This window comes from Lepidochelys olivacea, assembly GCF_965140295.1.
Source record: "Lepidochelys olivacea isolate rLepOli2 genome assembly, chromosome: 1".
Lineage (NCBI taxonomy): Eukaryota > Metazoa > Chordata > Testudines > Cheloniidae > Lepidochelys > Lepidochelys olivacea.
This window is the reverse complement of record NC_140411.1, coordinates 271,752,296-271,896,474: the sequence shown is the minus strand read 5'-3', so window position 1 is coordinate 271,896,474 and position 144,179 is coordinate 271,752,296. Positions and strand designations below refer to the sequence as shown.

At 42.2% G+C, this 144,179-nt stretch overlaps 1 protein-coding gene and 1 long non-coding RNA gene across 5 annotated transcripts; one reads left to right on the top strand and one right to left on the bottom strand.

Annotated features, from left to right (window-relative positions):
• Positions 1-55,535: 55,535 nt before the first annotated feature.
• Positions 55,536-86,785, bottom strand: LOC311515159. The gene is made up of 3 exons (XR_014710065.1): positions 86,684-86,785; positions 82,942-83,053; positions 55,536-55,618 (listed from the first exon to the last, which is right to left on the bottom strand). It is a non-coding gene; the product is annotated as an uncharacterized lncRNA (long non-coding RNA).
• A 221-nt stretch (positions 86,786-87,006) lies between these two features.
• On the top strand, positions 87,007-140,495 carry NUDT4 (nudix hydrolase 4). Of its 4 annotated transcripts, none has more exons than XM_084617565.1 (5): positions 87,008-87,457; positions 108,328-108,438; positions 126,872-126,916; positions 133,194-133,278; positions 136,613-140,495. In XM_084617565.1, the coding sequence occupies exons 1-5, from the start codon at positions 87,359-87,361 to the stop codon at positions 136,813-136,815; spliced, it is 543 nt and encodes a 180-aa protein (XP_084473691.1). In that variant the 5' UTR covers positions 87,008-87,358; the 3' UTR covers positions 136,816-140,495. The 4 variants fall into 4 exon arrangements, with proteins under 4 accessions (XP_084473693.1, XP_084473692.1, XP_084473691.1 ...); XM_084617564.1 differs by having other exon boundaries at positions 133,191-133,278; XM_084617567.1 differs by lacking the exon at positions 126,872-126,916 and having other exon boundaries at positions 87,007-87,457.
• Positions 140,496-144,179: the final 3,684 nt, after the last annotated feature.

The window sequence follows — 144,179 nt, the reverse complement described above, 5'->3', positions numbered from 1 at the left end:
AGTGGAGAACTAGTGTTAACAGGGCCAATTCGATCAGGGTGGATGTAGTCCACTCCCAATAATAGATGAGGAGGTGTCAATTCCAGGAGAGACAAAGCTGCTTTGCAATGAGCCAGTCACTCCCGGTCCCTATTCAAGCCCAAAATAATGGTGTTAAATTTGCAAATTAATTTTAGTTCTGCTATTTCTCTCTGAAGTCTGTTTCTGAAGTTTTTGTTCAAGTATAGCTACTTTTAAATCTGTTATAGAATGTCCAGGAAGATTGAAGTGTTCTCCTACTGGCTTTTGTATGTTACCATTCCTGATGTCCAATTTGTGTCCATTTATTCTTTTACATAGGAACTTTCCGGTTTGGCCAATGTACATGGCAGAGGGGCATTGTTGGCACATGATGGCATATATCACATTAGTAGACATGCAGGTGAATAAGCCTCTGATGGTGTGGCTGATGTGGTTGGGTCCTCTGACGGGGTCGCTAGAGAAGATATGGGGACCGAGTAGGCAATGAGGTTTGCCACAGGGATTGGATCCTGCGTTGGTGTTTCTGTGGTGTGGTGTGTAGTTGCTGGTGAGTATTTGCTTCAGGTTGGGGAGGGTGTCTGTAAGAGAGGATGGCCTGCCTCCCAAGGTCTGTGAGAGTGAGGGATCATTTTCCAGGATAGGTTGCAGATCATTGATAATGTGCTGGAGAGGTTTTAGCTGGGGGCTGTACATGATGGCCAGTGGCGTTCTGTTATTTTCCTTGTTGGGCCTGTCCTGTAGTAGGTGATTTCTGGGTACCTGTCTCACTCTGTCAATCTGTTTCCTCACTTTCCCAGGTGGGTATTGTAGGTGTTTGTCTCGGTCTGAGGAATTGGAGCAAATTCGGTTGTATCTTAGGGCTTGGCTATAGAAAATGGATTGTGTGATGTGTTCTGGATGGAAGCTGGAGGAATGTAGGTAAGTATAGCGGTCAGTAGGTTTCCAGTACAGGGTGGTGTTTATGTGACCATCACTTATTTGCACTGTAGTGTCCAGCAAGTGGATCTCTTGTGTGGACTGGTCCAGGCTGAGGTTGATGGTGGGGTGGAAATTTTTGAAATCCAGGTGAAATTCTTCAAGGGCCTCCTTCCCATGGGTCCACATGATGAAGATGTCGTCAGTGTAGCGCAAGTAAAGGAGGGGCGCTAGGGGATGAAAGCTGAGGAAGCGTTGCTCTAATTCAGCCATAAAAATGTTGGCAAACTGTGGGGCCATGCGGGTACCCATAGCAGTGCCATTGACTTGAAGGTATAAGTCATCCCCAAATCTGAAATGGCTGTGGGTGAGGACAAAGTCACAAAGCTCAGCCACCTGGTGTGCCGTGGCCTCTTCAGGGATACTGTTCCTGACAGCTTGTAGTCCATCCCCATGTGGAATATTGGTGTAAAGAGCTTCTACATCCACGGTGGCCAGGATGGTGTTTTCAGGAAGATCACCAATGCATTGTAGTTTACTCAGGAAGTCGGTGGTGTCTTGAAGATAGCTAGGAGTGCTGGTAGCGTAGGGTCTGAGGAGAGAGTCCAAATAGCCAAATAATCCTGCTGTAAGAGCCGATGCCTGAGATGATGGGGCATCCAGGGTTTCCTGTTCAAGGAGGAACAGTTCAGCAATATGAGATGCAGCATGGGTTAGTGCTGGAGCTAGTTAAGGGACTGCTGTGTTCTAATTCCCAGTCTGCCACTGACTCCTGCTTTTTAGCCCTGGTTAAATCATATAGGCTTTTTCCTTTAGTTTCTAGAAAGTGGGATAGAACATGTCTACTCCACAGGGCTATTTTGACGATTAGATAATGTCTGCCTAGTGGAGTATAAAAATTATTTATTAGAAAGAAAGGAAAAAATAAGAATTGTTATGGACTGTCAAGAGCCAGGGTGATAGAAGAGAAGGAGGAGCATAAGTTAGAGAACAGAAGGAGAGTAAAGGCAAAGCCAATATGATGTAGAAGAACAAGGGGGTAAACAACAGAAAATGAGGTGAATATGAAGGAAGGAATTAAAAAATAAAATCTGTAGACAGACTTGAGAAAAGAGATGGCAATGATTAGATAGGTCAGATATGGAATGAGGAAAGGGAATAGGGAAATGGTAGAAGGCAATGAGTAAGATTACAGCTTTTAGGCAGAGGGCTATTTTGAGTACTTACACTATAGCTGGCATCTCTTGTTTCTAAAGTTAAATAATTGGTGGTAATAAAAGACCAAAAATAACCTAAAATTCACTAGGATGTGCACAAAGCCCTTCCATGACCAGGTACCTAACAATGCCCAAATGCCAGTTTAATTTAGAGACTTCTCCATTGGTTTTTTTATTTTACGATCTTGGCAGCTACTCCTAGACACTCGCACAAGCAGCTGGGCTCCACCTTCCCTGTAGGTCCAATGTTTCCCTCTTCACTTCAAAAAATATGAGCTAGTTACAAAATATCTTCTTGCAGACCCTTCTCAGAATGCTACAGCTGGTCCTGGTTATCCTACTAGGCAGAACTCAGTTACCTTTGGTGGCCATAAAAAGGTGTTTTGCAGGCCTACCTCTAACTTCCAAAGTCAGCTCCTGGCACTATTTTGTCTGCCTGCCAAGGCAAATGTTTTGCATAAAACAAAGACCTTCGGGATCCCTTTGCTAAGGAGTAGAGCTGGGCAAAATTTTTGTTGACAAATAGTTTATTCGCCAAAAAATTCAGTTTTGGGTCAACCTCAATGCCACAAATTCAGGTCCAATTTGGCAGATAATTTCAGCCAAAAATAAATTTAAAAAAAAAAAGTCAAAATATTTTGACATTTTCTATACAAAATGTTTTGACTTTGTTTACAAACAATTATTTTAGAATTTAGCTAGATATTAAAAATTAAAAAGAGTAATACATCTGAAAACTCATTTTTAATTCTTTTGTTTTTTAGGTTGACCAGAAACAAAATTTTTGGCCATTTGTGGTATAGCCACTGAACTGAAAAGTCAATCATTCTCTCAGCTCTACTAAGGAGTACTGCAGTTGCCCATGTTGATTATTGCAAGTCTTTGGTGGCTGTAGCTAGCTAGTTGGTACTAACTGCTTGTATAACAGCTGTTGGGCTATGAAGCAGTAAACACAAGGCAGTGTCTGTATGGATATGAAACATACAGAGTTGAACATAGGGTTTTTTTGCTAGGTGACACATCTTTGTTTTCTTTTACAGCCTTGCTTTAGACTGACATGCAAGGCTGTACTACAGTATTATAAAAGATTCTTGTTCCTTTCAGAGGCTAGTGGAGGAAGGGAACGTCTCTACTTCTTTCCTTCTGCCGGTGAACAGAGGGCACAGATAGTGGTGTGGTCTCCCTCCTTGTTCTCTCCAATTCTGACATGGAGAACCATCTCTTCCTCAGAGTAGGAGATGGATAGTCTTCTCCCAGATGACACACCTCTTTTGTCAAGTGCTTCTGCTTCTCCACATATTGGTGGGAAGACTGAGGCTCAGAAATTTCTCAGCTAGGCCCCAAGAGCTTTTGCTGCTTCCATTTAAAATTCCACTTTCAGGAGTATCTTCCCTTCACCAGTCTTGATCTAGGAAACAAGCACTCCCCATCAAGCTAGAGAATGGGAAGTAGAGGAGAAATGCTGTCTGCTAAAAACAAAAGAGGGGAGTTGTGTTCCCCTTTCCCCTTGCCTCTCCTGGTATTTTTAGAAATAGATTATGTCCTTGGTTTTTATAATTTCCTTTAATTTTGTTAACATGGATATGATCACTGACCTCTGGAAGAGAGAAGGCCTGACTAACAGTGAGCCCTAGGAAATATGGGGTCAGGGCTCCCTTTGTGCTAATACACATTCAGTATATAAGTGTCTGCAATCTAGTGTGATGTTTATAATGCCAATAAAAGTTACTGGATTCAGTCCAGAAGCCAACATGAACTTTAAATATTAGCATCTATCATTTATATGAAAATCTTTATATATAAAGATATATAAATATATCTTTATTTTCCTATAGAAATGGAAGGCCATATAAATACTAAAGGCTTGATTCTGCACTGCCTTACCTTGTTGATCCTTTACATCAACACATGAGGGTGTAAGATGCCATATTTCTTATTTGGGAGCCATACATACTCATTTTCCTCTGGTATACAGAACCCCACACAGTGCAATGCAGTGGGGAATTAAGCCCTCAGACTGTTCATGTGGAGTATCAACTTGACAGCACTGGAAACCAAAGTAGTTCATTTCTTGACCACAGGAAGACCCCATAATGCCCTACCAGTGTGTCTCAACCTGCCATGGAGGGATCAACATCTAGGCATGAGACTGAATTTTAAGTTTCTATAACCAGTCATTCTTTGGCTCCTGTTGAGATTGCTAATTAATGTGTTGGTCATGGTGTTATTTTTGCTGTAGATACCTGTCAACTGGAGACTTGACTGGAACCACCAACTAATTTCAAGTACTTAAGCCATTAAATGGTAACAGCTTCAGATTAACGGGCAATTAATTCATGCCCTAAAGATAAAGGTCTCCACGCCCTCCAAGCTAACCTGTCCCCTCGCCCCCAGCTCTCTCTCTTTTATACTATTTTATATTATTTATACTAACTATAGTCCCAATACTTAGGTTTTAAATTTTTTTTTACAAAACTACTGTGTTACCATGTACGTCATTATCCAAACTGAACGTAAATAGACGTTATGGTTTTTTCACCCTTTCATTCAGTGAACGATGTCTGAGTTCCCATCAGTGCAGCACAGAGACATTTTACATGAAGTAAAAATTGTTGTTTTTGAAATCTAAAAACAACCCTTCATGAAAACTTCTGTAAACATGGCAGTGTAATAAAACCAACAAATATCTAAAATGTTGGGCCTAGAGGTAGTATGCCTGTCGGGCCTGATTCTGAGAAACACAGAGATGCCACATTTCCCATTAAGGCAATATTTATGTGGTGGAGGCACCACAGAAGAAGACCTTTTATGTGCACTTTGGGTGAATGGGTGTCACTCTACTTTTCGTAATGCCCAGCTAAATGTAACTCACTGGCGACTGTGTGTTACATATCTGTGCTGATCCACAGAAGACATGAGTTGCTACTTCCCCCTAGCTATTGAGTCTTGGCTCCTGAGCTAAAGCTATAGCAGTTCTTGCTTTTATTTCTGGAGGTCTCCAGTTCAAACCCCGCTGTATGTCAGCCAAGAGGACGGGTGTCATATAAGCAATAGTAAGTGTATTAATTAGTGCTCTCACATGGTCTGCTGTACCTTATTGCCCAACTATTTTATAACTAAGGGGCATGTACAGCCCTAGATCCAACTCCCATGAATATCAAGGGGACTTTTGTGCATAGGTCTGATGTAGTCTAGAGCCCCAAGAACTGTAGTAGTCTGACCTCCACAATTTTTTTTGGAAAGCAGAATGCTGCACTTAGCAAATGTTTGTACATTTGACTAATACGTACTGAAGCTGTACTTACACATGTAACTCCAGCAGAGTGCATTCATGAGGAAAACCATACAAGCTTACAGGTTAATCATTCTCTGAACGTCAAAAGCCAGGGCAGATTAGGATGTACAGCGTGTTGGCTGGGCTACAAACCAAGCTGTTTTAGTATTAATAATAAACTTCTGAGGCAAAGAGATTTTTAATAGCTTTGTAGCACTTCTGCCGAGTCTGTGTAGGTATGGAGATTCTCACTCTACTGATTGTAGGGGGGTGTCGCGGGGTTGATACATCCATCACCCTTTGGGGCGCAGGGGTGGGGGTCGTTATGGCCCCACACTTGCATCTGTAGGGTTGTCCCCGGTCTCGGGGCTGCATGGCCCTGTGGCCTTAGTCAGATGACCCTTGAGGTCAGGGCAGTGCGGCCTGATGGCTGGAGTCAGTAATGGCCCCTCCTGCTGGGGCAGTGCAGCCTAGCGGCCAGAGTCAATAGTACTAGGGAGCTGGACCACCACCCTGTGGTGGGTGGTGGCCAGGATAGGGGGACCTGGGCCCTACCTCTTCACTGGGTCTCAACCCAGGGCCCTGTAGGTGGTGGGATTGCCCGCCACCTGCTCGGCGGGGATCCTACCAAGCCTGTCTTCCAGGGTCACTTCCTACCTGATGCTCAGCAGTCCACTGTCTCCGGGTCTCCACAGTCTTTCCCCTCTGCGTGGCGTCTTGAGCCTGAGCGTAGGGGTCCATCTGTCGTTGGCTGGCCTTCGCATCCTGGAGTGCAGGCAGTCCTTCCCCAGGAGTCAGCAGCACACCTCCTTCCTCACCGATGGTCAGCCCAGACTGAGCCACTCTGCTGCCTTTTATATTCTGGCTCCAGTTGGAGCATACCCAACAGAGCTGAGGGGGCAAGAGAGAAGGGTTAATCCAGGGATCAGCAACCTTTGGCATGCAGCCCATCAGGGAAAGCCGCTGGCAGGCCGGGACGGTTTGTTTATGCAGCATCCGCAGGTTCGGCCGCTCGCAGCTCCCACTGGCCACGGCTTGCCAGTCCAGGCCAATGGGGGCTGCGGGAAGCAGCAGTCAGCACATCCCTCAGCTCATGCCGCTTCCCGCAGTTCCCATTGGCTTGGGTCAGCGAGCGGCTTCCTCTGGCGGGCCGCGGGCCAAAGGTTGCTGATCCCTACGTTAATCCCTGTTGTACTGGTGCAGGGTTGTTACACTCCATCACAGGGGGAAATAAAAATATTAAGAAAGAGAAGGGCTTTTATTGCATTGCTAAAAACAAAGAATGGTGTGGAGAATTTTTCTTTTATTTAGTTATATGTGTTTCAGTAAAGCAGATATTCTGCCTCAGTAAAAGTGAGCTGGTCAGTATATTATGCATCCCCCTCTGTGCTCAATCTACACAGGATAAGAGTTTGTTACCTTATTAGTAGTACTGTAGTGCCCAGAAGTCCTAGTCATAGATCAGGACCCTTTTGTGCTAGGTATTGCACAAACAGAACAAAAAGATGGTCCCTGCCCCCAAAAGCTTACGGGTTAAGTGTAAGACAAGAGACAACAGATTAATACAGATGGGGCCGTAGGAGGAATTAATATTGGTCAGCATGATAGCAGTGGTCTTAGCACCAGTAGCCTAATCAATGTCAAGTTTACATAGGTATCATGGCAGATGAGTGGTTTGAGGAGGGATTTGAAGATGGGTGAGTTGTGGATGTTACAGAACTGTAACATGTTCTTCTTATCTCTGTTCCAGTTACCCCCACCCACCATGTTTTATGTTGTGTAGTTGTTGCACATGACAAGATGTAATGAGTTTGGAGATACGGTATGACATATGTACCCTTCCTCTGCCCTCTCTTCTCCCCTTCCTTAAGAAGTGTCCTTCATGGCTCCTCAAATCAGATTAGAGAGTGTTTAGGGATGGGGGAGAGAAACAGACACTACCACATCACTAAATTTTGCAAAGGGGAAATTGCTTCTCCTACTTAAGGCTGCAACCTGCTCCCATTATAAACCCTATAAAGTTTGTTTTAGCCTGGAAAATTGCCAGGTTTTCTTTGCAGGCAAAGGAAGAGAAGGTTTCTGGAAAAATTCTATCTACAGAAGTCAATAGGGGTCTGCCTGACCAGACAGTTTGCAAGATTGGGGCCTAATTTTAAATAGTCATTTTTCCTGTTTCCCTTTCATAAATCAAAATGTTGTCAAATGCCAAAAGTAAACAGTTTTTTTCTGATCTCAGTCAGTCATCCTAGCTGTTACTTATAACAACAGCAGGTAAAAATTTGACTGAAGTGTGAATTTTAAGCTGACAGTGGCTGTCTAAATTTTGGCAGATGCTGTAGGATTGCTTGCAGTGTTAGCGGGTGAGAGAGGACTGATGATTGGTAAGGTAATTTCTGCTCTCTGCAGCTCTCACGACAGAAGGCACTATTGCCCAGTGAAGTCAGGATGACAGTTTTAATAGTGTGAAGTCAAATTAGCTTTCAACTGCTGTCGGCTGCCTCTAGGCTCCTGTCACATGTGAGGTTTCAGAGTAACAGCCGTGTTAGTCTGTATTCGCAAAAAGAAAAGAAAAAAGAAAAGCCACAAGTACTCCTTTTCTTTTTGTCACATGTGAGAGGCCTTGTATGGTAGATAACCTTAGGCTAGTCTCTTTGTGAAGTAGTAACTTGGCACAGTAGTAACCCTGGCAGTACTGTAACGCCAATAACAAAAGCCTGTTGAGAGTTAACCAAAGGGTAACCAAAAAGAAAAGGAGTACTTGTGGCACCTTAGAGACTAACCAATTTATTTGAGCATAAAGTGTAACCAGTTCATCCTGTCTGATCAAAGACACTGGTGGGAGCAATATGAAGTACTCAGACATCATAAACCCAGGATGAAATTCAAGTCTCATTGAAATGAGTGGGAATTTTGCCATTTACATTAGTGAGCTTAAAATTTACCCCAAATGATTAATAAAATTATTTTTCAGTTATCTCAAAAACAGACCAAAAGAGATTATAAACAGGATTGGCATGGGAACCAGGGTTTCAGCAGTACCCTTTCTGAGTTTCATGGTGCTATGGTAGATTCTCACTCTACCGATTGTAGGGGGGAAATAAAAATATTAAGAAAGAGAGGGGCTTTTATTGCATTGCTAAAAACAAAGAATGGTGTGGAGAATTTCTCTTTTGTTTAGTTATATGCGTTTCAATAAAGCAGATATTCTGCCTCAGTACAAGTGAGATGGCCAGTTATGCATTCCCCTCTGTGCCTAGTCTACACTTGCTTTCTATTTTCTTGGTTTTGTAATGAATTGAATTACAATTCGTAATTGCTGTGCGAGGACTTTTTGGTTATTTGTTGCCATGAAATTTGTTTAGGTCTGCCATGTTTGTACTAACATGACTAACTTTGAGCAAAACCTGACAAGAATTTTTGGAACAGATTCACAAGCATCAACATCACCAGGTATTAGATATTTTGCCAAAATTTAGCAGTTTCAAGTTATGGAATTAACTGGGGAAAGTTGGACAGCAATGAAACTTATAGATCAGAATTCTCTTGCTGGAATTGTAAACAGGTGAACCTCAGATATAAATATCAAAACCAGTAACTAATTAAACTGTAATTAAAATATACCCACAATCCTGTAACTGAATCTATTAAAATGGACATTGATAAATGAAAACAGCTGATCCTGTCAAGTTGTCAGTAACACAAAGAAAAATCTCTTACCAAGGTTGTTACACATCATTAATTCTCTTCCACTATATTTTTGTACAAGTGCAAAGTATTGTTTTTAAACCGATAATGAGCATGTAAATGTAGCGTTACCTACATATATTGTCATTGTGAAGCCAAATTCTGCAAGTGTGATGGGTTTGTAATACCTCAGATCCTTTGTAAAATTTGAGGAGGAGCACCTGCTTTCAGGGAATAAAAAGTGTTTAGTTTTCTATCCCCAAAGGCACTGACAGAATCTGCCCCATAAAGGGTGAAGAAATTCTTGTACATTCTTGAATACCAATGGTGTATCCGGCACTTTGCATTTATTTAATAGGTCAGATTCCCACTGTTTTTATGTTGGTCCGGTGACACAAAGGGAATAGAGAATTGCCCTGAACTAAGAGGAATCCCAAGGTGGTGAAAAGCCAGCATAAAGGGCATTTCTGGGAGTAGCCGGAGTATAATGTGATCCAACAGTCCCTGGTCAGTGAAGCAACCCTTAGGGAACTGGTCTGGCTGGAAGAACTTAGAGCAACCTTTCAATAGGGTCACGGATCAGGGAAATGCCCTGCCACTCCAGGTGCTATTCCTAATGCAGAGGTGTTTTGACACTCTGGTTAGAGTATAGCAATAGCCTGGGAAGCGTATTTAAAAACATTTCTAATTGAGTGTTTGGTAATGTCTTGATGTAAAATGTAGGGCATTTAATCAGTTTTCTGCCAAAGGACACCCAAATTAGTTATTGTTTAGGGTTACTTGCTGTAATTGTTTTTATTATTATAGTCACTAGGAGCACAAGTTAAGTTAAAGGTTTAAATGCTTCACGATCTTGGCCCCTTGAAATACAATGGAAAAGAGCTTTCTGAAAATTGTCACAGTCCAACCTATGCTTAAACTATAAGGTAAGCAGATCTAAATCAGACAGGTAGGACTTTGTGCATCATCACCATGTCTAAGAGAACAAACAACCCAATACTCATAATTCCCAGTTGTCTTTTTGTATAGCATTATAGAAATGACTCAGTTAACTGATGGAACAAAACCTCTTTTCTACCGTACACTGTCATGAGCAAAGTACATCTCTCTAGTCTGTTCAGTTTGTGGATGTTTAGTGTGGAATTCAGAAGCATTTGGTATTGGCCCAGCTCTGCTCCCATGGTTCTAACCATCATGCTACTTTCAAGACTGAAAAAAGAAAAGGAGTTCTTGTGGCACCTTAGAGACTAACCAATTTATTTGAGCATAAGCTTTCGTGAGCTACAGCTCACTTCATCGATGCATACTGTGGAAAATACAGAAGATGTTTGGTTTTATACACACAAATCATGAAAAAATGGGTGTTTATCACTACAAAAGGTTTTCTCTCCCCCCACCCCACTCTCCTGCTGGTAATAGCTTATCTAAAGTGATCACTCTCCTTACAATGTGTATGATAATCAAGGTGCGCCATTTCCAGCACAAATCCAGGTTTCTCTCCCCCGCAAACAAACCCACTCTCCTGTTGGTAATAGCTTATCTAAAGTGATCACTCTCCTTACAATGTGTATGATAATCAAGGTGGGCCATTTCCAGCACAAATCCAGGGTTTAACAAGAACGTCTGAGGAAGAGGGGCGGAGGGTTAGGAAAACAAGGGGAAATAGGTTACCTTGCATAATGACTTAGCCACTCCCAGTCTCTATTCAAGCCTAAGTTAATTGTATCCAATTTGCAAATGAATTCCAATTCAGCAGTCTCTCGCTGGAGTCTGGATTTGAAGTTTTTCTGTTGTAATATTGCAACTCTCATGTCTGTAATCGCGTGACCAGAGAGATTGAAGTGTTCTCTGACTGGTTTATGAATGTTATAATTCTTGACATCTGATTTGTGTCCATTTATTCTTTTATGTAGAGACTGTCCAGTTTGACCAATGTACATAGCAGAGGGGCATTGCTGGCACATGATGGCATATATCACATTGGTAGATGTGCAGGTGAACAAGCCTCTGATAGTGTGGCTGATGTTATTAGGCCCTGTGATGGTGTCCCCTGAATAGATATGTGGGCACAGTTGGCAACGGGCTTTGTTGCAAAGATAGGTTCCTGGGTTAGTGGTTCTGTTGTGTGGTATGTGGTTGCTGGTGAGTATTCACTTCAGGTTGGGGGGCTGTCTGTAGGCAAGGACTGGCCTGTCTCCCAAGATTTGTGAGAGTGTTGGGTCATCCTTCAGGATAGGTCGTAGATTCTTGATGATGCGTTGGAGAGGTTTTAGTTGGGGGCTGAAGGTGATGGCTAGTGGCATTCTGTTATTTTCTTTGTTAGGCCTTGTCCTGTAGTAGGTGACTTCTGGGAACTCTTCTGGCTCTATCAATCTGTTTCTTCACTTCTGCAGGTGGGTATTGTAGTTGTAAGAATGCTTGATAGAGATCTTGTAGGTTTTTGTCTCTGTCTGAGGGGTTGGAGCAAATGCGGTTGTATCGCAGAGCTTGGCTGTAGACGATGGATCGTGTGGTGTGGTCAGGGTGAAAGCTGGAGGCATGTAGGTAGGAATAGCGGTCAGTAGGTTTCCAGTATAGGGTGGTGTTTATGTGACCATCGTTTATTAGCACTGTAGTGTCCAGGAAGTGGATCTCTTGTGTGGACTGGACCAGGCTGAGGTTGATGGTGGGATGGAAACTGCATAAGCTATTACCAGCAGGAGAATGGGGTGGGGAGAGAGAAAACCTTTTGTAGTGATAAACACCCATTTTTTCATGATTTGTGTGTATAAAAACAAACATCTTCTGTATTTTCCACAGTATGCATCCGATGAAGTGAGCTGTAGCTCACAAAAGCTTATGCTCAAATAAATTGGTTAGTCTCTAAGGTGCCACAAGTACTCCTTTTCTTTTTGTGAATACAGACTAACACGGCTGTTATTTGTGCTGGAAATGGCCCACCTTGATTATCATACACATTGTAAGGAGAGTGATCACTTTAGATAAGCTATTACCAGCCGGAGAGTCGGGTGGGAGGAGGTATTGTTTCATGGTCTCTGTGTATATAATGTCTTCTGCAGTTTCCACAGTATGCATCCGATGAAGTGAGCTGTAGCTCACGAAACCTTATGCTCAAATAAATTGGTTAGTCTCTAAGGTGCCACAAGTACTCCTTTTCTTTTTGCGAATACAGACTAACACGGCTGTTACTCTGAAACCTTTCAAGACTGAGTAATTTTGAGAGATTATTGGAGATGGGATAACTAATACGTTTGCTAAATATCTATGTCAATTATATTTGCCTAGCTGAATCAAAGTCTGCCAGATATCTGGCAATACATATTACCAAAAAAATAGGGTTAGATGTAGAAGTTATTGAGACATTTTGAAGTCTCACAAGGGCAAACCAGCCACTCAGTGACAGTATTTAAATTATCAAGTGTGTGCCTGAACCATTTTGCAGCCATTGAGATTGCTTCCTGGGGGCAAGGAGAGGTTTACAACAGATTCTCTCATTATTACAAGGCAACAAGCATTATGTAAACTGTCAGGAGAACTTCTGAATAGGTTTTTATTCTTGTTGATTCCCCACAGAAATGGGAAGAAGCTCAAAGAGAGAACCAAGCTGTTATCCTTAGTAGCTGTCCTCACCTTAGACAAAGATGTCACATGCCAAAACAGTCAGAAATGTACATACATCTCAACAGAAGACAGTAAATAAAGCAGTATCTAAGACTATTTTTGTTTCTAATCACTGGTGTTACTGGTATTGCTCAGCTGATACAGTTGGCTGCTGGGCTTAGTTTTGAATGTATTTAATATTATTCCAAGGGATCTAATTTTCAGCTCAGACTTTAGAAGGGCAGCATAAAAAAATGAAAGAACAGTTTAGTTTGAGGGATCTAAGTACCTCATTACATTATTTGTATTACAGTAATTCTTATAGATCCTAACCAAGATGAAATGGCTTTAGACTTCCAAATAATCATTTGCACTTACAAATGAATATCGGTCAAAGACATCTGCTTTTATTTGACTCTAAAACGTATGGGTACAAAAAAGGTGAACTTTTAACCTTCTGGCTCTCCATGTTTGGAAAGACTATTGTTTTTGTTTGAGCTAGAGAGCTAGGAGTTATGCCTGCCAAATATGACTCACCTTCTCCGTTTTCACCCTTCAAAGAGGTAGCACCATCTCCATTGCTTCTGCCCTTATGTCAGCTTTGCTTCCCAAATTCACTCTCCTCTGCCGCCGTCCCTAACAAAAAAACTAAAGCCAGCAGTAGTAATGACAAGATTAGTATTAGTGGCTGATATTTGTCTCCCTTGTAAGGTGCTTTGAGGCCCACGGATGAAAAGCACTGTATAAAACCTATTTATTTTTCTACCCGTCCTGCCATGCAGTCTTCTCTTCCTAAGACCAAATTTAGTTCCTCTCACATCACTGCGCAGCAGACTGCATAGGTAACTTGGAAGAAGAAGACACTAGGTCTTCAGCCGTGTCCAACAGTTGAAGAGGCTGGCTTTAACCAACAGCTAGCCGCAGCTCTTAAATACTGAAAGACAGGTTCACATTACACCTGTTGATTCCATTATAAGTTCCTCTGAATCTCAGTATTTCCAAATAGAACCTCCAAATACAAGTATCATCTGAATACAGAGACTAGTCAGTCACCATCTTGTTCCTTTGTCTGGTTTCTCAACTCAGCTGCATTTGGAAAGTTTTCAGAGTAACAGCCGTGTTAGTCTGTATTCGCAAAAAGTACTTGTGGCACCTTAGAGACTAACCAATTTATTTGAGCATAAGCTTTCGTGAGCTACAGCTCACTTCATCGGATGCAAGGAAAGTGACAACCTTTTCTCATTTTCCTGAGTGAGTTCATTCTAAAGAGTAGTGATTGTCTGGTTTCACCTACAGGGTTCCTATTGCGGTATTTAGTGCAATGGATGAGGTACACCACATGTTGTAGTAGGCATATGTAGGACCACGGAACTTGACAGGTGTGTTGTGGAGAGTGTTGATCATTGCAGTAGCAGAGGTATGTCTGCAGGTTTTGCATCTGTTGTTCTGGCAGGGTCTGGTACTGCTTTGAGTTGGTGAAGGTATATAAGCTCAAAAGCTCTCACCAACAGATGTTGGTCCAATAAAAGATATTACCTCACCCACCTTGTCCTTCTAACCTCTGATTAACTCTGTCACCCAACTCTGTCTCTGAAATACTAATCACCTATATTTGGAGAAGTGATCAGGTCAGACATAAAAATAATCTTTAAGAAAGAATTTTGGAGAGAAAAAACAAATGTTTTAAAAAGGAAATTATAGAAGGGGAAAGATACATTGATAATGAAGTGAAAAGGGAAAGGATTGTTTTTAATAGGAAGTTTGCAGCATATAATATTTTGATTTAATAGTGGTTTTGCTGTTTTTAGCACACACACAAATCTGAATTTTCCTACATTTGGAAAAAGAAACAGTTACACCCCTTCCCCAGACCTGACCTCTCCTTTAGATATCCACTTGATTTATTTCTCTGATTCTCTTATTTAGAGGATTGACAGATGTTTTTATGCATATATTTTAATGCTTCTATGCTTAGCCATTCTGTTGCTACAGACATTCTGTTGCTACAGAAATCCAGAGAGATAACAGGAGCAAGCAAAGATATATCAGATTTGTCTTCTATCAGATAAAAAAGTGGGAGTTTAAACAAATATATTGCTATCCCAACACTCCAAGTACTAGGGAGGCTTTGGTCTGCTTATATTAGTTCTGAAGAGTAAAATAAACACTGGAATGAGTCTGAAAACACCATATTTAATACCTAAACATACAGTTTTAATGCTTGTGTCTAGAGGCCAAATGTAAATCTCCCATGCAAGGGAGTTTACATTTAGGAGCTCAGACTGTGTGCTAAGCCCACATGACAAAGTCCTTGAAAACCTGTTAGGCAATCTGTTTGTGGAGATTTTCCTGAATTACCACAGTAAATGTATAGGGTATTGGGAAAATAGCCACATTTGGACATGAAGGTTCCAAACCTGCTCCTATGGAAATCCAAGGCCAAACTCTCATAGACTTCAACTGGGAGCAGGCCCAGGCCCAAATCCCATAAAATAAAATGCAGTCAGACTGAGCTATGGATGTGGTGGATATTTCCAGTCCCTTCACTGAAGTTATCTGAGTCACTCTGTACCGAGTGACCAAATACCACAAGTTCACAATATGTATTGTATACTTTTAAACTTACTTTTACATTTAAAGTCCCCAAATGACCTTCATAAATGAGATACAGTGTGAAAGGATGAGTGATCCCGCAGTAATCAATATTGCCAGACCTAAGCATTCAGAAGTCATGAGCTTGCCACTGCCCTGAAAATCCTGAGATTGGTTGAAGAGCCATGAGATTTTTAAAATAGAGTCAGGGTTCTGCTGCCTTCTGATTCTTTAGAGTTCACATTTTTAAGCTTCTCTCTGCAACCATAAGTGGCTAGACACTTTCCATTTACATTTTAAAAAAAATATTTTTAAAAATTAAGTTAATCGTTTCACGTAATTCCAGGAGCTGGGGCTTTAAGGAACACTAAGTATGTGAGAACTGTGATATTGTATTTACAGCTGGGAACATGGAGTCATCGTCCGGAAGATACCTATGAGGGTCTATAAGAAAGTAAGAAAGGACCTGATTTGCATTACAGTAGGGCCTATAGCTCCCACCTGAGATTGAGCCCCATTGTTTAGACACTGTACATACCCTTAGGCCTTGTCCTCACTGCTCATAAGTGTGTTTTTACCTCAGTATTAGCTATCCTACTGTAAAAACAGTAAAGACAAGGCACTTTAGTTTTATTGTGAGGTAAACTAAGCGAGGACAATCATGGGCAGGGGTTTAGTGTTGACCTTGCAGTCAAACCAAAGTGCCTCCTGGTAGCTATGTGTTACACTGAGGTAAGACAGTGAAGACAAGGCTTTAGTAAGGGATAGTCCCTGGCCCCAAAATCGTACAGTCTAAATAGATAAGACAAAGAGCAGAACTAGAGACAGACTTGTCCACAGTCACAGTGCAGGCTAGTAGCAGAGCCAGGACTACACAGCGGGTTGCCTTGTAAAATGCTCTATCCACTAGGCCCCACTGCCTTTGTTACTAACTCAGAGCTTTAAAAATAAAGAGGATGAGGGGGTAGTGATCATTAGTAAACAAAAAATTAATTATCTGTAATAGTAAATTATACCCTGTAAATCAGTTACTGGATTGGGACACAGAAGAGCTTGCTCCTATTCCCAGCTCTCCCGCTGACCAGCAGTGTGAAACTGGACAAGGCACGTCACCTCTGTGCCTCAATTTCCCCATCTGTAAAATGGGATTCATGAGACTCATTTCCTTCGTAAAATGCCAAGATCTGTGGCGGAAGAGTGCTATGTATGCTATTATCAATGGACAAACAGAGCTGACTTGCAATTAGCGTCCCCACTGGGTAAGAATACAGATGACATGTTCTCCACACACACCCCATCACAACATTATGCTGTCCTGCAGATCTCCACCTCGGTGAGGTTGCCTGACCTTTTACATCTTCACTCCCTCATCTTTATTTATGTAACTGCATCGTAACCGCAAGCTACACAATAAATCTGTGGGAGGAATAGAAGTAGAACCAGGAGTCTGACTCCCAGATGCCTGCTTTGACCCAAGTAGCTTGTTAAAAAAACATATAATTCTAACTCCAAGAATCTTGAGGTGAAATGCTAAAAACAAATTATCAGAATCTCTCTTAAAAAAACCATACTCCCTCAGGAAGAGAAATCCAGTGCTACAGAAAATAACTGGGGCAAAGGGTTCAAGTCTCAGGAACAGACAGACAACCAAGTAAGGTTTTTTCCAAAAAAATCCACAAAGAATTGTACTTGACAATGTTAGGTCTACTGCACTAATGAGCATTCTAAATTTTCAAACCAGGAACAAGTTTAGAAGTGGGATGAATTTTACACTTCATTCTAAACCGTTCTGAAGCAGTAGTTTGGCCTGGTCTACACTGCAAACTCTAACTGCTGGCACAGCCTTTCATGAATCTACACTCAATTTTGTACCCTGCTGACAAAACCCTCAGCTTTTGCCAGGGAAGTTAAACCAGTTCCCCAAACAACGTTAAGACTCCTACTGGTATATTTCCACCAGCAACATACCACTGTGGATTACAGAAGTACCTGTACTAGTGTCCTCCAGCAACAAGCCTCCAAAACAACTGTCCCTGCAGCAGTGACCACTCTAGTCAAATTTCTGAGCTCCACTGTCCAGAGGGTCACAGTGACCGGAAGGCCGTCCCCCATTTGAAATCCACAGTATGTTTTTGAAATGCCTCTTTGCCGTCTGTCCCACCTTTGAAAGCACATCTGTACAGGCATGTCTCCACCTCACTCTGGTGCTGCTGCATGGTCTAGAGAAGATGTCCTAGACTTTCTCAACCTGTAAGAGAGGAATATGTGAATACATAACTGGAATTCCCACAGGAATAAAGATATATACTAGGAAATTGCAAAGGCTATGAAGGCCCGGGGCAGAGCAGGTATGAGGGCCAGTACCAAGCAAAAGGGAAAGAGCTGCATCAGGCTCACCAGAAGACAAAGGAGCACAACCTCCAGGCTGGTGTTGCCTCCCAAAACACACCCTATTATGAACAGCTTGATGCCATGCTGAGCTGGTACCCCACCACCTGCCCATCAATGACAGTGGATACCCCTTAAATGGCAACTGAGGAAGAGGTCACTGAGGATGGAGACATGGATGGTGCAGGAAGCAAGAGCCAAGTGCTCTTTGAGACCCATCTGGACTCACAGGATATAGACTCGGGTTTCAGAGAAGGCCATTCGTCTTAGGTCAGAGTCTTGCAATCTGCTGGCCCCATTTCACATAAGTTTTCCGGCAAGTAGTATTTAATCTTTGCCTGGACATCTCAAAGTAGAGCTGCCTTGTTTCTCCTGCCACTGTAGGACACCTTCCCAAGCCACTCTAATAAGCTCTTGGAGAAGGAGGGAAGATCAGCTTTCAAGAGCCTGGCAGCGTGTGGCCCCAGCTGACAGCCAGCCCTCTCAAGCATCTCTTTTCCCTGGCCCTCTGAGATCCTCATTGATCTATCCTCAAGGACCACAACTACCTATAATAAGTTTAGCAGTCTTTACTACACTATCCAGAAGTTACCTATCCTCCCCCCTACGCCTGACCTCTCACAGCTACAGGGGTTAGAAAGCAGCCCCAATATATGCACCAGGCCATATGCTGCTAACAGCTCCTGGAGCAATGGTGATTGTGAGACTTATTATTTTCATACACCTTTGCCTGCTATAATTCCTTACGTTTTCCCAGCTATCTGGTATCTCCTCTACAACTAGCAAGGGCTCTGTCTATCAGAGACTTTGCTGGGGTATCCTTGAGTATCCCTTCTACACCTGTTGAGTGATTTTGCATAATGAGGACAAAGAAGATGGGGAGACATGTTTTCCAGACTGATCCAGGCAGCCTAGGCCAGGGTCCATGAGACTCTGGCGTAGCAGGAGTGCATGCTCAAGGAGATACGGAAAGAAAATAAGAGGTGCACAAAGACTTTAAATCCTACTGAGATGCTGGAGCACGTTATTGATCAGCAACTCAGCCACCACGACACAATGTGGAGAACAAATCCTCTGGCTAGGACCATATGCCCTGACCCCTTCAAGCAGCAGCATTCCTGGCATTCAACCCCAGTGAATAACAAGGAGAACTGCTATGAATATGCCTAGTGCATACTGTGATGCAGCTGCATGAGACCAGCACCTTGCACTTTAAACATCAGTGACAACAAATACAAGTTCTGAGTTTTCACAAAATAGATTCTCTGTCTTACAACAGACATGAAAGTCCTCTAAAACAATAGCCCCTATTTCCCCACCCCAAACAATTGATAAACCAATTAGTGAACATGCACTAACACAAAGTAAAGCACTGCTTAAAGACTACTGCCTTCTGGCTTAAAGCTTCCCTCAACAGCACAGCACCGCTAGTGGCAATCGGAACTGGCCGTGCCTCAGGCTGCTCAAAATCAGCAGACAGTCTGGCCACATCATCCTTCCACCCTGCCGGTAATGTTTCCCCCTTGGCCTCACAGATGTTATGCAATAAACAACATGCAAAAAACATCAGGACTATTTTCCCCACTGAGATCCAGCCTTGTCATGAGACATTTTCTACCGGCTCTTTGATCCTCCAAAGGCACACTCTGCAGTGGCTCAGGAGATAGTTAACTCTGTCCTTGCTTCTGTCCAGGTGCCTGGTCTACAGCTTCATGAGCCAGGGAAGCAAAGGGTAGGATAAGTCCCCAAGAATCACAGCTGGTATTGCAAGCCCATTAATGTCAATAAGACTGTGGGGAAAATCTCCCTGCTTGCAGCTTTTCAATAAGTCCTGTATTCCTAAAGATAGGTTTCAGAGTAACAGCCGTGTTAGTCTGTATTCGCAAAAAGAAAAGGAGTACTTGTGGCACCTTAGAGACTAACCAATTTATTTGAGCACGAGCTTTCGTGAGCTACAGCTCACTTCATCATGGAGCAGGTCCTCAAAGAATCAATTCTGAAGCACTTGCATGAGAGGAAACTGATCAGGAACAGCCAGCATGGATTCACCAAGGGAAGGTCATGCCTAACTAATCTAATCGCCTTTTATGATGAGATTACTGGTTCTGTGGATGAAGGGAAAGCAGTGGATGTATTGTTTCTTGACTTTAGCAAAGCTTTTGACACAGTCCCCCACAGTATTCTTGTCAGCAAGTTAAGGAAGTATGGGCTGGATGAATGCACTATAAGGTGGGTAGAAAGCTGGCTAGATTGTCGGGCTCAACGGGTAGTGATCAATGGCTCCATGTCTAGTTGGCAGACGGTATCAAGTGGAGTGCCCCAAGGGTCGGTCCTGGGGCCGGTTTTGTTCAATATCTTCATAAATGACCTGGAGGATGGTGTGGATTGCACTCTCAGCAAATTTGCGGATGATACTAAACTGGGAGGAGTGGTAGATATGGTGGCAGGTAGTGATAGGATACAGAGGGACCTAGACAAATTGGAGGATTGGGCCAAAAGAAATCTGATGAGGTTCAACAAGGATAAGTGCAGGGTCCTGCACTTAGGATGGAAGAACCCAATGCACAGCTACAGACTAGGGACCGAATGGCTAGGCAGCAGTTCTGCGGAAAAGGACCTAGGGGTGACAGTGGACGAGAAGCTGGATATGAGTCAGCAGTGTGCCCTTGTTGCCAAGAAGGCCAATGGCATTTTGGGATGTATAAGTAGGGGCATAGCCAGCAGATCGAGGGACGTGATCGTTCCCCTCTATTCGACATTGGTGAGGCCTCATCTGGAGTACTGTGTCCAGTTTCGGGCCCCACACTACAAGAAGGATGTGGATAAATTGGAGAGAGTCCAGCGAAGGGCAACAAAAATGATTAGGGGTCTGGAACACATGACTTATGAGGAGAGGCTGAGGGAGCTGGGATTGTTTAGCCTGCAGAAGAGAAGAATGAGGGGGGATTTGATAGCTGCTTTCAACTACCTGAAAGAGGGTTCCAAAGAGGATGGCTCTAGACTGTTCTCAATGGTAGCAGATGACAGAACGAGGAGTAATGGTCTCAAGTTGCAGTGGGGGAGGTTTAGATTGGATATTAGGAAAAACTTTTTCACTAAGAGGGTGGTGAAACACTGGAATGCGTTACCTAGGGAGGTGGTAGAATCTCCTTCCTTAGAGGTTTTTAAGGTCAGGCTTGACAAAGCCCTGGCTGGGATGATTTAACTGGGAATTGGTCCTGCTTCGAACAGGGGGTTGGACTAGATGACCTTCTGGGGTCCCTTCCAACCCTGATATTCTATGATTCTATGATCATCAAGGGCTTCTCCTGATCAGTCAGCATTAGCATTGCTAAATCATCCATGATGACCCACCAATGGCTCTCATCTGAGTGTTTCTCCACTGAAGGGCTGGGTGAGTTTGGCGCACAACTCCAGGAACACAACCCTCTGCATGTGAAAGTTCTGAAGCCACTGTTGATTGTCCCAGGTTTGCACCATGAGCTGGCCCCACCACTCCGGACTCAAAATGGCCACTCTACTCTGTGCAGTTGGTCAGTGAATACCTGCAGGTACTACAGCTGGTCACTTCTCTCTCTTGCACGTATCCTCTGTGTTCCTGCTATGATTCTGAAAATACAAAAGAATCCCTTTCCCTTGTCCTTAAAATGGACAAGGCAGCTCCACTGATTGGTACAAAAGCCATGTTTCTGATAGTAAGAAGGAAAAAGGTGTAAAAAAGAGTAGACTGTGGGATGGGCCAGAGGGATATGAGAATTTGATCCAAACTCCCATAATTCCCAACCAGTAATTGTGACAGTACCACAAAGCCCTGCAGAAGTTTTTCATAAGGTAATGCACCAGGTGATGACATGGGTAACACTGGGATGCCTATCCACAGTGCCAATAAAACCTGATACTGTGAGGATATACTGTCTCAGCAAAGGCAACCAAATGTGAACATTCTCTGCCAAAAGAGCCGTGTTGGTTGCAGGACGCAGCAGAACTTATGCTGATAAAACTTTCTAGTTTGGACAAGGCCTTAGACAGAGCAGCGGAAAGAGGCTGGAAGTCAAACCAAGATTTTTGTTAATTGATGCATTAACATTTTAGCCAATAAGGTGACATTGATTTCCTACATATGTGTTGCTAGAGAGCAGAACCAGCCAGCCTGTCAATTAGTTTATACAGCCATTCACATTCAATTGCTTAACACAAAGGCTGTAAATATCTATGAGTCACTGTTAAAATCCATGAATGCTTTGTGGACTTAACTGTGGAATTTGAGAGAAGACCTTGTTGGGATTATTTTTGCTGATGCATCCACTATGGGCTCACTGCAACCGCACAAACAAACATCCAGCATAGACCAGACTCACATGGCTTTATTGGTATTCAACAGTGCAAGTCACTAATGTAGATGTGTTGCATTGGGACAAAAAGTGACTTCACCAGCACAAATCACTCTTTATGCTAGTGCAGTGCAAATGCAGTAGGGATTTGCACTGGTGCAGCTGCCAAAATATCTACATCAGTGCTGAAACCTAGTGTAGATAAGTCCTATAGGTTGTAATTGTAGTGTTGCCTCAATCATACAAACACAAGGCTATTTCTAAAATGTTATCTGGCATTCTTTTTTCATCACTTAGGAGTGGATTTAAATCATGTGTTGCCCTGTACAGTTCTGTTACCAGTATTCAAGAAAGATTAATTCAAACAGGAATAGATGCAGAGGAGGGCTACTAGGTTGATCAGGGGGATGGAAAGCCTATCTTACAATAGGAGACGAAAAACTTTGCTTGTTTATCCTCGCAAAATTAAGGCTGAGAGGGTATATGATTACTCTCTATCAATACGGAGTAGACACCAGGGAGGTAGAATAGCTAATTAAGCTAAAGGAAAATGTTGGCACAAGAAGAAATGGGTATAATTGGCCATGAATAAAATTAGGCTGGAAATTAGAAGGTTTCTAACCATCAGCAGAGTGAGGTTAAACAAGGTGCATAAAGCATGAAGTGCCCGAGAGTTAGCGGCATCAATGTTCAGTAAATGCCCCATGCCACACTCTAGAATTTATCTACACTAGATAAATTAGTGCACATATTACAGAAACTACTATCAAGGCCTGGTATGCACTCAAAGATTTAATATGTTTAATTCACAGGCTGTGACTGTTGCTTATTCCACTAATCATAACTGTCTCATTGTTACTCTATGCTCTTATCGTCTGTTGTATCTATTTGTTGTCTTTTGTCTTATAGACTGTAAGCTTTTAAGGGCAGGAACATTTTGGTTATATTTCTGTATACCAACGAGGCTCCAATTCTTGATTAGTGCCTTGAGGTACCACCATAATACAAATAGAACAGAGAGAAAATTCCCTAAAATCCTGTGTTGACATGGCCCAAAAATACATCAGTGGTAAATGTAGACAGAGTTCAGGTCTTTGTAACACATCCTTAGTTGGTCATTATTTAAGCAAAACTCTGATCAATTACACTGGTATCAATGTAACAAGATAGTGTCATCTGAGTCAACTCTTAGAGCAGGGGTGGGCAAACTACAGCCCGGGAGCCACATCTGACCCTCCAGATGTTTTAATCCGGCCCTCGAGCTCCCTCCGGGGAACGGGGTTCCAGGGTTTGCCCTGCTCCAGCCAGGGAGCAGGGTTGGGGGCTTGCCTTGCTCCGTGCGGCTCCCAGAAGCAGCAACATGTCCCCCTTCTGGCTCCTATGCATAGGGGCAGCCAGGGGGCGCTGCACGCTGCCCCCGCCCCAAGTGCCGCCCGCAGCTCCCATTGGCCAGGAACCACAGCCAATGGGAGCTGCCAGGGTGGTGCCTGCGGATGGGGCAGCACACAGAGGCACCTGGCTGTGCCTCCGTGTAGGAGCCGGAGAGGGGACATGCCGCAGCTTCTGGGAGCTGCTTGAGGTAAGTGCACCTCAGAGCCTGCACCTCTGACCCCCTCCTGTGCCCCACGCGCCTGCCCCACCCCTGATGCCCCTTCCGTCTGCCAAATCCCTCAGTCCCAGCCTGGAGCACCCTCCTGCACCCCCAACCCCTCATCCTCAGCACCACCCCAGAGCCCTCACACACACCCCGCACCGCAACCCCAGCCTGGAGCCCACTTCTGCACCCTGAACTCCTCATTTCTGGCCGCACCCCAGAGCCCTCACCCCCCAGCCAGAGCCCTCACCATCTCCCGCACCCCAACCTCCATTTTCATGAGCATTCATGGCCCGCCATACAATTTTCATACCCAGATGTGGCCCTCGGGCCAAAAAGTTCACCCACCCCTGTCCTAGAGAATACATGACATTAGTGGGTCAGTAACTACCATTAAAGGAACATTATTCTGTTGAGTTTTATACCTTTATCACTTACATATGCTTTTCTGGAGTGTCAAAGATTGGGTATCTTGGCCATAATTTTAAGAAGAAATATTTCTGGAGCAAGAATAAGTGTCTGAAGTTTTGGAAGATTCGGGTGTATTTTGTCATTTTGATTAAAAATTTCATACTTGTGTCATCATCAAGCAGCTCTTTAGAGGTCTAGCCAACAGTCTTTGGAAAAGTTTGCTTGTTGCCTAGAGCTCATACCAGAGTGTTTGTAAACTGAAAAGCTCAGCAGTATAAGAAACAGATACTGAAACTGGACTGTTTTCTGTATCCCCCCTGCCATCTAGCCTGAGCAATTTTCTGACAGTTATGAGGGTGACCAAAGAGGAAATCTTTGCAAATAGTTTTGGTTTCCACCTCATGAATTTGAGAACCTGCTGAATGTTGATTATTTAAATGTTAAATATTGATTGTTAGATCCTCAGTGGGTATAAATTGGCTTAGCTGCACTGAATGAAATGGAGCTATGATAATTTATACCAGCTGATGATCTTGCCCAGGTTTTTTTAAATTACAAATAAATCTATTGGAAAGAAAGTCCCAGTCAGGTTCACAGACCCTAAAGGTTTATGGCTTTCCAAAGCCAATCAGAGCCCAATATTCCTTAGGTAGTAGATTTCTGAATGAATGTTAATATAATTTGTGTCTAATTGGTCAAACACTTTGCACACAAACAAGTAGCACATCAATAGTTCATGAAAATTTTGAGATGTTTTAATCTTGAGCTTTCATTAAATATCATTGATTACACTTTGCTTTATTATTTTGAACACTTATGCTCTCCATCTTATGGGAAGCTTTGTGAAAAAGACCAGCTCCTATTACACCTGGGTCTGCTAAGTGAAGAAACCTGTTTTTGTTTGGAATCTCATAATCTGGGAGAGGCCTCCCATTTCTAACACAACACAGAAAAAGATGTGCAATAACCTTTCTGGCTGTAAGGGGAAAGGTGTGTGTTCCCTCCTTCCCCTTTGGCTAGGCATTACAGTCACCTACTTCTTCTCTTTCCTGGCATCCATAACGGAGAGTTTTTCAGAATCACTGGGAAAAAGTCAGATGTGTTCCATTTAATAGATAAACAGTTTACATGCTCTACAGTACTGGCTATTACTATAACAAGGCACAAAAAAAAAAGCTTAAAGCTAACTCACTCTGTTGTTCCTGCTCCCTGAAAATGGCACAATGCCTAATTTCCAGAGGCACCAAATGCCTTCAGTTCCATTGACTTCACATGGGGTTGTCAGAGCTCAGGGGGAATTGAATAAAGTGCTGCTATTTCTATCTTACTAAAAGAGACTAGTAAGGGAGAGGAGAGGAAGCTGTAATGTTACTGATTCTACAAGTTGGCCTGAAGAACCTGATTCTGCCACAGAATCTAGCCTAAGTAAATGATGATACAAGTGATATATAAAAATAACTCAGCAAGGACATGGAGACTCTGTTGTTGCTCAGACCCTAGTCCTGTTTAAGGTCAGGTGTACATGACAAGTGTATAACTATGTCAGTCAAAACCCCCAGTGTTGATGGAATTATGCTGACAGAAGAAAGCTTCTGTTGGCATAGCTAATGTCGACTGGAGGAGGTGTTACTTACAGACAGAAAAACTCCATCAACATCAGTTGAATCAGTTCTAGAGGGCTCTTTGATCAGCCTCAATCAGCCTTGTGATCACCCTCCCCCTGTGTGATTAACGAGGGGGTGGGGCTGACTAGGAGAGAAGGCCTTCAAAGCCAGAGGCTAAGCGACCAAGGGGAGCTAGTGAACGGGAGTTTGAGGGAAGGAGACATAATGTAATCACTATGGTTAGGAAGGCCCACATCACCAGTGCCAACCCTGCTCCTGTCTCCTCCACCCGCACCTATATCCAGACAGACAACCTAACCATGGATGCCTCTACCCAGATCTTGGTGTGGATTTGCAGACACTGTGGCCTGCATTTCCCACTCACAGAAAGCCAAGCTGTTGGGATCATCCAGTGTGAAATGTGCCTGCTGGTGGAATCTCTCAGGAGCAGGAGGGAGAGCTACAGGAGAAGGTGGCTAGGCTGAGGAGCATCCATGCAAATGGGGGATTCTTCTAGAGTATTCACATGGAGACATCTAAGGCTGAGGAAGCTATCCAGCTACAGAAGACTGCTGTCACACCACCGGGGGAGGAGGACATGACTCTGTCTCAGGGAGGACACTGGCAGCTGGTTACTTCTGGCAGCAGGCAGTGCTCTACCTCTACTCCCAACCCACCCACTATGGTGATGGAAAACCGATATGCTGCCCTGGCAACGAGTGATGAGGAATCACCCCCAGAGGAGGAGAAGAAGCCATGCACCCCCAAGGCTGGGAGGATCACAGCCACCATTCCCAGGAGGAAATGTAGGGTAATGGATGGTGACTCTCTTCTGAGAGGGATGGAGGCACCCATCTGTCACCCTCACATGGCATCCCAGGAGGTACGCTGCCTGCCAGGGGCCTGTATCCGAGATGTTGTGGAGGGATTGTTGAGGATCATCTGGCCCTCTGACTACTACCCTAGGCTACTCATCCATGTGGGCACTAATGATACTGTGAGGTATGACCCTTAGCAGATCAGAATTGACTACAGGGCTCTGGGAGTAAGTGTGAAGAAGTTGGGAGTGCAGGCAGTGTTCTCTTTGATCCTCCCGGTCAAGGGTAGGGGCCCAGGCAGAGACAGATACATCCTGAAGGTGAATGCCTGGCTACGAAGATGGTGTCGCCAGGAGGGCTTCAGCTTCCTTGATCATGGGATAGTGTTCCAGGAAGAAGGACTGCTAAGCGGAGGGGGGTCCATCTATCGAGGAAGAGCATGTTTGGATACAGACTCGCTAGTCTAGTGAGGAGGGCTTTAAACTAAGTTCAAAGGGGTCAGGTGACCAATGCCAACAAGTAAGTCAAGAACATGGAGACTTGGGCAAAGGTTTGAAATTTGGGGGGAGCATGGGCTGTTATAGCAGGGATAAAGGAGAGACAAGACAGAACTGGGGGGGGGAATCCAATCAGTATCTTAGATATCTGTATACTAAATGCAAGAAGTATGGGAAATAAGCAGAAAGAACTCAAAATGCTAGTAAATAAACACAACTATGACATAGTTGGCATCACAGAGACCTGGTGGGATAATACGCATGACTGGAATACTGGTATAGAAGGGTACAGATTGCTCAGGAAGGACCGGCAGGAAAAAAAGGGAGGAGCTGTTGCCTTATATATTAAAAATGTATACACTTGGACTGAGATTGAGATGGAGATAAGAGACAGACTTGTTGAAAGTCTCTGGGTAAGGATAAAAGGGGTAAAAAACAAGGGTGATGTCATGGTAGGGGTCTACTACAGACCACCTAACCAGGAAGAAGAGGTGGATGAGGCTTTTTTAAAAAGAAGAGGTGGATGAGGTGGATAACAAAATCATCCAAAGCACAAGACTTCAGCTACCCAGACATCTGTTGGGAAAATAACACAGCAGGGCACAGATTATGCAATAAATTCTTGGAATGTATTGGAGACCATTTTTTATTTCAGAAGGTGGAGACAGCTACTAGGGGAGAGGCTATTCTAGATGTGATTTTGACAATAGGGAGGAACTGGTTGAGAATTTGAAAGTGGAAGGCAGCTTGGGAGAAAGTGATCATGAAATGATAGAGTTCATGATTCTAAGGAATGGCAGGAAGGAGAACAGTGAAATAAAGACAATGGATTTCAAGAAGGCAGACTTTAGCAAACTCAGGGAGTTGGCAGGTAAGATCCCATGGAAGCAAGTCTAAGGGGAAAAACAATAGAAGACAGTTAGCAGTTTTTCAAAGAGACATTATTAAGGGCACAAGAGCAAACTATCCCACTGCGTAGGAAAGATAAGAAGTATGGCAAGAGACCACTCTGGCTTAACCAGAACATCTTCAATGATCTAAAAATCAAAAGAGAGTCCTACACAAAGTGGAAACTAGGTCAAATTACAAAGGGTGAATATAAACAAGTAACACAAGTATGTAGGGACAAAATTAGAAAGGCCAAGGCAAAAAAAAAAAGATCAAACTCGACAGAGACATAAAGGGTAACAAGAAAACATTCTACAGATACATTAGAAGCAAGAGGAAGACCCAGAAGAGGGTAGGCTCGTTACTCAGTGGGGATGGGTGGGGAGAATAATAACAGAAAATGTGGAAATGGCAGAGGTGCTTAATGACTTCTTTGTTTCGGTTTTCACCAAGAAGGTTGGTGGTGATTGGACATCTAACATAGTGAATGCCAGTGAAAATGAGGTAGGATCAGAAGAAGCTAAAATAGGGAAAGAAAAAGTTAAAAATTATTTGGACAAATTAGATGTCTTCAGTTCACTAGGACCTGTTGAAATGTATCCTAGAATACTCAAGGAGCTGACTGAGCAGATATCTAAGCCATTAGCAATTATCTTTGAGAAATTGTGGAAGATGGAAGAGATTCCAGAAGACTTGAAAAGGGCAAATATAGTGCCCATGTACAAAAAGGGAAATAAGGACAACCCAGGGAATTACAGATGAGTCATCTTAACTTCTCTACCTGGAAAGATAATGGACCAAATAATTAAGCAATTGCTTTGCAAACATCTAGAAGATAATGAGGTGATAAATAACAGAATAGGACCCTGGACTTCAGGAAAGCAGACTTCAACTCCCTCAGGGAACTGATGGGTAGGATCCCCTGGGGGAATAACATGAGGGGGAAAGAAGTCCAGGAGAGCTGGCTGTATTTCAAAGAATCCCTATTGAGGTTACAGGGACAAACCATCCCAAAGTGTCGAAAGAATAGTAAATATGGCAGGCGACCAGCTTGGCTTAACCGTGAAATCCTAGCGGATCTTAAGCATAAAAAAGAAGCTTAAAAGAAGTGGAAGATTGGACAAATGACCAGGGAAGAGTATAAAAATATTGCTCGGGCATGTAGGAATGAAATCAGGAGGGCCAAATCGCACCAGGAGCTGCAGCTAGCAAGAGATGTTAAGAGTAACAAGAATGGTTTCTTCAGGTATGTTGGCAACAAGAAGAAAGCCAAGGAAAGTGTGGGCCCCTTACTGAATGGGGGAGGCAACCTAGTGACAGAGGATGTGGAAAAAGCTAATGTACTCAATGCTTTTTTTGCCTCTGTCTTCACGAACAAGGTCAGCTCCCAGACTGCTGCGCTGGGCAACACAGCATGGGGAGTAGGTGGCCAGCCCTCTGTGGAGAAAGAAGTGGTCAGGGACTATTTAGAAAAGCTGGATGTGCACAAGTCCATGGGGCTGGATTCGTTGCATCCGAGAGTGCTAAAGGAGTTGGCAGCTGTGATTGCAGAGCGATCGGGGGAAGTCCCGGACGACTGGAAAAAGGCTAATGTAGTGCCCATCTTTAAAAAAGGGAAGAAGGAGGATCCTGGGAACTACAGGCCAGTCAGCCTCACCTCAGTCCCTGGAAAAATCATGGAGCAGGTCCTCAAGGAATCAATCCTGAAGCACTTACACAAGAGGAAAGTGATCAGGAACAGTCAGCATGGATTCACCAAGGGAACGTCATGCCTGACTAATCTAATCACCTTCTATGATGAGATTACTGGTTCTGTGGATGAAGGGAAAGCAGTGGATGTATTGTTTCTTGACTTTAGCAAAGCTTTTGACACGGTCTCCCACAGTATTCTTGTCAGCAAGTTAAAGAAGTATGGGCTGGATGAATGCACTATAAGGTGGGTAGAAAGTTGGTTAGATTGTCGGGCTCAACGGGTAGTGATCAATGGCTCCATGTCTAGTTGGCAGACGGTATCAAGTGGAGTGCCCCAAGGGTTGGTCCTGGGGCTCTGGGGCCGGTTTTGTTCAAGATCTTCATAAATGATCTGGAGGATGGTGTGGATTGCACTCTCAGCAAATTTGCGGATGATACTAAACTAGGAGGAGTGGTAGATATGGTGGCAGGTAGTGATAGGATACAGAGGGACCTAGACAAATTGGAGGATTGGGCCAAAAGAAATCTGATGAGGTTCAACAAGGATAAGTGCAGGGTCCTGCACTTAGGACGGAAGAATCCAATGCACCGCTACAGACTAGGGACCGAATGGCTAGGCAGCAGTTCTGTGGAAAAGGACCTAGGGGTGACAGTGGACGAGAAGCTGGATATGAGTCAACAGTGTGCCCTTGTTGCCAAGAAGGCCAATGGCATTTTGGGATGTATAAGTAGGGGCATAGCCAGCAGATCGAGGGACGTGATCGTTCCCCTCTATTCGACATTGGTGAGGCCTCATCTGGAGTACTGTGTCCAGTTTTGGGCCCCACACTACAAGAAGGATGTGGAAAAATTGGAGAGAGTCCAGCGAAGGGCAACAAAAATGATTAGGGGTCTGGAACACATGACTTCTGAGGAGATGCTGAGGGAACTGGGATTGTTTAGTCTGCAGAAGAGAAGAATGAGGGGGGATTTGATAGCTGCTTTCAACTACCTGAAAGGGGGTTCCAAAGAGGATGGCTCTAGACTGTTCTCAGTGGTAGCAGATGACAGAACAAGGAGTAATGGTCTCAAGTTGCAGTGGGGGAGGTTTAGGTTGGATATTAGGAAAAACTTTTTCACTAAGAGGGTGGTGAAACACTGGAATGCGTTACCTAGGGAGGTGGTAGAATCTCCTTCCTTAGAAGTTTTTAAGGTCAGGCTTGACAAAGCCCTGACTGGGATGATTTAGTTGGGGATTGGTCCTGCTTTGAGCAGGGGGTTGGACTAGATGACCTCCTGAGGTCCCTTCCAACCCTAATATGCTATGATTCTATGAGTCAGCATGGATTTGTCAAAAACAAATCTTGCCAATCCAACCTGATAGCTTTCTTTGACAGGGTAACAAGCCTTGTGGATAGGGGGGAAGCAGTAGACATGGTATATCTTGACTTTAGTAAAGCTTTTGATACTGTCTCTCATGACCTTCTCATAAACAAACTAGGGAAATGCAACCTAGATGGAGCTACTATAATGTGGGTGCAAAACTGGTTAGAAAACAATTCCCATAGAGTAATTATCAGTGGTTCACAGTCATGCTGGAAGGGCATAACACATGGGGTCCCGCAGGGATCAATTCTGGGTCCGGTTCTGTTCAATGTCTTCATCAATGAGTTAGATAATGGCATAGAGAGTACACTTATAAAATTTGAGGACGATACCAAGCTGGGAGGGGTTGCAAGTGCTTTGGAGGACAGGATTAAAATTCAAAATGATCTGGACAAACTGGAGAAATGGTCTGAAGTAATTTGGATGAAATTCAGTAAGGACAAATTCAAAGTTCTTCATTTGGGAAGGAACAATCAGTTGCACACATACAAAATGGGAAAGGACTGCTTAGGAAGGAGTACTGCGGAAAGCGATCATAGTGGACCACAAGCTAAATATCAGTCAACAGTGTAACACTGTTGCAAAAAAAGCAAACATCCTTCTGGGATGTATTAGCAGGAGTGTTTTAAGCAAGAGACGAGAAGTAATTCTTCCGCTCTACTCCGCTCTGATTAGGCCTCAACTAGAGTATTGTGTCCAGTATTGCGCCACATTTCAGGAAGGATGTGGACAAATTGAAGAGAGTCCAGAGAAGAGTGACAAATGATTAAAGGTCTAAAAAACATGACCTATGAGGGAAGATTGAAAAAATTGTGTTTGTTTAGTCTGGAGAAGAGAAGACTGAGAGGGGACATAATAACAGTTTTCAAGTATGTAAAAGGTTGTTACAAGCAGGAGGAAGAAAAATTGTTTTTCTTAACCTCTGAGGAAAGGACAAGAAGCAATGGCCTTAAATTGCAGCAAGGGAGGTTTAGGTTGGACATTAGGAAAAACTTCCTAACTGTCAGGGTGGTTAAGCACTTGAATAAATTGCCTAGGGAGGTTGTGGAATCTCCATCATTGGAGATTTTTAAGAGCAGGTTATACAAACACCTGTCAGGAATGGTCTAGATAATTAGTCCTGCCATGGGTGCAGGGGACTTGCCTAGATGACCTCTCCAGGTCCCTTCCAGTTCTATGATTCTATGCCTAGGGGCCCCAGCCAATTGGGGGGGGGCTGAAAAATGGGTGCCCCCCATGTCCTGACCCACTCAGCCCACCCAGTTCTCCTGCCGGGAAGTGGGGTCGGGGCATGGAGGCTTGTCCTGCTCCACCTGCCCACTTGCTCTGGCCCAGGTCCCTACAAACTCCTAATCTGCCTCTGGCATTGCCAGTACAGGTATACCAAAGTAGCTGTACTTGCAAAGTATTTGTAGTAAAGACAAGGCTTAATGCTTTTCTAATACATAGGGCCTGATACTCTTCTCATTTATACCAGATCTATTAAAATCCATGGAAGAACTTCTGATTCACATTAATATATGAGAGAAAATAATCGGGCCTGTGGGTTTTTTAACTCAGTCTGTAGTGTATTTTCAAGGAATTGTGAAAGTGTTATAACACTCTGGAATATTTACTTCTTAGTCATGCATTTATTTATAATAGCCCCATCGTTCAGTATTTCAAAATGCTGCTCTAATCAATTTTTGAACATCTTTTCAGGTTTCTGGATAGGGGATAGCTAATCTTGACAGGGCTGTGTCCTTGGCAGATTTCCTATTTGCTGATCTGGGTCACGCATGGAGTTTCCTTTCAAATGGTTTGAATGGTGAATTCAGATATTTGTGCTTCTCTATCCTCAGCTATGGTGCGCTGTCCACATTAGAGTTAATAGAAGAAATCATTAAAGAGGAATTAAGTTAAACCTGAAAAATTGAATCTTCCATTGGTGCATGTCATAAGTAAGGGGAAAAAAAAGTCAAATTTTCTGTGACTTCAATATTATTGATAGCAATGGATAGTACCCCAGAATGGAGCAAATCCATAGCTGTGTTTTTCACAAAAGGAAGTAGTTTCCGCATGCCACCTTGTTAATCTTTAACTTGATAGGAAGTGCGAGGGGGTAGGATAATAATATTTCTGGAGGCTCATTTGTGGCTACTGTGCCTTTAAGGGCCTGCCTCCTTAAGTGGGAATACTATTTAGAACCCCCTTTTCTGCCTGTGCCGGCTGAGATGGAATTGACAGGACTGCCTACAGTTTGTGGGATGGTTCTTCAACAGGTCACTTGCCTGGGACTGGGACTGTAATAGTTGGTATAGCAAACTTCTGTAGATGTTTCCTTGATGAGTAGTACCTTCATGAACGGTTAAGTTTTACTAGCATTTATGCCTTAGGTAGACAGCCTACATTGTGTGAGCCGTGGCAATAGAAGTCAAGCTTATGTTTTATATAACTGCTTCATGAGACATATTGAGGACCAATTCATGACTAATGCAAATTTCAGATGCAGTACTATGAGAGCAGAATTTAAGCCTCTGCAGGATCTTCAGGTTTCCTTTCCTGTTTTAACCTCTTCAGAAATATGCCTGTCAATAGATTTTGCAGTACTGTCTCCCAAAAGTCTGCTAGCCTGCTTGGGCCTTACATAAGAATGGCCATACTGGGTCAGACCAATGCTCCATCTAGCCCAGTATCCTGTCTTCTGACACAGGCCGGTGCCAGATGCTTCAGGGGGAATGAACACAACAGGGAAATTTTCTAGTGATCCATCCCCTGTCATCCAATGCCAGCTTCTGGCAGTCAGAGATTTAGGGGTACCCAGAGCATAGGGTTCCATCCCTGACCATCTTGGCTAATAGCCATTGATGGACCTATCCTCCAGGTACTTAAAATTGAGACACTAAGGTTTTCTTATTATCCATGGTTGTACTTAACATATTTGACACAGTCCAAATGTTTGAACAGTTTGAGTTGGATTTGTAAATGTATTCTTTCCTCTAATTAATAGGAATTTTAGATCGGATTCCCTTGCAACACTGAGTGCTCCAGCTGCAGGGTCTGACTAGTATTGCAGGGGATTTAGCATGTCTGATAATTAGCATATTTGTTTTCTAGTTTTCAGAGTAGATCTGTCTCCAACTTTAGTAGGTACATGACAGTGCATTTAAAAAAGCTCAAATCAAGTGTCAATTAAAAAAAAACACTTTTTTAATATTTAAGGGTTGATGTTCTGAAGCCTTGCCCAGGCAACATACAGGCTTTCCTTTTTCAAAAGGGCATACAGCTGTGCTTCTTTCATTGGCTTTAGGAAGAAGGGCAGAGTTCTCACCTTGCAGCATGGCATTTGAAACCGGCTGCACTGTGTTAAATTTAAGTATGACTGACAAAACTATCCAGCATAATTTTACTTGCTAAACAACACTTTCTGAATCCAACAATGAATCCTTCTCACAACTGATTACATGCAGAGCTGAAACTTTTACTCTGTAAATTACATAGGATTATAAATAGGGTGACCAGACAGCAAGTGTAAAAAATCAGGACGGGGGTGGGGGTAATAGGTGCCTGTATAAGAAAAAAACAAACCAAAATTGGTATTGTCCCTATAAAATCGGGACATCTGGTCACCCTAATTATAAATATTTGTATTTGTTAGAGATCTTAGAAAAAGAGGCACATGCTAATTGCTTGACTGAAGGTATTTATCCAATAGGGGTTTTTTTTTGGGGTGGGGGTTTTGTTTTGTTTTTTTTAATGATGTACAACCATTTGTTGGAATTCCTGGAGAAGGATGCTTATTCAGACATTTATCTTCTGTAGAGGAAGTACATTTTCAAAGCAGGTTTCAGAGTAACAGCCGTGTTAGTCTGTATTCGCAAAAAGAAAAGGAGGACTTGTGGCACCTTAGAGACTAACCAATTTATTAGAGCATAAGCTTTCGTGAGCTACAGCTCACTTCCTCAGATGCATATCGTGGAAACTGCAGCAGGCTTTATATATACACAGAGAATATGAAACAATACCTATTCCCACCCCACTGTCCTGCTGGTAATAGCTTATCTAAAGTGATTTCCAGCACAAAACCTGGATTTGTGCTGGAAATCACTTTAGATAAGCTATTACCAGCAGGACAGTGGGGTGGGAGTAGGTATTGTTTCATATTCTCTGTGTATATATAAAGCCTGCTGCAGTTTCCACGATATGCATCTGAGGAAGTGAGCTGTAGCTCACGAAAGCTTATGCTCTAATAAATTGGTTAGTCTCTAAGGTGCCACAAGTCCTCCTTTTCTATTTTCAAAGCAGTAGGACAATCAAAGCCATATATATTTCTAGCATTTGTCACCTACAACATTTATACCATGCTCATCACTATGGGATGCAAGAGGTTTATGTATTTGCTCTGTGTTTCCATGTATTTTCCCAGTCAAACAAGATCTCTTATGTTACTTTTAAGCTGGTATTATAACTTGAAACTAATCAGTTGCACACCCTTGCCCTTGCAGGTCAAATTACATTATGATTCTTTAGCCAAGTCTGCCAAATTAGGGCCATATGCTACTTTTGATACATAAAGCTTTTCACAACATATGGTGGATTATGACTCTTATACATAATGCTTAAAATGGTCTGAAAGAGGGGGGGGCAGGGTCTATCATTTTCTACAGAAATGAAAGCAACAGCAATTCTGCCCTCCCAACCTCAGCTCTGCTTCTCCTGCGGTTTTTTGAGTTCTTTACTCCCCTGTCCTCCTCCCCCGACCAGGTGCTGCAGAAATTAAAGCTGTTTCAGGTTGTCTGCAAAGTCAGAGATTAGTTCATTCATTAGTTACACTTCTCTCTCCCACTCTTTTTGACCTCAAGACCACCATAATCAGTCTCTGATATGAAGTATGTTATGTTTTTTCTTCAGATAAGTTGAAGATTCAGTAGTGTCCTTTCCAAAAGTTAGCCTTTTATTCACAAGCCAGATCTAGCCCTTTAGTACAGTGTGAAGGGCAGCACTGCTAGCAAACGAAAGATAGTTGGGGAAAGGGTGTTGATCTTTTCTTTTTCATCACATATTCAAATGCTTGGTGCAACCCAATATCAGGGACTGGGTCCAAATTTCACTATGTGCTGGAAGTCACCATGTTATAACTTTACTAAGCAATTCTATAACTGGATTCTACTGTGTAATTTTCATCACCAGACTCTTTTGAGGTAATAAATGCGGATATGACAGATACTATGTACAATAAAGTAGATTGTTTTGATAACTTTTTCCTGGTGGCAGAGTGAGTGTATGACTCAGTCCTTGCTCGACCAATATAAGGAGCCCTATTTTCACCTTCAGCTCATTTCAGAACCAGGGGAGTAGTCAGGAATACACCCCACTTACAGGCCTGGTGGCTGCCTTCACCGTAGGAGAATTTTAGCAATGTAACCAATATTATGCGCACCCCGGTGTATGTGTGTAGGGATTAGTCTTTCCATTCTTATTGCAAAAGGGAGACAACATGCCAGGGTAAAACAGTGATTAGACAAGACAGAAAAGGACTGAACATGAATGGACACAATGCAAGTACAGAAACCCCTCCCACATCCCCTCGCCTTTCACTCTTTCTGCTTCCTTTTCCTCCCCCCGTGCTATATGGCTAAATGTTAGGAACAATGATTTATTGAAAGCAAATAGCTAGATAGCTTATTCAAACAAATCAGTAACAAAGACTACTGCACAGATTAGCAATAGCCAGGGTTCTCTGTCTTGATATATATTTATCTCTTACCTCCACGCTAATTCTGATGCCATATTCCGCTATGATTATATATTCCTGCCTCCCAGTTAAGGCATACACCGGCAGGGTGTTTAACCTTAGTCCAATTCACTTACCCCTCTCCCTTATTACAAAATCAAATTCAAACTTATGCTTTACACAGCTCTCCATTACTTCACATTCATGTCACTAAAATGTCAATGGACAAATAGCTTTTTCAATAATGATTTGTACTGTAATAGTTTAGGATATCACTGACATGTGTGCCAAACTGGTATTTATCAGTTAAAGGGCAGGAGGAAACATCGCTAGCCAAGTCTCATTTGGAAGTGTAGTTGTGGTCAGGGCCCCAAAATATTTGGAATCACTTATGCAACTTGATAGCACACAGGTTTCAGAGTAACAGCCGTGTTAGTCTGTATTCGCAAAAAGAAAAGGAGTACTTGTGGCACCTTAGAGACTAACCAATTTATTTGAGCATAAGCTTTCGTGAGCTACAGCTCACTTCATCGGATGTATCCGATGAAGTGAGCTGTATCCGATGAAGTGAGCTGTAGCTCACAAAAGCTTATGCTCAAATAAATTGGTTAGTCTCTAAGGTGCCACAAGTACTCCTTTTCTTTTTGATAGCACACAGTAACTCCAAACACCAGCTGAGCTGACCTTTGTTGTACCATGCAGAAAAATCTGCTGGGACAAAAACTTAAAAAATACTCACCTGCTAATAGTTGGAATCCGCTACCCACTGCATTAAGAGGAATATACTAGATACTCTTTCACTGAATTAGGTTATACACACACCTCTGATTTTAGAAAATCATGCATTTCCTGGGCACTGGATTATTTAGCACTACTGAAGCAGGTATTGAAAGATTAATATAGGATTAGTGGGGAAAGCCAGTGATCAGAGTGGAGCTGACTTCCACTTTAGGGTAGCTTGCATTGCCAGACAAGTGTAAAGTGGCCCTAGTGTAAATGAGAATCAAGTCCAATAACTTCATCACTGACTTCATCCACTTTAATTCTAGTAGTAGTCAATGACCAAATTAGTCTGTCCATGTGTTCTATTATTAAATCAAAGAGGAGGGTAAAGGGGGCAGCCTTGCCTCATATTAGATGATAACAAGAAAAGCAAAGTGACCTTTCCAGTAACTAGAGAGGATGTTATGAGACCATTCGGTGTTTTTATCCACTTCCCAAAATCTTGGCACTATCACTTGTGTGCACAATAATTGAATGTACACTTACAACATTCATGAACATGCAAATGTTTGTGCACACAAATACAGCCCTATGTTAAAAATGGGACCTCCTCTGTTTAACTGTTTCATTATAAAAGCTACGTAGATGGAAGATCAGTTGGTTTTGGCATCAGGTTTACTCCTACCAAGTTAAATTATGGAAACTAAGAGAACAAGGAGACAGATCCTCAACTGTGCTGTGCTGACATTTAGCACAATTGGAGACTTGGGATGGAAGGTGGCTCTAAGCCAACTTTCCTAATCCTGAGGGAAGAAGAGTCCCTAGTGCAAACTAACAACTGATTTGAGGCATGCCAGCTGCAGCCAGCTCATAGCAACCAATCTCAGCCAAAAATCAGCCAGACCACTACATTCTGGCCCAGCACCCTTGCACACTTGGCACCTTGCTACATGCTCCTGACGCTAGAGATGTCCAGCGCTAGGGAATCCTCAGCAGCCCTATAAAGCTGTTCTGAGCAGTGCAAAGGGACCTTAGCAGGGCTGAGGCTTTGGCCCAAGGTGGACAGAATTCCAGATTAGGTGTTTGTTTTTTAAATGGATAGTAAATCTGTATTTTCAGATATTGAGATCTGAGTTTCTTCAAACCTGCTCCTTGTCAACCTGTAGTTTTATATACACAGGAACATATAACATTAGGGTGAAATTTTCAAAAAGCACCCAAATGACTTAGGAGCTTAAGTCTCTGAAAGTCAGTAGGACTTAGGTGCCTAAGTCATTTTTGAAAATGGGACTTAGGTGCTTTGAAAGTTTTACTCTATGTCTCTAAATTAGGGAGAAAACTAAAATAAAAACCTCAAAAGTACAACAGAGGGCCATGTGATTAGATAGAAATGTCCCTGAGCAAAATTAGTGTAACTTTTAAAACAGGTTATAATCAGTTTGGAAAAATGGTGAAAGGCAGAAGACCAAAGGAGGGGGAAGTTAATGCAGGAATTACTTATAAATTATGATGTAAATTAAATACCATCCCCTGGCATCTTGAGGCTTGGGATATGTTTTCTTCATGAGACACAAGTTAGCCATCCCCAGCACAGACTTGGTACAGCCATGTCACAAGAACATGTTTCTCTCCCTCTTCTCAGAGATTCTGAAGGAAAGTCAGGCAAGAGAGAGGTGTTGTAAAGACTAAGAGGTTGTCTATATGATGATTTAGTGCGCAGCAAGCTGCAGTGTGAATCTATGGCGCTCTGAGCCTGTCACACACTAAGGCCTTCTCTACGCTGGGAAGTTTGTGCACGGTAAAGCAGCTTTCTGCGCTGTAACTCCCGAGGTGTACCCACTCCTGAGCCGCTTAGTGTGCAGTAACTGCACAGCTGTAGCACTGTAAAAAAAACACCCCAATGAGAGGCGTACAGCTTTCTGCACCGGGGCTACAGCACCACGGTGTCAGTGTAGACACCCTGGTCAATTACAGCGCTACGATTGGCCTCCGTAGATGTCCCACAACGCCTGTTCTCGCCTCTCTGGTCATCGGTTTGAACTCTATTGCCCTGACCTCAGGTGACCAACCATCATCTTCCCCCCGGCCGTTAAATTCCTTGGGAATTTTGAAAGTTCCCTTCCTGTTTGCTCAGTGATGCATGCAATGATCTCAGCGCATCTTTCCAGGTGACCAGGCCTGTTCCATGTACCAGATGATTCCCCACTTGGAGCAACGCCAAGCTGCTGGACCTCATTAGCATTTGGGGAGAGGATGCTGTCCAGTCCCAGCTGTACTCCAGCCATAGGAATTATGGTACCTATGGACAGATTTCACGATGCATGACAGAAAGGGGCCATGACGGGGACACACTGCAGTGCAGGGTCAATGTGAAGCAGCTGCGGAACGCCTACCACAAGGCGTGGGAGGCAAACTGCCTCTCCAGTGCTATGCCCTCGAGCTGCTGGTTCTACAAAGAGCTGCCATGGAGAAACTGGGCAATCTACTGTCGCAGGTTCTTTGGCAGAACTACTTTGTTTCTTGCCCCATTAAGGATAACTTTCCTGCACCACTCTGCCATCACTTGGGGGGACTGGGCGGGGGACCATTGCTGGACACAGGTTTGGAGAAGACCCTCCCTTGATTCCCTGCTCACCTTCAGCAATGAGATATCTTCCAGCCTGTGGAAAATGTGGGGACAGGAATGATTATAAGCCCCGCCCCCCAGTGCTTTCTCTCCCCAAGAGCCACATGCCCAGTGTACAGTACAATCCAGTAACACTGATTTCCCTTGCCCCTGCAATTACTCACCATTCTGGGGGTCTTGGGGCTCATGTGTGCTTGCATGGGGTCAGCCAGTTAGTGACAGGTATGTGAATAGCGGCTATGTTTTAAATCATTGAATCACGGGTCTGTGTGTTGCAAACAATACTGTGTCTGTAAAATGTTGCATTTTGGCTTCACAGATATGATCTGCAGAGCCCTGTCTCCCTCTTTGTTATCACCAGCGGAATGGCTGCACAGAATTAGAAAGCGGCCATGAAGAATTAAAGAAGATTTTCTACGTGATGTCATGATGCACTCCATGGCCCAAAACCAAGAACTGAAGGAGTGGCGGGACAGCGAGAAGGGGGGCCGAAAGGAGAACGCGGCGCGCCAGAATGAAGCCATGGAGCGGCTCTTAAACGTTACGGAGCGCCAAGCGGACACGCTCCAGACACTACTAGCACTGCAAACCGAGCAGCTCCGTGCCCGCCCTCCCCTGCAGCCGCTGTCACAAAACTCTTTCCCATGCACCCCCCAGACACCAACAACACACTGTCAACCTCCTGGCTCCAGTCTGTACCCATGCCATTCCATTCCTCCCCCGTCACAATCCAGCACTGTGGACTCCCAATAATCACTGCACTCAACACCCATCCCTCTGCAGTTTAGCCCTGCTGAAGTACAGTACTGTATTCCGAAGGAGAAGGTTGGATATGATACCTGGACATACACAAACCTTTAACCGTCCCGGGACCCCACCTCCTCCTGGAACCCTCCCTTCCCCCATCCCCCTCAGTGCTGATGTGTTTTTTTATTTGTCTCTCTCCTCCGGTTGTTGTTTTTTAATAAAAGAATTGTTTTGGCTTGAAAGCAATCTTTATTCCATTAATTGAAAGCAAACAGAGCTCTGCAAAGCAACAGGCAATTTTCTTACACCTTCATAGTGCATCGTCTGCACCAATCACAATCACCTGCTAGCATTATAAGCACTGCACTCCTGAGCATAGCAGCAAATATTAGTGGCTTTCAGCTTCAAATTGCTGCCTCAAAGCATCCCTGACCCTTATGGCCCCATGCTGCACACCTCTAATAGCCCTGGTCTCTGGATGTTCAAATTCAGCCTCCAGGCGCTGAGCCTCAGCAGTCCAGCCCTGAGTGAAGCTTTCACTGTTCCCTTCACAAATATTATGGAGCATACAGCATGCAGCAAAAAGCATGGGAATATTGTTATCGGCCAGGTCCAGCCTCCCATACAGGCAGCATCAGCGGGCCTTTAAATGGCCAAAAGCACACTCAACAGTCATTCGGCACTTGCTCAGCCTGTTGTTGAACCACTCCTTGCTGCTGTCAAGGTGTCCCGTGGATGGCTTCATAAGCCACAGCATTAAGGGGTAGGCAGGGTCTCCCAGGATCACAATGGGCATTTTGACTTCCTCCAAGGTGATCTTCTGGTCCAGGAAGAAAGTTTCCTAAACAAGCCAGCGTTTCAAAAGATGCATGCGTCGTGCACCTTTCTGGACCAGCCTGTGTTAATGTCTGTGAAATGCCCACGGTGATCCACAAGTGCCTGGAGAACCATTGAGAAATACCACTTCCGATTAATGTACTCGGCTAGGTGGTCTGGTGCCAGAATTGGGATATGCGTGCCATCTATCACCCCTCCGCAGTGAGGGAAGCCCATTTGTACAAAGCCATCCACAATGTCACGCATGTTGCCCAGAGTCACGGTCTTTCCGAGCAGGATGTGATTAATGGCCCTGCACACTTTTGTCAACACGAGTCCAACTGTCAACTTTCACACTCTGAACTGGTTAGCAACCAATCAGTAGCAGTCTGGAGTAGCCAGCTTTCACAGTGCAATCGCCATGTGCTTCTCGAATGGCAGGGCAGCTCTCATTCTCATGTCCTTGTGTAGCAGGGCTGAGGCGAGCTCATCACCCAGTCCCATGGATGTGGCTTTCCTCATCCGAAAGTTCTCCAGACACTGCTCATCATCCCAGATGTGCACCATGATGTGATCCCACAATTCAGTGCTTGTTTCCTGAGCCCAAAAGCAGCGTTTCACTGTGGTCAGCACCTCCTTGAATGCCACAAGCAATCTCGTGTCGTAGCTACTACGTGTGGCAAGATCAATGCTAAACTGCTCTTGCCTTTGTAGTTTAAGGAACAACTCCACTGCCACTCGTGACGTTTTAGTGAGAGCAAGCAGCATACTGGTCAACAATACGGGACCCATTCCTGCAGACCAAAGAGGGAGAGCAGAGCGTGCAGCACACAAACGATTGAAAGAAGGCGCCGAATGCGGGTGGTAGCACAGGGATTGCTGGGATGCGAAGTAATGCATCATGGGACATTGGAACAGGACCCAGAATGCCCCGCGACCCCGCCTTCCCACAGCTCTTAGCGGCAGAAGAGGAAGAGATGCTCTGTGGGATAGCTGCCCAGAGTGCACCGCTCTGAATACCGCTGCAAGTGCCACAAGTGCGAACCCGCTACTGCGCAGGCCGCTTTGTAACTGACGGCACTAGAACCCAGCCAGTGTAGACATACCCTAACTAGCTGTGTGGACCCTGCTGGTGTGCATGAAAAGTCCGCTAGTGTATTTTGATCGAATGCTCTTTAAACAGTAAGTCAAAGCACACTTTTAGTGCACAGTAGCAGGGTCCACATGGCCTCTTAGCATGCGACACACTAAAGTGTTGTAGATTTACATCCCAGCTTGATTACCATATAGACATGCCTTAAGTGAGAGATCTCACCCTCATATTAAATGATTAGAGATCTACTTGATGGCAAATCTCTGCTCTTTACTTCTATTTATAGCTACAGTGTGTTTTTCCAATAATAACTTGTTTCTTTCTGAATATCTGCGATGAACGGTATTGCATATAACTCATTTATGAATAAGGGCCTGAATTTCAGAGGTGCTGAGCACCTGCAGCTCACATTTCCTTCAATTCACTTTGCAGGGAAGGGATCAAGCTCTGAGTTTCTAGATAATTACAATTAATTATTTTATTTTGCAGAATTAGTGAAAAAGTCTAAAATGTAAATAAGCTGGAAAAAACCCTATTTGTCTCTCATAGGTAGGATCTCCATATACACTACTTATGTATTTTGTTACTAAAGTAATTTTAGAGGTTAATAGTTTGGAAGAAAAAGAATCTCACCCCAGTGCATGTTAGTATGTAGATGTACTGTAGCTAGAATTATAGGGTAAACATCAGTGCACTAAGACCTCCTCTCCTGATCTTTTGCATTATGCATATCTAAACCTGAGTATTTGGGTAGATATATTGCTAAGCCTTCTGCTGTTTTCTTTAGCAGAATGCATTTGCTTCTACCCATTTATATTTAGTTATTGACTTTCAGATTTTTAAAGTCATTCCATAGAAAGGAATGTCTATCCTTTGCTTTAGGCACTCTCACACATTTTAAAAATAGATCAGGCCCGTAACTTCTCCCTTTGCCCAACATAATAACCTAGCAGCTGGAGATATCTTTACAATCTCTTACCAGAATCCTCCCAACCCCTTACTGCTAGGGAAAACAAGTGGGCCTTTGCAGTATGCCCTGAGGGTTAATAAACTAGGGCTATTTTGGAGACTCAGAGGTGTGAGCTCCAAAGCAGAGAAGAATGCCCTGCCAACTGACCCGTCTCACAGAAGTGGGACTCCAGCTTAAGCACCCCCAACGATCAACTATTGCAGGATAGCAGAGAGAGATGTTTTTTCAGAAAAGTAGGTCCAAAGTCATTTAAAGCTTTACAGGTCAGACACCAACACCTTACGTTACACTCAGTACTTAAGTAGCCAGTGCAGCTCCAAACACATTAGTGTTGTGTGTTCCTGGAAAGATCCATGGCAGTGTCGCCAACTATTTTTATTCATGTCATAATATTTGTTATTTTTTAGAGCCTCAATTCCCTGGAGTCACATGATTATATGAGAAGTTCAACTTTCCTTTAAAAAAATATTCTAGCCTTCACGGTTGTGGAGGAAAGATTGAAAACATAACCTCTAATGGCTCACGTGGCAGGAAGCAAATGAAAAGCCCAACTTTTTTCAAAATGTCATGATTTTCTGGGGCCTGGCTCATGATGTTTGAAAGCATGCAGCTGGCAATCATGCCACTAACAAACAAGCTGCTGTATTCTACACCACCTTCAATTTCTGCATTGAGTGCAGACGTAGCCCAAGTAGTGTGCTGCTGTACTTCAGTCTCGAGGTGACTAAGGCGAGGATGACAGTTCCAAGGTCTGCAACCAGAAGAAACAAATAGCCTTCGAAAAAACTGGATCTGGCTGGAACTGCTATCTGCTCTAACAGCAGCTAGGGGTTGAGCCAGATTCCTGGCTGGAAAGGGTAACGTCCCTCAGCCCGCGCCGCTTCCCGCAGTCCCCATTGGCCTGGAGCAGCGAACCGCGGCCCCTGGGAGCCGCGATTGGCCGAATCTCCGGATGCAGCAGGTAAACAAACAGGCCTGGCTCGCCAGAGGCTTTCCCTGCACAAGAAGCAGAACAAGTTTGGGAACCACTGATGTAGTGGATATAAATGTTGCTTGCACATATTTTAAGCTTTAATTTCAGAAGATGTGAAATCTATATGCCCCAGGGGAAGGGCACAGACATATTAGAGGAGAAATTTCAAAAGAGTGCTAGGAATTGTCCTGTTCTTGCATTATCTTATAGGAATATTGGACCGTCAACTGAAGTATTGTTCTCACTGAATTTGGTCCTTCTCCCAGTTACACTGTTACAATGGAATTACATCAGTTTAATGGATCCCAATTTGGCCAACCTCTTTTTTGTCTGTAACTTACTGTTGAGCCACTCAGTGCTCTATTCCTCTTAAAATTCCCACTGAAGTAACCAGAAGCTTTGCCTGGTTGGAGAGTATGGCATGAAGAGTCTGATACCCCTTCCATCCACCCCATCACTACAACCCAAAAACTGCTGGCCAAAAAAAAACAAGTGTGAAGAAAACGTTGGCAAAGGTTTCAAACAAGATCTGCAGAATTCTACAGCTTCAAGAGGTAAATTGCCCTCTCTGCTTCACCAGTTCAACCACACTGAGGTCAATGAGGTTGGCCAGTGCAACTGAGAAGGGAATTTGGACCAACTAATCTTCATTCTAACCATCACAAGTTTTAACATACTAGGCATTGCAACAGTATGTACTCAAAGGGTAGAGTGCATCGAGTTCAAGGGTTGTCCCTGCCAGATACAGAGCAGTTAAACGAAGCTGTTTACTTCCTCTACATCCTCTACATTTGCTACAGAAGAGGCAAGATTCGAGACAGATGTTGCCCACAGTATGGTTTGCACTATAGCCCTCCCACTGTGCTAATCCAACTTTAGCTGCACTGAAAGTCCTAGTAGGTGTTTTTCTGGCACCAGCACCAGTTTTTGACATGTCAGTGAAGTCGCCACAGAAATGACTCAGCCGCAGCGTTCCAGTGTCAGCCGTCCATCTATGCTGGGGTTCCAATGTTGAAACACTGGGTGCAGCTGAAAAGGCATTAGCAATGGTGGGCTTTTCACACACACACAACTTCTAGTGTTGAAAAGGTTTACAGCTAGATAGCTTCAACAGTTGTTGCTCAAAAGTGGCTATTTTCAGAAAAATGGCAAGCATTTTTTCCTGTTTGTAAAAGGGGTCTGTCCAATGGGAATTGGAATTTTGTTTTAGCACACATGCTAAATGAAACTAGTTAACCCATACACAATAGCAGATTTAAAGGTAGCCATCCTGCAGCAAAAAAACTTCAGGACCAGACTTCAAAGAGAAACTGCTGAGCTTCAGGTTTCAGAGTAACAGCCGTGTTAGTCTGTATTCGCAAAAAGAAAAGGAGGACTTGTGGCACCTTAGAGACTAACCAATTTATTTGAGCATGAGCTTTCGTGAGCTACAGCTTCAGTTCATTTGCAAATTTGACACCATCAGCTCAGGATAAAACAAAGACTGTGAATGGCTAGCCAGCTACAAAAGCAGTTTCTCCTCCCTTGGTGTTCACACCTCAACTGCTAGAAGAGGGCCTCATCCTCCCTGATTGAACTAACCTCGTTATCCCTACCCTGAGTCTTGCTTGCATATTTATACCTGCCTCTGGAAATTTCCACTACATGCATCCGACAAAGAGGGTATTCACCCATGAAAGCTTATGCTCCAATACGTCTGTTAGTCTATAAGGTGCCACAGGACTCTTTACCGCTAGTTAAGCTATAGCACAGTTTGGGACACAAGCTATTATAACCCATACTGTTATAACCCATTCTGACAGGGCCCATACATAATGCAAAAACCTAGCAGGGACACAACTATATGGTTACTTGTCTGTCCCACAATATGATTCTTCTGTGGTTTGCCTGGAGAAAATTTTCTGCAGAGCTTTCATATCAGAATTTCCAAGCACTTTACCAACAATCAAGTGAGTGCCATAGTGTCACTGCGGTAGGCAGGTATTACTCTCCCATTTTACAGACGGGGAAGCCAAAAGCAGGGTCCTGTATGGTCTGGCTATGGAGCCTGGCCAGAACTTAAAACCACTTCCTATAGCCAGTGGACAAAGGAGATATTGACACCATCCTAGTAAAAATACTAATGTAAGATGAGATTTAAACTTAGTATAAACACAGTTCTAGCTTGGTCGATTTCTTATGATTTGACTAACCAATATGGGCTGGATCAAGCCACATTAGAATTATGTTTAGTTAAGCTAGATCCTGGGACGCGGGGGGAGGAGGGGTGGTTATTTTTAAAAATCATTCTTCAGTTCAGTCCACACTTGCAAGGTATAACAAACAAGAAATGAATTCCACAGGTTCAGCAAGTTTAGTGTAAATGAAGCTGAGTTGATTTGCCCAAGGTCACACTGGGCCCCATCTACACTATATGATTCATGACATTGTTATGACACAGTTTGGTCCCAAGACGACTGTGCTATCATGTGGTTGGAGGAATGTGATAAAATGCCTTGGAGCCAGCCTCTGGTGAGTTAGGCCTGGTCTACACTACAAAGTTAGGTCGATGCAAGGCAGCTTATGTCGACTTAGTCGTGCACGTGTCTACACTTAAATGTGTCTCCCACTGTTGCAAGTGTCTTGTTACGCTGACATAGTAGCACCACCTCCCCGAGCAGTGTAGCGTCATTGTTGAGTGCACCCGTCCGGCTGACCATGCCGGCTACACGCTGCAGACACGCTCCTGCCTGGAGCACACAGGAGGTGGACCTCCTGGGCCTGTGGGGAGAAGAGGATGTGCAGGCACAGCTACACACCAGCTGCAGAAAGGTCACTATCTATGAGCGGCTTGCTCAGAGAGTGCAGGAGAAGGGGTACGACAGGGACCAGCAGCAGTGCCGTGTGAAATCTAAGGAGCTGCAGCAGGCATATCTGAAGGCCAGGGAGGACAAAAATGGACCCAGTGCCAAGACGCAGACCTGCTGCTTTTATAAAGAGCTGCACGCCATCCTCGGCGGAGACCCCATCACCATCCCGCATACCACCATGAACACCAAGGCGCCTGAGTTATAGGTCCCTGCTGTGACCAGACAGCAGGAGTATGGGAGACAGGAAACTGGGTGATCCAGCTGTGCAGTGAGCCAGGCCTGGTTTTTCACTCTACCACAGTCCAGCCAGCCCTGCCAGTCAGGCACTGGTGAGCCTGATGCAAGGGAAGGAACCTGAGATAAGTGTGTAGATAAATTTTCAATTACAGGGATGGCACCCACAAAGTAGCCCGACACAGCTTTTGACTTTTCATTAATTTACCCGTGCTAGAAGAGATAGTGGTATAACCAAGAGAGGTAGAATTGCTATCTGCTTTTCATTCCCCTCTAGAACTGGGGGTTGGGGTGTACGTGAAGTTGATGTACAGGGATATCCCTTGAATCCTGCTGAGAGATCTCAAAGAAACGTTCATGGAGAGACTCTGCAATTTTCTGCCAAAGTTTCTAGGGAGGGCTGCTTTATTTCTTTCCCACGCCACTCAGCGATTACTTCAGCAGGCACCATTGCAGCACACAGGCTAGCAGCATATGGGTCCAGGTGGCATCAGAATGCCAGCAGCAGCTGTGCTGTCTCTGCATCTGTTAACCCTGAAGAGTGAGATACCAGGTAAAATCACCCCGCCTGTGGAAAACGGTGCCAGTATTCAGTGCCATTGCTCTGCACAACTAGAATCATACAACCAAGCAATTCCCTCCTTATTTCCCCAACTCCCGGAGGGCCACACTCACCATGGTTGGTGCTGTGACTGGTGCTGTGCAAAAGCAAACCCAAACAGAAGTGAGAATGTATTGCTTACAACTTTAGGGGAGCAAGAGAAATGAGTTCATCATCTTAAGTTTTGCTTTCTGACAAATGGTACCTCTGACAATGATACCTGTGACAATGACAAACACACCTCTGTGTGTTTAATCTTCAGCTGCTACCATTGCAGCCTTCAGGGTGTCTCCTCCACACCCACGAAATGCCTGAGCCAGATAAGGAGGATAAAGGAATAGGATTCGGAGTGATATGTTCAGTGAGATCCTGCAAACCAGTGCTGCATCAAGTCGTGAGCACAGGGCCTGGAGGTTGAACATTGTGGACAGCCTGGAGAAGAAAAGAGTGGAGAGGAGAAAGGCCCAGGAGTCGCAGCAGGAAAAGGAGAGGGAGATGCACCAGGACATAATCGGGCTTCTCAGGCAGCAAACACAGATGCTCCAGACTCTGATGGTCCTGCAGATTCAACAACCCAGGGCTCACCTCTCTCTGCAGTCCACTGAGAACTCAATACTGGGACCTTCCTATACCTCCTCTTCTCATTCTACACAGTGTCACTGGTCGCTGCACGACCACTATCACCAGGGCTAGCGTTAGACTCACTGGGGCTCAGGGCACAAACTCAGGAGTGGGCCCCTACCCTGTTGAAGCCCAAGCCTGAGCCCCACCACCTGGGCTGAAGCCAAAGCCCAAGGCCCATCACTCATAACTTAGCTTCACGGGGCCCACTATAGCATGAGCCCCCGGGCAATTGCCCTGCTTGATACCCACAAACACCAGGCCTGCCTACCACTCTCCCCAGGGGGAGATTAAAGACCATCATAGTATCGCATACACTGACCTGCAAAAGCCAGGGTTGGTGTAGGTGTAGTTGAAATGGACATGACTGTTCTTTCCCCTTCATAAGTTCTGCTCTCTTAATTATTAAGTTTTTAATTTAATTGTTTTAAAATTGCAAGGTTTTTTTTTCTTTGTTTTTTTGTTTTAACGCTGATTTTGTTACAGAATAAAATTCTATGGTTTGGAACATAATTCATCTTTCTTAGTTCACAGTATATGCTGCAGAGTGCTCAGCAGTTCTGAGAGCAACCAATTAGCCATTACTGCAGTGTCACACAACTCATAGAATCATTCACCAACAAAATTAATAGGAATATTGACAATGTTATATTCCTACATGTACAGCAATCACCACACAATTCCTATCAGAACACAAAAGGCGACTACAGCAACACCCTCTACTCCAGCTCATTGTCAAAACGGTCTTTCAAAGCCTCCCTGAGCCATATAGCTCCACGCTACACTATTCTAATAGCCTTTGTGTCTGGCTGTTCAAATTCAGCAGACAGCTACTCCACCTCTGCCCTCCACCCCGGCAGCAATTTTTCCCACTTTGCATCATGGATATTATGCAGGACAGAGCAGGCAGCTATAACGATTAGGATATTTTTCCCACTGGGGTCCAATCTTGTGAGTAAACAATGCCAGCGACCCTTCGAAAGACCAACACACATTCAGCTGTCATTCTGCACCTATTGAGCCAGTAGTTGAATCATTCCTTGCCTCTGATGAGGTGACGGGGGAAGGCTTCATGAGTGCAGGGAGCAAGGGGTAGGCTGGGTCCCCCAGGATCACATTGGCATTGCCAGTGGTAATCCGCCAGTTGGGAAAGAAAGTCCCTGGTTGTAACTTTCTGAACAGTCCTGTGTTCTTCAAAGATGCAGACATGATGTATCTTCCCTGACCAGCCTACACTGAGTCAGTGAAGCATCCCCGTAGTGCACCAATGCTTGCATTACCATAGAAAAGTAGTCCTTTCTGATGATGTATTCAGTGGTAAGGTGGTCTGGTGCCAAAATAGGGATATAAGTGCCACCTATTGCTCCACCATAGTTCAGGAACCCCATTGCTGCAAACCCATCCACTCTGTCCTGCACATTACCAAGAGTCACAGTCCTGCATAGCAGGAGGTGATTAATGGCCCTGCACTCTTGCGTCACAGTGGCCCCCACAGTGCATTTCCCAACTCCAAATTGATTCCTGACTGACCAGTAGCAATCTAGCATTGCAAGTTTCCACAGTGCAATCACCACTCACTTCTCCATTGTCAGTGCAGCTCTCATTTTGGCGTCCCTATGCTGGAGGGCTGGGGTGAGCTGAGGACACTGACCCAGGAATGTGGCCTTGGCATCTGAAAGTTCTTCAGCCACTGTTCGTCATCCCAAACCTGCATTATGATAAGATCCCACCAGTCGGTATTTGTTTCTCAGGCCCAGAAGCAGCACTCCACCATCTGCAGCTATTCTATGAATGCCACCAACAACCTTGAATTGGTTCTTGCTGTGTCCCACCGCAATCTGCCCTCCAACGAATCATCATATTCCCCACTCATTCGGTTCTTCCTGTGGCTCTGCAGTACTTCAGGATCATGCGCCCTGTGTTGCAACACTTATGACAATAGTGCAGAGCTGTGCAGCCTCCACACTTCTGTCAGAGATGGTGGATAGAGACAAGGGCAGAAGCATCTGTGGGATTTTGAAAAAAAGGTGTGAAAATCATGGACTACAGATAACATTATGAGATGGAGACAGTTGCAAACTGGGAATTTGACCCCAGGCTCCCAGTCATCCCTGCGCAACTCATTTCAGCCCCACCATGCATTACCAAAACTTCCAAAAGACAGTGCACTGGATGGAGGTGAGTCGTAGAGTCGAATACCTACCCATGGATCACCGCTCTCTGCATCGATACAAGAGTATCTGGTGAGTACATGCACTGCCAACACAAGGAGCCAAGTGTGCACGTGCACAAGCGACATACTAACTGTGGCGGCTGTATGCCAATGTAACTTGTGCCAATGTCAGTTTGTAGTGTAGACATTGGGTTCACCACATCTCCTGTGGAATTCCTACTTGTGAGCTTGCTATGGAGTCTGGCCAGAACTGAAAACCACTTCCTATAGCCAGTGGACAAAGGAGATATTGATACCTCCATTCTTCATGGGCACGTCCTCACTCTCAAGCAGCTGCCCCAAAGCCTGAGAGAGCATGCAAATAGCAAACATCCATGCCTCAGGCTGAATCAAATCCTACTGCACGGAGGTCACTATATCTCTGATTAAGATGTGAAAATATGGCAAATGTGTATCCCAAAAGAAACCTGGCACAGAAGTAATATATTATATTTCCTTAAACAAGAACCAGGATAATTTAATGAGAAATACAATAGCTAAATTGGTCAGTGTGAACTATTACACTGGTTTAAAACTGAAATATCTTGCATTGACTTCAGTAGAGATACATTCCTATAAATCCAGAACAATAGATTTCATAGTCAAGCACACAATATGTAATGGTTTGGGTATTATTTATATGTAACATTTTGTTAATGAGTATCTGTAAAGCACTTTGAACGCATAAAATGCCAAGTATTAATGAACATCTCACAAAATCTAATAAAACTACAGACAAGCTAATGTGTACACTGTCGCATAATGAGGGCATGCTGCACAAGTTGGTAACAGTTATAACATACCTTCTGTATTTAATTTGTAGCCAAAAAGATATTTAAGAGATGAATCTTAGTGGCAAATTATACTGAGGCCTACAACACCTCACAGCTCTGCAATTGGGCAAAAACACAATATTAAGAAAACTTCATGAATCTGGGTTTGGGTGGACCTTTGCCCCTATATTTACTGGGGAAGCATTTATGATTCAAGCAAGAGTACAGCTTTTTAATTACCTTATGTGCTGGGTGATCTATCATGAGCCCATGTTTACCTATGTTTTCCCTCATAAGTCAATGACATTTCGATTGGCATATCCTGGTGGATTCGTTTTTAATAGTAAGTTTGGCATTAGTTGGTTACTGCTACAGTACTATGTCTTTTTCTTAAAATGTGGCTTTGCACTAACATTATAATATGTAATCTTGACGTAATATGATGGTATGTATGTAATATGTAATATGATGGTCTTATTTATTTTTGTTTGCCCCCTTTTTTCAAACTCCCTCCTGAAATAGCTCAAAGGCTTCTACTGCGTATGAACTATGTTTGTTAGCTATTTTATAACCAAAATATTTGAAAGTAAACTTGGGTATAGTTACCATGTCTGTCAACCAGTTTGTTTGCATCAGTTATTAATAACACAATGAAATAGAAGTTGGAGTAGTGTACAGCTGTATTTAAGGTGACCTTCCTTTGGAATGATCTTGTATAGCAGTTCAGCCTCCTACATGGTCTGAAATGAGGGGAAACAGTATATTGAGGAAAAGAGAGAGCACAAGGCAGCTATTTCCAAACAGAGGATTTGTTACAGCTTTTACTGAACTCCTCTCCCCCACCTCCCCACTCAAACTTCTGTGAGCGCAAAAGAATTGAAGGAAAATACTTCATTTTCATCTGCCTTCTGTCAGAAAATGTGTGTGTTCATTATTGGGCTTGCAACAGGACACCTTTGGGTGTACTGTACATTGTAAAGTTATGATTTGGGCCCTACCAAATTCACGGTCCATTTTGGTCAATTTTACAGTGTGACGTTCCCTGGTGATCTGCTAGGTCACTCCAACCCTTGACTCTGGGAGCCAGCTCTGCTGTGAGAACCCCCACTCCAGGCTTTTCATGCACAGCGTCTGGCATGTAAGCTGCTCCTTGTATTGTGCAACAGAATGATACTAGCCAATATCTTCAGTCCCAGACACAACTCTAAGAACCTCCATCTTGCAGTGTCCAGTTATGCCTGCTGGATGCTGAAAGCTTATATGAGTTCATCAATTTAACAAAGAAATTGATATGTGCCAGGTGTGTTATCCCAAGGGGAGTCTCTGACACACTTCAAACCAAATGCACTGCTTCAGGTAGAATAAACAAACAAATTTATTAACTATAAAGATTGATTTTAAGTGATTATAAGTCAAAACATAACAAGACAGATTTGGTTAAATGAAATAAAAGCAAAATGCATTCTAAGCTGCTCTTAACACTTTCAATGTCCTTACAAACTTAGATGCTTCTCACCACAGGCTGGCTGGTTGCTCTTCAGCCAGGCTCTCGCCTTTGATCAGCGCTTCAGGTGCTTGGTGTGGTGTCTGTAGATGTAGGTGAAAGAGAGACAGAGAGCATGGCAAATGTCTCTCCCTTTTATCATGTCCTTTCTTCCCTCTTGGCTTTGCCCCCCTCCCCTTCAGAGTCAGGTGAACATTACCTCATCGCAGTTCCAAACTGACCAAAGGAAGGGGGGTGACGCCTTCGAGAGTCTAACAGATTCTTTTGTTGATGCCGAGGCCAGCGTCCTTTGTTCCTGTGAGGCTGGGCTGGGTTTGTCCCATACCTACCCTGATGAGGTGTGAACTGCCTCTCTGTTCTTGGAGAGTTTTTGCCTGGGCTTGCTTTTAAGTCATGGGATACATTTTCAGTCTCATAACTATACATATGAAATTATAAGCTATAACATTACTGTAACAATTACTGTAACATTACTAAAACAACCATGCTTGGTGCATCATGAGCCTTCCAAAGACATCCGACATGAGAAACTTTGCATTGGATACCACACAATCATTTTGCAAAGAGGAACATGGGGGTGCTGGGTGTTCTCCAGAGGTAAAGAGCATCACACACAGTCACAGAATTTTAAAAATAATAAATTTAATGATTTCAGCTATTTAAATCTGAAATTTCACAGTGTTGTAATTGTAGGGGTCCTGACCCAAAAAGGAGTTGTGGGGTGGTCGCAAGGTTATTGAAGGTAGGGTTGCAGTACTGTTGCCCTTACTTCTGCGCTGCTGCTGGCAGCAGTGCAGAAATAAGGACTGGGCCCTCAGTCAGCAGCTGCCACTCTCTGGCTGCCCAGCTCTGAAGGCAGCAGCGCAGAAGTAAAGGTGGCCTGGTACAGTATCGCCATCCTTACTTCTGTGCTGCTGCTGGCGGGGCGCTGCCTTCAGAGCTGGGCACCTGGCCAACAGCCACCACTCTCCGGCCGCCCAGCTCTGAAGGCAGCATGGAAGTAATGGTGGCAATACTGCAACCCCCCTAAAATAACCATGCGACCACCCCTGCCCTCCACAACTCCCTTTTGGGTCAGGACCCCCAATTTGAGAAATGCTGGTCTCCCCGTGAAATCTGTGAAAGACCAGATTTCACGGTCTGTGACTTTTTTTCATGGCCATGAATTTGGTAGGGCCCTAGATATGATATTCACCAAAAAAAGCAAGACAGTGCTAAAGGACATGAACCTCAATGAAAACTGTAAATGCTAGCAGCACAAGTAGAATCTTGCCCTGTCGCATTTTCTTTGGAATGTGTTCCTGCCAGGTTTCAGCCTAAGAAAACATGGATTTGAAGCAGAAATTCTTGTTGCTGAGGAGGTAAAGATAAGTGCATAAGATGCTAAACAACAAGCTATATACTGATGATGAAATATACCAGCCTTGGAAATGCAACTAGATTTATTTAATCAGTTTAGTAATTTAGTATTGTATTATATTTCTACATTAAGAAATTATATATTTCTATTCTATTTCTCAATTAAGGATTATATTACATCATCCTTGCTTGTGCTATTACTTTATTCCATTAGTAACCCTCCCATTGATTGCCTTAGCATACCACAAGAATATTTTTTTAAAATGCTCCGCGATGCGTACCAGCAGCTTGCAAATTTCAGGTTCTGGTTTTAACTTTTAAAGCTGTAAAAGGGTTAGGATCTGCCTACCCATTAGACCATCTCTCTCTATACCATACTGTCATAGTAGCGATCAGAAGAGGTGGTTGAACTGGAGCCCTTTTGATATAAATCAAGGGGAAACTGACTGCTCCCCAGTCTGAAAAAGCCCAAATCTGATGATCTTCAGGGCACACTGCAAAGCCTAGCTTTTTCCTCGCTCGGCTGACTATGGGGTTTGTTTCCTGGCTCACTGGCAGTTCATCATTTTAAATTGTACAGTTGCACTTAGAATGTATTTTAACTATACCATTGGGTGAAGAGCATGTAAATAAGTGACCTTTTAGCTTTTATAGAAATCTAGATAAATAATCTAACCATAAAAGCTTTTTATGTTCCTAGGAATGCAGAATAACTAACCCAGGAACCTATCCTTGCAACAAAGCCCGTTGCCAACTGTGCCCACATATTTATTCAGGGGACACCATCACAGGGCCTACTAACATCAGCCACACTATCAGAGGCTCGTTCACCTGCACATCCACCAATGTGATATATGCCATCATGTGCCAGCAATGCCCCTCTGCCATGTACATTGGTCAAACTGGACAGTCTCTACGTAAAAGAATAAATGGACACAAATCAGATGTCAAGAATTATAACATTCATAAACTAGTCGGAGAACACTTCAATCTCTCTGGTCACGCAATTACAGATATGAAAGTTGCAATATTACAACAGAAAAACTTCAAAACCAGACTCCAGAGAGAGACTGTTGAATTGGAATTCATTTGCAAATTGGATACAATTAACTTAGGCTTGAATAGAGACTAGGAGCGGCTAAGTCATTATGCAAGGTAACCTATTTCCCCTTGTTCCCCCCCACCCCCAGACGTTCTTGTTAAACCCTGGATTTGTGCTGGAAATGGCGCACCTTGATTATCATACACATTGTAAGGAGAGTGATCACTTTAGATAAGCTATTACCAACAGGAGAGTGGGTTTGTGGGGGGAGGGCGGACAAAACCTAGATTTGTGCTGGAAATGGCCCAACTTGATTATCATACACATTGTAAGGAGAAAGAAAAGGAGTACTTGTGGCACCTTAGCGACTAACCAATTTATTTGAGCATAAGCTTTCGTGAGCTACAGCTCACTTCATCGGATGCTGTAGCTCACGAAAGCTCATGCTCAAATAAATTGGTTAGTCTCTAAGGTGCCACAAGTCCTCCTTTTCTTTTTGTGGATACAGACTAACACAGCTGTTACTCTGAAACCTGTTGTTGTAAGGAGAGTGATCACTTTAGATAAGCTATTACCAGTAGGAGAGTGGGGTGGGGGGAGAGAAAACCTTTTGTAGTGGTAAACACCCATTTTTTCATGGTTTGTGTGTATAAAAAGATCTTCTGTACTTTCCACGGTATTCATCCGATGAAGTGAGCTGTAGCTCACAAAAGCTTATGCTCAAATAAATTGGTTAGTCTCTAAGGTACCACAAGTACTCCTTTTATTTTTGCGAATACAGACTAACAGGGCTGTTACTCTGAAACCTAGGAATGCTTTGACTTGCAGGGCTGGATCTTGCAAGCTGATGACTACCTCCTTGTGACATGCCAAACACCTGTCACTCATTGACATAAAAAAGAATTGAGCATGCTCAGTGTTTGAAGGCTTGGACTCCTTATAAGGTACTGAAAAGGTAAGTGTTTTATTTTCATCCAGATCTTTCAAATTCCAGCGCCCATGTACACACAGGGACATATCTTACTCCAACTGAAATGGCTGGTAAAACTTATGTTAACTACAGTGGAAGCAGGATCAAGCAAAGCAAGCACAAAAAAGGTCATTATAAGTCAAGCATTATAAGTTTTGGCATTACTATATAAATGTCAATAATTATAATTAATAAAAGTCCAAGTCTTCAAGGTTGAGGTATGAAGCTTCTAGCTACAACAGTCCATGACAAGCTATTTGTGCAGTAATAAAATTAAGGAGCCAGGCTGACATCCTTTGGGCTGCATGTTAGACTCCGCAGAACAATTTCTAGGGAGCATATTTTAGGAACTAGAATCTGCAGTCTCTGAAGTCACAGCAGTGAAGCAGGAAAGTCACATTTTGACAATTAGGTGAGCAGAGACACATCCTGGAAAACAATACAGGATTACTCCAGCTAAGAGCTTGGTTCAATTCAGATTTAAATCCAACAAGGATGTCATGGATCCACAGGTCTGGTCTGTGTCCCAGCCTGTAATCAGTCTCTTGGGAGTCACCCCTTTAATGTGCAGGGTCTCAACTCTGAGACCCAGCCTTCAGCACCAGTAATTCCTGTCTCTCTCTCTCTCTGGCTCCCTGCAGTGAATCCAGCCAAGCCAGAGTCCTGTGAGAGACTTGTATTGTAGCCCGTCAGGGTGCAATGATCTCATTGAGTATTTGCAGTGACACCAGGCAGCCTTTCCAAAACAAGGTAACAGTTTATTAGTCACCTGGCACACAAAATCTGAAAGTTCTGGCCAGGCAGTGCCACAAGCCAGCTAACTTGTCATGGACTCCAGTTCCAGCACTCCCTCCCCATCTCTTTGTCCTTAGTCCCATGTGAGAGAGCACCTGAGAGTCTCTCCAAAGGGCAGCTCTTATTTAGCCAAGTGACCTGACACCTTCTCTTCTTGGTTTTCCAGTTCAGTTTGCATATCATGTCTGCGGGGGTTTCCTGCTTTTAGGTGTTGATTGTTCAGTGGCTGGGGGGGCCTCCTTGTTTTCCTGGATCCTCTGTTAATTTGGGTCAGTTTCAGCCAGTTCTTTAATGATCCAGCCATTCCACCCAGACAGGAGGTGACAATCATACCTCCTGTCTCCTGCGCTGTTCCAGGAGCCCTGTTAACCGTTTTGCTCCCACTGGGTAGCAAGGTGCAGTGCAGAGAAAATTGAGGCATGCATCAGAATCATAAAATATTACAGAAAAATTTTCACTTCATCACAAAGGGTTTTCAGTTAGAGTTGATCAGCAAAAAATTATGAAACGATACATTTTGTTTGTTCTGCTTGGGTTTTTGTTTGTTTGTGTAACCCTTCTGCCCGTCAGAGTTGGCAGCAACAAGGGCCGGGTTCAATATCTAGGGGTTCCATTCCAATAACACAATGCAAACCGGCTCGAGCCCCCACCCAGTGACCTGGGACCAATATATACCACCCCCGCTGGGCGCCTCCAAGAGGCAATACTTCCCCTCTCGCAAGCACATAGTCTGAGTGTAGCAAAAGTCTTTTAATAACAGAGAGAAACAATGTGGCATTATGTTGGGGAAACACCACCAACAGGATTCATAACACAACCCATGAGCAAAAACAACCCCACCCCAGGCAAATTGGGGCATGCCCTTTTCCCTTTGGTTCTTGAGTCCAGCAACCCCAAATCACCCAAAGTCCCAAAAGTCCAATGCCCCAAAAGTCTCTGTCCCTGGTCAGGGCAGCCCCAGAGTTCGAAAGTTTATCGGCGGAGCTTTACCTCCCAATCTGGGTGGAAATGGGACAGGGGTAAGAGGCACCTTACGTGATCTGAAGCTGACCGCCCCATAGCTCCATAGCGGCGCTCCGCTCCGCCAGCCGCCCCACGAACTCCTTCGCTCAGCTGCGCTCCGCTCCGCCAGCCGCCCCACGAACTCCTTCGCTCAGCTGCGCTCCGCTCCGCCAGCCGCCCCACGAACTCCTTCACTCAGCTCCACGGCCCACAAGCAGCTCCTGCCATCCACACACTGCTCCGCGTCGAACTGCTTCACCAGCCGTCCCGCAAATTGCTCCACAATATATCTTCAGGCTCCCCCACTACTTAACACAACACTCAGTGATTTCAGCTCTTAGGTGAATTCAGCTTATAGTAGGGGAGCCCCAGTGCTGGTGCACTGTCAGCCCAAAGTGAGCTCAGCAGCCTATAACTAGACTTCTAATGAAATCAAAATTAGCTCTGATATTCCACAGTGGAGAGAGGAGGAAGTGCAATCAGCATGTAAGGCCCTCACCAAGGGGCCCATGCCACCAAGTATTAATACTTGTCCCCAGCCTCTCTCCATTCACACAGTTTTGGAACCCATGACCCTTGCCTAGCGAGTGCTACTTAGTTGATGGTGAATCCCTCCATCATAACAAAAGGCCACGTAGAGTTCCAAGCACAGTTCCCATAATCAGGGTAATAGCAATTTATTCTTCCTGCCCCAATAACAGAGACACTGGGGATCCCACAGCAGCCAAAGTGACCATTTGGGCAGCTATGGTCTCATTCTAGGCGTGGTGGGTGTGCCTATGCAAATGAGATCGGCCCCTGAAGTTCTTTTCCACAACTTGCCACACCTCACCACCAGATGTCAGGGTGGAGCTCATCCTGACACTGCTTACATCTGTTTACCCTAGATTAGGTAAAAAGAAAAGGAGTACTTGTGGCACCTCAGAGACTAACAAATTTATTTGAGCATAAGCTTTCGTGAGCTACAGCTCACTTCATCAGATGCATTAGATTATGTTACATTCCTGATATTTCTATTTTTGCTGCAGAACTTTCTTAAAGGTATGAGAAGTGCGTGAGCTCAGAGCCTCACAAAAGTGGCAATGATGTTGAAATTAAGTCATACTTTTTTCCAAATACTCATCAGACAATTAGAGTTAAACAGGCATTAACAAAAAAGTTTTACAATGTCTGACTTAAAAATCTCTCCCCTCTCCATTTCACTTTCCGTTCTTACTCTTGTCATGGTTTTACTAGTTCTCCCATAAGCAGGGTCTTCCAGGATACAAATTCAGGTGTTGTATACATTTGTTAGTGAAGTTTGGCATGCATTAGACATTATGAAGCTGCAACAAAGGTCAAAACTTGTTTCCTTTGCAATTCACCTTTAACATCAAAGGTAAGAGAGTCTGGAGGGTAGAGTTGACAAGTTTGGTGATAATATTGTTTAGCTAGGGAACATCAGTTTATCATGCAAATCAAATCTTGGAAATCCTTTTTGTAAAATATAAACTTGGTTTCATGAAATTGCAGAAACACCCCAAAAGTACAACCCCTGTCTCTTTCCAAGTGGTTTTCCTATAACCTGTCCCTGTACAACATTAAGGACAAATCATGACGCAGTTTTACCACTAGTTATAATACAATGCAGAAAGACAAGAAATATGCTTCATTTTCTGCATCTATTCTTTATTAGGAATTTTATGCCAAAGAACTTGGTTATCATTAGACATAGGACATGGCATGTCTAGCCTGTTACTAAACAAACAATCTTTCCCTACCCAAAGGGTAATGGTAATCAATGTAGTTTAATCAACCAGGTGATAAAAATGTTATTTCAGAGACTTGGATTGCTTACATTACTCTTAAGTATCCTACTGTAAAATCTGCTAAATGAATGCTTCTCTTCAGAAGAGTTTTATATTTTGTTGTTGCATCTGCATGTCTGGCTTCTGTGTAACAAAACGACAACAACAAAAAACCACTCAGAGAGAAGCCACAACTTGTGAAGTCAAGCAAAGCTTTGGATGAATTTTTTTCTGTTGCCTAATCACCAAGGGTGAAGTGACGGCCCTCTGTTCAGGGTGGAATGTCCCCAAGGTGATAAAACATTTCCTCATAGAAGGTTTTATAACCAAATTAGAAGTTCACAGTATAAGAATCTGTTTTTACTGTCGCAAAGGTCAAAACTTCAAGGCGAGCACCTGAAGTGTCACATGAAGTGAGCTGTAGCCCATGAAAGCTTATGCTCAAAAAAATTTGTTAGTCTCTAAGGTGCCACAAGTACTCCTTTTCTTTTTGCGGATACAGACTAACACGGCTGCTACTCTGAAACCATTCTAATAACTGCAGCTGCATCCAATCTAAAGCCTCCCAGCTGCTGAACCATCCAGCATTCCTATTGCCCCTCCACTGCTCAGCAGTTGCTCCTTCCACCTCTCTGACCCGCACTCTCTCCTGCTCCATCAGCCCCATCACACTGACCACCCCATCCACTCACTTGATCCCACTGCCTCACACCTATTGCTTTACCTGACCTAAATCCCCCTAACTTCTCAGTCTAGATTCCTTCCCCGACTATTACAATCCACAGACAAGAATCAGTTTTATGCCATGTAATTGTAGGCATGTCCCAGGATATTAGAGAGATAAGGTGGGTGAGGTAATATCTTTTGTACTTCTGTTGGTGAGAGAGACATGCTTTTGAGCTTACACAGAGCTCTTCTTCAAGTTTTCTTCAAGTCTGAGGGTCATAGCTAAATGCAAGGTGGAACAGATTGTTTAGCATAAGTAGTTGGCACATATTCTAAGGGATCATTCAAGGTAGAGTGGCCTGTTAACACCTCTGCAGTTATACAACAGAAAGAGAGGGTTAGTGCATTACAGATTGTTGTAATAAACCATCAATCCAGTGTCTACTACTACTAATGCTAAACAACCTTGCATTTAGCGATGATGCTTGGAGTACCTTCCCTAGACCTGAAGAAGAGCTCTGTGTGGCTCGAAAGCTTGTGTCGCTCACCAATAGAAGTGGGTCTAATCAATTATATTACCTCACCTACCTTGTCTCTCTAAGATTCAGTTTTGTCAGTTTTCCAGAAAAGAATTAAGGGGAAACCATTTTGTTACTTTCAGTTAACTAGTTTCTAATTCCCCTTTTCATGTACTTATACAGGTATAAAGAAAAGGAGTACTTGTGGCACCTTAGAGACTAACAAATTTATTTGAGCATAAGCTTTCGTGAGCTACAGCTCACTTCATCGGATGCATGCAGTGGAAAATACAGTGGAGAGATTTTATATACACAGAGAACATGAAACAATGGGTGTTACCGTACACACTGTAACGAGAGTGACAAAGCCAGAAGAGTACCCAAAAGTTACCTATTACAGGACAGGCCCAACAAAGAAAATAACAGAACGCAACTAGCCATCACCTTCAGCCCCCAACTAAAACCTCTCCAATGCATCATCAAGGATCTACAACCTATCCTGAAGGACGACCCATCACTCTCACAGAACTTGAGAGACAGGCCAGTCCTAGCTTACAGACAGCCCCCCAATCTGAAGCAAATACTCACCAGCAACCACACACTTCACAACAAAAACACTAACCCAGGAACCTATCCTTGCAACAAAGCCCGTTGCCAACTGTGTCCACATATCTATTCAGGGGACACCATCATAGGGCCTAATCACATCAGCCACACTATCAGAGGCTCGTTCACCTGCACATCTACCAGTGTGCCATCATGTGCCAGCAATGCCCCTCTGCCATGTACATTGGCCAAACTGGACAGTCTCTACGTAAAAGAATAAATGGACACAAATCAGACGTCAAGAATTATAACATTCAAAAACCAGTTGGAGAACACTTCAATCTCTCTGGTCACTTGATTACAGACCTAAAAGTGGCAATTCTTCAACAAAAAAACTTCAAAAACAGACTCCAATGAGAGACTGCTGAATTGGAACTAATTTGCAAACTGGATACAATTAACTTAGGCTTGAATAGAGCCTGGGAGTGGATGGGTGATTACACAAAGTAAAACTATTTCCCCATGTTTATTCCCCCCCCACTACTGTTCCTCACATATTCTTGTCAACTGCTGGAAATGGCCCACCTTGATTATCAGTACAAACCCCCTCCCCTGCCCCCGCTCTCCTGCTGGTAATAGCTCACCTTACCTGATCACTCTTGTTACAGTGTGTATGGTAACACCCAGTGATGAGCTGCCAAAATCTTAACAACCAGTTCCCTCCTCACCCCACGAGGGGGTTGTGGCCCGGCCCCGCTCCCAGGACTCCTGCCCTGCAGAGCACCCACGGAGTCAGCACCTGCGCACGTAGACATATCCTACGTCTTCCAAATCACTTAGGCACGTTTGAAAATTTTACCCATAATAAGCAACATTGTACACCTGTCCATCATACCTAACAATGACATCACAGCATCTCACATATAGTAATACATATGTAGGCATGTGTAGGCTCCTGTTGAAGACTTGACATAGCGCTTAGCCCTTTTTTCAATCATTTTTTCATGTCTGTCTTTCCCAAAGTGTTTATATTCTTTATTGATAGTTGCTCTCCATTCTGTTCTGTCCTGGGCTGTGTCTTCAAGGTTATCTATATCCATGTCACGCAAGTTGAGATTCTACTTAAGGGTATCTTTCAAGTGTTTATGTTGACCACTATTTCTGTGCTGTCTGAGTTTCAGCTTACCATAGAGGACTTTTTGTGGGACTCAATCACCACCCATTCTGATAACATGACCTGTCCATCTAAGCTGAGCTTTCCTGATCATTGCCTCAATGCTGGTTGGTTTTGTTCTTTCCAGGATGATAATGATTTACACTTATGGACCTTCAAAACAAAGCAAAGACAGCACATGTGAAATTTTTCAAGTTGTTTGATGTGTCTGGGGTAAACTATCCATGTTTCACGTCTGTATAAAAGAGATGCTCTGACAGCTGAATTGTACCTCAGTTTTATTGACAGTTTGTTGGTATACAGCTGAGTATCCTATAGTGAAGTCTTCCAAAAGCCAGGCTTGCCTTTTAGATTCTATTTGATATTTCTTGATCCAAGGAACTGTCACTTGAGATGGTACTGCCAAGGTATGTAAAGTGATTGATGTGCATTAGTTTTGTACTATCAATGGTGACGTTTGCTCTGTGATAGTGGTTGATGGGACTGTTTGGAAGAGGACTTTGTTTTTTCCAGACTGATGGTGAGTCCAAACTGTTTAGTTGCTTTTGAGAACCTATCATGGATAAGTGGTAGGTCACTTTCACAATCATTCACAAAAAGGACTTCACATATGAGTTCCTCAAGGACTTTTGTCTTTGCAATAAACTTTCAGAGACTGACGAGTTTTCCATCAGTTCTGAACCTTATGTAGATGCCCTTTTGAAGATTGTTAGCTGCATAATTCAGAACAGCTGCAAAGAAGAGACCAAAGAGGACTGGTGCCAGCACACAGCCTTGTTTCACCCCGCATTAAACATGGGAAATTGATTAGAGAGACCACCATCTGACAGTACTTGACCAGTCATGTCTTTGTAGAATTGACATATGATGTTAAATTTGGTGGGCCAGCCAAACTTTCCTAAAATTTTCCAGAGGCCATTTCTACTCACAGTCGTTGAACACTGATTTTTAGATCAATGAAGACAGCATACAGTTTTGTTCACTGCATTTTTCCTGAACCTATCTCACAATGAAGCATGTCTGTGGTGCTATGACCTGATCTAAATCCATATTGGGTCTCTAGTAGAAGCTTCTCCAATACTGTTTTGTCATGTCAGCTGAGCAAAATATAAGCAACGATTTTACCACCTACAGTGAGATTGCTGAAACTGCCACTGTCCTATAACTGAGCAAAATTATCACTGAAGTCATAGGACTTACCATATTTGTCAGGTCAGTGACTGATCTACTCTAATAGTGGCTACTAATTTTACTAAAAGATACTTCATATGGTGTAACAAGAAGACCTGAAGTGGGAAGTTATGGAATAATGTTCCCATGTGGGAAGATTCATCTCAGTTAAAGAAAAGAGGTTGTCCCTATATTTTCAAGCTTGATTGACATTATTCTATGTTGCTTCAAACGGGTTATTTGTTTTACATTGAAGTTAGAGGCTTTCATTGCCTTGAATGAAGGTGTGAAAAGTGCAGAGTAGTAATTTAAGTTTTTAATTTTGCAAACTATAAAAACCCAAATTTTTAAGATATAAAAACCTTTTGTGACAGACTCAGACCAGAAGGATACAACAGAGTAGTAAAAGCTTCAGAATGAGCAGCTCCCTGTTCCCTAGATAGCCAAACAAAGGCTACGCCAGGCTAATCGAGACACCTGATGCCAATTAACCAGTTAAGGCCGTTAGGCTAATGGAAACAGCTGGAACCAATCGAGGTCTCACTCATACTGCTTAAAAGCTCTCCTTCCCAGCCCCCTTGTGGGAAGTGTAGGTGAGCCGGGCCGGGCCGGGCCGGGCCGAGCCGAGCCGAGCCGGGCCGGGCCTGGCCTGGCCTGGCCTGGCCTGGCGGTAAGGGTAAAGCCAGGAAAAGGGGACCATGGGGAAGTAGCCCTGGGAATCAAAGCAGTGTCAGTGGTGAAGGGAAAATTGCTAACAGCTGCTGCTATTAGGGTCCTGGGCTGGAACCTGGAGTAGAGGGTGGGCCTGGGTTCCTGCCCTTCCCCCCATGCTTTACAGAGATCCCCTTGAGGGACAGCATACTTGCCTCCAGGCAGGAGGCCAAGCTGCACCTACTGAGCTCTAAGGAGCAACAGAGACTGTGGGTATTCTACCTCCCATACTGGTCTGTGATGAAAGTAGCGCAATAAGCTGTGACTTTTGCCATTATACTGAGAAAGGGAGGTCATATTGAGGGCCTTAGTGAGCTTCTGAGGCCACTGAATCCACCTGGAAGCATGGAACCCACCAGTACAGGCTTGGAGCTTTGTCACACTTTCCAAAATCCTATTCATATGCAATTTTATTTGGATAAAATGGAAAACAAAACATTGAAAAAATACAGCAGGCCTAATGCTGTAATTTTGGTGAAGGTAAAATTTTCACTTAAACCAATGAGTGTTACCTGCCTGAAAATACAAGAACTGGATCAATTGATTTTTCTTCAAATACAAATTTAGGTGCCTAATTATGTTGAACATGAATAAGCATACTTATGATGGCCTTGCTTCTAGCCATACCCACTTATATTTGTGGCCAGTTAAGCATCCAGAAGGTTTAAATTTCTTAAGAGCTACATACTGAAAATAGTAAAGTGTGCACTAATACAATTACACACTATCAGATTGAAAATTTAGACCTCCGTGTCTACAGTTATGTCACTCTTCATTGGTGATGAAGGGCTCTAGATCAAGGGTTCCCAAACTTGGTTTGTGGCTTTTTCAGAGGAAGCTTTGTTTACCTGAGCGTCCACAGGTATGGCTCAATGGGAAGGTCAACTAGATTTCACAAAATTGAGTTTTGGAAAGATGAAGTGTGAGAGTTATGACTGATCTGTAACAAATAATCCTGTACACATGTATAGTCTGCAGTCAATGGGGAGAAGAAGCTGCTGTCCCCCATGCTCCCTCCTTTAATCCCTGGACTACAGGCATGTCTAGTATTAGAGAGCAGAGAGAACATAGTCAACTGTGTGTTAAGATTAGACTATGTAACCCATCAAAACAAGCCATAAAAGCAAGGAAATAACCACTTAAATAATGCAACTTCCCCATTTCTCATCCATAATCCACCTTCCAGTTCCCCTTCTCAGCCTCAACTACCCCCATTATGCCACCTACAGCAGACATATTTCCACCCTTACCCTGAAAAAGGAGTGGGTGCCCTTGAGCTCTGACCATCTTTGTTGGCAATATGTTCCTGTATTGCAATGACAAATGTAGGATTGGGGTGTGCGTCTTTCAAAAGTTATATTGTATACACTTTGAGCTGGGAAAAAAAGGAGGACATTTTCTGGCAAAACTTGTTTTCAGAACAAACCATTTCAATGTCTCATTTCAAAATGAACCACTGTCTTTTGAAACATTATTTCAAAAATGTCACTTTGAATCACATTTCATTTAGAAATGACAACTTGAAACATTTAACTTGACCCAAATGAATTTGTTTTCAGTTTTTCATTTTGGCAAGAAAAAAAAAACAGTTTGCATTCAAAAGGAAACTACCTTTTTCCCTCCAGATTTGTCAGTTCAACCACTGAACAAATAAATACATAAATTTTTATTCGCTCGGCTCTACTTCCTAATTCATGTAACAGGGAACTAAAACACATTCTCTTCTCAATACTGACTGCAACACTATATAACAGCCTGCAGAGGTACTACAAATCAGAATTTGCAGTTTATTGATAGTACAGGAAGGAAAAGTTTGCACACCATGGCCAGATTCTGATCTCAGTTTTCCCCACTGGGTGAGGTTGCATTTATGTAAAAGACAGCAGAATTCTACTCCAACCACTGAAATCTAGGCCTAGTTATTCTGAATATAATATTCATTACCTTATGAAGAATTTCTTAAAGAAAGTGCTTGAAATATTTATCTAGATTGTTTTACTATTAAAAAGTAATACTATTCATAATAGCTCACTCATTCTGGAATGTGATGCGGTAATCTATACTGTACAACTAATTACAATTTCTATGATGGCAGAGGCTCTATTGTTATATGTAAATTAGATATCTTCAGGTATCTGTGAGGGCTGTATCATGGTTTGATCATATCCATAAAAGTACACTAAAGTACGCATTTCACAGTAATTATATGCCTTTAAGACTAAGGCTACTGAAATAGTTTCACAGCTTGAGCCAAAATGATTATATAACAGAAGTTGGTAAAACAGTCATTATTTCTAATTATCTTAGAATAAAATTAACATTTTGGTTTAATGCTTGCATATAATATTTAAAATTGTTTAATGTGAGATGTAATACCAGTGTGCTGCAGCTCACAGTGCTATTATGAAACATAAACATGCATAATTAAGTCTTTGCAACATCATGCTTGTTCTATGTTACTTTATATAAGAAGTCTGATTCTCAATTTAACTTGATGTACAATCTAATGGCAGCCATTACATCAAAGAGAATAGGAATGCTCAACTGTTTCTGAATCAGGAGAAAGTATATTTGAAGTTGACACCACAGAATTAGCACGGCACTCTCTAATGCTTTAGAGTGAAAGTGACATTAAGATTAGACCTGGGTGAAATATTTTCCATGAGTAAAAATGTAGTTTCAGTCAACCCAAAATGATTAATGCATTTGTGCTGAGGTCACTGAATAGTTTTGACAAAACTGAGAAGATTGAAATGTTTCAGAAATGTCAAAATGTTTCATTTCAACCTAACTCAAATTTTTTTCTTTCCGTTTCAGGCACTTCAGCAAAAGCAAAGGAGTACTAGATTCATAAAATAGGGAGAAGGGTGGCCACCCTTGTAATCTTTAGCCCAGTAGTTAGGAAACTCACCTGCGTTGTAGGAAATCCAGATTTGATTTCTCCTTCAGGTGGAGATGGGATTTAAACTTGGGTCTCCTACATCACAGCAGAGTACCCTAGCCACTGGGCTATGAGTTACTTTGGTATGGCTTTTTCTCACTCTCCTGTTGAAGCTGTTCCACTTCTTATAAGTCATCACTGGAGTAGGGACTTGAATTCGGGTCTCCCACATACTCCATGAGTGCCCTGACCATCAGGCACTCAAGTCATTCTACTCTTTGCTGGGCTCAATCACTATTCATTGTCATTCATAATGGCAATAGTCATTGGGACAGAGAAAGAAAGTGAGTGACTCTATAGTCTAATAAAGCAACAAGGTGGGTGGGGTAATATCTTTTACTGGGCCAACTTCTAAAGCCTAGTGGTAGCGCACTCTTCTGCACTTTGTGCAACCCGTGTGAAAAGAAGAGGAGGAAATAGAACCCAAATCTCCTATGTCCTGGAGGAGTTCCCTAGCCACTGGGCTAAAGGTTATAAGGGAGGCCAGGTCTTCCCCTCTCCCCATCATTTAATCTCCTCCACCTTTTGTCAAAATGCCCCAAATCGAAACATTCTGAATTGGGTTTATTTTGACTTGACTTGATCTTTTTTTGACTTTTTGATTCACCAATATTTTTTGAAATTTTTCATTTTTGATTAAACAACTTCTTTTTAAATCCCTTTTTGGAATTTCTAGCAAACTAAAAATTCATTATTTCTCCAGGTCAACTTATGATCTCTTATATAGGGGTAATACTTACCTACTTGCCACCTCACAATGCTGTTCTCACTGATAACATTAAGCATACTCCTGATTCTGCAACTGGATCAGGGCAGGGAAATATTTGCACTTTCATGGAGCCCCGTTGACTTCAGTAGTGCAAAGGTCCACCTGCGAGATCTAAATTACAGGACTGTTTGTTTGTAGAGTGCTATATAAATGCTAATTAGTATTAGAGAAACAATGGAATACAGGTAGATGCAATAGTAACAGAGGTGAGACTGGAGCAGAGATGTGAGACCTAAGAAGTAGGTGAGTAAGGGTGAGAGAGAGAATAACATGGGAGAGAGCCAGGTCCAGACAGTACTGTGTATGTGTATAGGAGAGGAAATGAGGGGATGCTATTTTTCGAAGAAAAAAGACAAAAGAAAAGAGAATGATATGTAGATGGCCAGAACAAACTAGACATGGAATAAGAAAATGGGTATAGAAAAAGAGAAACTTAAAGACTACAAGAAATGCACAGCTTCTAGGTTGTTAAAAATCAATTATCCTGAATACCATAAATAAAATTTATTAGACTTTCCTGGGAGCATCCCATGGTAAATCTCTGTAAATTCTCCTCTAAATTTGTGTTGTATTGGTATGGTAATACCATCCACCAGTTTTGGTTCCAAGAGAAACAGAAACCACATAGCAAACATCCTATTTCCAGATCTAGTTCAGCCACGATCCAAGATAGCAAAAAACTTATCCTAATAACTGATTTCACAAGACTTCCAACGTTCAAAGTAGTACTAATTTTGCAGGAACTTTTTACATTTCTATGATTAGGGTATGAAATTTGGTAATGGCTCATAAGATTTCTGCACTGTTCACCTAATCTTCATTCTGGCTCAGTCTAAGGCAGGGGTGGGCAAACTTTTTGGGCCGAGGATCACATCTGGGTGGGGAAATTGTATGCAGGGCTGAGGCAGGAGGTTGGGGTGTGGGAGGGAGTGCGGTGTGCAGGAACAGGCTCAGGGCAAGGGATTGGGGCAGAGGAGGGGTGCAGGGTATATGAGGGGGCTTAGGGAAGGGGGTTGGGGGTGCAGGAGGGGTGTGGAGTGCAGGAGGGGGCTCAGGGAAGGGGTGCAGGAGGGGTGTGGACTGCAGGAAGGAGCTCAGGGCAGGGGGTTGGGGTGCAGGAGGGGTGTGGTGTGGCAGGGAGCTCAGGGCAGGGAGTAGGGTACAGGGGGCTCAGGGCACGGGCTGGGGTGTGCAGGGGCTCAGGACAGGGGGTTGGGGTGCATGAGGGTGCAGCAAGGGGCTCAGGGCAGGGGGTTGGGATGCAGGAGGGGTGCAAGGGGCTTAGAGCAGGGAGTTAGAGGGTGGGGAGCAGGAGGGGTTTGGGCTCCAGCCCAGCACCACTTATCTAAAGTGGCTCCGGTGTGGCAGCGGTGTGCACCAGGGCCAGGTCAGGCTCCCTGCCTGCCCGCCCTGGCCCCACACTGTGCTGCTCCGGGAAGTGGCCAGAACCATGTCCCTGTGGTGGGTGGGGCCCACAGGGCTCTATGCGCTGCCCTTGCCACGCCTCCAGGTACCTCCCCCAAAGCTCCCTTTGGATGCAGTTCCCCATTCCCAGCCAATGGGAGCTGCGGGGGGTGAGCTTGGAGGCAAGGGCAATGTACAGAGCCCTCTGCCCCCACCCCAGGGACGTGGTGCCCACCGCTTCTGAGAGCAGCACAGGGCCTGCAGCACCACGGGGGGCAATCCGGCGGGCAAGATCCAAAGTCCTGAGAGGCCAGATCCGGCCCGTGGGCTGTAGTTTGCCCACCCTTGGTCTAAGGGCTTGTCTACACTGGCAAGTTACAGCACTGCAACTTTTTCGCTTGGGGTGTGACAAAACACACCCTTGAGCACTGCAAGTTCCAGCGTTGTAACGTTCCAGTATAGACAGTGCAATTACAGGACAATGGTATATTTCCAGGCCTCAGGCTGAAGTGACACAGGCTCGTGGAGGTGGGTTTTTTTAGAGCACTGGGAGACCTCTCTCCCAGTGCGGGTGCCGCGATTACAAAAGCCATGTTAAAGTGCTGCCAGGGCAGCACTTTAACGGTGCCAGTGTAGACAAGTCCTAAGTGTCAACCCCTATTCTAAACCTAAATTTTTGGTTTAAAATGCCATTTCTTGGCTCATCTTTAATATAGCATCAACTTTTTCTTTTCTATCTAATAACAAACCTTGTAAGATACGTCTGCAGAGCGCTCTGCAAAAGGTGGGCTTAGCAGGAAATTCAGGTGGAAATGCTTGTAAAAACAAAACAGATATGCTGTGTTGCAACAGCCAGCTTTACCAGTCCCTCCCTGTAAGGAGTCTTCATTGTGCAAATAGCAAAACAATGCAACAAACAATGAACAGTGGGTAGAGCTCGGGTCTTCTCTTTTTTTTATTTTTCCTCAATCATATCTTTTTGAAAAACAAAGACCCTGCTAATGGTTAACTCTGTCTGCAGTAGTGCATTGTTCTTGTCAAGATATTTCTGATGTAAAAAGATGTTTTCTGTAGACTTTGAACTGCACTAAATCTGTTCATTAACTCCTTTATTCGTAAGAACAGTCTCAGGAAAGAGTGTAAAAATCAACAGAAGTCGTATTCTTCTATAGCTTGTCTATAGCCTCTACTATACTACCAGAAATTTTAAAAATCACTTCAGAAACAAAAGATGAGAAATAAGGTATGTCTTGCTATCTGTACAGCATGAAAAACAATATAAATGAAGTTTGAGAATGAAGATATATTGGCTGTCGTCATTGTTTAAAAAAAAATACAGGCCTATCACATTAATCACCTCACTCTTTGAAGAAAGTATTATAAATCCATATAGACGGATTGATTCTAATGTCTATTGACTACATTAGAAATATTCCTGATTTACACCAGTACAAGCAAGATCAGAATCACACTCCAAACATATACTGAAAAGCAAAGGTTTTTATAAACCATATTTTAGCATTGAGAGCTTGATTCTGCAAGATGAAGAGTTTCTAAAGTTTGATTGCCCTACCATCCCAGTAGTTTTACTGGCAGTGGAGCATGCTTAGCACCTTGCAAAATCAGGCTAGAGAAGTTTAAAAGGCCTGCTCCCGTTTCTATTGACTTCAGGATGCCATGGCTTGGGACCCAAGACAATATTTTTAGAAAGTCTTGTGATGAATGTGCAATTGCTACCTACAAATACTGAGATGTAGTAATTTTTATCTACACTGACTTGGCCAGAGTGGGCAAGTTACTGTACAACTATGGAGGGTTATTATAATTTCCTGTATTAATGTATTGATCTAACTCAAAATGGGACTGTTGGAAAAACATGCAGGGAAGCAATATAATGGTGCTTGATAAGCAACCCCCAAACAACTGGGGAGGCAATTACAGGACAATGGCATATTTTCAGGCTGAAGTGACACAGCTCTCTTCTGCCAATGCTGAAAACAAAGATCAAAAGTACAGTACACTAAATTGTTAAACCCTTTTGGGGAAGAAGGAGGGGTCAATTGTCAGGATCTGTCATCAGGACAGGTTAACTGAGAGAGGCTGGGCAGAGGAGTCTGAAAGAGTTGGGCCTTTAAGGAAAGACGGGCCAGCATGTGGACTGTCTATTGTTTTAAGATGTATTTTCTCTATTTTTTTTGTTCAAATAGATTATACATTGCATCAAGAAGGCTGTTTGGTCACTGGTTACCACTGCCACTGCTCCAAGAGTATAGGTATGGAACATAGGTCACACCTCCTGAGGTAATCATAGTTAGTACCAGGGGATTGCAGCCTGGGCCCAGTTTGAGAGTGGAAGAATATGATTTAATCCAAGAAAGGTGACAGCGTAATGCCTTAGGGGGGTGTCCTCAGAGTCTAGGAAGGGTCAGAGGTGCAGTTAGCCTGAAACGGTGATCAATATTACCAAACAAATAAATAATCATTAAGAGGTTTATTTGTGGTTTAGCTTTTCAAAAAGTAACTGTGCATAAAGCCTTCACTTATACAGTGCTTATGCTAGAGACCACCTCAGACTACAGACAATATTGCCAGAGTTGTTGTCATCAGAGGCACTAAAGCTGGAGCCTCATTAAAATAAGGGAAGGGAAACTGCTGGTAGAGATTTCCATGAGGAACTTAACTTCAGACCCTACTCCCCCAGCCTTGATCTGAAATGGCCCTTATTTGTTGGCCTTCAGGGCACACTCCAAAGCCTACTGACTCAGACTTTTGGGAAGTGGGTGGTATTTGTGATAAGGGAACAATGGCTGGCTTATTTTTGGGTTTCAGAGGGAGGAGCAGCTGCTAACTTAATTTTTTTTCTAGGTAATTGTATTTTTCATTTATGCCATGGGCATCTAAGACCTAGCAGATCTACTTAAAATGTGCATTAGAATTCAGAATAAATATGGGACAAATTAATACTTTTCAAAGAATATATGGATGTAAAGTGGGCCTGTTCCCAGCTGTGGTATAATGGGGAAAACAAAATCACAGTAAAAAAATAAACACATAAGATTTCACAGTTGTAAAACCCAAGAGGGGAAATTCTCCAGTATTCATGGAAGGGTCATTATGTCCTCCTAGTCTGAGGTTTGCAATAAATATGTTGCAGAGACAGGCTTAAAATGTACCAGTAACAAAGGTCCCTGAGGTTTGACTATACTAACAAAGTTACAGGCTTAACATGTTTCCATCTTCTGACAGGAGCCTGATCTTGCAAAGTGGGGAGAGGACAAACTTGATACAACAGGTCATTTTCATTTCCAACTACTATGATTCTAAGTGAATTCACAAAAAGAAAAGGAGCACTTGTGGCACCTTAGACTAACAAATTTATTTGAGCATAAGCTTTCATGAGCTACAGCTCACTTCATCCCTTATGCATCCGATGAAGTGAGCTATAGCTCATGAAAGCTTATCCTCTAATAAATTTGTTAGTCTCTAAGGTGCCACAAGTACTCCTTTTCTTTTTGCAGATACAGACTAATACGGCTGCTATGCTGAAACCTGTCATTATGCAAGTAAGTGAATTCAGATTCCCTCCCAGTGCCATTGACGGAAAGAGTTAATATTTCTGAGTCATTCAAAATTTAAATGGGGATAGTAACTTATACATGCACTCACACAAAGTACCAAAGAGATCTTACTCTGTAGTTTGAACTAAGGACAAACTTTTGCTTTCTGATATATAGGGTATACCTCTACGTAACAGGATGTCACTGGGAGATTTATGCATGTACATCAGACTACTTGTGTTGAGATCCATCATGTAGATATGTAAGAGCAAAATTTTGCCCTATGACTGCAAAATTCAGTCTAGTCATTCTACAGAGAGTGCAAAAAGCTTCTGAAACTGGCCATAATGCAGTCCCCCCCACCCCCTCCTGTATATACTAACACTATTAGATGCCATGGTCTTGTGCCTCTATAGGTGAAATTTATGCCACTTCCATGAAGGTTGTGTTTTGTAGCTCTAGAGAGATAGAAAACAGGGACATGAAATCCAGGGGGCAAGGTATGGGGCAAAATGGTAGACTCAGTGTCCCTTATGTCCATTCCTTCTGGGATTTTGAGATGTTATCTGTTTCTCCACAGGCTGGTGAAATAATGGCAGCTGGGAGACTAAGGGAGTTACCAGCTGTTGAATATCTCTTGAGTACTTCTGTCTTATTGCTATTGATTAACTTGGGGGGCAGGGGAGGAAGGTGCACTTTGTGCTGGGAACTTGTCATCAAGTTTGGCAGGACTCTGGGCTTGTTTACTAGTTTGCCGTTTGAAATCTAGGCTTGGCTGCCCAACCTTCTGGGGTAAATTGCTGACCATCTGGGCTAGATTGCCATGCAGTTAGGTGGGGTAACACCTGATTTCTAGCAGGGCTCTTTAAAGTGAGGGCAGTGAATAGGTCAGTGATTAGAGGCAGTTGAGAGGGTTGAATTACCCATTCCAGCTGAATGTGGGGTCCAGGCTTTAAAAAACACAGGCTCCCAGTAGCTGGGAGTTTGCAAGCAGAGGAAAGCAGGGAGGGATTTTTTCCCTTAATTTGCAGGTACTTGGAAGAACCTGCAATAGGAGGAAATACACATGTTGCCAACACCACTGTTAGCACTTCCTCTACTTTCATGTGGTGGGGGCGTTGGCAGCGGGGAGAGGAGGGCAACAGCAGTGATAAAAGGTTTAAAAAACTTGACCTCTCAGGAAAGGTTTGAAAAAACTGGGCACCTTTAGTCTTGGGAAAAGAAGACTGAGTGGGGACTGGATAACATTCTTCTAATATCTTAAGGGCTGTTATAAAGAGGATGGGGATCAATTGTTCTCTATGTCTACTGAAGGTAGGACAAGCGAGATCTACATTAAATATTAGGAAAAACTTTCTAATTATAAAGTAGTTAAGCACTGGAATAGGATTCAGGGAAGGTTGTAGAATCCCTGATGGTGGAGGTTTTAAAGAACAGGTAAAACAAACACCCATCAGAGATGGTCTAAATATGCATGATCCTGCCTCAGTGCAGGGGAGCTGAACTAGATGACTTCTGGAGGTCCCTTCCAGCCTTACATTTCTCTGATTATATGTATCCATCTAGGGTGACAACCTCATGTCTTTGGGGCAACATCTTGTGACACCACTGCTGTTTGCAAACAGTATTCCCATCGCAGAGATGCACAGCCTCATTTTCATGAAGTGGTGCAGCCATTCCACACAGCTGCTAAACTAGCCAATGCAGCTGTGTGGGGTACTGCAGCCACATGCACAGAGATAGATTTGAAACCTCCCTCCAGGTCTAGTCTCTAGATCAGTGGCTCTCAACCTTTAGGAGTCTGATTTGTCTTGCGTACCCCAAGTTTCACCTCACTTAAAAATGACTTGCTTACAAAATCAGACATAAAAATACAAACATGGCACAGCACGCTATTACTGGAAAAGTGCTTACTTTTTCATTTTTACCATATAATTATAAAATAATCAATTGGCATATAAATATTGTCCTTACATTTCAGTGTATAATATATAAAGCAGTATAAACGGGTCATTGTATGAAATTTTAGTTTGTACTGACTTCGCTAGTGCTGTTTATGTAGCCTGTGTAGTAAGAAGAGAGCTTCGTGCACATGCACAGCCAAACATCTGTCAACAGCCTCTTGTAAAACCAGGCAAATATCTAGATGAGTTGATGTGCCCCCAGAAAGACCTCTGCGTACGTACCCTGATGGGTACGTATACTTCTGGTTGAGAACCACTGCTATAGATTGCCCACAAACTGCTCTTTCATGTCAGTCCCTTGTAGGTTGGCGGAGAGACCAGCTCTGTGGTGTGCTGGGGTACCCAGGCACCTGTCTATGATCACTCAGTTAACTTCACCCTATAAAACCCTAAGCTGGGCTTTAGTGGTATCTTGTGCTGGCCCTCCACACGGAGCAGAATTTCACTGTGTGCGCAAAAAGATAAATCGCTGTATGAAACAAAGTGATAGTAAATGAACAAAATGAAATAAAATTGATAGTATCAGGCTACCCAGTGATTTGGCACCAGAGTTTGGAACATATTCAAACATCACCTGCCAGCTCTGCTGCTTGAAAATGCAGCAACAAGCTGATGTGTGTGTGCCTACCTACTTCCAGATATCTCATAAGTTTTAGGCTATCAAAGGCATATCCTTTTGTAATATAGCTTGTTATGACAAAGTTCCATAAAAAGCTGATAGGGCAGATGTGATGAGTCTTCCCAGACTCACGTGTAAACTTGCAAAAGAGTGTTTTGTAGGAGAAAGGTTGTGCTTGACTAAACAAAGTGGGGGGGGGGTCAAAAGTCAACATTTTTGAAGAGAAGCTTTCTGATGAAAACAGCAAAGAAATGAGGTCCAATTTTTTTATTGCTTTTTCTGCCACCTCACCCCTGCATTAATTTTTTTCCAATAATCTGGTTGATGTTTAAAACATAACAATCCTGCAAAACATTATGAGGTGATACAAGAGGTACATTTATTTAGGAGAATTCATCATTATGTTCTGTCTACTAAAGTTTGCTTCACAAGTTCTATTGGGTATAATGTGGTTCATCACTGCTTTCCCTGCTCTATTGTATAGAGTTCCCATCAACTGTTAAAGGACTGCTGCATTCCACTGTAAAGATGGTTGCATTTCAAAGATTCTAGCATTCAACATTTTGCAGCAAGGTGTCCGAAGTTTGCAAAAATCTGGAGATTCTTTGGATGAAAGTATTCAAGAAAAAAATTCCTAGATCAATGCACAGTGTCATTTGATCTACCTTAGTGGGTTTTTTCCTCGGTACTCATGGAGACAGGATATAATTTTACTTATGTTTAGTTTGAATCTTTATCCAGTGTATTGTAGTCAACCACCCAGTACATTTCCATTCCAAAAATAACCACAGACTCCTCTGCTTAAACAAAAGAAAGTGCCCCTCTTTGTTAGGAAAAACCTCACATATTAGATTTCTATAACCTCATATCAGAGAGAAGTTCAAATGCCCTGCCCATTGCCTGGCTACACAAACATATCAACATAAATATAACAAATAAACAAAACCACCTAAGCTGTAGGGCTTGATTATCAGGTCTAGCCAAGTAGATTCTCCAAGCTTCCTAGAGAAAAGGAAAGAAATTTGCTCAAGCAATCTTTTGTCACTGGTCTGTGTATCCTTTATAAGCTCCTCTATTAATAAGAATAGCACCATTGCCTTTCTAGCCAGAATGACCTTCCAGGGGAGGAAGCTCAACAGGGAAGTTCTCTGCAACTGGGGGCCCAACCTGGATGGGACAGGTCTTTATTTTGATATTGCTGGCAGGTTTTACAGAGCAAGGTTGGCTTCAGACCCTGCCTCCAAAGAGACTATTAATCTCTTCCTGCCCTGGTCCGGGGTAGGGTTCATTCACCCCACCAGAAGAATTTTCTTGTAATGGTGCTTCCTCCTACAAGTTTTCTTGTACGGGGTACAGGCTGGCACGGGGACACATCTGCATGCTTCACGGCTCCGCTTGGTATTATGTCTTTTGAGAGGATGTAAAAAACTCAATAGCTAATGCTAGATACAAGACTGGTGTCATTAGAAGAAGCACATTTGGTGCCCAGCTCATTGATTGGTTTCTGTTCTAAATCATACTATATTGTACAAAATTCTGGAAATCCAAACTATGAGTGCATTACTGGTGTAAATTAGTGTAGGAGATTGGTGCTCTGGAGCATGAGGGACAATCTTCAACAAAAAGAGGGCTAATTTCCCTGTCTGATCCATTCGGTCACTGGACCCCATCATATAAGTTTTTGGCATTGTGTCCTGCCCAAAAGGATTATGTATGTACCAGCATTTTCTATATTTCCATATTTTGAGGTGTACTTTCTTCCCTCCCTCCCCCCGCATTACCTGTTTAGAGCAGGATTATCCCTTACCCTATGCACCTGCATAGGAGAGTAAGGGGCATAAAATTAATCCTGAGTGTGAACTACCTACATCATGGGTCACAGTATGGGATGGGTCGCAGTATGGGTCCACTGAGCTGCTACAATGGTACCAATGGTTTTTCAGACTGAACATGAATCTGCAAAATACTGGATTCATATCAGGAAATGTTACTAAATTAGTAATACAATACACCGAAAACACCTATTCCCCACCGCTGATCCTTCCCCAACATGCTCACTGTGCTAGGGATTGGAACAAAGCTATTACATCAGCTCTACACCAGCTTGGGAGGCCTCCTATACAGGGGATATTGCTGGGGACTGTTTCTCCCCTTTCAAGGCCCATTTATGTCGTCGGCAGAGTACAAAGGGGCCATAAGGTAACTAACAATGAGGCCCATTACTCACCAAAATATTTTTCAGTATTTATCCAGTTGTTTTATGGATAAATAGCATCTGAAGTATCTTGTGACATTTTTAAGAGAGTAGCTATCTTCACAGGAATACAATGATTATAATTTTCAGTAACAGAATCACAGAACTATCACCCAGGCCGTTTGACCTGCCTCTCAATAACAAATTGGCTGGAGATATGATTATCAACAACTGCAATGGTTCAGCCTGAAAAAAAGTGATGATATGCATATTGGAAGTTCAATCCACATATCTGGTAAACCTGTACATTTGAATTAAAAAAAAATATTTTTCTAGTATATTAGATTCAAGAAAACAGATTGTAGATCTGGGGCTAAGGAACATAGGACCTAGTATTAAAAACTGCTTTAATGGGGAGTAATAGTTGGAAATAAATATTTACTAGTTTCCTATGTTGCATGTTAATTAAAGAAGCATGTGTGTGTTTCTTGGTAGGCTTCTCTGATGGCAGTGGCATTTACAAAGGTTGTAAGTCTAATGTTGGCACATTCATAACTGGTGAAAGCATCATAGAGATTCTCTATTTACAGTGAAAATAGATTGGCATTTCTCCTGATCACTTCATCAGGGCTAACAAAAAGTGGCATTATTAAATCTCAGAAGAAACATCACCCATTTCATTTGTAACTTGGGAAAGGTGAACTGTGTTAAAATAAGAACCTAGCTAATGAATCTTTGCTCTTCCCTCACTCTGAACCTTTTTTTTTAAGATAAAGAAGATACAGTTAAGGCTGTGTCCTGGCATAGAAAAGGAGATAAAAGTTCTGCAATATGACTGTCTAGTTGACCTTCCCATTCCTGATCACTACAATTCTTGGTAAATTTTATTGATATGATTACAGGGCAGCCTCTTTACTGGGTTGTGATGCAGCTGAATTAGGATATAGTATTCTCTGAGGCATTCAGTGTGCTCCAAAGAGGTTGTTTACCTCTGGACTATAGCATTTCTGTGGCAGTCTAACTGATGATATACCAAAAAGGGTTATAATCATGAAGGAACAAATGGCAATTTAGCATGAAGACAGTTAAAAACAATGAGATCTAATTAATCTGACTCACTGATTTGAGAACAAAGTTGGGCTTTCTCTGTTTTCAGGATAAATGGTAAACAAATGACTAAAGCACCTCCAACACAAATATCTTATTTGTATTAATCATAATAAAATACATGAGTGCAAAATATATTTTTTTCTGGTATCAATTCCCAGAACACAGTTATTAAACCCTGCAGTTTCTAATCTGGGCAATAAATGTAGGTCAAGGAAATCAGAAAACCTACGTCTGTAAATTTTTAAACCATTTCTTCAATCTCAAGGAAGAAAAGGTTTGCTCGTAGTCACACCAAGGTAAACTTTGCTTCACTCAAGATTTTAGTTAAAACTAGTTGGAGATCTATTTTTGTTTGATTACCAAGGCTTTTTGAACCTTTGTTACATCATCATTACATATAACATTGTGTAAACTAGTTCTAAATAAATTTGAATTCAAGGTGTCCAATTTTACTTTATAACCAAATCATTATGTTATTGTATGAGCTCCAAACAGAGACACTTCAATAAAATATTATTTTGAATCACTATGAAGTTGAAATACAAGTGACAGATACTGTGACTGCATGGTAATATACAATGTATAACCATTATTTACTTTATTTCTTTTAAAATATGCCATAAGGGCTCCACATTACAGCTACTGGTTTAAAATTCTAAAGTTTAATGATATGTAATTCTAAATAACATGGCCTTTTTACAATTACAAGACCATAAAATGGTCAAAACTTGTAAATTTAAAAAAAATAGACTTTAAAGATTACAAAATCTATAATAATTTCAGATTTCCATCCGTAATGGAAGCCACATCACTCCAGACATTTAAAACTAGACCATGATGTTCAAAAATCATGACTCAGGCTCCTCAAAACTGTGTAATTTTAAAAAAAGAAATGTGTTCTTACTTCCCTTCTGTTTTTTGAATCTTTAGTATATGCTTGGGTCACATTTTCAAGCTTTTTTCCACAACTAGAAGGGTTAGAAACTTTTAAATGAAAGCCTAATCACATGCCTCTCGAAACTAAGGCTTCTGGGAAAACACAAAAACAATGAGACTCATGATTAAATCATAAGAATTGGCAACACTGACTGGACAAAACACAGAAGAATATACTGTTGCTGCTTTAGAAAGGATATGGACTAGATGAGGTAATAGGTCTTTTCCATCTCTAGCTACTATGAATCTAAAGTTTAAAAGGAATTACACACGTTGTTATTCTGCTTCTCTGAATGCATCATCTTGCAGGATTCTTATTCCTGGCTCTTATCTCATCAATACAATATTAATGGAACTACCTAGTTTTTAAAGTTTTTTTGACTCTGAAGGGCAGGGAGTTCTCCTGCTGGCATAGGTAACGCAGCTCCCCAAGAGGTGGTAGCTAGGTCAATGGAAGAATTCTTCCGTCAACCTAGCCAAATCTATACCGGAGCTAGGTCACCTTAACTACGTCTCTCGGGTGTGAATTTTTCACACCCCTGAGCAACATAACTAGGTTGACCTAAATTTTAGGTGTAGACCAGGCCTAAGAAACCTGCAAGATTATCTTTTTAGAAAAGCAGAATGACTCAGGTCCCTTTTAGAGTAACAGCCGTGTTAGTCTGTATTCGCAAAAAGAAAAGGAGTACTTGTGGCACCTTAGAGACTAACCAATTTATTTGAGCATAAGCTTTCGTGAGCTACAGCTCACTTCATCGGATGCATACTGTGGAAAGTGTAGAAGATCTTTTTATATACACACAAAGCATGAAAAAATACCTCCTCCCACCCCACTCTCCTGCTGGTAATAGCTTATCTAAAGTGATCACTCTCCTTACAATGTGTATGATAATCAAGTTGGGCCATTTCCAGCACAAATCCAGGTTTTCTCACCTCCCCCCCCCCCACTACCACCACACACACAAACCCACTCTCCTGCTGGTAATAGCTTATCTAAAGTGACCACTCTCCTTACAATGTGTACCTGAGTAATTATGTTGAACACAGTGGGACTACTCATGTATCTGAAGTTAACTACCTTATTGAATTGGGGTAGGGGACAAAAGTAAGGGCTTGGCTACACTCACATTTTATAGCGCTCTAACTTGCTGGCTCAGGGGTATGAAAAATCACCCCCCTGAGTGCAGCAAGTCACAGCCTTTAAAGCGCCAGTGTAAACAGGCTCTGGCACTGGGAGCTGCGCTCCCAGCGTTCAGAGCTAATCCCCTCATGGAGGTGGATTACCAGGAGCACTGGGGGAGCTCTCTCCCAGCACTTTCGCGCGACCACACTCACACTTCAAAGCGCTGCCATGGGAGTACTCCCGCTACAGCGCTTTGAAGTTTCCAGTGTAGCCAGGCCCTAAAGTTACCATCTGAGGAGGATTCCAACTCCTGGAGCTCAAGGGGTGTCCCAAAAGAACATGTGAGCACAACTGCTATGCTAACAGTCTATACAGGAAAGCTTTTTACATATACACAGAAAGAGACTATGTACACGCTATGGTTATCTATATTATATTAAAAAACTATGTAAAGAGAATGTTATGGTTGCCGAGTCAATGAATGGGTAATTACTCAATATTTCTTTCTATTCTCCTCATTCAACACGTAGACACAGGCAGGCTTGTCTCCACTACAGAGCCATTGGGGTAGAGCTATGCCAGCAAAGCCTCCTGATGGAGATGCAGCAAATGCTGGCAAAGGAGTACTTCTACCCATGTAGCTATCCCACCTCATTGATTCCAAGGCCAGAAGGACCATTGTGATTATCTAGTCTGACCTCCTAGATAACACAGGCCATAGAACTTCCCCAAAATAATGGCTAGATCATATATTTCAGAAAAACATCCAATCTTGATTTTAAAATTGTCAGTGATGGCTAATGTTAGCTATGCAGACAAAGGCACTCTTCTGTTAGTATAGTTGGGTATCTACTCTAGGGGTTCTACTGGCATAGATATGTTGCTTAGGGGGTGTGAATTTTTCTCCTAGCTGCCATAGCTATGCTTGCAAAACTTTGTAGGGTAGACACAGCCCTTATTTACCACAGACCTTCAAACCCTGCACTGAATACAAAACTAATTACCTCATGGGAATTTCTAAGGTGCTTTCACTATAGTATCTGAGTACTTCACAAATATTGATGAATTTATCTTCACAATGCCCCTGTAAGGTGAGGTGGTTTTAACACCCATCCATACCCTTTTACAGTGGGAGAATGGAGACACAGAGAGATTGAGGCCCAAAACTGTCAAAGTATGCACTAAACTTGGATATACAGCTTAAGACATCTAAGGCTCTGATTTTCCAGAGTACTTACCATTTTAATAGGACATTATATGCTCAAAATACAGTGTCAATTGACTTCAGGTGAAGTTGTGAGTGCTCAGCACTTCTGCAAATCTGACCTCAGGTGTTTCATGTTCAACACTCTGAAAATGAGCAACACACAATTAGTGGCTAACTGTGAAAATTTTGGCTCAACTTGTTAAGACTAGTATTCTCGTAGGAACTCTGTTGCAGAGGCAGGGATAGAGTCCAATTCTCCAGGCTTGCATTCAGCAGCTTTTGCAACAAATGATAAAGGGGTACTAGAGCCAACAACCTTATTCACTACACAGTCCTGATTCATACCCAGCGTAGGTCCATCCTGTGCACTGAGTGTGCAAAAAATAGCACACAATCATGTAATTAAATACTGAATCATAGTGCATGCTGCACAAGCAACCTTAATGCTGGTATTTTCCAACTTTTGAGTCTTTGACTTTGCAAACTTAATGTTATTTTAATGTTTTATTTGTTTATTTTGGGTGTACTTTCCTAAGTTTCTTAGAAAACAAACTGAAAAAACAGAAATCTGATCATGTGGATCCCAAACTTAAGTCATCAGCAGGGTTTGGACCTTTAGATTCACAGCATAGATTTCTGCCAAGGGAGCTAACAGAGTAACTGATAGTAGTCCTAGGCTGTTATTCTCTTCATGCCCCTGCCACTAAAGCCGTGGTTCTCAACCAGGGGTCTGTGTATCCAGCTACTTTGCACTAAGAGATATAAAATGGCTGAAATGGAACCAAGACTCAATCTATCTATTTTAGGGTTTTATACTTCTGCCCATCACTGTAGTAGCCAAACACCTTCCACATAAAATCAATAACAATACAGTAGTCCCCATGGGAGTTCATGCAGTTGCTAGTTCTTTCCCCTTTTGGGGGTAAAAACCTCCATTTCAGGTAAGTTTTTGTTTGCTTGTTTTTAGGGATTACGGGGTAGAAGAAGGTGTCAGTACAGTGAGTGTAAAATTCTTATGGTGACTTTTTCAAAGATGAAGGTTTTGCAACATTTCATGAAGACAGTCAATCTGCACTGCCTGATTTCCTCTGCAAATTCAGTGCAGAGCCAGACTGCCTTGATTAAAAATGTTTTGTTCCGAGTTCTCATATGCTTCATCCTGGACTTTGTGATCTTCATTGGACCAGAAGAATGCAGCTGTAAGGCCAAATCCTAATAGTAATGCTATGTAAATGTGTAGAGAGAGCAGCATGAAGCTGTTTTGAAGATGTCTGTGTAAAGAACTTCCTTGGGTTAGGCAATGATGGTCTTGTCTCAAATCAAGTGAGCCTGATGATTTTAGCAGCTGATTCAGGATTTTTGAGTACTTGAGATTGACAATACTGTGCCACTCACAGCAAATTGTTCAGATCTTCCCACTTCCTTCTACATACTTTGATCAAAGTGAAATAGTTAATGCTGACATTTAAATGACCACTAACAGGCATCTATATTAACACCCATCCAGATGACTGGTCAGCTCACACTTCTCTGAAGTATTAAATCAGCACAGTATTACTAGAAAGGGTTTGGCTGTATAACTGTATTGGTAACTCCTCCTTTTGTGTAGATGCATGGGCTATACCAGTTCCCCAAAGAAAACTTAACTGGCAAAAGCATTTTGCTGGTACAACTGCATCTACACGAGGGCTTTTGACTGTATAAATATGTCATAAAAAACACACACCATAAGAGACATTACTGGCCAAAGTTTATAGAGTAGATCAGGCCTCAGATACAACCAATGGCATGATGTTTCTGTGAGTTTGCAGAATTGTAATAATTGAGGTTGGTCTACAGCCAGAACTTGCCCCAGTTTAACTAAAATCAGATTTCAAATTGATTTAGGGCTTGTCTACATGGGGAAGTTATACTGGCGTAAGGTAGGGTATGAATTTAAAGCTCTATAGTTATAGTGGTATATCTCCCTGCCTGAACACTTTTATTCTGGAATCAGGCTATGCTAGACTACGGATTTTACAATGGCACAGCTGTGTCGCCGTAAGGTCTCCTATGTAGCTACTTTATGCCAGGAGGAAAAAGCTCTCCTGCCAGCAAAATTAAACCTAAGAAGCAGAGGTAGTTATGTCGGCAGGAGAGCATCTCCCACGGACATAGTGCTGTCCACACCGGCACTTTTGTCAGTGAAACTTTTGTTGATCGGGGGATGTTTTTTTCACACCCCTGACTGACAAAAGTTTTACCAACAAAAGTGCTAGTGTAGACATAGCTTAAGTCTAGTGCCTTTTTCCAGTTTAGCTTATGTCACTTTGAAAGTGTTTTAAACTAAGGGCTTGTCTACACTTAAAATGCCGCAGCTCCACCACTTTAGCACTTCAGTGAACTTTCCTATCGACCTAGCACTTGATCTTAGCCAAAAGGCCGAGAAGCCCCGAGTCTACACCGGGGCTTAGACCAGTTTAACTGCATCACTTGGGTGTAGATTTTTCACACCTGGGAACAACATAGTTATATTGACTTAATTTCCTAGTGTAGACCAGGCCTTGGAGCATGGCTACACTTGGAGATGTAGAAAGCTTTGAGTTTAACCAGCCTTTGTAGAGCACAGTAGGGAAGGCGCTGCAGTTTGTCCACATCGACAGCTTCAAGCACTCTGGCGTGGCCACATTTGCGGCACTTACAGCGGCATTGGGAGTGGTGCATTATGGGCAGCTATCCCAGCATCCAAGTGGCTGCAAGGTGCTTTTCAAATGGGGGTGATGGTGGAGTGTGACAGAGAGTGTGTTGTGTGGATGTGAGGGGAGAGAGAGTGGGTTTTTGGGGGGCTGAGAGCAAGTCAGCATGCTGTCTTGTAAGTTCAGACCCCCCTCATTCCCCCGCCTCGCTCTCTCACACGCAGCATTCCACAGTAATGGTTGCTTTGCCTCGGAGGAGACAAGCAGCTGGCTGTCAGAAACAGAGCTTTCAACGGGCATTTCCGCATTCCTACAGCTGATTCCAAACAATGACAAGAGCGGCCACTTGATTTAAGGGGATTATGGGACATTTCCAGAGGCTGATCAGAGCGCAGTAAAGCAACACTTCGTTCACACTGGCACTGCAGCTCTCCAGCAGGGGTGCAGCAAACGTTATTCCACTCGCCAAGGTGGAGTACCAGGAGCGCTGTAGCCGCGGAGTCAGAGCGCTCTACGTGTCTTGCCAGTGCGAACGGGTAGTGAGGTAGTGCACCCAGGGCTCCTTTATTGCGCTGTAACTTGCAAGTGTAGCCAAGCCCTTAGCTAAAAAAGCCACGCTTATTCCAGAATAAGAGTGTTCACATGAGAGAGTTATACCAGTATAGCAGTTTAACTACTAGTATAACTGGAAAAATCTTGTGTGGACAAACCCTTAGTTATTCCCGTGCAAACCCTTAAATGGGCAGCCTGACATCAGTTTGCCGGACTTATCTTTTTTAGGCCTGGTCTATGCTTAAAACTTTTGCCAGCGTAGCTAAGACATTCGGAGCATGATCAACCCCAGTCAACACAACCCTGCTAGCAAAAGCCCTAGCACCCACAAAGTTATATTGGCAAAAAGAGCCCTCCCCCCAACACAGCTCCTTGCATGCCAGGAACTTGCACAGGAGTGAATCTACAGCTCAGGGGTGCTGAGAGCCATTGACCCAAACTGTAAACCATGTATATGATGGAAACTACTTCAAGCCAAGGGGTGCGGCAGCATCCCTGCTTCCAGCACTTATGCTATAGCTAAACCACTAAGTAGACCCGGCCTACCGGTTGACTAAGCAGAGAGAAGGATGGGCCACATCCACCAGTGCCTCGGTCCCTGCTCTGCACTCAGGACACCATCCAGTGACGGACTGGCCTCTCCCTCCAGCTGCCACTCATCGCTTCCAGCCAGCGCTACTACGCCCCGCCCTGCGCTCCCGTCCCCTTCCCTTCCCTTGTGCTCCAGCTCTGCTCGCCTCCCTCCGCCTCGCCAGCCCCGCCCGCCTCTGAGCTCCCTCCCCCTTCTCTCTCTCTCTCTCTCTCTCTCTCGCGCGCGCGCGCGCGCGCTCCGCTCCCCCGCCCCTCCCCGGGCCTGGCGGCGCCTGCGCAGTGCGGCGGGGAGGCGGTGGCGCGCGGGGGGCCGCGCGGGCGCAGGAATGTGCGTTACAGTTAAATAGTGGGCGCAGGGGCTGCCGCTGCGGCGCTCGGAGCTGGGCAGCGCAGGGAGGCGGCGGCGAGCCGCTAGGCTAGGCAGGGCAACGCAACGGGCGGGCTCCATGGCGCGGTTCCCTAGGCGGTAGCAGCAGCGGTGGCGCCGGCGCCTCGCTCCTGTGAGAGACGCTTCCCCGCCGGGACCGAGCGGAGCTTGGCCGCGGCCGGTGCCGGGCGGAGCGGGGCCGCGTGTGCCGGGCGCGCCGGGGCTTGGGGCGGGCGGGCGGCGGCCGGGGCACCTCCGCCTCTATGATGAAGCTGAAGCCGAACCAAACGCGGACCTACGACCGGGAGGGCTTCAAGAAGCGGGCGGCGTGTCTGTGCTTCCGCAGCGAGCGGGAGGACGAGGTGAGCGGCCCGGGGCAGCGGCGGGGCAGGGCCGTGAGCTGGGCACTGGGGTGGGGCGGGATCTGGGGCTCCCATCGCCCGTCCCCGCCGCTCCCTTTGTCCCGCGCGGGGTGTCGGGGGAAGGGGCTGTTCCGTGGGGAGTCCCGCTCTCTTTCCACTTCCCTGGCCCCGGGGCAGCGTAGCGGCAGCCGCATGGCTGGGTGCGAGACGCTGTCCCTCCCAGGCTCCGCGGCGCTTGCCTGAGGCCCGCTCGGATCGCTTGGCGGTCTAGGGCGCCGGTCCTAGCGCGGCGCTTCGCCTTGGCGAGCCCGGGGCGCTGGGAGGCGGGCGGCCAGCTCCGGGTTTCAGACAGAACATGTCCCGGTGACGCTGTGAAGAAAGGTTGCGGGGTGGGGGGGGGCGGGGTGTCTTAGACCTCTCGGCTGTTGTACGGTGAATGGGGGCTAAAAGCCGTCTGTTCACATCACTGGTTCCGCGCATGTGGCAAAAGCGGCATCATCTCGGCATAACCCGTGCGCATCGCCCTGCCGGGCGTCTCGTTCCACTTGCGCGCCCGTCGGGCTCCAGCAGGCGAAGACCTGTCTCTCTTTCAAAGTATAACGTCGCGAAACATCACTTCGATTACTTTCTTTCATGTGTTTCAACTTCATTATTTCGGGGGACAGATATTTGGGACTGTCACCATTTTATAATCAACAAACCCAGCGTGTAAAGCGGAGTGCTGACAGATAGGCGGCACCAGCTGTGATTTGTGGCCAGAATCGTTATAGTGGGCGAAAACGGTTTCTCTGAATCTATTGTGTTTTAGTTTGTAGGCTATTTAGAATTATGACTTGACTGTACAGCAGTCTTCGTGCTGACGTTAACCAGAACATGATTAGCTTACAATAACTTCTTAAATGCTGACTTTCTCTTAATTAAATGTATATTCATTATTTGCACTTTTTTTACCAAACATTTGATAACGGGATTTGTAATTTAACAGATTGTACTGCATATATTTGAAGATGAGGCATGCTTGGTGTGTGACAACATAGTGTTATGATGAATTTGGGATAAACCTGATTGTGCCCTTCTAATGAATTTGTGTAGTTGTCTTGGATTTTTACTTGTCATTGAAGGAACTTTGAGTCTTTAGCACAGAGTTTTGTGGAGAATGAACACTTTACAGTTTAAAAATATTGCATAGACATTTTCTACATTGCACTGAATTTTAGAGGAAAGTTGAAATGGTGAATTTAGATGTGAGCAGGGTCTTATGTTGCAGCAAATATAGGCGGTAACCAAGTTCTGTACCCTTAATCAAGGTCAATTGCACAGGCAGTCATTTAAGAACTTTTTTTGATGGTTGCATTGCACAATGTAATTAGACATTATCTGTGACTTGGAAGCATGAACACTAGAAACTTGAGTTAATAATGTTTTTAAATAACTAAAATGGTCATGAAACTTATCTACCAGAAATTTAAGACTTGGATGTTCCCCCCCGCCCTTCATCTGCATATGGGAAGATGTCTTTTCTAAAGACACCATCTTGCAGGTTTCTTATTCCTAGGACATGGCACCTTAGTTTGAGACAGCAGAAGTTCCTTATCAGAGTATCGACCCTTGAGGTCTGCAATAGCTGGGGAGACTATCCTAACTTCTGGACATTCCACTCAATTCCTCCTTTACCATGGTTTGTAAAGGAGCAACCTGCAAGAGACTATGCCTTGGTCCACACTACAAACTTGTCAGTATAACTGTGTTGCTCAAGGGTGTGAAAAATCCACACCCTTGGGGAATGCAGTTATACTAACCAAACTCTCAGTGTAGATAGTGCTCGTGCTTTCTCTGCTTGGTCGCATCTTCACTAAGTGCTACAGCAGCATTGTAGGTGTAGACAAGCTCCATGTCTCCTCAGCTATTGCACCACCTTTTCTTTGGATCCCGGCAGCACTTCAGGTGTTCTGGCACACTTCAGTGCTTCTGCAGTTGTTTTTCTCAAATTTGAGTGCCTAGCTCAGTACTCAGGAACTGCTGGTTTTTGCCTTTCTTGGTGCCCAAACAACTGTTTTGTTCAGCACTGTTACAGCTTTCTTGTCTCACTGAATCAGAAAAAGAAAAGGAGTACTTGTGGCACCTTAGATACTAACCAATTTATTTGAGCATAAGCTTTCGTGAGCTACAGCTCACTTCATCAGATGCATACTGTGGAAACTGAATCAGGTGACATTAGCCAGTTGTAGGTGTTTAATTGCAGTGTAGACAGAACCTGTTTTTTCACAGCCCAGAGCAACAAAAGTTTTGCTGACATAAGTGCTGCTGTAGACATGGCCTTAGTTTAGGTGTTCAGAAATATACTGTTTCTTTACATTCCACATACTCCTTTACACCCAGACAACTCCATTGAACAGCTAGTCATTTGTTGAATTAACTCTTAAGTCACATGAACTATATCATGTAACCTCAATAGAAGGTATGAAAAAGCAGTAACTTAAAATTCTTAATTTCATTAGATTCTTTGTGTTCCTCAAACCTCTTGTTAGGCTCCTGGTGTATGTTCATCACTTGTTCATATTACTTAGCCTAGTGCTTTCAGGAACACTTGGGGTGTGCTCTCTAGTATAGCCTCCCCAGTTTGCTTTTGAGATGGGGCTTGCCAAGTGCTGTAGTAAATTCCAAACAATTAGCTGCTGTAATTAGAGTTCATCCATATCTGCATTTAGCATGCATTAACCTCTTTTTGGTACTGTCCAGGACACCCTGAGAGTGTACACTTTTTTAAATGTGATGCAGTCAGACTGTAAATTAAATCTTTTATGTACCATATTCAAGGCTGGCAAACTCCCCAAACCAGAAGTGTATAGAAAGATGCACAGGTTATCTATTTTGACTTACGTTGAATGTCAATACATTTCTTAAAAACAATGTTGTTGCCTATGTAGCATCATATATAAAAGCATTTACTGTATAGCATAATATAAAAGCTCAAAGAAGCAACTAGCATGTACATGTAGTGAATGTTTGCCTCCTTTTGTATTGTAGCTCCTTATTGATCTCTGTATTCTTTTTTGTGGGGAACTTAATAAAATAGAAGGATCTCCTGCCTGATTTCGTCTGAGCTGTTTCGAACAATGTCTCCTTATTAGTAGGATCACTTTTTCTTCTGTACAGGCCTGGATTGAATGAACTTTCCAAATGGTTAGCTTTGATGTAAAAATCTGTCTGGCTTCTGTGCATTTGAAAGACCAGTTCTGTTCATGTTGCATCCCTGCAGACTGGAGTTACTTAGGATATGTCTGCCCTAGGAAAAAAGGTGTAGTTTTAAAACTTTATCTGATTGAATTAGGGTTTACCTGAGCTGTGTTTAAAAACACAAATGTCTTCTGTACACTAAGATTTTAATATTTAGCTAATACATGTTAAAAATGCGTTCTTTTGCCTAGAAAACGTGGCCACATACCCTGTCTTGACTATGGGAGAGTGTTTTTAAAAATTAGCTAATCTGACATTAAGGTGTCATATGCGCTGTTGCATCCGTGTTGGTCTCAGGATATCAGCGACACAAGGTTCAATAAAAGATATTTCCTTACCCATCTTGTCTCATCAAGATGTCATGTTTAACTTAATTTTAAAAAAGTGACCTTGTTTTTAAAACCACCATTTCCCCCAGTAAATAAAAGTCCTAACTGAGTGTCTGAAATGTGCTTTAGGCAGTATATAATACCTAAATCTGGGGGCATAGGGCTTTTGACTGGAACATATTCTGCTCCCTTAACTGTCAGAGTAGAATTTGTTCACAGGTATATTGCAAAGTTTTTGTTCAGTGGAGTTTTCTATTAGTGCTGGCTTGACAGAGGATGGTCTTGGTTTTGTAGTGTTCTATAATGTTGATATTAGGCCAGTTTGACGTGTTAAGTTTTTGATTTCTTTGGACCTAAAGAATTTTGGAGCCACTCTCTAAATTTAAATACTAATAAAATCAAATACCTAGAAGCAAAACCTCTCCTCTGCAAAAATGTAATGTGCTCTTCTAGGTATCTTAATGCCAAGACAGGTCAGTGATATTTAATTGGTCCTTCCTAAAGCAGTGAAATTATTTTACGCACAACTGAATGATTCTCAAAGGTATGGAACTTCTTCCTGCTTCTGCAAAGGAAATATTGACATGCTGATCCGTAAACCATACTCTTTCCCCACTAACTACAAGCGGCGGTAAGCACAACACAAAGAGGAAAAATGGCTCTTGCAAAGAGCCCAAAGTGATTGTGATACTGAATTACCAGTAAAAACCATATTCTGCTGCAGTTTGGGCTCATTATTCAAGCTCAAGTGAGAGCCTATTTAGTATGGCTGTGGTGTGCATTTAAGGTGAGGGAGGTCTTTGCATAGTGATCTAAGTCTGTCATTTAATTTTCTCAACCAATTTTCAGTAGCGTATAGATCTGTCTAGCTTAATCATACAAAGATGGTCCTGTTCAAGCTCTTGGGTATTAACATATGTAAAGGAACTTGAGTTCATGTCACCTGTAAGTAATGTTGGCCACACCACCCTGTTATGGTGGTGGGGCCTTTCAGCACTATAATTAAAAAAAAAAAAAAAAAAATCGGGGAACCTGGTTACAACAGTTTGTACTCAGGATGGATTTAAGATTGTAACAAAATTGGGCAACTAGAGTACAGCTTGGGGTACAACTGTAGGACTAGTAGGATCATGTGATCACAGGTACAAAGATAGTGAAAGTGATTAAATGGAAGGATATTTTTATTTATTGAACACTAATTTAACTTAAATGCTTTACAAATAATTGGGAATGTGTCTGTCAACATTCCTGAACCATCAGTTAAGGAGAGCGCAACTTCACAATTTGGGACCTCCAACAAAGTTAGGCTAAACTTCCATGTTTTGTTTCCAAGGGTGGATGGGTGTGGGGTGTGTATAAAGAGGGAAGGTGGTGCAACCGGAAGAGTTTGAGACCTTTCTGGCCTTCATACAACATAAGGGCAAACTCTTTTTTTCCTTTAGAGGTCACCTTTCAATGCAGCAGCTGCATGCTGATTACTCCACATTGTTTAATCTAACTTTAATACGGTCTAAAATGCAGGTAAACTTTCAATTTAAAGTTTTGGTAACTATAACAGTGAAAATGTAGCTAATGAAGTTACAAACTTAATGAAATATTTGTAAAAAAGTGACTTTTTAGCCCATTCACAAATACAGCTACTTAGTGTTGTCTGAGTTAAGAGCGGCACCTTTTAGCATTTCATGTTAAATCACATCAGCCAAAAAGACTGCTTTGCAGTTCTGTCATAGTAACATGATCATGAATTTAGCATGGCAACCAGTCTGTGGCACTTTACATGGAACTGAAGAAAACAATGCCCCCAAACTTTAAGTAAAACTTAAATACCTTACCTTCTTTGCCACTAGCAAACAGGAAGCTTTCCCTGAAAAATGGGGTGGACCAATGCTATCAGGTGTGCATCTAAGGTTTTATTAAGTAGCATTTCACATATATTGATGTCTTAGGGCAGTGGTTCTCAACCTTTCCAGACTACAGTACTCCTTTCAGGAGTCTGATTTGTTTTGTGTACCCCCAAGTTTCATCTCACTTAAACTACTTGCTTACAAAATCAGACATAAAAATACAAAAGCATCACAGCACACTTACAGAAAAATTTCTTACTTTCTCACTTTCTGTGTATGAAATTTTAGCTTGTACTGACTTTGCTAGCTTGTACTGACTTTTATGTAGCCTGTTGTAAAACGAGGCAAATATCTAGATGAATTGATATACCCCGTGGAAAACTGCTGCATGCCCTAGGGGTATGTGTACCCCTGGTTGAAAACCACGGTCTTAGGGCTTGCCTATGTGGGAACATTTACTGGCATAACTATACTGTTGTAATTATCAGTATAACTTCCCATATGGACAGTTATTGCAGAATAAGAGTGCTTTTTTCCAATTTAGTTTGTTGCGAAGAGGAAAAAGGCTCTCTGGAGCAAGTGTGGTGACCAGAGTTACACTGATAACTAAGTTATGCCAATAAATTCCCCATATAGACCATTCCTGAAGAATCAACAGCATTTAAAGTGCTACTTAAAGCTGCACAGCCTGATAGCATTGGTCCTTACTAGTCTTCAGGGGAAGCTTCAGTTTTAAAGTTTCATTGCAGTCTTCTGCAGACTTCAGTTTTCTGGAGTCCAAGCTGAAATGGTAATATTATGGACCCATGGTAAGCTCAGTTACAGAAGAGAAACTGAGAAACTATTTTAGAATTAAAGGATTCTTAAAGACAGAGCAAGGAAATATCTAATAGTATTTTAACTTAACTAGAGAAGCAGGCTTAACAGAATTCTTAAGTCCAAAACCCCATATACATCACTTCTTGAAAATGTGATAAACCCTTTGAACAAAATACCACAAGAAGCTGTAAAAGCATCTACTGTGGCATGCAGTCAAGAATACAAGCTTTTCTATGCTCTGTGATATGGGGCGTATGTGTATTACAGGTGTATTATAAGTTAAGGCTTCACTATACTTCCCATTATAAACTTTAACCACACAAGCTGAAATTTTCCATGATGAAAAGGAGTACTTGTGGCATCTTAGACTAACAAATTTATTTGAGCATAAGCTTTCGTGAGCTACAGCTCACTTCATCGGATTCATTCAGTGGTTTGTTTGTTTGTTCTCAAATTTTGTTAGTCTCTAAGGTGCCACAAGTACTCCTTTTTGCACATACAGACTAACATGGCTGCTACTCTGAAACCTGTCATTTCCATGATGGTTATCCATCTTGGATTTATTTAAAAAAAAAATCTGAAGTGGCTTCTTGGTTTTTGAGAGTAGGGGAAAAATGTTTGGCCCATATTAAACAACATTTTCAACCATTTTGTTGAGGAGCTCTAGCTTTGGAGCAGAAACTTGAAATCTGGCATAGGAGTTGCCCTGTGCAAATTTGACCAAGCTTCATCAAGTTACAAGATTGTGCAAACTTAGATTTTTCGGATACTCAGAATAGCTAGTTCAGTAGTAACAATTCTCCAAATATTCTGTCTGCACTGAGTAGGGTTATGCATTTGACAAGTCAGATACTGTCAAATGTCAAAAATGGTGTAGTAATTTAAAGCACTAATTTATTAAAATAGTAATAAGAGTAAGAGTTATGGTTTCCAGTAAGCTTTGCCTTAGATACTTAGGCCTAATTCCAAAAAACAAGTTGTTGTTTTTAACTCAGAAAAATGGGATAGGGAAGTGAAGTTCTAAAAAAAAAAACTACCTTTTAGCAATGTTAGGTTAGCACTTAAATACTAAAGTTTTTTCAAACTAAACAGTTACAAAAGATGTATGAAATTAAACAAATGCATATCAACTGAGACATTTTTAAATGCAGTTATGATAGGTAGGTAGCCTACCAAATTTTCAAGGAGCTAATGGCTATGCATCTATTCTTTTTGTTGAGGGATGAAGTTTAATGACTGAACTCTTCTCCCTCCCCCCACTCTGAGTTAATTTCTGTATGTTTGTCAAGTCAGTTTAGATTGTAAGCTCTTTGGGGCAGGGACCATGTCTGTTTAATGGGCTTTGTAAACTGCCATGTACAGTAGAACCTCAGAGTTACAAACACCTTGGGAATGGAGGTTCGTAACTCTGAACAAACCACTATGGTGGTTCTTTTAAAAGTTTACAACTGACCGTTGACTTAATACAGCTTTGTAATTTTACTATGAAGAAAAGTGTCTTTCCCTTTATTTTTTAGTAGTTTACGTTTAACACCATACTGAACCGTATTTGCTTTTTTTTCCTCTGCTGCTGCCTGATTGTGTACTTCTGGTTCCAAATGCAGCATGTGGTTGACTGGTCAGTTTGTAACTCTTCTGTTCCTAACTGAGGTTCTACTGTACATTGATGGCCTAGTATACAAATAAGGAGTGTTTGTTGTAGAAGATTCTAGCCAATTAAGATGCTCAACTTTCAGTAAATTCATCTTGCTAGCAGGTGGCAACCAAAAAGGCAGGCTGCTGCCTACATTAGGACTTCCTTGCAGGAGTATTTACTGATACCTGATTATGGTCAAATTGACCAGCTTGCCAGGCCTAGCACTGAGCATGAGTTATCCCCTCTCAACACCTGTGTGCTGTCCAAACTGCACGTGCCATCCCCATAGAGTGATTGAGCATTCCTAGGGCTGCAAGGGCTGAGCAGGACTTACCCTGCAATTGCTTTTTCTAGCTGTTGTGGGTCACTATGGCAATAAACACTGGAATTGAGAGAAGGGAAACGCTCCTGTCTTTCAATAGTCTTCCTGACATGCAGTCAGAGGAGGAGGTGGCGGTGGCAGCAGGTTGAGGAACAGGGTGGATAGAAGAAATGTGTGGGGGAGAAATTGTGGGGCAAGAGCTGCCCAGGAGGAGATGTGTGAGGGAGAGGATACAGATGAGTCTCTAACCACTAGGACATTCCCCCTTCAGAACCTGATGAAACTGAACAAATTATTCTTGAGTATAAACACACCTTTGCTATCCAGCAAATAGTAGTGAAACCCACTTGTGAAGTGTCTCCATCCCCCTCTAGTGGCTAGACCACATGGAATAACTGGCAGTAGACTGCTATTTTCTATTAGCTAAAGTGGTAGAGGACTGTGCTCTGGATCTAAAGATCCCAAACCTGCTGATTCCACCGTTTGGGGATGGGTGATATGGTTCTACAAGACTGGATTTTTTTTTGTTAACCTTTTAAAAACTGTATCCAAGGAACTTGAGTGGTAAGTTTCCAAAGACAAGCACTCAAAAATTAGGATATGACAGTATTCTGGTACAAGAGTATGCGCAAGGCAACTTTGATTTTGGCATTTTCTAACTTGGAGTGGCTGACTTTGCAACCTTACAATTTTTAAGTAGATTTTGAATATTATATATAGCTTTATTACATAACATGTTATTCCAGAACATGAGGTGTTGTATCTTAAGCATTTTATTACAAGCCAAGAGATCAAAAGAGCCCAAAAGAAACATGCAATAATGTTTCCTTCAGTTACTAAAGACTAGTCCAGAACTTTTATAGCTGCGTCTTGAGTTTCTTCCCAGAGATTTTTAAATCCTCCTGTTTTTCTAATAGAGCTTTCTGCATAATGAAAGCCCCATGATGCTACATGTTCTGTCAATTGGTATATACCTGTGACTTTTGGTTAACCACAGCTGTGCTAGGCAGCTTCCAATTGCTTCTTATAACCAGGAGATTGCTAGCAGCTTCTCTTCCTCCTTGAATGCAGGGTACAACTATTTCTGTACTTCAGATACGGGGTAAAAACTTGCTCAGTAAGACCTCCTGGGAGACTAGCTTTTGCCTCCCTGCTGCCACACTGGCTAACTTATCTTCTGTGGCAGGTGGAAGAGATTAACTTTCTCTCAGCTTCTGGGAGAAGTTAAATTTAGAGGTGGGTGTAGCTAGCTAACCTATCCGAATCACCTTCTTTTCACAAAGAAAGAATCTCCAAAGAGGGAACTGGTCATCAAAGGCAAAACCTCCCCAGGCTTTTGGGAAAGGGGACAAAATTTGGGTCAGGGATCCCAAATAAGTGATAGTATGGCAAGAAATCGAATTCCTTGCTATACAATTTGAGAGCCTTCCTTCATGGACAAGAAGAGAAATTCCTCAAGCTGTGACCATGTCAAATAAGTGTTGCATTGTGTTCTGAACCTAGTGAGATTTTGATGTAGAACTCCAGGAACTGTCGAAAGCCATGTGTTAAAGTTTGCTTTCTTGCTTGCATTCATCTCATCATTTGTAGTTCACAGCTCCATTGTTTCACTAAAACAGAATTGGTAACGATTATGTAGAGAAAAGCCTTCGGCTAGCATTTCACAGGTTGTCCCAGGTTATCAGAACCTGGAATTTGATTCTCTGAAGAACAGAGCAGTGGGGGAATGGGTTCTTGGCAACTTGTGCAGCTGGGTTGGTGAGCTGCTGTACTCTGAACAGTTGGAGCTTTTCAGTGCTTTCATTAAGTCACAAATGCGTGGATCACTGTGGTCAAATCAGTCTGATGGGGTGGGATGCATCTTCTAGCCAGCTATAGGTGGCAGGTGGTGTTAGTAACTGTAGTTAGTCTGATATCGAGAGCTAGTGAGGAGTTGAGTCCAAAATTGCATGTTGCCTTCATTGGAGGAAGTGAGCTCTCTATGGAGATTGTATATGTGGTGAGTTCTCCAAAGCACTTCCTTCTCCCCATCAGCATAACCTATTATCTCCCACTTCATTTTCAACCAGTTATTTATTCTGGGGCAGATAATACTCTGCTGGGAGATGGTGCTGGTTTTTATATTGGTAAGAACTAGGTGCCAGTGAATTGGTGACACATCCCATAGGGTCTCATGAATGTCCCAGTAGCTTCATGTTTAATAGGATAAGGGGGAGTATTTTGCATTGTGGAACTTCACACGTGAGGATCCTAGGTGTGGTGTAGTCATTTCTTCATGCTCTGAACCCAGAGGATCATGAAGAGTTGCAGATTTTTGTGCTCATTCATTCAATACTGGTACATCTCTTGAGGCAGGACAGAGATATTTGGTGACTCTCTGTATCAAATGAGAAATCCAGCAGTATGTCTGCCCATTGAAAGATGAAGTCATTCATTGGCACAATAAATACTGTTTGTCCTGTGTCCTGGATGAAACTTACTTGTCAATATTCTGGGTCCTTTTTACTTAACAAATTAGAAGTGACTGTTAGCACCTCTATTGGCTTGCTCACAAATGTGGTCACTGAGTAGCATGTGATAATTTCTTAAGCGTTCGCCATGTTTTTGCCTGGTTCAATTACACTTCCTCCTTCAAAGAAGGTGCTAATTACTTATGGTAGGGGTCCCAGGTATTACTGACGGTTCCACTAGCCATGAAGAGTATGGAACTTGCAGGATTTCCTCATCCATGAATGGACCAGATTCTTGGATGGAGATACTCTTATGGTCTTATGTTGCAAAATTAGAATGAACTGAATGAGATCTGTGCCTTAAGATTTTTCTCTTGAGGGGGTGTGAATATTTTTGGATATTTAATCTAGTTAATATTGCCTCACATTACACACTTCACAAAACTTTCCAGGACAAATGGGAGTGGGAGGAGGGGTGTGAGCCAGACAAAAGCTTCAAAGTGAGTACTGCTGACTTGTAACCAATGACCTTCACACTTGTGGGTTTCCTTACTGTACCTATAATTGTGAAGTCTATTTGGTAATCTTAACATGCATTTGTGTCAATTTCTCGAAGGGTATGTTCACTCTATAAACAATCCATCATACAAACACAATTTAGTGCTAACTGTTCAGGTCAATGGTAAAATCAAACATTTTATACAGTAGTGTAAAAATGCATGGCTTTATGCTAAGCTTCCAGTCAGGGCAAGCAGCCTGATTTATCCTCTACTAGTAAACTAGAATTTGTTTTCAGTCCTTAACTAAGCAATAAATGCTGATTAAAACCATTCCACTAAGCACTGAATGATTTAATGTAATAGTCATCACTATTACTAGTTGCTTTCACATAAGAGAGCTTTAAACTAGGAATTTGGGGGAGATGGTTGGGAGATGTCCAGGTAATCTCCACGCTGGATTTTAACATTGAGAGGGAAGAAAACAAAGTAAGAAAGGATATAGCCGTGGGTAGGAGAATGGACAAAAGGACAAAGGGCAGTGTGGATACCAGTCTAATAGGTCATACTGGCTGTAGAATGTCAGTGCCTAATTGGGTAAAGAATGTGAGCGAGGCCAAACAGCAAAAATTAAGATGTTTGTACACCAATGCAAGGAGCCTAGGTAACAAAATGGAGGCATTAGAGCTACTGGTGCAGGAAGTGAAAATGGATATTATAGGGATAACAGAAACCTGGTGAAATAGTAGTCATGACTGGACTACAGGTATTGAAGGGTATGTGCTGTTTAGGAAAGACAGAAATAAAAGATGAAGGTGGTGGAGTAGCATTATATATCAGTGATGAGGTAGAATGTAAAGAAATAAGAAGCGATGGAATGGATAAGACAGTCTGTCTGGGCAAAAATCACATTGGGGAAGAAAACTACTAGAGCCTGACCTAGGATAGTGCTTGGGGTGTGCTATAGACCGCTGGGATCTAATTTGGATATGGATAGAGCCCTCTTTAATGTTTTTAATGAAGTAAATACTAATGGAAACTGCATGATGATGGGAGACTTTAACTTCCCAGATATAGACTGGAGGACGAGTGCTAGTAATAGGGCTCAGATTTTCCTAGATGCGATAGCTGATGGATTCCTTCAAGTAGTTGCTGAACCGACAAAAGGGGGATGCCATTTTAGATTTGGTTTTGGTGAGTAGTGAGGACCTCATAGAAGAAATGGTTGTAGGGGACAACCTTGGTTCAAGTGATCATGAGCTAATTCAGTTCAAACTAAATGGAAGGATAAATAAAAATCTGCGACTAGGGTTTTTGATTTCAAAAGGGCTGACCTTCAAAAATTAAGGAAATTAGGGAAGTGGTTTGGACTGAAGAATTTATGGATCTAAAGGCAGAGGCGGTCTGTAATTCAAGTCAAAGTTGCAGATGCTATCAGAAGCCTGCATCCCAAGAAAGGGGAAAAAATTCATAGGCAGGAGTTGTAGACCAAGCTGGATGAGCAAGCATCTCAGGGAGATGATTAAGAAAAAGCAGAAGGCATACAGGGAGTGGAAGATGGGAGGGATCAGCAAGGAAAGCTACCTTATTGAGGTCAGAACATGTAGGGATAAAGTGAGACAGGCTAAAAGTCAAGTAGAGTTGGACCTTGCAAAGGGAATTAAAACCAATAGTAAAAGGTTCTATAGCCATATAAATAAGAAGAAAACAAAGAAAGAAGAAGTGGGACCGCTAAACACTGAGGATGGAGTGGAGGTCAAGGATAATCTAGGCATGGCCCAATATCTAAACAGATACTTTGCTTCAATCTTTAAGGCTAATGAGGATCTTAGGGATAATGGTAGCATGACAAATGGGAATGAGGATATGAAGGCAGATATTACCATATATGAGGTAGAAGTGAAACTGGAACAGCTTAATGGGACTAAATCAGGAGGCCCAGATAATCTTCTTCCAAGAATATTAAAGGAATTTGCACATGAAACTGCGAGCCCATTAGCAAGAACTTTTAATGAATCTGTAAACTTAGGGGTTGTACCATATGACTGGAGAATTGCTAACATAGTTCCTATTTTTAAGAAAGGAGGGAAAAAACGTGATCTGGGTAACTACAGGCCTGTTGGACACCTATAGAATGAAAGGTCTTGGAAAAAATTTTGAAGGAGAAAGTTAAGGACATTGAGGTCAATGATAAATGGGACAAAATACAACATGGTTTTACAAAAGGTAGATTGTGCCAAACCAACCTGATCTCCTTCTTTGAGAAAGTAACAGATTTTTTTTTTAGACAAAGGAAATGCAGTGGATCTAATTTACCTAGATTTCAGTAAGGCGTTTGATACAGTGCCACATGGGGAATTATTGGTTAAATTGAAAAAGATGGGAATCAATATGAAAATTGAAAGGTGGATAAGGAATTGGTTAAAAGGGAGACTACAGCGGGTCCTACTGAAAGGTGAACTGTCAGGCTGGAGGGAGGTTACCAGTGAAGTCCCTCAGGGATCGGTTTTGGGACCAATGTTGTTTAATCTTTTTATTACTGACCTTGGCACAAAAAGTGGGAGTGTGCTAATAAAGTTTGTGGATGATACAAAGCTGGGAGGTATTGCCAATTTAGAGAAGGACTGGGATATCATACAGGAGGATCTGGATGACCTTGTAAACTGGAGTAATAGTAATAGGATGAAATTTAATAGTGAAAAGTGTAAGGTCATGCATTTAGGGATTAATAACAAGCATTTTAGGTATAAGCTGGGGACGCATCAATTAGAAGTAACAGAGGAGGAGAAGGACCTTGGAGTATTGGTTGACCATAGGATGACTATGAGCCGCCAATGTGATATGGCTGTGAAAAAGGCTAATGTGGTCTTGGGATGCATCAACAAGGTATTTCCAGTAGAGATAAGGAGGTTTTAGTACCATTATACAAGGCACTGGTGAGACCTCACCTGGAATACTGTGTGCAGTTCTAGTCTCCCATGTTTAAGATGAATTCAAACTGGAACAGGTACAAAGAATGGCTACTAGGATGATCCGAGGAATGGAAAACTTGTCTTATGAGAGGAGACTCAAGGAGCTTGGCTTGTTTAGCCTAACTAAAAGAAGGTTGAGGGGAGATATGATTGCTCTCTATAAATATATCAGAGGGATAAATACCAGAGAGGGAGAGGAATTATTTAAGCTCAGTACCAATGTGGACACAAGAACAAATGGATATAAACTGGCCATCAGGAAGTTTAGACTTGAAATTAGACAAAGGTTTCTAACCATTAGAGGAGTGAAGTTCTGGAACAGCCTTCCAAGGGAAGCAGAGGGGGCAAAAGATATATCTGGCTTAAAGATTAAACCCGATAAATTTATGGAGGAGGTGGTATGAGGGGATAATAGGATTTTGGCAGTTTGATCTTTAACTATTCATGGTAAATAGGCCCAATGGCCTGTGATGGGATGTTAGATGGGGTGGGATCTGAGTTACTACAGAAAATTCTTTCCTGGGTATCTGGCTGGTGAATCTTGCCCACATGCTCAGGGTTCAGCTGATCGCCATATTTGGGGTCAGGAAGGAATTTTCCTCCAGGGCAGATTGGCAGAGGCCCTGGGGGTTTTTCACCTTCCTCTGCGACATGGGACATGGGTCACTTGCTGGAGGATTCTCTGCACCTCAAAGTCGTTAAACCATGATTTGAGGACTTCAATAGCTCAGACATAGGTGAGAGGTTTATTGCAGGAGGGGGTGGGTGAGATTCCTACATTGTGCAGGAGGTCAGACTAGATCATAATGGTCCCTTCTGACCTTAATGAGCCTGAGACTCCAATGAATGCTAGTTTGATCAGCATGAAGTTGTGTAATGTTCATGTTATGTGGAATATCAGCTGTGCTTAGCATTTAATCCTCTTGTAAGGTTTTAACGTTGCTCTTTGAGCATTGTTTAAGTGGATCCTACTCAAGGAAATATACATGCCCTCAGGTTACAAGCGCTAAACTTTCTGAATAGCGCCATGTATGTATGCACCCTGCCTATACACCCATACCAAAGGATATAAGGGGGAATCAGCCTTAATACATAAGCATTGAGCAGAATCTTGGTGATGACCATTGCTTAACTCGGTTTTTGTCTGCTAGGAAACTACTCTGGGCTTTCAGTTAAGTAAGTAACTTTGGGGGCCTTGTTTGGCTGTGTTCTTCAGTCTTTATGGTTGTCCACTTGTTGTTGTGGTTCTGCTTCCTTGTTTGGGGGATGGTGGAGACAGTCTTCAAGCTATGTCCCCCTGCATTAGCACATGCTGATGACATGAATACTCCTGGTGTTTGCTCTGCCTTGGAAATATACAATTCCAAATTCTACTCATGTGCCTGAGCTTCTCCAAATTCATATGTGGAGCATGAGCATAGCTCTCAAGAACAATTTGTGGGAGGTGGCAATGCAGGTCTTATTGCCTGCATGGAAGGCACTGATCTGGAACAGACCTTGATGTTGAGTCCAGCATCAGCAGTCAAACACTCTACAGCCAGAGAAGCCTTGATGTTGGGGGTCTCAAGGTCCTGTAAAGCAAGTTCCAGTACATAAGAATATTCTAGAGAATTCTCAGGTACAACTTTCCCATTCCCCAAATATTCTCTTAATGGTTTTAGAAGAGGTAAATGCTGCCATTGAGCACTATGTCAGCATCGCTGTAAAGTCTTCACAGCAACTTTGAGGTGCCTTCAAGTGATGCTGTTCTGACACCATTATTCTTTGGAACCAAGGGAGAAGGGGTAAAAAGTCATGAGTCTCCTGATTCTTTCCAACATAGTAACTGCTTCCACACTGAAAGCTTGGTGTTGGGGAGGAGGCAGGGTTGAGGGACTCATTTAGTGACCAGAATCTGATGCCTTGCTTTTGGATATAATCTTGATAGGCAGTTTTCACTGCTGGATGCGTCTACACCATCAGATTTGGTGATTCAAAATGTCTCTCGCATTTGTGGTGGTGATCCTTTTTATTGCCTTTCCATATGGCAATTTCTTCCTGTGCTGTCCTCAGGAGAGGGCACTCTTATTTGCCCTTTCCATACATCTTCTATTTAGTTCACAAAGATCAGATTGAAAGACCCAGAGGATTAGTCAACCTCACCCTTAATCATGATGGGGATCTGATTTTGAGAGAGATCCTAGAAAAAACATTATGCACCTGTATTTGGGTAAAGAGATGTGCCACTTACAGTATTTGTTAGCCCTTGGATTTCAAAATTGAGATACTGTGAGCTCCTTGACCTGATTGGCAATACAGGCTAAGCAGTTTGAGGTCCAGAAAAGCAAAAGATTCCCCAGTGTCACAGAAGAATTGCCTCCAGTTAAATCTTCATTTGAGCTTCTGTAAGGACTCATGCATCTTGGGTGTCCTTATAAAGGTTGTCCATTCTCTGAACAACTAGTAGCTGCATTTAGAAGAGCTGTTGCCATCTTCAGTTTCTGGAGGGTTGTCCCCAAACTTAGTCTTTCCATCTGATTTCAAGTTTCCATGAACTCTTAAAGGTGACTTGCTGAACTTTTGGAATTATCTGTATAATGAATGACAAAGATCTGACTTTTCATCATTCTTCAATTCAAGCAGTCTTTGAGAGACTTTCTTCAGCTAGATCCTGCATCCCAACTAGAGGTACCAGAGTACAACAGTCTGGTTGCTGACTAGTTCAGCAACTTGGACATATTCTTCTGTAGAAGTCCAGAAAATCGTGTTAGAAAGCAGAAAACTTTCTATTAAATTTCCTTTCATCTCGACAAGATAAAGGATATGCTTCGCTCCAGTTTTCCATTCGTTCCCTTTATTCTGGACTGCCTGCTTTGCTGCAGTCTATTCTCTTCCTGGGCTTGAGTGCACACCTGGCTTCAAATTTCTGTCTTCAGTCTCACTAGTACAGGAATCTTTGATCTCTCCTTGTTAGTGTTGAGACTTTCAAAAGGCATGTGTCTCATTTTCAGGAGTTGTCCCTGTCCTGGAACTTGCATGTAGTGCAAACCAAATCAGTGGCACCACTTATCTAAGATTTTTTTACATCAATTTTTTTTCAGTCCTATTAGACTGTCCAAGCTGGTGCATACTCCTTTTCCATTCTCCATGCTGATGCATCAGTGTGTTCTATAAAGATAAGATGCTGCTCTGACCTCAAAGCTCTTAGCAAAGCCTCTTTATATTAATCTAACCATACTGTCTTTCTCCCACACACCACTTGAGACCAGGGGAGGAGACTAGGCTGCAATATTAAAGTATAGAGAACATTTTGTAATACATGAAATTTCCAAAGTCTTAGATTTGTAGCACTTGATGTGAGTTGGCTTTCTCCTAGACACTAAGTGGTGAAGACTGACTTCTTGCTTGAGACCAAGGGTATCACTAGGTTGCTTGAGCACATTGAGAAGCCCAGGAGGTAAAACTGTCTAGTGTGGGCTGGTACTCTTTCTGGGAGATTCTATCTTGTGCTTAAAGAAAAAGAAAACGTATGTGACTGTGGCTCTTGTGGTTGCAAAATCTTAAATGCAAATAAAGGCATTCCTGATAGAATAATGGTAAACTAACACACTGATGTCTGCATGAATCTACAGCCTTAAGACAAATATTGTGAATGACTCCATCTCCGTGTTAACTTTAGCATTAACTAATGAAAGCACAGAGGTACCCGGCTGTAGGAGCAGCTTGGTAATCTGCCACTGTTCCTTTCCAGCTCCTACCCCATCTGTTCTAAGGTAGCTTCAACAGTTTCAGTAAGACTTATTCCTGGGGGAATTATGTGCCACTGTGCAATGAATTTTCACAGAATTAAAGTTCTGTGCAGAATTAATTTTTCCCTGCAGAATTGGTGCCACAGAGCTGCTGGGCACCAGTGGGAACCGCTGGACCCAGCAGAGCCTGGCTCTCTGGCTTGCAAATACAGGACTCTGTCAGGGAGAGGGAGCTGGAGGGTTCTGGGCAGCTGTGGTTTCCAGCATGTCCTGAAGGAAGCAGGTGGCTTTATACAAGCTCAGGACCCAACATCAGGCTGTTTCTCTCTTGCATGCTCTCGAGATCCCTGGGCTCTGGGGAGGAGGGAGTGTGGATGTCTGAACCAGGGGATGCCTCACAGCTTAGGCTCTGGGGGTGGGAGGGGTGTGTCTGAGACCACAGGGGCATAGTTCCCACACACACACACACGCACGCACATGTGCCCAAGTGGCATTTGTAACACGCCCAGACTGAGGCACCCAACAAAAAGCATAAGAGGAACTGGAACTGGGTTGTTGTAGGGGGTTTCTTTAATTCTTTACTCCTGGGGGGAATCTTTTTTTCTTTGTTTGTATTGGTACAGACATACTTGTTGACATTTATTTTGGAATAAATTACCAAAATAATTGAAACTGGTATGATTGTAGTATTCTGACAATTAAAATTCTGCATATTTTATAATAGTGTGCAGACTTCCTCCAGGAGTAAATACTGACCCTTGCTAGGACAGCATTTTAGCCATCTTCTTAAAACACACCTTTTCCCCAGAGAAGCAAATAGGCTACCTGGATTTATACTGATATATTTACACAGCATTACCCCTTGTAATTAGCTTGTAGAGCAGATACTTGAATAGGAGAGCAGTTCCACAATCATTGTTCAGTGGGTCTTCACACTCTCCTCCCTGGGTTAAAGACTACTTTGTAATCATCTTGTCTGGGAACCTCGCAGGTAATGCTCTTACATTTAATTAACATAACTGATTTTTGAAGACTCCCTATGTTTGTTCTATATCTCCTTCCCCATAGTCTTATAATAGATTATTGATTTAGTAGGAAGAAATTAGGGGTATAGAGTATGGATCCATATAGGCAACTCCATGAGCCATAGTAATCTCTATTACTAGTAGTTTTAGGTTTTAAACAGCTATGCTAACAAAAGTAGGTTGTAAAATATGTGGGGTGATCCTGTGGTCAGTATTCTGGCCTTCTATACAAGAGACTGAGTTCACTTCAGAGGCCCAGTAAGTAGTGGGTTTCCTTCCCTGCTGTGAGAGAGTCCAACTTAGTTCTACTATACCACCAATAACTGGACCATAGGAGATACTGCAGAGTATTATAGTGCTGTAACTGTCTCCACAAATTAGGACTTTTGTCTTTGACAAAGTATTAAAATAGAAGCCAGTTCTGTCTAAAAATCACTTGAGTGATAGTGGGGGAAAATGTCCACCATTGGTGGTAACACTGGTATGTATGTGAAATTAAAACAAGCTCTCTCCCAGCCGCCGCCCCCCTTTCCCCCCGAGAGTACAAAACACCCCATATCCCAGCCTTAGGTTGTTAAATTGTTCTGTTTAACTTTATTGCAATTGGATAGTAATCTGCATATTTTCTAGAATAATATATAATTAAGAACTCCTTACTGATTTATTTTTGTTCTGTAAAATGTCTCTGTGCCCCTTCTCTCCCTGGGCCAATCTCCCAGTAAGGCCAAATGTGATCATCCAAACATCTAGCATTGCTAAACTGAGCAATATGTAGTGGATCTGAATTTTCAATAGAACATAATTTGGTTTTTTGCACTTATTGGCTTCATTTCTGCAAATAGCTCGCTTATAGTACATGTTTGTATTCCTTTCCATCCTTAAAGGAAAATGTATTTCCCAAGGAGAAAAGTGGTTACATAAGCTATCTTGTGCTAACTTCCAAGAAGCTTCATACTAAACTACTATAGATAGAATCTACTAGTCAGAGTGGAAATGACCGCAAATACAGGTAATCTTTTACTAACTCCAGATGCTCTTTCCATCAGAGTTCCATTTTCATGGTCCTCCTTACCATATTTGACTTTTATATAAAACTATCCAATGTAACCTTTAACTTCACTACATTCTTGGATAAATGGTAAAATAAGTATTTTAAACTGCAATGGCTGGCTAATGGTGAGAACTGCACAATGCTAAAATTCTATTGTGGCAACAGTTATACAAGAAAGCTCCTTGGGCGAGAAGCCATCTTTACCCTCTTTGTACGCTGCGTAGCACAGTGGAGTCCCACTCTGACTTGGGGTCCTAGGCACTATACTAGTTTTATTAAAGGTCTGTTATACCTTTCTGCCCAAAATGTCCTTTCCAATTTTAATGCAAAATAGATGGCTAAACATGAAGACAAAACACATTTTAAATAGGTTTTTCCTAATTTACTAATAACGGATTAGTACATTTTGAAAACATTTTTATAATTAACTTGTTTTTGATTCTTGCTTTTTGTATTTCTCTAACTTGAACAACAAGTTCCAGTGAAGTTACATCATTAAATCATGCAAAGTAAATATTGTAAAAATTCCAGGGAAATATCTAGTTTAAACTTTATATTTTTGACAATTCTACTTATTTGGACTTTTTACAGAAGCCTCGTTATCAGCCGTCTAGAAAGGTGTCCCTCTAAATCAACTTGATATATTTCATTGTACAACAGTCAGGAAAGTTCTCACCAATATGATGTAAGAAAATGCCCTATTTAAACAAGTGCAGGGAGGTGAATATACGACTGAGGACCTTGACTCTTAACCTTCATTAATCTCAAGATTTTTAATAAGAGTTAGTACTTCACATGTAAATCTAGGTGCAGGTTATTTATTTTTGATTTACGTTTTTGAAAGCTGTAATCCATCTGGCATGAACAAGTACACTGTAGGAAAATGGTCAGTAGCCTTCAGACTCTCCAATCAGATTATTTTCAAATGACTACTTAAATGTGTGTATTTTGACCTTTCAGGTGCTGTTAGTGAGTAGTAGTCGGTACCCAGATCAGTGGATTGTACCAGGTGGAGGAATGGAGCCAGAGGAGGAACCAGGAGGTGCTGCAGTCCGAGAGGTGTATGAAGAGGTAAACCTAGATTTAACAATCCCACTCATATTCAGATAGGGATCCTTTTTCCTTTTTTAAAAGGAACTTCAGCGACTTTTCACAGTTTAATTTGCCAAAATTCAAATGATCCACAAACTCCGAAGAATTTATAGCTTATCCTATTTCATAGACTTAATTTGGATTCAAAATGAGATGAGTCATAAAATAAATGATCAGAATATGTTGCTCTGGAAATAGGTTATAGTCAATATTTAGATTAGATTGAAACCTGGATTTTGCAGATGTTATAGTAAATTCTTAAAGAATGTGACATGCAAAGAGTAAAAGGGGAGTTCCTTTTTTTTCCTGAAGAGTTGTAAAGAAGCCTGCAAGATGGTGGTGGGGAAAAAACCCTTTCTGATTATTTTTACCTTGATTTCAGATTTTTCAGTCTTACCTGTAAGACGTTATGGACTACTAGAGGACTAGTAGGTCTCTTAAATCAAGTAACGAGACCTGAGTAGTTGGAAGGAAAGGGATTCTTAGTGTGTTCCTCAGTTTAAAATAATCTGACTCAAACTCCTGACAAAGTATTGAGAAAATATTTTAATAGTTAACCTCTGCCTCTTCATTTGAGGGCTAAGTTTCTATTTTAATACTACAAGAAAATCTAATGTTTTGGCATCATGTAATGTTTGTATACTTGTGTGAGAACACTATATAGGCAGTAGCTTAGTACCTAAAATTTTTGTAAAAGGTTCTGGCAGTGAATATTTTGTTGACGTGCACAGCTGCTAAAAACGTTGCACCACAACATTTCTTCAAGATCATATATAGTAAGTTAAACAATTTACAAGTGGCATGTGGTGAACACCAATCGTGGTAATTCTTAAAGAAGAGACTTGATATTTCAACGGTAAAAATAGTGCTTCTGGCCATTATCCATCAATAAAGCAAGACGGGAACAACCCACATTTTTCTTCTAAAGACAGGTTTAGATGTCTAAGTTTTGATGAACAAACAGTTCCTTTCAGTAGCTTGACACTTAAAGCAAATGAGGATTTTCTTTAAGTAAACTGCTACTCAAGTTTTAAATATTGTTCTTAGGCAAACTAGTTAAAAATACTATCTAAACACAGTTACAGGCTTCATCTGTATCTTTAGTCTGCAGAAATACTTCAAGAATATCATACTTAATTTTTGATAGCTACTTCACAACTACATTTGCATTGCTAGTTTCTAGCTAAAATAAAATACATCAATGATCAACTGCAGTAAAGTGAAATGTGTATAATTAAACTTAAAGTGAAAGTGTCATGAACTAATAAATGTCACGACTGGAATATTGGTATAGAGGGTTATAACTTCAGGAAGGACAGTCAGGTTAAAAAGAAGGTATTGCGTTGTACATAAAAAAAAATATGCATTTGTTCTGACCTCCAGAAGGAGGTGACCAGTGAAGTCCCTGGTTGACCATGAAAGGGAAAAATACAGGGATGACGTCCTGGTAAGGGATTTCTGTAGATCCTCAAATCAGGAGGAAATGGAGGAGAGATTTCTAGAACAAATAATAACGTATCCAAAACACAAGGTAATATATCTTACTGAGGAGGAAGGGGGGCAGTTCACAATTCTAAACTGTTCCAAGCTCTCTGTAGACTCACCAAAACATCTCTCCATTGGCTAAACTAGTTTGTTTTTATGCTTTTTTTTTCAACTATGGTAGCTAGCTTTATTTTAAATGAATACTGAGATTCTAGAGAACAAGTTTGAGAGGTACTGGTAACTGTATTGCTGCATATTCATTTTCCTAACCCTTGCTGCGTGTATCTCGTGAACAGAAGTAGAAACTAGCTGGCTTCTTTAGTAAGCTTTCTGCCTGTGTGAAAGACTGCAGTCTGCACTGGCATTCTTTCAACCTTTTATTTAAAATCATAAAAGCCACAGATTTAAAATATTTAGGTATTGTAAGCAAATGTTTAATCTGGGCTTCAATTAAATTAATTTACATTTTAAATCACACTCTTATTCCAGGTTTAATTATTGCTTTTTTATAGCATAAAACTAGCTTTAAAGGATGGCTTCATCTGCTGATAAAAGCAAGTAACAATCTTTAAGATCCCTTGACACCTTGAGTTTTCTATTGTAGTTTGCGTTTAAAGGAAAGAAACTTTGTATGTCCTTGTACAGATATCTATATAATGAGGCATCTGAGTATACTTAAAAAGGAATGCAAAACCTCTTAAACAGCACTTTAAAAAAAATCTGGGTTAAGGAAGAGGCCTTGGCAAGCCACTCCAGTAATTAAGGGTTTCACTTAAAGGATGAAGCCCTTGATTAATAAAGTATGGAGGATGGAAATAAAACAGGCTGTGATTGCAAAAGGGAAGGGTCTCCAAAAGTAGTGAAGGATTGGCCAGCTGAAAGGACCAGGCCCTGTCTCTCAGCAAACTTAAATAAGAGTACCTGAAACAAAGTGAGTCTTGGCATTGTAGAAGATTGAATATAAGGATAGAGATCTATAATTATATTAACCTCTATTAGCTGTAAGCACCTGACTCCTCCCCATCGTCTCCTTCCCCCCCACCCCCCCACACATGACCTTCTGCAGAAATTTAACATATTGGTAGTCCCATGTCTGAGAGAACTTTCATAGGGGGATTAATTTAGACTAGGAAACTCACTCCAGCAATTCTTAAATACATGGAAAATAATGAAACACAAGTGGTGGAGGGATACATAAGTGCCTACAAAAACTTTTCCTAAAAAGTGTTCTGCAGTATGTATGATATTTACTGACTGCAATTCTTCATTATTTGCAGCAATTGTGTTCCCTGCAGGAGAAACTCATTGGATTTTACTTTATATGAGCATGCAAAAAAATGCAAGAATAGTGTCATGTCAGAAAGTAATTTACTGCTTGGTTATTCAGTGTCTTTGGAATATAAATCTGGCAAAGCTTGGATGTCATCTTAATTTCAGCTCACAAAATCAAACTTTTGTAACTGTGTTATAAAATATACAGGAGTTTGCTTCACTAAACTAGATAACTACAGCATGTGTTTTGCTCCACCTAGAGGAAGCAGGAGGTAAGACGGTTAGCATTGTTGCCTGACACTGCAATATATGTATAAATCAGCTGATGGCTTATGACTCCTAGGCCTGAAAGATTACAGGCTAAAACTGAATTTATCTTCCAATTTAGATGCATGTTAAAAGCTACCAATATTTGGGAATGCATAAAATCTGATAAAGCAATGTCTTTCCTGCATCAGGTATTTCAAAGCCATGACTTGACAGTCCTATCCTGCATAGGAGTAACAAGCTAACACTATTTGACTCCCAAAACCTGAATAAAGGCTCTAACTTGCTATTGCAACTGTGAAACAAAATTCTTTTCACATGCAGGAATAACTATTTTTTAAATAGTTTACAGCACAGCTGTTTTTTTACAACCAAGACTTTGCCACCAATATGCATATGGTGGCAAAAAGAAAACTATATATTGGGCAGCAGTAAAGTGGCTGAAGGGTTGTGATTCAACTGATGGATTAGAGTAGGAGTTCACACTCCAAAAGTGTAGTTCTTACCTTGCCTCCTAGGACAAAGCATAAACTACTTTGAGCCTCCCTAACATTTAAATCTTACCTTCATATGCTTAAAACAAAGTGTGGGGGTGGCAATTTAAGGCAAAGGTCATGTAAACAAAATCAAGTTCTCATATTCCAGGGCATGAAAATGTGTTTATTTTCATACTTCAAGCAATGCTGTGACTTGGACAAGCAAAGAACTATTTATTCTACAAGGAAAACCTCAAACAATTCATCTTAATTCTCACCTTTTCTGTTGTAACTAGTAGACAGCTTCCAACAAAAACTACACTTCTCTTTAGGCAAACTAGAAGAGCCCTGGAGATGGACTATAACAAAAAAAAAAAAAATCAGGTGGTTTGACTGCTTATCCTACTTAATCCAGTCCTGGTTAGTTGCTCAAATAGAAGCTCTCTTAAGAGTGGGTTTTACTAGAACCTTCTAGTGTATATTCCTGGCCTTTCCTCAAAATTAGAACGAGGAAATGCTCTTTAATTCAGTTCTTCAAAGAAGCTACCTATAGCTACTTAACACAACCTATTAAACCACTATTTGCATAGTAGCTTGACACTTGTTGTTCAGTGGAAATCAAGAAATCAAATAGAGTGCCACCTAATGTTTATCTTGAGAGAAACCTGTTCACTTATCTTCAGGAGCATATTGTCCATTTAGGATTTAATAGAAGCTTACCCAATAAGCATAAAGGTATTCAATATTGATCATTCCAACTTGTAGTATTGCTTATGCAGAACATCCTTAACTGAAGCCTGGTGCTGGATGCCAGTGATATACTACAAAGTATCACTGACTGAGCCCTTTAGATGAATCATTTCCCCTTTCTCTTAATGTTGAAGAGTTGCCATAAAATTGTCCTAAGTAACATGTCAACAGCTTTTGTGCTGACATGCTTGTTCCCAGCTCTGATTTATCTTGGTTGATCCAGAAAAGAAAGCCAAAATGAATTAATGAGTTTGAGTTGGGTATCAGTCTGTTGGCTCACTAACTAGTTGACTGGTCTCAGTTTCTTCAGCAGTTGATGCATATAGATCAGGTAACCTTGTCAGGAGGGAATTTATGATCTTTCATAGCAGAGATGCTCAAGCCTTCTCTACTCAAGGTTTGCTGGCATAGTTATGTCTGGGGGGAGAGGGAGGGGGTGTATCAAACCCCTAATGAAAGTCCTAGTATAAAAGCAGCATATCAGCAAAAAGGTCATTTGGCTGAGTCTATTTTGTTTAGGGGAAGGTGAACTGGTGTAAGTGACACCAGCAAAACCCTTCCTACTGTAGACAAGGCTTTAAGCTTATTTGAAAATCCCAGCCTGAAGTCTCCTCTTCTGAAGCATCTTATAATTTAGTAAGTGTCTGAGTATTTGGAAAGAGCCTTTTGAATAAGGTTTTGTAACCTATATTGGACTCCTTTCGGTTTTACATGAAATCCTGAAATTCATACTAAAATATACTTCTAAGCTGTTTTTCATTAAATAGTTCTCTAGGATTCTTGTATAGCTTGGATTTGGGAATAACTGAATGAACAAACCATGATCTTGCAAGTAAAATTATAGATTTGAACAGCTCACGTATTAGCTAAAGGAACACTTAAATACTTGGTGTTGCTCACCGTTCATACTGAAATATCAAGGAGATCATGACAAACACTGCTTTTAGTCATGAAATATTTGATATGAACTAAAATTTAAAAAAAGTAGAGGCACAAATTAATGACTAAATATTTATGCATGAAAAAGTTCAAGTGATTGTCCACACAGACTACACTGTGGTTGTGCATGCACCCTCATACGTGCAAAATCAGATTTTGAATAGTGTCCATTGGGACCATGCAGGAGCTTTTGCAGCCACCGTAGCTGACAGTATAGTTAGACCTTTTTGTTATCTATGAACTGTTGATTATTAGAATAAGTTAGTTTAGACCCATTTGTAAAGTTTTTATTGTAGTTAGTGAGGTTCAAGGTATGGAGGTGGTAAGAAAACCCATCTATCTTCTGTGCAAGGGCTCGACTCCCTGCACATAGGTATAAATGGGCAAAAGCAAGTCTACAGGATTTAAAATAGGCACTGCTGTATTGCGAGGTGCATAACAATGACACACTTGAGGTGCCTCATGCTTGAGAGGGGGACATGTGCTGAGCACTGTTCAGTGTGCAGAACTTCAGAGCACACCCTGAGGGCAAGAAAAGTCAGATGGAAACTTAAACGTTCACGCAAGCATCTGATTCCAGTAAGCAACTGAAGAGGCCACCTTCCTATCTCTCTCATTTGTCCAGTGAGTCATGTCACCCCAAATTTGAGGCACATTCAGAAACCTTGCTCCTATGCTCTGATTTTCCCCAGGAGACGGGAGGTAAAGAGCACCCCTCCAAGGATCAGGGAAGGGACCTAGTTTTCGCTTCTCAGCCAGAAGACGCAGCCCCTCCTAAAGCTCCCATGTGTCAGGGCTTCAAGGCTGAGTCTTGCCTAAGCTCCAAGGCAAAATTTGTACAAAAGATGGTAGCTTTCCACAACAAGCACCACACTGCTACTGGTACCATTCAGGTGGCTGACCCTACACTAGCTCTGGGTGGTGCTGTGCTGATGAATGCAGTGCTGTGGAAAACTTTGGCATTGACCACTCAAGAGCTGGCAGTGTGTTTGGTACCAACAGTCTTATCTGCACTGACAGTTCTACACACCAGCAGACTTAGCTGTAGGAACAGTACCAGAGTCTCCAATCCTGGACAGACTTAGAGGCAATCAGTAGATAGACAGGTCCCTCATGACTGATCAGAACCAGCCATAGATCTGCCTGAGAACAAGACACCTGAATGGGATGCCCCGCTTATGGAGGAGGATTTTGCTGCCTTTGCCTCCCAGGGAGCACAGCAGACAATCCTCATTGAAATATGACCCATCTCCACTGAGGATAGCACAGTGGGACATGGCTACACAATGGAGGAAGGAATCCTATCATTTTTCAGAGTGCAGAAGAGCACCATCAAGCTGGTCTACACGTCCCCACTCCCACAGTGCTCCTATCAACATTGGCTCTATTGGGGCCCCTTGAAATGTCAAACCATATGTCATAAAGTAGGCTTCCAAAATAAACAGATAAGTACTCTGATATTTGGGTATCTTTTATGAATACCCTTAAGTACACTCACCTGCAAGAAAAGTATACCTATCTAATTTCTTCAAATATTAATATTTCGTAGACCTGCCTGGTCTATTAAGTGAAATCTCTACCTATACACATTTGTGATTTTATTAAATTGACATGTTATGCTTGAGAGGTCATCTAGTCCAGTCCCCTGCACTCAAGGCAGGACTAGGTATTATCTAGACCATCCCTGACAGGTATTTGTCCAACCTGCTCTTAAAAATTCCCGATGGAGATTCCACAGCCTCCCTAGGCAATTTATTCCAGTGTTTAACCACTCTGACAGTTAAGTTTTTCCTAATGTCCAACCTAAACTGCCCTTGCTCCAATTTAAGCCCATTGCTTCCTGTCCTATCCTCAGAGGTTAAGAAGAACAATTTTTCTCCCTCCTCCTTGTAACAACCTTTTATGTACTTGAAAACTTATCCTGTCCCCTCTGTCTTCTCTGCTCTAGACTAAACAAACCCAATTTTTTTCAATCTTCCTTCATAAGTCATGTTTTCTAGACCTTTAATCATTTTTGTTGCTCTTCTCTGGACTTTCTCCAACTTGTCCACATCTTTCCTAAAATGTGGCGCCCAGAACTGCACACAATACTCCAGTTGAGGCCTAATCAGAGTAGAGGGGAAGAATTACTTCCCATGTCTTGCTTGCAATACTCCTGCTAATACATCCCAGAATGTTTGCTTTTTTTGCAAAAGTATTACACTCGTAACTCCTATTTAGCTTGTGATCCACTGTGACCCCCAGATCCCTTTCCACAGCACTCCTTCCTAGGCAGTCATTTCCCATATGGTAACACCTTGTCAAATAGAAGGATCTGATGATTATTCTGTATAATGTTTCTTTAAAACAAAAGCTATAATGAGGTTTCTTAAAGGACTGACCCATGTCTTTCAACCAGTTGATTCCCCTGTTCGGTAGGATCTCTGTCACACTAGCTGGCTTAATGGGTCCTCCCTTTGAGCCCATGGCTACCTCTCCATGAAGACTACCTTCCTAATGCGCCGTTGGCCAGAAGAATAGGAAATCCGGGCTCTTATGTGGAAGGCTCCTTCTTAAACAAGTAAAGGTTGCGGTGAGGTAGTATCTGAAATTCCTGCCTATGAATGTATCAGACTTTCATATTCATCCTGTTCTTCTGCCAGTTTCTCTTCCCAAACAGTGTTCTTCACTGAAAGCTGCTTGTGCTGATGTAGTTAGAGCATTGTCCTTTTGCCAACCTAGGATCTTGCCAAAGCTATTTGTCACATTCGCAGAAGATGAGGACAAACTCCTAGCCGTGCAGATGCTGTCGAAATGGGTTTTGGACTGCACAAGTGCCTGCTGTCTAAGAAATTCCCTTGGACACATTAAGTCTGATTCGACTCAAGCCCAGGTGACGACTGCTGCCACCTTGAACAATGTCCCCTTGACTGAAATTTATAGGGCATCAACTTGGAGTTCACTCCACTCCAAGCTTCTACCACCCTACGTCCATACCTTGGTGCAGGCCTCTGGATCAGATGCAAGCTTCAGAAGGGTGGTCCTCCAATCTATAGGTAGGACTCTTACCCACCTCCAGGAACAGGATACTGTGAGGACAATCACTCAAAAGAACAAGTTATTTACCTTACAGTAACTCTTATTCTTTAAGATGTGTTGACCATACAAATTCCATGACCCATCCTCTTTCCCTGCTAACTTGGGATTCTTCATTGGCAAAAGAACTGGGGTGTTGAGGCTTCCCCACCCCTTATACCCTCAGCACTGGGGGTCATGAGGGTATCCAGGGCCCAAGCACTGCTCCAAGACATTGCTATTCAAAAGAATCCAATCTTGTGTGCACATGGTGCATGAGTCTGTGTGGACAACTCAGAACCATGGTAACTGTAAGGTAAACAACCATTCTTTTCTAACCTTTGGGTAAGTGAGTTTTGTAAATACCCTTAAACTTCAAATCTAGGCACATTCTCCCAAAGACTTCCTTTGTTTACTAAACATTCCAGGAGTAAACACTAAACTATTCTAAAACTATTAAGATTGTCTTGAGTAAGAACTTTTAATGAGTTTAAAATCTCTCTCCTTGTTAAGAGATGGGGAGGAGGGGAAAACTTCTATTTCTACCACAGAATAGTGTCGGATATAAAATTGAATCATTTCACTCCTGTCTTTAAACTGGCATTTTGATCAAAACAAGCTCTTTAAGAAACATAAGTGACTTATTTTTGTGAGAACTTGACTGTCATGGGTGCCACAATAGTTTTAAGGGACAGGGTTCTGATATTAAAAAAAAAGTCAGTGGCATTGGGACAAACAATATAACTTGCGGAACACATTTACAAGGCTTTATGCTAGCTAATGGATAAGCATTCCATAATGAGCAAATCTGGTGACACAGCTGACCCTTTTAAGATCAGCATAGGGCTTCCTTCACCCTAAAAGTGCTGCCCAGCCACCTTGATCTTCTGCTAGTGGTTGGATATTCTAGTCCCCACTACTATGTTTGCAGCAGCATCTGCAGAGGGAACTTTTTTTAACAATTTTAACAGGGCTCCAGGTACTTCTTTGTAAAGTTCTGGCCACTTATAAAAGCAGCTGGAAACATCTGCTCCTTTGAAACTAGCAATCTCTGAAGACAACCACTTGGGAATCACTAAACTAAGATAAACTTCAAATTCCTGATATCAACTCAGTTCAAAAGTTTGAAATTTATGTCTACAATATATTTAATTCTTGGACATAATTTCAAATTAAGATTTTTATAATGCCGCCTCTAATTGAAACTGAATCACTTTTTGAAGGGATTTTCTTTCATAAGGGCCATTTTGTAGAAAATCTCTAGTAAAAGAAGCCAGACAAACCAGAATGCTGACTGCCTGGGTGTTGGGAGACTTTCTTGTTCACAACTTAAATCTAAAAGCAAACTAAGTTCTTAAATGTGATTCAGTAATTGAGATTTTGAAATATGAAAACAGGACAAGTAATTTATGTAGATGTTGCAACAATACAGCCTGTGTACACAGTATTCAGGCAACAGCTCTTAGTCCCTGAAACCCAATGTCACGACAAGTAAGATGAAAGCTAGCCTGCTTGACAGCATGTCAGGGGCGTCTTACCTAATGGTATCTCAAAACTGAAAGCATGTGGATTGCCTTTCTGTATAATTTAATCTAATTCTTTGTAAAGAATTCAAATTTTCACAAATAGAAGTGGCTTAAATGGGCAAAAAGCAGGAAACTCTAAACTGCCAACTCTAAACTGCCCTGTGTTTAGTAATATGTTTCCATTTTAGGAGACTTTTATATACTTACACACTACAATATTTAAGCAGAAAATCTTAGACTAGGACAACTGTCAATTTAAGAAATCGGGTATACTGAATAACATAGGGAGTAAAACTTAGGAAACATTAAGTTGCTATTGTGTAGTAGCAGTTTTCAAAACAGCGGCACCACCTGTCAGAGGCAAAAGCACAGACCATACTGTCCCTACGAAGATTGCCATCAGCACGGAAATCTTCTGTACAAAAACTTCTAAACAACCCTTGTCAGACTGTCCATGTTGAGTAAGGTTGCCAGTTGCCTCAGTACAGACAAATCAACCCTGACAAACTGATCACCACGGCACTGCAGGAGTTTCATTTTTCCAGGGACCTGGTGGTATGAGATCCCAGTAGTCCCCTCTACTTGGTACCAGTACCAAGTGCATCTCAAATCCCAGAATCAACAGCAGCACCAAGGCATTCACTTCCACTCTCCTGATCAGCTCCATGAATATCCAGCAGATCCTCAGATAGGATGTCCTCCTGGTTACTTTCTCTGTATTCTCACCATGGTTCCGCTGTCTACCAGTTGGGGACTTCCCAGATATACCCTCGCTCTGAGCCTCCACTCCTGTGGTATAACCAGCCAAAGGTTCCACCACCCCAGGGGCCATATTGGGATCCGTGGGCAGTCTACAGGCACCATACTTCCTATGTATCTATTGTCAACAACTCTGAGTCTGAGACACTGTCTTTTCTGAGGCTCTAAATACAGAGCCTCAGAACCTTGATGAAACTTTTGAGAACAGGAGACCAGACTAGCAGAGGAGGCCACACCGCAAACAAATCTCATCCTAATCCCCAGACGTGGTGATGCCCCCTCAACTGTCCATAGCAAACTATTTCAGACTCTTTCAGGATTTCACAAAGAGGGTGACAGACACTGCAGATCCCTCTCCCGGAGGTGAAGGACACCTGCCATAAGTTGTTGGACATACTGCACCATCCTCGAGGATTACCCTCCCAGTTAACTTGGTACTTTTGGGTCCAGCTGAGGTAAGATGGCAAACACCAGCCTCAGTCACACCAACGTGAAAATGGGCCGACTAAAAACTACATACATGCCCATGGATACAGAATTATTTTTTTCACACGCTTCATGTAATTTCATCATTGTGCATGCAGTGAATTCCCATGGCCACCAACATCACACAAAATACCCCCCATAATATAGGGACTGGAAAAGACTTTACTACTTTGAAAGGCAGGCATACTTCTCAATAACCTTGTGCTTCAGAATCACAAATTACCAGGCCTTGGTGGCAAAATGTGACCACATGAATTATGCCAAACTTAATGCTTTTATTGACCACCTGCCAGGAGCACAATGAGAACAGTTTTAGGCCATCATTCATAAAGGGCAGTTAGTGGAGAGAACAGCACTCCAGACTGCACTAGATGCTGCAGATACAGCGGCCTGCTATGCATCACACCTTTCAGAGCTGCCAAAGAAGGTATAGACAACATTTGAGGGCTCCAAATTGTTTGCAGATAAGAGTGACGCATCACTCCATCCTCTCAAAGACTCCAGGGCCACACTGAAATACTTGAGGGTCTACACACTGGGACAGAAAAGAAAATTTAGTCCTCAGTCTTCTGACAAATTATGGCTGCCCCAGTACCTGCTGCAGCACTACTGTGAGCCACAACAAAAGAAGTCTACAGTGAGAGGTGAAAACAGTCAGCCTCTCAATCCTCTATCTCAGCCTTTCACCTCAAAATACCAATTTTGGTGCTCTGATCAAGGCCCTGAGAGACCACTCCCTAAAACAGCTGCAGCTCTCAAACTATTTGCATCCCTTTGAATGCTGCCTTGCTCTGTTCCTCCACACTGGGAAAACTACTGACTGATGGGTCTTGGAGACTATCTCCAATGGATTCTCTGTCCATTTCACCTCCTCCCCATCCCTCTTCAGGGACCCCTCTCCAGAGTGACTGTTAAGATGAGAAATAGGTTACTTGCTATGCCTGGGAGCCATAGAACCCATTCCGGTACACCTCCGAGGCAACTGCTTTTATTCCCAATGTATCCTAATTTCCCAAGAAAAGAGATTGAAGACCAATACTAGACCTCATAGCACTGAACAAATATGTGAAGGCACAAAAATTCATGATGGTCACGCTAGCCGCAAGAGATTTTTTTTTTTTTTAATTTCTAAAACAAGGAGATTTTGGTTCTTGCTGTCTACCTCCCAGGATTCCTATTTCCACATACCCATTTAACCATTCAAAAGACTATTCCTGAGGTTTACCCTAGGTCAGGACCATTACCAGTACAGAGTACTTTCTTTTGGCCTTTCATCAGCTTCCAGAGTATCTTCGAAGGTCCTCTCCATAGTAGCAGCTCATCTACACACCTGGGAATGGTGATTTACCCATACTTAGGCAGCTGTCTCCTCAGAACCCTCTCCTTTGAAGATGCCCTACAGGGAACTAAGGATGTATTCACAAAGTTGGGTCTACAAATCAGTGACCAAAAATCAACCTTAACTTCAGTACAATGCTTGGAGTTTATAGAGGCCAGTCTCTCCCCAACACAGATTTCACAGCCTGGCCACTCAGTTCAGGCCAGCCCACAAATGTCAGACATTGCCTTCAGCTTCTTGGGCATGTGGTGGCAGGCATGTTTGTAATATCTCATGCCAGACTACACATGAGGTGCCTACAGACATGACTCAATCTGTCCTACAGACCAGACACACCTCTGTCGACGCCCTCCAGGGTCACGCTCCCTGGAGTGGTGGAAAGACCCAACAAATGTCTGTACAGGAGTCTTATTCACGCACTCCCCCCCCCCCCCCAACACACACACACACACACACACACACACACTCTGCTTCTGACTAAGGACACATTCCTAAGAGGCTGGGGAGCACATCTGAACAATCTCAAGACTCAGGGCAAGTGGTCTCCCGTGGAGGCGACTCTCCATATTATCCTACTTGAATTCAGTGGTCAAATGTGTGCTCACTTTCTCCCACTGATCAGGGACACGCACACAAAAAACCATGACAGACAACAGCGTGCATGTACTCAAACCACCAAGGGGATGCCAAGTCATCCCCATTGTGCACAGAAATGCTAAAGCTATGGAATTGGTGCATTTGCCACAATGTTTTGATGTCGGTGGCTTACCTACTGGGAGTACAGAATACAACAGCAGACAGTCTGTTGCAAGTTCTCACATGACCACAAGTGGGAAATAAACACAACAGTACTCCACAGCATATTCTATCAATGGAGGACCCCAACGATGCTTATTCACTCATTATCTGAACAGGAAATGCCCACTCTATTGCTCCATAGCTGGACTGCGAAAACATTTTGTTAGGAGACTGTCTCCCATGGGACAAGGGCCTCCTATACTCCTTTCCCCATTCCCTCTGCTGCAGAAGGTCCTGATAAAAATAAAAAGAGAAAAAGCAAACATTATACTAATTGCTTCTACCTGGTTGAGACCGATATGGTACCTGTACCTGTCACAGCTTGTGATGTGTCCATCAATCCTTCAACCCACTCCTTAACTCCTCTCACAGGACAAACTCTCCATCCAACCTGCAGATACTCTGGCTCAAGTCTTGACTCCTTCATGATTTCAACACAGAGCTACTGCTCTGAGGAGGTACAGGAAATGCTACTAAACAGTAGAAAATTAGCTACCCACCTCACTTATCTGCAAAAGTGGGCAAGGTTTCAGGTTGGTGTGATTCCGAACAAATCACTGACATCTTCCGTCCTCCCCGTGATGTTGGACTGCATACTAGATCTCAAGAGGACAGAGCTATCTCTGTTTGCTCAAAGTAAACCTTGCGGTCATAATGGCTTTCCATCAACAGATAGGGGGAGACTCTGTTTTCACTCACCCAGCTACAAATAGATTCCTCAAGATTTTTCCAAACCAGACACCCCGTTCCAACATGGGATCTAAATCTAGTTTTAAAAAGCCTAACTAGACTGCCCTTTGAACCTGTGGCCACCTGCTTGATTACCTACCTGTCCATGGAGATGGCATTCCTAAGGGCTATCACCTCAGCAAGGAGAATAGGGGAGATTGCAGCACTAATGGCACACCCCACCCATCCTTCATGGTATTCTTTAAAGACTAGGTCACTCTTTGGCCATATTCAAAGTTCATCCCCAAGATGTCCTCATCTTTTCACATAAACCAACTCATTCACCTCCCCACCTTTTACCCAAAGCCTCACCATGACAACAGGGAGGCTATACTAGATACACTCAACATTAGGAGGACCGTGGCCTTTTATTTTGACAGGGCGAGGGCCTTTAGGAAATCACCAAAGCTCTTCCTCTTCATTGCAGAAAGGTCAAAAGGCTCTGCAATGTCAGCTCAGAAATTCTCCAAATCAGTCTTGAACTGTATTAACCATTGCTGTCATGCTTGCGATAGGTTATCTCCATCTGGAATCCAGACACATTCCATGAGATCAGTTTCCACATACATCCCTTCCTCAGGAATATTCCTATCATAAATTTGCAAGGCAGCAACTTGGGCATCTGCTCATATATCTGCAGAACACTATGCGATTGCTGGAGACTCTGCTTCCAATGCTATCTTCGACTCCACAGTGGTGTCATCCATAAAAGACTTGACTCTGAAGCTGCAACCTCCCATCAGAGATACTGCTTGGGAGTCACCTACAGTGGAGCACCCATAGGGACTCTACTCCAAGAAGAGGAAGTTATTCATCTTGTACAGCAACAAAGGCTCTTTGACATTTGTCCCTATGGGTGCTCCAAAACCTACCCTCCTCCCCTCTACTTCAGATTTCTCAATGGAGACTTTGCAGCAGAGAGGGAACTAAGGGTGGTTTACCCATGCAGCGCTACTTAGCCTCAACACAAGGGAGGGAGAGCATATGTGTGGGCCAAACAGACACTGCTACCAAAGATCTCCAATCAGAAGTGCAGGGATTCAGACACACCTAAAGTGGAGCAACCATAGGGACACAATCTCAAAGAACCATCATTATTATGCAAGGTGAGTAACTTTCTTCTTCTCAGGCTCAAAAACTGAGTACTAAGTCTCCTTTCCTGTCTTATGGTGGAGCCAAAACCTTTTATCTTCAAGTCCTGGTAGTCTGACACACTGTGTGTCTCTGTTCTCTTCTTCTCTCTCCTCCACCCACCACCCCACTCCTGGGAAAGAATATTCTAGATTGCTGCTTAGTGTCAGTCCTCAGTTAGGACCTGCTGGCCTTAGAGCTTTAAATAGACTTGCTCCAAGAAGCAGACGCCAAAGATGGCATTGGAGTCAGGAAGGGATGACCTGCCAGCTGATGTTGCTCCAGTTTGAGACAGGAAAAACAGAAGCTATCTACTTTCTCTGAATAATTTGTTTTATATACTTTTGTCACATCCCTTCTTTCTCGTTTCCTAAGGTAAATAATCCTATTTTTTCCCCCTTCACTTCATACTGCTTCTTGGAATCCCTCTATTTCTGCAATATTTTTGAGATGAGGTGACCAATACTGCAGGAGTTGCACCATGTGTGTATATATAAGGCATTATAAATTTACACTCAATCCTATTCCTTATGAATCCTAACACCACCTTTTTTTTTTTACACTGCACCTAGAACTGAAGTCTTCATTGAGCTGTCTACAGTGACACTTTAGGTTCCTTTCCTGTGTTTAATTTAGAACCTTCTAAAGAGTATGAGCACTTCAGTTTTTCCCCCTCCAGCGTGCATTATCTTGCATTTATCAACAGTGAATTTAAATGGTCATCCTGTTGCCCATTTGCCCAGTTTGCTTAGATCTCTCTGAAGTTCCTCTATCCTTCCTGGTCCTGACTAATCTAAACTGAGTCATCTGCAAACTTTGCTACCACACAACTTGCTTGAATTTCCAGTTGATATAAATATATTGAACACTGGACCTAGTATGGAACCTGGAGGCACCCTGCTTGTTGTTAACCCTTTATTGGTGAAAACTGATCATTTAATTCTACTGTCTTGTTTTCTAGCGAAATCTTTTACCAATGCCTCAGGACTTGCACAAAAGGCTACTAAAAATCAGAACCTTTTTGGAAGTCTACATTTGTTAACCAGTTCCCCCATATCCATTACTTTACTGACATGATCAAAATTCTAAGATTGGTGAGACATGATTTTCCTTTGTAGAAACCATACTGATTAGATCGGGTGCATCATGATCTCCTAGGTGTTGGACTAATTAAAAATAGGAAAAATCCTATTTGCCAGGAACAGGTATAAGACTTACTGATCTGTAATTCCCTGGATCACCTCTAAAGCCTTTTTCCAGACTTTCCAATATAAAATGCAGCTCTCCTATAATATAGACTAAGTCATTTGCAGACTCAACCCTGAGTTGCTGGAAGATTTGACTAATACTGCTAAATGATTAAACTAATATGTTATTTTAAAACTTACTACTCTAAGCCAGCAGTTCTCAACCTGCAGCTTAATTAGCACACAGCTGCAGCCCACTTGTTTGCTAAAGGCCGTGGCCGCGCAGGTCCAGGTTACCAGCTGTCCAGTGCCGCAGGGTCCAGGCTGCCCAGCCAGGCAGGGCGGGTCAGGGTCACTGGCCAGCCCCTCATAGTGGGGCTACCACTGAGCCCCACATAATCTGGTTCAGTGTTGGGGCTGCCGTTGGGCCCCCTGCCCAGTGTTTCCCTCCTGGCCCTGCTTTGTGGAGGGATCTCTGGGTGGGAGGTGCATGGGGGGGGTAGAGGGGAGGAGTCTGTGGTTTTCAACCTGTGGCCCAGGTAACATGCACCCCACAATCATAAATAGGTTGAGAACCACTGCTCTAAGCAATTGAATACTTCCTACCGATTTTAACTGGTTTTGTAGAAAAGTCCCTGTGGCTTTTGAGGTAGGGAGGAGCCATACTGATGTATTTGTAGTGAAGTGCGCTAAGCAACTCTGCCAGACTTCTGGAACCCAATTTAACATGGTCTGTCAGACTAGGGTGCTTTAGAATCGGGACAAAGTTGAAAAACAAGCAAGCAGAACAAATCAATTTACTTAGAGCTTTTCTGGGTCAGATGAAACATAACCTAACTATATACTAAAAAAGTTGTCAGTAGGGTAGCTTCTGGAATGACACAATTTTCTCAGTTCACTGAACCATTCTTGTTTTCTTTTTTCTGACTTTCTCAAATGACACCCACTGCCTATCATTTTTGTCTTGGTACAGTTAAAGAGAATCAACAGGTTTCCTTTATTTGCCTTAACTCTAGCCACACTCTCCATTAACTTTACTTCCAGTAAGCTGTCATTTTTACTACAGAATAGCTGGTTCTTTCAGGCTTTGGATTCTAGGAGCAGCAAGACAAGAACTTCTGGAGAGAATAAAAAATGAATACTTCTGATCTTGTACAATAAAGTTTAGAATTGACACATGCTAAAAAGGGTATGGTTAAAAATACAAGTGTGTTTCAGGCAATTTACTAAATTGCCAAGTTTTACTTATACACTAGGAGAGTAGACTGGTCAAATAAGAATGTCTGGGCCGCTGCACCTCAGCAGAACAACCAGAGAAATTCCATCTGAAGTTACAATAGACACAGGGACCTCCAATGAATTACATAAGGTGGTAAATATTCTGAATCTCTGCTGTATTGTTCAGTGGTATACAAAGAATTATTTAGTAAGTATGCTCAACAGATGGCTCACTGCTGTTTTCGTTGAGGGTATGACTACACGACAAGCCGCTACAGCAGGACAGATGTGGCGCTGCAGCTGCGCTGCTGTAGCGTAGACACTCACTACAATGACAGGGTTTTTCTATCACTAGTAAATCCAACCCCTCACGAGGTGGTAGCTAGGTCAGTGTTCTCAGACATCACTGGCTGGACTTCTACTTATGGAATGACGAATGACCCGTTAAAGGGGTTTCTGTTAGTTCTTTAGTTTTAATTTATTACTCAACCTCAGTAAATTATGCTTCTAATACTTTCATTTATTTCATTCTACTCACCTTAGCTTGCTGTGTCCATTTGGTTTCTTATTAATGTGTAAGCTTACAAGGAACATGGCAAATAAAATAACATTTAGGTCCAGATGCATATGTGAGTTAAGCTATTCTTTGTTCTCTGCACTTTGGTGCTAATATACTCTTGCACACCACCTTACGTCAGTAAAATCAGATCTGTACCTTCCTATTCCTATTAGGCCCACAAATTATTGAATACGCAAATTTGTTGCACCACAAGCATATTCAGATGCCAGAAAGTTTGGGGTCATTTTGAAGTAATATAATGGTGTCTAGGTAAAATTTCTCTGTGAACTAATATTCTACAGTATCTTCTAATAAAACTCTGTAATCCACTTCTATATGGCTTGTAACAACTCCATTACAAAAGCACAAGTCAGACTTCAGCTTTGAACTAAAAAAATTGATATGGTAACAGTCTTTTTTTTTTTTTTTCTTCGTAGGCTGGAGTAAAGGGAAAACTAGGCAGACTGCTGGGGATATTTGAGGTGAGCTATTTAAAAACAAAACAAAAAACCCCCACATACCTAACTACAGATGTGTTGACTGTGCAAGTAGATAGGCTGGTGAAACTGACATCTATGCAGTAGTACCAGATTAGAAGTTCTCTAAGAAAAGTTACTTGTTTTAATCTTCCAAAGTAGATTTAAACATGGTTGGAAAAGGAGGAGGGGAAATGGGCTTGTGCTGTTTTGCTTCTCTAATGTGTAGGGCCTGGAAAGCAGAATTTCCAACATCTTGAAGACTTTCTAGTGTTCTTTTCCCTATTTTCTGGGAAGAAATGTATGGATATCTGAAGAACTAATAAGTTTGACACTTGGAAACCAAAAAAGTGAAACCAGACTGAGCAGGGAGAGGCTTTTTAATTCAGACTAAACATTTTGTTCAACACCCAACTTTCTAAAATAGCCAAAGATCTTAAGCCCAGAAAAGACCACCAGATTATCTGGTCTGACCACCAGTATATCACGGGTCACTGAACACTACCCAAGCACCTGCACACTAAAGCCCACTGGAACTAAACCAAAGTATTACTGCCGTTGTAAGACTTCTCTGTTGTATGCCACATAGAACAGGAGAGACTGAGGTGAACCAGTGCCTGAAGCCTCTGAAATCGGAGAATGAGACATCCAGGTGATTCTAGCAAGTGACTAGTCCCATGCTGCAGGGAAGGTGGTTGTGGGTTGGTTTGTTTGGGGGGGGGTGTAAACCAGAAAAACTAGTCACTGCTGGGTGGGGGGGCATTCCTTCCTAATACGAATATGGGCATCAGTTAGTTGTTGAGCAAGACCTGAGAGAATGGCTGATACCACCTTAGACCACTGGTCAGTACCATCCAGTGTCCCTTCTCCAGCTGTGGCCATCTCTGGTGCTTCATATGAAAGACCCCCCAAAAAAAAAAGTGGGGAAAACTCAGATTCAATACCTAGGCCTTTTAAGGTCTCTGAGAGCTTTCAGTCCATTTCCTTGGTTTTACTTTTGGCTTCAGGCAAGATAAGATTTAAACATTCTTAGTATCTTGGAGATTTCATAAATCAATTCTAAAAATCAGGCAAAAAGAGAACAAATTCCTTTTCCCTTCAAGTGTGGGTGACAGAGACCCAATCTAGTCCACTTGAGTTACTTTTTAGCTTCTGGTGGTACAACTGCATCTTCCAGTTTCTGTGGTTTGACAATCACTATATATTTTTTTTTAAATGTTTCCCCTGATGCTTTGTGACAGACCCACACAAATGGGGGAACTGATACAAAGTAATGTCAAATGCTCACAAAGAATTGGGGAATAAAACCTCTAATTTTTTCTATAGTTATTTTAAACGTTGATTGCAACAGTAGCAGGCCAGACATTATGTTCTTTATTCCTTGAAAAGATTACCACATCAATAGTTTCAGAGACAAGTGGAGTCTTCCCCTGCTCCACAATCAAAGCAAACCTTGAGGTAGATGTGTTAATTATATCTCCCATATAAAAGCCTTTCCAGGTACTGTAAATAAATAGCTTATATTAACAATGCCAAAATAACTAAAATAGTTTATATGGTCCAATTTAATACATAATACAATATGCACCTGAAGCACCACTTAAGTGTGTGGTGGGATCTATTAAATGATGTCAGGCTGTCCGGGAAAAGGAATGCTATACAAAATAAAGGTGTTTACTGAAAAAGGCATGTTGAACACATTGCATTGACTGGCCACTGTATGAAAACCGTTTTATTAGGAGAAGGTGTTACGTATAAGCTAACAGATGCTGTCTGGCACAGGAAATTAAGTTATAAGGAAAGGTAGAGGTGAGTTACGTCTACTACAAAAGGTTCTAAAGTGATAATTTTACCATTATTTCATGGCTGAAATCTAACACATACACTTGAACTCATTGCCAGTATGAAAAATAAGTGGTGTGATCTTAAACTAAATTGGAGTAAGTAAAAAGTCTCAGTATAGCATTGCTGCTTTAAAGAAAATTAATGTTTAGGATTACAGATTGTTAAAGAATAGATTAAAAATTACAAATCTTATTTTACATAGACCCTGAAAATAGTTCTCAATTTCCACCTTATTTATCTCCCCAAACTATGTCTCTCAGAGTCTGATTCTCAGATAGTAGCTTAGCTGATGACATAACACACCAGGAAGTGCAGTGAATGTAGCTCTGTTTTAGATGGTTATGTCAACTGTTGCACAAGTGTCTGAACTGGAGTCCTAACAAGTGTTTAGAAACCTGTAGCTGCCTCAGAGGCAGACAAAGATAATATACCTGCATACTTCGATATGCTATACCATGCAGAGCAGAAATTCCTTGAGAGAGCTGATAGTAAGCTGGGATGTATAGTACCGATGTTCAGAGTAACTCTTAGCCCAGTTAAACTACAAGTGCTTTTATTTTAATCCGGTTCTTGTCTGTTTTCCATATTGTGCACCAGTCAGTCCCATAGGCTGATCATACCCTGTTTCAAAATTTCCAGTCATGTGACTGTCAGACTTTATGTTGAACTGTTATGAATCATCAACAGATTAAAAACTAGAAATAAAATTAAAACAAATTCACTTGATTGTCAGATATTTAGTTTTAAGACATGAGTTAAAAGATACGGCTTCATATACCATCTGAGATAAAATATGGCTTCCGTGGCTAAATGATGTCTGAATACTCGCATTCCTAATTTTTTCTTTCCACTTTGAAAACCCAGATGGCTTGAAATTTTCTTCCTCCTTTGGATCGTAAATGGCAGTCCTAGTAGAGACATACTATTTTTCTATTTGGTGGTATGAAATACATCAAGGAGAGACACTCAGATTACAAAAGTTCTGAATCAAATATTAGGTGGAGTTTATCTACAGCAGCAATCTGCCAGTGAACAGACTTAAAAAAAAAAAAAAAAGGCATTTTATCCTACTCACAGGCTGAACAACAAACTTTGAATTAGCTAAAACATAAATGGCCCAGGGATACACCTCCATCTTTAGAAATAGCAAAAATCTGTCTCCCATACTTAAAATACCTCTTCCACGTTCCATGTCAAATGACACCAACAGAAGTTGGTCCAGTAAAAACTATTACCTCACCCACCTTGTTTCTCTAACATCTTTAACAGTATAATACTCTTACCCCTTGAGGAGGATACTGTGGAACTGATGGATTGATGCCCAAGTCACGTAGAGTGAGGCAGTGAGATTACTGCATCTGCCATATCTACTTTAGCTGTAGGTTTCCAGAAACCAATAATGTTGGAGATCAGCCTCATTGGTGAATATTTTCTCCAAGTTCAGCCACTGTTCGTGCGAGTGTCGCCATAGTATCCAAATATTTCAGAGGTAAACTAGATATGCATGAGATCCCTAATAGGTAGACTTTTTGGAAGCTTCTGTGCAGTTTTCTTCCTAAACTTGTAAAGGTTATATACACAAACTATCATTTCGGTACAAAATCTTACTCGGATAGGATTTGTGGCATGCCCTAAAGGTGGTCAGATTTGGATTAGCCTAATTGCAGGCAGCCTATTCCTGTGGATCCCCCCCCTCAATGGAGAACACCCAAGATTTTTTTTTTTGGTACCTCTATTCTTTGGTTGCTTCCACTTTATTGCTCAGATTGTTTCATAGTGTAGCCCTTGCATTTCTTTTAGGCTGCATCTAACACTATAGGACTCCTAGGCCTGGCTCCACTGCCGCTCAAGTTGATGTAAGTTATGTCGCTCAGGGATATGAAAAAATCACCCCCCAAGCAATGTAGCTTACATCGACCTAGCGCGGTGTCTGCACTGCGCTATGTCGGTTGGAGATGCTCAAGGAGGTGGAGCACTTAAGTCAACAGGAGAGCGCTCTGCCATGAACTTATCACATCTTCACGAAACCTGCTAAATCAGTGCTTCTGCATCGATCGCAGCGGTACCAATTTAGCGTGCAGATCTAGGTAACACAGCTGTACCATGTCTGTCTAGTTACTCATCCCTTATTTGGCTCTTCAGCTGGAGGCCTGGCCACACCTTAAACAGCTTCACTCCCCCTAGGTAACTGACTTCAGTTTTAGGGCACATTGGATGGAGCTCCTTACCAGCTAATATAGTTAACTTTTTAAATCAAAGGCAGTTTGTGATGCCTCATCTCTAAAGCAAGGCTAGAAGGTAAGGAACTAGCCACTAAGTACAACCTCTTTTAGGAGAAGAGTTTAAAGCTAGGAGTTAAGCTACATATTTGAATGGTTTGTTAGGTTGTTGTTGGGCAGGCATGCTGGACACCAGTGGTAAAGCAATAAAAGATGCCTACACTGTGAGGACTAAGTTGACTGAATTGCAGAAGTTCCCTCTACCACTGTTGCGGTTACATGGCTAACTACACCTTTTCCCCCCCTTTTTAGTCTGAGTTTACCCACTTTAGGTGTTTGGTCTCTTGTCCTTATCTGTCCCTGTGTGGAATTTCTCAATTCTTCTACCCTTAGACTGGGATCTGGGTACACTACTTGCTTATTAGCCTGCAGCTCTAACAGGGTTTTAGGAATTTATGACTGTGATGTTGACCAACAACCTTCTTAGAATGTTATTTAGTAATTAGAACAAAACATTAAACTATTTAAAACAGCCTACATGTGCACAGTTAGGGCATGTCTACACGAGACAGTACTGCATGGCAATCTAATACACTGTAGATGCACACCTCTGCTTGCCACACAGTAACATCCAGTGTAGATAAGTTAGAAGTCTCATATGTCACTACATACCAAGTTAGATGGTTGAGTTTTGTTCCAGTCGCCAACTTAAAAATTCCCCGACAAACCCTCCTGTCTCTGATGCTCAATCTGTTTCTCTATTCTCCCTTGTCAAAACTGGCTTTGGAGCTCCCCAAAGAGCAGCCGTTAACAGTACGTACTTTGATATCGTCCATGAGTTACCCATAATTGTAAGGTGTTAGAGCCTCTTTCCTTCTTCCCTAGTCACCCTTCTAATAGGTTAGTGGGGGGTCTGCTAACCAGTCAGACCTCCAGGGTGAACACAGCATTCTGTTATATAGTAAGTCACCTGTGTTCCCTCTAAGCTGTGCAGTTGGGCGGCCGCCCAGGAGTGATTCAAGTGCTGCGCACTTGATTAGCAGAGCTGTGCACATCCGGTAGCTGTGTGTTCAGGTGCTCCTCCCCCCAGCTGCTTTGCAGCCACATTGCTCTTGCAGCTGCTCCTGGGACCCTCCTGCTGGCTGTGCAGGGAGGGGTGGAGTGGGGAAAGGGGGTGCTGATGGCAGGGTATTCCCCCTGTCCCCACCCCATACCCCATCTCTGCAGAGCAGGGGAGGGGGGACATGGCTCAGGATAGGAGCAGGAGAGCCTCCAGTGAGTGCCTTAAGGAGACAGCACACAGTGTCTCAAACTTCCCCAGCAGCCAGCACACCCAGTCTGTGTCACACTCACCTCCCAGTACATACTTATGGTATTGTTGTTGTTACTACTTGGTACTTCCTGCAATGCACATATATTCTCTGTAATTTTATTCTTTCCAAGTGTGTTATTTTAGTGTTTTGACTGGTCTATGCATTTTCATAGCTTTTATTTCTTACACTTAAATTTAATTTTTAGTGAGTTCTAAAATGCTTAACCTGTGCTGGCTGGAGTAATTATCCCTATGATAACTTAAAAAAAAATTAATCTAGGTTTTTTGTTTCTACTGGTAGCACACATCTGCACATTATCTTGGTGTACATAAAAATTATTCCACACGGGTGAAAAAAATTAGAGGGCGCATTAAGTCATACCCTGCTATTGGCAGATCTAGATACAGTATTAATTATTAGAGTACTCAGTCTTGCTCATGTATCTAGGATACTTACCCTTGTCAATTTCACCTATGCTGAGTGAAATTCTATAGTCTTCATTATGCGTGTGGTCAGACTAGATGATCATGATGGTCCTTCGTGGACTCTCTCCTAGGTGTAGATGTTTGAGAGTTAACTAAATGAATATCATCCAGTTTTCACACCATAGCATCCACTATGCTTTCAATTTTGATTCTATTCAATACTAGGGGTGGCTTTCCTGTTCGATGGGAAGATGGAAGTTTAAATACTCTTGTGTTTCTTACTGCAATAGTAAGACTTATGAAGGATTTTATAACCATATCAAATATAGTAAATAAGAGTTGGTTTTGTTGTCTAGCAGATACTTTGCACACTTTAATCTAAGGTAAATTTAAGAACATGAATTTTAAAAAGTGTATGTCTTTTTAAAAATAACTTCTAAATTACTGTGAATTGAAATGTGTGTTTCTAACATTCAAGCAGAACCAAGACCGGAAGCATAGAACTTACGTTTATGTTCTTACGGTGACTGAAATATTGGAAGACTGGGAGGATTCAGTTAATATAGGCAAGTTTTGTTTTTATCCTTGCTATGTGCTAACTTTAAGTGTATTTTATTTTCTGGAACCTACAACAATGGATTCTTTTCTAAATCTGGAGAGAACCCTAATCTGTGGCAAAACTGAAATGATTGTAAATGGTTTTTCCTCAGCTGTACAAAACTTAACCTTCAAATATAATGTAGAAGTAACACAATCTAGGAAGTAGGCCTTGTAAAGCAATAAGATGGGGGAAAACAGCAACTTTTTTAGACCTAATTGGAACTCCTAGTTGTCTAGTCATAATTAGTCTAGTCTTAATTGCAAGTGTTCAGAAAATGGGTGTGTTTTATGGAAAACTATTTGTAGCGGATTTTTGCTTTTTGTTGAAAAATTTTCAATTTCTTTCCAGAAAACAGAAAGAAAGATGTATTGATTTCCATAAGAAAACAATAAAAAGGCCATTATCAAACTTTAATGAAAAACTTTGACTAGCTTTTAGTCAAACTTATACTTCATCACTTCCCTAGCTCTTGAGCAATGCCAGTATTAGTCATAAGTAAGGATAAGATTAGATCATGGAAGTCACAGGTTCCGTAACTTTGAGACCTCTGTGACATTTTCCACTTCAGGCTCAGGGCGGCAGGGCCAGAGCTCTCAGCCAGCAGTGGGGTACTTGGAGCCACTGGCTCCCCCTCCCACAGTGGGGCCTGGGCTCTCTTCCCCCTGCTTGGGCTCTGGTCTCACACACCTCTCCCCCCAATTATTTTTAGTAAAAGTCACGGACAGGTCGCAGGCTTCTGTGAATTTTTGTTTGCCTACAACCTGTCTGTGACTTTTACTAAAAAAACCGTGAGAAAATTTTAACCTTAGACACAAGTTATGTTTACTGGCTAAAGCCTGCTAAGTTTAGAGGCATAGAGTATCTAGTCCAGTGGTTCTCAACCCATTTACCATTGTGGGCTGCATATGCAGTTCCCTGTATTATGTGGGCTGAATTCACACAATGTATACTACCTGTATGGCCCTGAGGCCATCATATGGGCTGCAGCTCTGTGCTGATTGGACAGTAGGCGGCCCGTAGATTGAGAACCACTGATGTAGTCAGTCTAGTTAAACAGCATTTTTTTGAAATGTATCACATGACTCTACCCTTTTGCTAAAGTTAATCAGTTACAGAGATCCCTAACTATTTAGTCTGCCTTCCATATGGCTTTACCTAAATATTAACATGTTGCACTCATTGAGCAGTATGTTGGTCAGTTATCTGATGGATCACAAAGGAATCTGCACCAAAACAGTATCCTTGGTTGGTTGGTTGGCTTTTCCATTTCAGGAACTGAACTTTAACAGAATACAATAAATTATAGTTTGTGTTTTTGTTTTTTTTTCCCCCATCAAGTGGTATGTCAGTCATGACTGTGTCCCTTTAAAAGAATGTTTTAAAAATTACAATAGCAGCACAATATATGTAATGCAAGTTGTACAGAAAATGAAAATGGAATTAACAGATTTTTCATGTTTTCAGTGCAGAAATAACTCCTTTAAAAAAAAAAAACACCTTAGTGCAAGGGTCCCCAAACTGTGATAACTGTATCCCCAGGGATATGGAAGTCATCTCTGAGGGGTATGTGGGAGAAATTGTGCAATGGTGGATTTTATTTATTGCATTTTCATAGTAGGCTACTCAAATGAAGCTTTAAAACGCTGAACATTTGTTATATAAAATATGGTAGTTTAATTTACTTCAAGATATACCAATGAAAACACAGATGCTGACGTACAGAGACCTCACCTCCAATCACTATACAGTGCGGGTTCAGTTGCCCAACAACTGTCCAGTGTACTGAGCTCAGAATTTAAAGGGTTTTTTCAGTACTATACATTACACTATAACTATATCTGTACGTAACAGTGAAATATGGACAGATGGCTTAAGACAGTGGGATAGGGGTATGCAGGCAGCTAGTAGATCTGGAATAGGGTACACAAAAGTTTGGGAACCTCCGCTTTAGTGCGTTATGGTACTTTCTGGATCATTAAAGGTGTCACAATCATGTGTTTTGTGGTATCAAATAAGATTGTATAGGTTAAAATGAATACTAGAGTTTGTTTCATTTTGGGATACCCTTCATGAACCAGGAAGGAACACATTGATTTCAGGATACAGTAGCAACATTTTTGCAGTTTTAGTGGAAGAGGATTGGGCTTGTGGTTCGAGTCTGGTATACAAACATCTTCAAATACAAATGGTAAAGAAATACTGACAACTTTTGTCAATATATTTGAAAAACAAAATGGAATAACTTATACTTAACTAATTCAGATATTTTTAAAATATTCGTTAAAGGACACACTTCTTAACAGCTGTGCTTTAGATGGCTTCAATTAGTCTGATCAGCGGAGACATGAGGTTTAAGAGCATTTTAGCAACTTAAAGGGGTTGCTTCGGCAAACTTCCAGGTTGCTCTGTTCTCATTGGCTGGAGGTATTCCTCAGGAGTTGCCTGTTTTTCCTTATCAGTTACCAATGCCTGGAGTTCTGCTACTAATCGATCGTCTGACAAATGTCCGATGTTAAACTTACTACCCCTCTATCATCTTGAAGAAGGCAGATTAATATTGCATCATCATAATAATAATGAATAATGTTCCCTCTGGTATGTTTAAAGTGAAATAGCTATTCCAGAATAACTTCAGGCATGAACACTTAAAGTGGATTATGCTACTTTGGAAAAAGGCACTGCTTTCATAAGTGTTCACACACAGTTATTCAGGAGGAGTTTGTGTATACATGCCCTATGCCATAAAGAAGCCAACCATGAATCTGTTCCTGTTCCCAGCCATTAGGACTAGATGTCTTTGTTTTAAAGAGCATGGATTCTGCATAAACTGATCTACTGGATAGAGTAGGTATAGGACCTCTGCAAAAGAGACCCTGTGTCTAAAACGTTTTGTTAGCATCTATTTAGTTTCAATGAACAAGATAAATTTGACTAAATCTTTGTTGTCCAACTTGCTCTTGATGTCACTTTCCCATTCTCCAGTTGTCAGTCTAGCAGAGCACAGACACCCTGGATTTCCAATGTAAAGAAACAAGGGAAAACAAACCTTTTAGAACTCTATACCCTAAAGAGGGGGAGGCACAAAGACCACCTTTCCTCTGCTCAGCTGTTACTCCTGTGTTACATGCTACCCCCACTTACACTTGTGGGGAGGATGCATGATCTTAATTCAGTTCGTATTTTTGCTTTGCACTTTTAAGTTTTTGGACCTGGAGTTTTTGGAACTGGCTGTTGTAGCTGAACTGCTATTGAAACTTGTTTGTAACATATTTTTCTTTGATTGTAAATTACTCCTTCAGGAAGGAAAAGAGAATGGTTTAAAGTAGAAGATGCTATCAAGGTTCTCCAGTGTCATAAGCCTGTTCATGCGGAATACCTGGAAAAACTGAAACTGGGCTGCTCCCCAACCAATGGGAATTCTGTGGTCCCCAGTCTTCCTGATAACAACTCCTTATATGTCACTTCTGCACAGACTTCTGGGTTGCCCTCTACTGTGAGATAAAAATTTGGATTACCTTTTTACTCATGCGCCATCACAAGGTGGGGGGTGGGGGAATGTCTGTGTTCACATGCAGACACCTTTGACTGTCAGTCCTCAGCAAAATGTGTGAATACATCATAACATTGACACCGACTTTTTCCCTTTTAGCAATGTAAAATAGTATTTCAGCAAACTAAAGCCATATATGGATCTTTTTAAGATGCCTTAACTGGCCATTTTTTAAAAACTATCAATATATAAATTTACACATCTGCTAAAATAGTGAACATCTGGGTTAAGTGGAGCTTATTCCAGATTTTGGTTTAAATGTTTTTAGTCAGGTAGTCTTAAAAAAAAAAAAAAAATTTTAAAAAAAAGTTTAGTAGGAAAATTCTTGAACAAATGGCAGTGACATTTCTCTTAAACTTCCACTCAAAGTGTACAATTAAAGTGCTAGATGACCTCTAAAATACTACCACTATCTGGGAAACTGAGCATGCTATTCAGCTTAGATTACATAAGCATGACTACAATAAAGCACTAAATACATCCAGCCAATCACAGAAAAGGATTCAGTCATCAAGCAATGTTTTCCCCCGTTACCTGGACCTATGGAAACTTAACATACAAAATGTAGTCAGTTTGAGCAAAGATTCGGAAAAGAGGCTCAACCGTTGATGCTCTGTTGCTACAATTCCGAAAGCTGTTCTAAGACTTTTTTTTGTAGTACTTGGCCAAATACGCAAGAAATTCATAATTGTAGAAAGAGGTACATGAAAACTGAAAACATGCTGCTGATCTCCCTTCCCCCTCCTCCAATGATTAAGTGTTGCCTTCCTCTGATATCCTAGCATTCATTTTGCTGATGATGCGATCCCATAGTTTTCTAGGATTGTTCAATTAGTAAAGAAATAGCATCAGTTTCTTCCAGTTTTGTGTCTCTTGTAGCTTCTGTGGCATATAAGACTAAAGTACAGGGTTTGGAAGAAAATTATACCTATAAGGGAACAACCTGGCTAGGTCTAAGTCTGTTAGCAAACTAGTGATCAAGAGGAAATGGCACTTTGGACTAGGAGCAGAAAGGGCTGGTGTTAACGTTTCAGATGTACCAAAATTTTTGTTACCTTATTAATGACTGTGCTGGATATCTCAATTAAAGTTGTAATATTCAGAAATATTTTTGATCATTCAAAATAACTGTTTTTGCTCTCTGAAGTGAAAGTAGAGCTAATGCTACAACTTAGCTGGAATAAACTTGGGACAGCATCCTGTCATAATTACCATTTTCCCCCCTGTACCTGTCAACCAAAAAAGGATGGAAACTGAACATGGGTCCCAAACATGTTCTTGCCACTGTGCCATTAAGACAGTTTTCTGCAAAGAATGCCATCTAGCTCATGCAGATACTTAACTTTTGGAATTTGTAGGATCTAAATATTAATTCCATCACCGCCTCTTTCTGGGCAGCAAGCCAAAACTGAGGTTGTGGTAAACGTGTCTTGTGAAGGCTGTTTTGGGTAAACTCATTCTTTTACATAGCATTTGAACCCTTTGTAAATAGTCCAACTGGTAAATAGTGAGTGTAAAATGAAAAGTAAATGTAATTTAAACATTTTGTTACTCAATACACAACTTCTACTTTTTTAGCACAAATTGTGTACAATGCTGCTATAAATTAAACTTTTGCGTGCTGTTACACTTTTTTAGGAAAATATTGGTGCCACAAGTGATCCTTTTTGAAAAATGAGATCTTTGTGCCATATATAAATGCATTTAAACCATGGATAGTAATGTTTTAGAGGTTTCACCTCATGTAAACTGCTCTTTGAAGAGGCCATAAGTACTACTGATTAGAGATGGCCCTGAACATGAGCCACAAAACAGAAGCCACCTGAACTTTGAGGTGGGGTGTTTTTTAAATTGCTAGATTAGCACTAGCCCTATGGTTCTAGTTCCAGGTCACTTCTAAAACGGGAAGAGCAGGCAGGTCTTTTATTTATAGTTCAGATGCACCACAAAATGGTGGAATCATCATGAACAGTTGATCTCATGAGACTTCAGGTATTTGAGGGCCAAAATCTCAACAATTCATGAGATTTTAAACCCATTTTAATTCTTCTGATCTAAATACCACCAACATTGCCTAGCTTTTGTCCTGACTGAAGGGCTTACAAAATTGGAGAGACTTACTAACTAAAACATCTAGAGAGCTGAAGTCAGGTGCTTTGAAAAGAAGGTCTAATGTACTATGACAGAGAATGGTTTAATGGTAATAGAAATGTCATTAAGTTGATCTAGTCTGCCGGTTTGAAACAGTGAACCATTTAATGTTTCAGTCATGTACATGGACACTCATTTTTGTGCAGTAGTCATTAACACACTAAACTGAGCTCATAACTATTAGCCTTTTGAGAAGTTGCTTTTGATTGTACAAAATCCATGAAACTACATACAAAAGTCCAAAGTAGTTACTTGGCTTCTAGTTCATAACTGCTTCTATCTCAAAACCATTTCAGACTCCTGGAATTAAAAGAAAATCCATACTTGTATAAGATATTAGTGGTAATGCATGATCTTTCTTTGTAGCTCTCTGTATTTGATAATGGTGTAAAAATGTACAGAATTGCTGTTGCTAACAAACTGTTGATTGCCTATAAATATTTTAATATTTTGGTTGCACACATTTGGACTGTTAATAGTGCCACTTGAATTCTTAAATGTCATTCATTGTACAGATCTCTTCAGTCTCTATGCAGCTTTCAAAATGAAGCCCCATATTGTTCAATTTGATTTCCTATGCTTTTCTATTCACAGAATTTTGCAGTATGTGACCGTAAAGGTAAACGGACAATACTGTGCAGGCTGTTTTAAGTATGCTACAGGAAACTATTCTAGCAAATTCCTTTTGTATGTTTGAGTCTTTTAAGAGTCAGTGAACACTAAAGTTAAATTCTACAGAAATGGATGGTGTAAAACTTGGGATAAGACATAAAATTTTGCATCAGTTCCTGCTGTCAAGATTAAATATAGAAGCATGTTGCTGCTAGCAGTTTCCTCACATTCTTACAAAGGCTTCCAGTTTGGTTTATGAAGTAAACTAGTGGTGGTTTTATGACTTACTGTGGTGCATTATTTGTGCAAATAGGACTGAATTTACATTTTTAATCCCCCCTCCAAAAAAAAAAAAGTGAGCTGCTGGCAGCTCTGAGGCTTGCCTGGCTATGTGAACAGAAAAAGGAATCTGATTTGCACCAATGGTTTTCCTGTAGCAGCCATGGTTTGGGATAATCATGACCTAAGATAAAATAGATGTGATGGCTATTGCCAATGGAAATAGCTTCAGCTCCACCTGAAGTGGAAGTTTTGTTACAATAAATACCTACTTGAAAATGGATGTTTTAACACTGCAAAAGTATCAAGTGTATTGCACAGAGGCTGTTAAAATGAAAAGCATAGATTGGTGATTCATTGCACATTAACTTTGCCCAAAGTTGGCCTATTGACAAGTCACTGTGGAGAAAATCAAAAGGAAAAATCTAGTTGGTCTGTTTATCAACTGGGTTCTCAGAAGAGAAATTTGAAGAAAACCCCCCTAATTTAAGTTGTAAACATTTTGAACTGCTTGCATGGATTTTCTTTAAAGATTGATGTAAGAATTTTGACTTTTTATATTTGAGATAAATATCAAAATAAAACCTGAACTAGTGCTGTGGGTGTCATCTTTTGGTAGGCACTAGTTTTACCAGTGATGGCAAAGTGCTGCTATATAATGCTTATGCCCACCTGAAAAGGGTTTAAGGCCTACTTAAATATAGCTCCATCAAGAATCTTTATAACCTTGGTTAGCCCTCTCCATGCTCCAGTTCAGACATGGTAAATGTGGCCTAAAACTGACAGTCATGCACATGTGTTCTTGTTGTGTTCTGAATAGTCCAGGTAATAGTGTGGGTGTGCAAATGTAATTGAGAAATAAAACTCTGCTTCTACAGATCTGTGCTGTAGGAGTTGTCTAGCCACAAACCTTTTTAAACAGAACTTGGCTGAGTTAAGCTGTTTTAATTTTTCAGGTCACCTATTTAATTGCTAGGGTGTGTAAATGTTCAAGACCTCTGCTCCAGCCAGATCAGTCATATTCCTTACTCCTGTCTACTATGTAGACATTTGTTGACAAGCCAAACTAGTGCTACTGTTTAGGACTTTTGTAGGAAAAGCAGTTTTGAAGTTTCCTTTTTGTCTTTTAGTGCCAGCTTTGGAGGGCAGGTTCTCTTCCCCCATCATGGCATGTGTTCCCATGTTGAGAGGGGGAATCTTAACTAAGCTTCATACTCATTCATTCTCCCACATCCTCCCATATGATGTCTCATGTAGGACACCCAGCAAACAGCAATGCTACTTTCTGAAAGAGCCATGGAGGCTAGCACCAAAACATTTCACTCTTTTCCTGCAGGAAGGCCCTAGGCTAAAAGGAATAGTGTTGGAGAACATCTAGAAAGGTCACAGCCATTTGCAGAGGCTGAGGTTCAAGCACCATGTTTGTGTACCATTCTGAAAGATGGGATCAAGGGCAGTCTGTATTTACTGTCAAAGTGCTGCTCCCAAAAAAACCCCATCCTGACAACTGCCTTTTCCTCTTGTCTCCTCTCTTCTCCCCCCATATACTCCCAGCCCTGTCTATAGGAGATGAAAGAGGGCAAGGATTGGCTGTGTATCATGCAATATTCACCTCCCTGCTCTCACTGTGACAAACCACTACCAGTTAATCCTGTTGCACTCAAGACTGAAGCTGGAGAACTTTTTGACATAAATGGGTGCATATGGTGTGTGTTGGGGAAGTGTTATAGAAGAGTATATTTTAACATCTCTATCTGCTGTGTAGGTTTGAAGCTCTGACACAGGGCCTTGATTCTGGTTGACTTGTAATAAGCTAGTCAGAGTGGTCTTAAGCAGCTGTTGTGCCCCTTTGGTCTGCTTGGTTACATGTAACCTAAGCAAATTGGAAGCCTGAGAGCATTCTAGTCTACCCTGTTTCAGTTGCTGCTGATTAAGCACAACCCCTACATACATGTGATATTTATAGCTAGGTATCTCTTAAGACATGAAGGTATATTATCTCAGTTTGGGCAGCTGGTCCTCTGCTGTAGCATTTTTTTAATTGGTATGTACTAGTGATGAGGCCTACATTTGTATTTGATTGTCTGCCTCCTAATGTAGAAAAAACAAATGGGTATCTCAACATTCCTGCTTACCTCTGTGGTATTGCCAGAGGTGGCTTTGCTCAGCAACCCTGCAGGCACAAATTGGTCTGATGTATCTAACCTCAGCACCTAATAAAGCAGCATATAAACTAGAGGAGTAGGCCAGCAGTAGTTTTCATCTCATCCCTGACCCTAAACTACATCCTTACTTTTTTGAAGGCTGCTTCAGCAACACAATTGAAATTAGGTATACCTTAGAGGTGAGAGGCACCAATAGGTCTTAAGTGCTATCCCTGTGTAAGGATGTTATCTACCTCACAGGCATAAAGCCAGATTTCTACTGTGTAGTCCCCTACTGAGCGCAGTGGAAGTGTAGAGTAGTTACTGGAGGCAGGAGAACAGCTATCATCTTCTCTAAAACTGTCAGCTGGGGCTTCTGCATTTTTTATAGGTAAGAGGTACTATTCTGCCACATTTGTTCAAGGACATAAGCTGTGTTCAGTACCTCTCACCAATGGAAAAGACAGGTACAGTCTGTCTAACCCTTGGAAAGCAGCAGGTAAGATATTAACCTGGTTACTGCAATCTCAACTACTTTTGCTATATAGCCAAGTTGTCATTTTAGGACAATTTTGCCACCTGTTCCCTGGCCTTTACATAAGGGGAAATGTTTGTTAAAAGAAATGGAATCCAAGAACTGCACTACCAGTGGCTGAGGTAGTTGATTGAAAGCTATGAACACCTCAAGGGCAATGAACAAACCTGTTGTATAATCAGTTTCTACTTGTCTAAGGGGCTAGGTTTAACTCCTACATTGTCAGTTAATGTTCCCAACATTTTTCCTTACTTATACCACCTTTGTCACCTTCAGTTAGTCAAGTCTTGCCCCAGAGGTTAGCTGCACAGAACCCCCATCTTAAGTGATCAAGCCCTTGATCTAGGGCCTGCTCCCTTCCTCCTGGTTGGAGATGCAGCAGTTGAAACCCAAAGAGAAGCAGTTAGCTGGGTGTGCCTGCTACTACACTGCAACATCTAAACCGGTATCAATATGCTGCATATAGTTAAACCAGCCTGCTTGTTGCACTGGGTTGTATCTGTCAGCTTAACTGTTCTGGACTATCTGCAGCCTCAGGAAGGTATAATTTTTCCACAATCTTAGAGGCAAGAAACTTTGTGTAGCAGGAATGCTTCTGCAGGTGCTGCAAACCACAACTAAAGACCCATGTGACCAATCTTCCAGTGATGTCTGTCTTATCACACAATCAACCATGTTTTCATGTCATGTGTGAACCTCTTCTTTGGGCAAAGGGTGCTTTATAAATACAAATTTGCATAGATTAATCCCTCAACTTTCTCTTTAATGTGAACATGTCTCCTCTAGTATCTGATGTTCTGGGGCTAGTCAAATTGACAGCTTGTCAACATGCATATCTAGGTTAGTTAAATCAGGTATATTTTCCTTTACTAGTGCATGTTACCTGAGTAATGGTGTTTTGCTAAAATAGTTAGACATTTAGTCCACCTCTTGCAGTCACCATATACTTTGTTTGGTCAGTGCTTAGAAAAAATAAAGCAGCCCTCATTACTCATTCCACTCACATCCAGGCTGCTACTTACTATAGATGATGCAGCAAACATCAGGAATAAAGCAATTTAGCTACTGTGTGCCACTCTTCACACAAAACTGCAATACTACAGAATTATTAAGTGGTCACTAGGAAAATCATGAACATTTTGATAGCATGAGTTGGATTTATGCCCTGAAGTCCATTACCTGTGGTGGACTTATGCAGTTTTATTAACACCTCAGTGTTTTACAGGTGGTGTAAGTATATATTTTTACATTAAGCAATTAGGAATGTTGGCTGGATAGTTTACACTTCCAAAGCATTCAAAACTCCTATATTGTGCAAGAAACCAGAAAATAACCTTTCAAGACCAAGGAAACACAGTCGAACCTTTCTCCCAGAGAGGTTTTGGACAGAATGGTTTACTTGTCTTCCCACTACAAAGCAGCAGCAGCAAATGGAAAACAAGAGTTATGGAGGGCTTAAAAATTTGTCAAAGTTTATTTTATTTTGCACAGACATTTAAAGACTACTGTGAAACTGAACAATACCATGGTCATACTACAAAAGGGACCACTTTTTGTAAAATGATGCTCAATGTATATGCAATGAATAATCACTT

Bases quoted from the DNA above. Each gene is read 5' to 3' on its own strand.
- NUDT4 (XM_084617564.1), top strand. From the start codon at position 87,359: ATGATGAAGCTGAAGCCGAACCAAACGCGGACCTACGACCGGGAGGGC. The intron at 108,439-126,871 runs GTAAACCTAGAT...TTTTCTTCGTAG, and splicing joins TCCGAGAGGTGTATGAAGAG to GCTGGAGTAAAGGGAAAACT. The intron at 126,917-133,190 runs GTGAGCTATTTA...CTAACATTCAAG, and splicing joins GACTGCTGGGGATATTTGAG to CAGAACCAAGACCGGAAGCA.